General features: G+C 38.0%; 4 protein-coding genes across 6 annotated transcripts; 3 read left to right on the top strand and 1 right to left on the bottom strand.

The window, feature by feature from the left end:
• Positions 1-22,719: 22,719 nt before the first annotated feature.
• Positions 22,720-61,632, top strand: LOC149814732 (E3 ubiquitin-protein ligase SINAT5-like). The gene is made up of 3 exons (XM_089988494.1): positions 22,720-23,029; positions 60,284-60,670; positions 61,010-61,632. Exons 1-3 carry the CDS (start codon positions 22,865-22,867, stop codon positions 61,370-61,372), a joined length of 915 nt encoding a protein of 304 aa, XP_089844620.1. The 5' UTR covers positions 22,720-22,864; the 3' UTR covers positions 61,373-61,632.
• Positions 61,633-82,408: 20,776 nt separating this feature from the next.
• On the top strand, positions 82,409-90,275 carry LOC149814731 (uncharacterized). The gene is made up of 5 exons (XM_089988490.1): positions 82,409-85,188; positions 85,647-86,302; positions 86,459-86,668; positions 88,606-88,820; positions 89,290-90,275. The coding sequence occupies exons 1-5, from the start codon at positions 82,728-82,730 to the stop codon at positions 89,327-89,329; spliced, it is 3,582 nt and encodes a 1,193-aa protein (XP_089844616.1). The 5' UTR covers positions 82,409-82,727; the 3' UTR covers positions 89,330-90,275.
• Positions 90,276-90,989: 714 nt separating this feature from the next.
• On the bottom strand, positions 90,990-139,331 carry LOC149814729 (vesicle transport protein GOT1-like). Of its 3 annotated transcripts, none has more exons than XM_089988492.1 (7): positions 138,972-139,331; positions 105,120-105,192; positions 91,997-92,088; positions 91,806-91,886; positions 91,627-91,724; positions 91,470-91,551; positions 90,990-91,389 (listed from the first exon to the last, which is right to left on the bottom strand). In XM_089988492.1, the coding sequence occupies exons 2-7, from the start codon at positions 105,148-105,150 to the stop codon at positions 91,351-91,353; spliced, it is 423 nt and encodes a 140-aa protein (XP_089844618.1). In that variant the 5' UTR covers positions 105,151-105,192; positions 138,972-139,331; the 3' UTR covers positions 90,990-91,350. The 3 variants fall into 3 exon arrangements, with proteins under 3 accessions (XP_089844618.1, XP_089844617.1, XP_089844619.1); XM_089988491.1 differs by having other exon boundaries at positions 138,943-139,081; XM_089988493.1 differs by lacking the exons at positions 105,120-105,192; positions 138,972-139,331 and adding an exon at positions 138,943-138,960.
• On the top strand, positions 115,061-124,594 carry LOC149814730 (uncharacterized). Its single transcript, XM_089990420.1, has 4 exons — positions 115,061-116,058; positions 116,218-116,322; positions 116,731-116,935; positions 124,325-124,594. The coding sequence occupies exons 1-4, from the start codon at positions 115,061-115,063 to the stop codon at positions 124,592-124,594; spliced, it is 1,578 nt and encodes a 525-aa protein (XP_089846546.1).
• Positions 139,332-142,420: the final 3,089 nt, after the last annotated feature.

Genomic DNA, 142,420 nt, shown 5'->3' with positions numbered 1-142,420 from the left:
TTCATGGTGAAGCAAATTGGCCGAGCTCAATGAATGACCATGGGAGACAAACTCACCTCATGTTTCCTACCTTCGATGGCATGGACCCCTCCAATTGGATATTCAAGGTTGAACAATACTTTAAGGTGGTTCAAACCCTAGAAAATGAGAAAGTGAGATTTGCTTAAAATTACTTAGAAGGAGATGTCATGCGATTGTATAGATGTTTAGAGTCCAATTTGAGGAAGCTTCACTAAGGCACTTGAGATCAGATTTAGACCGTTTGTTTCTGCTAGCTACAATGTGCCTCTATCCAAAAACAAGACAAGTAGAAAGTATGGTTGAAGACCAAACTGAGCTTGATAACAAGAAGAACAAACAGTGCTTGCAACACAACGAGCTTGAGTTTTATAAAATACCTTTCATAAAAAGAGACAATTCAGTTGTAGAGCCATTGTCCGAGCACAATTAAAGAATCAAGTCTCTATTGTAGTTGAAGAAAAAAAAGAACACACAAATAAAAATAAGGATCATGCATGCTGAAATCAAGGATGGGGCACAAGAAACACCTTCTGCTGATCTCAACTAAATAGTGGATTTAATATTACTAACTATCAACTTTGTTGCATTTTTCACCAACCCATTGTGAGGAATTGGATTAATTTATAGAAAATGCAAGCATGTCGGCTTTGTTTGCATATTTGGGTAAGGAACTAACAGATATGGAGGGAGAAATTTCATAATTAACACAAGATGGTGAAATGACAAATGAAGTTTCTGTTGTTCAACGTTCGGTTCAGCAGAAGAGAAATATGGTCACGAGCAGATTGATGAGTACAATTACAATCTCTAAGCAAACCAACGTCGCAGCACAAATCCACTCTAAGAAGGCGATGCTCCCTCACTATTATTATGATTTTCAGAATTTATCTTCAAAACAAGATTTTTTGTTGCTATGGTATTGTGTTAGTAAAGGCTTAATTGTATCAACTGTAATGCATGATATATATCAATTTTATATTTTTGATTCGGGAGGAGAGTTAGACAGATGCTTGACTCTAGTAGGTGAGGGACTGTACATTGATTTAGCAATGTTCTCTCACCACTTAAAAACACATGCATGTAGAATGCGGGTGTTCACCTGCACAGTGGCATGATTGAAGGCTAATAGAAGCATGGGAATAGAGATTACTTGGCGATATGAGTGTGAAACAAAACCATCTGATCCAGAGGGCTTCCCAATTGTTTCGGGTGTAGAAAATTATGAGGCGTGCCAACTGTTCAAGAAAACAATGTGCATCTCAATTGATATATGTTCACAACTGATGGATAGAAATAAAATTGTTGAATACACTTTCCTATTGCAAAATTGTTGCAGTTTGGAGTTTGTAGAATTCTCAGGTCTAGAACAAAACAGATTGAACTTAGAAAAATGGGAGTTCTATTACTGCAGTCTTGATTTTTTAGATAGTCAACTAGGTGTGGATCTCTATTATGATCCTGAATTTTGGAGGAATCAGAATGTGCATATTTTAAAGCAGCAAGACTCACTTTAGCTTCATGATTCAGTGAGGGTAGTAGAATAAGGGACGATCCTCACTCGCTTGGATGGAAGGTTGTTGCAAAACAGTGTTCGATTTAGTTTCCAACTTTGCAAATTGGGCCAATGCAAAAAAGAACATGCATGACAAGTGGTGGAATTGTGCACTAGTTGAACTACAAATGCATGCTCAAGCCTATAATCTTGCATTGACTCCACTGGGTCTGCTTACTACTAGTAATCTGCTGAATATGACAATTGAGATGGGCAATGATGATCCAATTTTATGTATCCGTGAAAATGAGAATCAACAATTGTATTAGCCATGAAAAACAATCTAAGCATGAGGCAAACCTCTATAGCACATCGTTGCTGAAGAGGGTCCAAAGGCAACATCACGACCTTGGAGGGATGACTAATAGTTTGATATTGTTGCCTTGTCTATATGCAACTGAGTTGTTGCTATCAATCACCACACAACTGCCAACCTTGTTGTTGCTGTTAGCTAAGATTATTTGGGATTTTTTAATGCTTCTTTGGTTGCAAACACATTATCCACATAAGAATGTTGCAAGCCTCCTCATCAAACCTTGCCATTGAAGAAACTTAATTGTCATATGAATGCGAGCACCTGCCCCTTAAGAGCTCGTCCACTTGAACCCTCTCTAAGAACTGGTTTTGAAGGTTCGAAACTGTGACTTGAAGGGAACCCCACACTGGCAAGAGACAAGTACTCTAGTCGACAGAAGCAGAAGGATTGTGCCTACAGTTCCAACCCCTTTGAGCCTGTGGCTGAGAGGGGTTTTACCCTGGTTGACATGGTGTGGTATTTGAGACCTCTAATGGTGACAGTTTAGGAGGTATGGGAAGCTCCAAGGTCATAATAGCAAAATCGGGTAGGTTAAAACTAGGCCCGATAGGTGGTTCTGGAAAGGACTGTAGTCCAAATCTGTGAGGGGGTGAACATGCGAGTCCTAAGGTCACCTAGGGACGTAGAATAGGGTTTGGTATATGTGTTGGGGTTCAGGAAAATCAATTGGGTCATTGAATGGCCAGTGATGTCTAACAGGCTAAACCGTGTGTTATGCTGGGCTGACAGTGTGTGATATTAAAAAAATTTCAAGAATATTTTTACTATGAAATTTACCTGTTCAAACTTGTAGCTATTTATTATCTTTTATGATTATTTAGCAAATTAAATTGGTTATTTTCTAGGGAATTCAAATTAATTAGGTGATTAATTATTAATCATTATTATTTAATAAACTATAATTTGAATTTTTATGAAGTTTAAAAACACTACACGGGTTTGGATCTAGGTAAGGGATCCAAATGGATCAACACACTCCCTTGGGGTTGCATCCACTTAGTGGACCCAATCCAAATTAAAAACCCAATTGAGTTTGGATTCATATTTGGATTTAGGAGATAGGATGGGCAATGGATTTGGGTTTGGATCTAAGGACCCAAAACCCAAAATCTATCACTTCCCTCGCCCATCACATCCCACTCTAATTCCCGAAAACCCCTCACCCATTACATCACACTCCCTCCCACACACTCCTCTATGAATGGAAGCAGATCAGGTCATGCTAAACATGAGCGTTTTTGCTCTGACATCGTGGTCGTTTGTTTGCATTTTGGATGAATGCCACATGGTTTTGTTGGCTTTTGAGCTTTATAAAATGCAAATAGGATGGCCACTATGTCAGCATGAGCAAAAACTCTCATGTTCAGCATGACCTGATCTGCTTCCTCTATGAATACCCTCCTTTTCCCCTCTCATTCACGCATAACCCAATTAACACTCCCTCTCTCACTCTCGCTACTCACTTTCTCTCTCCCCCCTTACACTCTCACTTTCTCTCTCTCTCTTCCATTAGTCTCTCTCACTCACGGTTTTCTCCGCACTATCGTAGGTGGTGGTGCTATTGTCGCACGAAGCAGCCGACAACCCCACCATCCTCTCTCCTTTTTCTACCTTCCAGCAGATCGCCCACCTCCTTTTTTTTTCTCTTCACTGTTTTCCTTCTGCAGATGCTGCAGCAGACACCACCCATCACTTAATGCTCGGCATGCATCCTCCCTGAATAGAGATGGCACTGGATCGGGGTCGGATGTTGGCGATAAGGTGTCCAACCTCGCCCCCGTCTCAAAATTATACCCTCTTCCCCGCACAGGTTTTGATTTTAATCTTCATCCTTATTTCATGTCCTCCATCCTCGGTCCCAACAGAGTGAGGTGGGGTGGGTCCCCCATTTTCTCATGGTCCACTGCCATCCCTAAAGGAGGATGAACCGTCGAAGGGTATTTTAATTATTTTACTAACGGGGATGGAAAGCCCGCAAGTCCATCCTTGCACGGGTTTTGATTTTAACCTCCATCCCTGCCTCTATCCCCCATTTTAAGTCCTCCATTCCCAGTCCAAACGGGGTGAGGAGGGGCGGGGCCCTGTTTCCCCTTTCCACTGCCATCTCTATCCCTGAATAGATGCCACCCTTAGTATCTTCCTGCAACTGCCTACACCTCAACCTCCTTACGTTCTTCTCAGTTCTTTGTCAGGCCGCCTGAGTACAGGAGCCAACGCCACCACCTCCTCATTCCTTTCTAGTTTTTTCTGCTGATGCAACACCGACGCCAATAGGCTGAGCCACTCATCTGCCCTCTTCTTCTTCTTCTAATTTCTGTAGACATCGACACCCATCACCGCCTGAGCACAACTGTCATTGTTGCTCACCCGCCCCCTCTGTTGCCTGGGTTAGAGCTCACAGTTGCTTCGCCACCATACTGCAGCTCGGCCTAGCTGAGCGCTGTCCTCCTCTGTACTTCTTCCACCACCGCTGCTTCACACTAGAAGCCACCTCGTTTGTTGTCATACCGCAGGTGGTGCACACTAGAGGGTGGTGTATGTTCGCCCCGATGATTCACACCACTTATACAAGCACGTGGGGCTCGTATTCCTGTGTATGTTGACATCACTTAGCATTGGAGTATGGTGTAATTGCAGACTTAAGTATCCTTTCTTGCTATTCTTCTCGTAAAGCGATGGTTTGAGAAAATGACAAAACTGTCTTTCATTCAAAAAAGAAAAAACAAACAGTTTAAAAAAAGGACAAACATGTCCTTCATCCAGAAAGTCAAGGATGATGTTGACTCTTCAAAGTCTACCCAGCGAAACAAACCTTAATCGTTTCGCCGATGGTGATTCGGCGAAACGATGGTGAGTCGACGATCCGATGATGAGTCGGCGATCCGATGGTCATCCGACGAAACAAACCTGAGCCATAAAAAATATCTGTTTAAACTTTTCATCGTCATCTTCTTCTTCTTCCTTCTCCGTAAAACACTGTAAAAACCCCCCTCTCTCTCTAGAGAAAAAATCAAGGGAGGCAAAGAGTTCCCCCTGGACAAGGCCATGAACATCAACCATTTCACTCTCTCTCCCTTCTCTCTCTACTTCTGTGCACATCCAACAAACGATCCTACATTGCTCCATCAAACACCGACTGTAGCATCGTTCAACTTGATGAGTTATGTAGCTTGATTCATAGTTTTTGCCCTTACAGGAGGGGGTTTGGGGGCTCCTCCCAGCGTGGGTAACATCATTCAACTTGATGTATTGTGGAGCCTGATTTAGAGTTTTTGCCCTTACAGGAGGGGAGTCCGGGGGCTCCCCCCCGGCGCGGATCCCGCCCTCCGGACCAAATTTTTTTTGGGCCTTCCAACAGCGATTTGTAGTATTATCGGGCTTTCCTACAGCGATTTATAGTATTTTCGGGTTTTCAACGAGCTCCACAACGATTTATAGTGTTTTCCGGCTTTTCAACAGCGATTTGTAGTGTCTTCCGCAAATCGCTATAGCGATTTGTAGTGTTATTCAGTAAGCAAATCGCTACTGGCTTTTCAACAGCGATTTGCAGTGTCTTCCGCAAATCACTAGAGCGATTTGTAGTGTTATTCAATAAGCAAATCGCTGTAAATCGTTACCCGAATTAGGACCAACTTGTGAGGGCCATATCTCCCTAACCGAAGGTCATATTTCAAATTCATAAAAAGTGGTGTCTTCGTTATTGAGTCTAGTTTATTTCTGTAAATTTTCAGCGATTTCTATTTTCATTTCATTCCCCATTTTAACTAAAAATCAGACACCTATCATTCTGTGTTATTTGAGTTGCACAACACCATTCTCGCTTGACATCCATATCTTGATTCTGGCATGCTCCTTGTTGGATTTTCCATTGATTTCTTCTAACCTTGCTTGGAACAAACATATGTCTTTCTCACCACAACACCCGGGACCCGTGCTGAGGGGGAGCCCCCGGATCCATCTTCTGTAAGGGTAAAAACTCTGAATCAGGCTCCACAACGAATCAAGTTGAACGATGCTACCCACGCTGGGAGGAGCTTCCAAACCCCTCTCCTGTAAGGGCAAAAACTCTAAATCAGGTTCCACAACGAATCAAGTTGAACGATGCTATCCACGTTGGGAGGAGTCCCCAAACTCTCCTCCTATAAGGGCAGAAACTCTAAATCAAGTTCCACAACTCATCAAGTTGAATGATGCTACCCATGCTGGGAGGAGCCCTCAGACCCCCCTTCTGTAAGGGTAAAAACTTTGAATCAGACTCCACAACTCTTCAAGTTGAATGATGCTACCCACGCTGGGAGGAGCCCCCAAATCCTCCTCCTGTAAGGGTAAAAACTCTGAATCAGACTCCACAACAGTCAATGTGCAGGTCAGTCGGTGCTTGATGGAGCAATGTAGGATCTTCTGTTGGATGTGCACAAAAGCAGAAAGAGAAGGGAGAGAGTGAGTGAAAGGGTTGATGTTCATGGCCTCCTCGAGGGGAGATTTCTTTCTCGGATAATCCTGTAGTGCAGAGACTGGGTCTTAAATAATCATCTTCGGGGCACTTAAGTCTTTACAACCACTCCTTTTCAAGAATCGTCATTTTTTTTGGCACCAATGGAGGAGAGGGTACTTAAGTCTTTGCAATCGCATCAAACTCCAACGCTAATTAATGTTGACAAACATGGGGATACGAGACGCACATGCTTACATACGTGGTGCTCTTTGGGATTCCTGAACATGAGATGTAGCTAACTCCCCTGTTCGGGGGGGAGGGGAACATATAACCTGCTTCGGGTGCAGACCACTGTCGCTTGCTCTACCGCCTCTACCAATGGAACCTCGAAACACGTGAATATCAAAGCCACTACTGATCATGCCCATTTTCATTCATACTCATAGCACGAGGTTTGAGGTACAAATTGCCCTCGTCACATTCAGACTTTTGCATGTGAACACAACTTATTTTCGTCAAAGAGTCACCTTATTTTTTAGGAAAATCCCTCCCAATATTTTTATGAATTTTTTTTTTTTTTATCTTCATAAATTTTGAGGTAGGGATTTTTACGTTATTTTACTTAAAATTTATATAATATTAAAATATTTATTTATACAAAAAATATACACAAGATTTTATAAATATATATTATGTTGGAAATGCATTTAAATATGTATTGAAAGTACATATGTAGACTTGTTAAAATACTAATATTATGTATACATATAAAATTTTACATACAATCTTCGCATGCATGTTAATTTAATAAAAAAATTATGTATAAATTCACATGCATGATAATTAAGTATAATTTTACATATAATCTTCGCATGCATGTTAATTTAATAAAAAATTTATGCACAAATTTGTATGCATGATAATTAAGTATAATTTTACGTACAATCTTCGTATGTATGTTAATTTAATAAGAATTTTGTGTAGAAATTTGCATGCATGATAATTAAGTATAATTTTACATACAATCTTTACATGCATGTTAATCTAATAAAAAATTTATGCATAAATTCACATGCATGTTAATTAAATAGTATTTTACATGCAAATTGGCATGCATGTTAATTAAATGTTATTTTATGAACTTTTCATGCATATTATTTAATAAAGTTTTACATACAAAATTTCACATGCATATTAATTTGATAAAATATTATATACAAAATGCCCATGCATGATATTTTATTAAAAATTTTACGTATGAAATGCACATGTATAACCTGAATGACATAGATTTGCATATAAAATATTCGTGCATAACTTGGAAGGTATATTTATGGGTGAATTCACATGTATAACTTAAATTTGATAATTGTGTATGTGAATTATGAATGTTATAAATGTATGCTTCATGTTACTTCAAGTTGTTCAATAATGAGTTTTGATGCATAAACATTTATAGAATACACAATTATAAGGCATTGACTATGCAATTGTGGGACTTCAATTATGTGGAATAAGGTCGCACACAGATCGAGTCAGTTTGATATATTTCTGGAAAATCAAGATCATCCCGACTTGAGGTTTGGGTGTTATTTAAGACAAATATCAATTTCCAATTACACTAATTTCCCAGTATACCCCTACTAAATTTCAAATGTGAATGCATGAACTTTTAAAAAAACTGAATACTTGTGTTGCATGCATGTTATGAGGTATGATGCTACATGTTGTAAAGTTAGATTTTTATGCATTTATGGCTCATGTTGGAGCCTATGATTCAAGGAACAAAATTATGAATTGACAATTATGGTGTGTGATATATTGTATTGTAAGGCGTGCAATGACATGCATGTACGTATAATCACTTTTAAAGAGCAAGGGGTTATTAAAACTCAGTTGGGTGTGTGAGGTTCACCCATCTAAGAAGCAAAACATACACACATAATTAATGATGTTTCTCGCCTTCACAGGCAAGATGCTTGTTTGGTTTACACACCCGATCATAATAAATAAGTTATAAATAACTAAACAATTAAAGACATGGAAAGGTAGATGTACCCTATAGAGGTACTTGAGATGCTGAGCCTTGGGATGCCTAAATATAATAGGCATCAGTGTTGTTAGGAACAAGCTTTAATTCAATGAACTTAATAACTCATTCAGTGAATTGCTTACCTTGAAAAGGGTAAGGGGTACAAGCTCGACTGATAGATGGACTCCAGTCACTCGTAGGTTAGTTGACCGGGGCTATTAATGCGTCCTAGGTGAGAAGTGTCCAACTACTGTAGCTAGTATTGGATGCATCCTATACTGAACGTTACACTATAGTGGGGTTTACCTTTCGGTCACAAACAACCCGTTGTTGGCCCACTTTAGTTAGTGACATAGGTAAAGTACAATTCATGAGAATAAAATACCTTTGTGATGATGTGACTGTTTGTGATAGTCATTCCCCATGTGCTCGAGTGGATGGAAACAAGTGAAATGAAGATATTTTTATTCAACAAGTTGTAATGAAAATGTGCCCTGTTAATTCAAACAATTAAGCATGATTTTGATCATGGATTGAATATTATTGCCTAACTTTCATAAGTTTCATATAATCTATATATGAGTTGCATAGCATGTTGTATTGCTTTTAAATGTTTTGAACATTTTATAGCTGACATGCTTCATCAATATATGTATTAATGTAAGGTTTTATCATGAATTTGAATGAATATTTAATGTCATATAATCTCCTATAATTTAGTATATACCTACCAGACTGGATGTAGTTTGACTCCTTATACTTCTTTCATGTGATGAATGAAGTACCAAGTTGCGAATGAAAAATGCAAGGAAAAAATTTGGGGACCATAACTTTCAGGATCCTCGGGACATACTTAAGATGTTTTTATACTTATTTTATTCCTAAGTAATAAGTTGTTCATTTTGATACATTGAAACCTTTTTTAATGAAATAGTACTTGCCTTGGTTTACATGTTCTAATTTGTGAATGAATTGAATAATATTTTTTAAAATAGAACCCTTAATGTTGAACCTAGATCCAAGTCCTAAGTAAAAGTTTGATCTAGTCTTACGTAGTTGCTATCACACATGTAATCTGCTCAAAGTTTGTAACCCACAACATTTTAAATTATGTTTTCGTTGTATATTTTAAAAAAAATAGTGTATTTTTAGGTTAAGATTTTGAGACAATAAAGGGTGTGGCTTTGGGTTTTAGGATTTCAAGAAAGAATAGGAACTTGGTTAAGGTTGCAACTAGGGTCATGAATAAAGTAAATGTATAGGAAATGATAACATACCTAGGATAAGTCTAGTGAGGTTGATCAACAGAACCATGGCTGACAGGGCTCTCATATGATTTTCTGAGTAGGGTTGCTTCAAAACGATAATGAGGTTTTGCGAAGGGCTTGGGTCCTCTCATAATACTAGACCACCAGCTAGGGACGAACATGTACTCAAGAGAGAGAGAGACATCAGGGGGTAGGAACGTCTGTAGTAGAGAGAGAAGGGGAATATGTCAAGGGGGTAGGGACATCTGGGAGAAAGGAGAGAAGGAAGGAAAAGAGAGAGAGAAGAAGGTCCAAGAAGAAATCAATATTATTCCCTAACTAGAGGTCTGGCATAATCCATAACCAACTATAACTACTTAATAAACCAACAAGAAACAAGAAACTAAATAAGAGAGTGAGAGAGATCTACACTAAACATAACTCCCTAACAACAAAAAAACAAGGTTAAAGAAGCCTTAAAAAAATAACAACTAACTAATCTAATTATATAGGAATCTCGAGAAGAGGGGGATGTCCCCCGAGACTTTTCAATTCATACCCCTTATGAGGCCCATCAGCCTGCTCCTCATGGTGACATGTGTCAGGATTTTGGTTACCCTGAGAAAAAGCCACCTTGAGTGTCATGTCAGTTGTTTGGGCCCCTCCTAGAACTGGATAACCCTCTTTTCTTGTTAGGTTGTGCATGTGGATCCTAGAGCATGGATCTGGATCCTCTACTAAAAGTAGGCTTGTAACAACTTCACCACGCTTCGGATCATCTTACCCCCAAGGTTCCTAATCTAAGAACCTCTTTTTCATGACAAACTCCCACAACCATGTTGCAATCTCCTTGCTACCATGTTCCCACTTTACAAGATGTTTTTGCATTATGCGATCATACTTGAGGAGCCTCTTGGTCTTCAAAATGCCAGTGGGTTGGGTCTCTCGATCCTCATCATGAAGCACATCAACAACTGTTGGAGGCTTACCATGGAATGCCTTGAAGAGAGATACGTAGACCACTAGATGAATCTTCACCTCATTAGGGAGGGCTAAGTGGTAGGCTAGCTTCTCTACCTGTTCCTCAATGTGGTGCAAACCATAATACCTAGGCAAGAGCTTATGGTAATCTTGACTTAAGAGGGTCTTTTGGCCCCTGGGCCTTCTTTTTAACCGCACCCAGTCTCTTGCTTCAAACGACATGTATGATTGGCCCCTGTCATTTATCTATTTCATGTGTTGCTAAGCCTTCACAATATCCTGCCTCAAAATAACAAGAATATCATCCCACATCTTTAGGTCTCTATCCATTTCAAGAGATGCAACACTCTCATGCTCATAAGTAACCACTGATTGGGGTGGGGACTCATACATTAATGCCTCAAAATGATTCATGTCTATAGAAAAGCGATGACTCATGTTGTAGGCATATTTCGCCTAAGGTAAGAACTCTAGCCACTTGCTCGGGCGGTCTCCCACAAAATAATGGAGATAAGTCTCAACTTCCTTATTAACGATATGTGTTTGGCCATGTGTCTGTGGGCGATGATGGGTGGTGCTATAGTCCAATTTGGTACCACTGGGTTTGAAATATGTGGTATAGAACTGACTCAGAAGATGGAGTCTCGATCACTTACGATACTCTTGGCAAATCGTGGAGCTTGACAATGTGGCTCACAAACTGCTTAGCTACCAGCTCTCTAGAGTATTCTTGGGGCAACACAATAAAGTGAGGGTACTTCAAAAATCGGTCCACTATTGTCAAAATGACCTCTTTTTTCTTAAAGGGGGAAGGGCTTCAATGGAGTCCATGGATATGTCTTGTCAGGCACACTCAGGAATTGTCAGTGGTTGTAACAACCAAGGCGGTGTTGTGGCCTCGTATTTGTTGGCCTGACAAACCAATCACTTCCTCTTATACCTGACCAGTAGAATAGGGCCTTAAGCCTCCTCCATGTCCACTAGTAGGGGTGACATGTATCTCATGCTTGAGACTCTAAATTACATCGCTCTTTGGTGGTACATAGATCTATCCTTTATAGAACATGATCTCACCTCTAACTGTGTGTCTAAGGCGACTATCAGGATCTATAGTCAACTCACACACCAACTTCTGGATACCCCTATGGCTTTTTTGGGCGACTCACACTTGGCTCCAAAAACAATCAACAATAGTAAGAGTGTGCAAATATAGTGGTCTCAAAATTTTCACCACTAGGCAAGTTGAACCAGACAGATCTGGGAAGATGGTTCGGGTAGAGTAGTAGACGAGTACTCTAGATGGATGCATGCAGTTTTCAATGGATAAAACCTGTTAGACGAAGGGTTTGGTACGTGTGAGTGAGAGGTTTTAGGACCTTCACCTCATTAGATACAGTTTTGTAGAAGCCTTAGGGTCCTCGTTTTTGCAGTTTTGGGTTTGGGGTTTGGCAAGAGGGAATAAGCTAAACAGGCTAATCGTGTAATTGGGCAGTGATGCAATTTTGTATTTTGATGTAAAACCAAGTCAAACGACTATGAGACTTTATAAAAAGGTTAAGATGGAGTCTATGGATATGGAGGGTAGTGTGGTATGGGTCTCTTGTCATTGATTAGGATGAAGGATGTTTAAAGAGGTCATTGGGAAGTGTAGTTTCAGTTTTTGAGGTTCTAGAATGGTTCTAGGGCTTGGGTAAGTGTAAAGGCTCACTTATAACTCAGATGCAGGCTTGCAAAGTCCTTCTCACATTCTAGAACTCAGACACATGTTCTTCAACACACCGATGTTGGATATCCTGGTGGGAAGCTAGATTGCCTGGCTTAGAAGCATTGAAAGCTTAGGCTCTCCAGAGAGGGTGAATTGCCAGTACTTGGGGACCTAGTTTTCATGTGGATTATAGAAGATCAAAGGGAGAGAAAGGGACCAACATAACCATAACTAGTTGTCCAAAAGAGGAGAGAGAGAGGGGCACTGGAGGAGAGAGAGAGACACAGATAGAGGGAGAGAATTCTTGTTCCTTCTTAGATAAACCTCAAAATTGGTCCCCAAATAACTTTATATAGTGAGTGGGCTTTGGTTGGGTCCATATCCAATCCAAAATAGAAAATTTGACCCATATCCCCCATACACCCTCTAATTGCCAAAACTGGATTCTAACTGGCAATCAAAACTAAACCAGAGAGGGGTTGGTTAGCCCAACTGGAGACCCTCCTTGTTTAATCCTATTTAGCTTAACTAAGTTTCTAAAAGTATAATTAAATAAAGAAAAATAAATATTGTTGGACCCAAAATCTTAAAATGAAATTCCACCCTTTCCTTTCTTCTTCTTGTCTTCCTTCTTATTTAGTGAACCCCCATGTTGTCTCCACTAGGTTATTTGGTGGCTCAACCTTTCTTATCCTTTCTCATTCCTCTACTTTATGCCATTTGTCATCTTGAATTTCGAAAGTAGCTCTCCTTGTAGAAACCTCCCTAAGCTTGTCATATGTCCACTCTGTGAGACCTCTATCATATTTTTTAGCTTAAATTAAGAGAGGACAAGTGTTGTTTGGCTTTTTATTACAATCACAAGTCACCTCTGTAAGATCGCGTGTTTTCGGATCTTAGTCAATTCATGAAAATTTTGAAATTTGGCTAAGTCTGGTAAGAAAATCGTTTGAGGCTCGAGTTTTAGACCGAGATCTTAGACTTTGGGTTTGACCCAAGTCTCATCAACAAGGTCTAGACAAACCAATCGAAGTGTGGCAAAGAGTTTTAATTTCAACTTTTAAATTCAAGCGAAATTCAAGCAAAAATTCAGGTTATTTTCAGGCAAAATTCGGAATTTGATATTCATGTAATATATCATTGGATGTGCCTCGAAATTCTGAGTGCAATGGTATTTTACTTTTTCAAATTCGAGTTTTGGCTGGCCCGAAAATCGTGTTTTTTTAAAATTTTAGCAGTTTGTTGAAACGGATCCGAAATTGGATCGGATTTCATCCAAGGCCTAGGATCCAAATTTTTATGGATTTGGGTCCTAGTTAGGTCCTATAAATCTGGACTTGATCCAAGTCTTAATCCAAATTTTTGTATGAGTATGGGTTTGGATCTTGGATCCGAATCCAGATCCAAATCCAAGCTCAACATTTTTATGACTTTAAATTCAGCTAGGAGCTTTAAATTGGGGTTATTAGCATATAAAAAGTCTCCATGGTCAACATGACCAATTTTGGGAACCTTTGAATATTTAAGAATAAGTAAATTCAAAAAAATAAATTTATTAATTTAATTATTTTATTAATTTCAGGATTTGGGTTAAGAGGGTTTAGGGTTAACCCTCTTCCCTAATTAAAAAGGGTTTAGAGGTTTCCATATCTTTTAGGAAAGGAGGGTCAAAAAGTCAAACAAAATAATAATAAGTAAAGGAGTCCAAAAAAAATCTGGAAACTCCCTAAAGAGAGAGACCTAATTCTGAAAACTCTCTAAAGAGTTTCCAGCTATATTAAAAGAGAAAGGAGGGGGGGGGGGCAGCCCTTCTCCCTCATTTTCACCCTAGAGAAAAAAAAGGGGGAGAGAAGAAAAAGAGAGAGGAGAGAGAGAGAGAGTGGGAGAAAGAAAGGGAGAGTGAAGGAGGTAGAAGAAGAAGATTGGAGGCATCATAGCTCATCCCAAACGCCTTCCACAACCTCTATTCATATTTTTCCTCTAAAGGTACGGGTACTCCTTCTTGAAACGAATGAGAAATCGGGTAAAGATTGGATTTCCATGCATCTTTTGATGGAAATCCATAGAGGAACAATGGACCCACGATTTCCACTGTTACCCATTCGTATATTCTGTATTTTTATTGTTTCTTAACAAAAAAAAAGGGGTATATAATATAACTAATAAACAGTTTTTGCGTAAACTTTTATGTTGTCATTTTTTTACAGCATACACAGGCCCAAACTAGACCTGTGTATATGCTGTTGAGCCCAGCCGACAAGGTCGGCTGGACTGGGCATGGCTTTAACAAAAGAAAAAAAAATCTGTTTTCTTTGTTTTTTGGGGTTCGGCTGTTGGCTGGCTGGCAGTCAGCCGAGTGGCACTCGGCTGACTGCCAGCTGCTGGTGGAGCCGGCAGGCCCAGCCAAGTGATTGGCTTGGTACAGTGCTGGTTTTGGCAGGACCGGGGCAGGCCCAGTCGACCCAGTCGGTTGGGTGCTGGCCTGTGGTCTTGGGCATTGGAAAAAAAATTTATTTTTTTCTGTCTGTATATGCTGTGGTTTCCTGACAGCATACACAGCCCCAAACTGGGCCTGTGGATATGCTGTCGGACCCAGCCGACAGGGTCGGCTGGGCTGGGTGACTTAGATAAGAATAAATAAATAAATAAATAAAAGGATATATATATATAAGGTGAGATATGTATAGGGTTTAAACATTTCTGTTAAACTTCTATGCTGCTGTTATGTTGTCCATCTTCGATAGGCTACACAGGCCGGACTAGGGACTGTGTACATGTTGTATGTTGTCTAGCTTTGACTCCTATGCTGCTGGGACTGTGTACACGCTGTCATAACCATCCGGGTGTTGGCTGGACATGGAATGGATGTTGAAGTACTGACAAACATAAATTTTTCCTTAAGGCATGCATGTCACAGTTAATGATAGACACTTACAGACATGCATTGATTGAATCAAATCATGTGACAGCAAGCATGCACTTATTAAAAAAATTTGCATTTGACTGTCACGTAGAACGGTAGTAGTTGTGTTAATGTGCCTATGACTATTGTAAACAAACTTATTTTCTTGTTGGCTGCATACACGTGAAAATACATAGATGTTGATGTTTCTTTTAACGTAACAATGCATTTACCAGTGGGCATGCACATGATATGAACATATAGTGACATGCATATATGACTCTTGTTAAGGTTTGCAACCAACATGAGTAGATACGCAGTTGAAAAATAGGTATGCACATAAGGAAGCTAACTTAAAAGAAAACATGCATCCACTTGAGTTTGCATATAGGGAAATTCTGAAAAATTCTGTGGTTATGCTTATGGGTTGTGAGCTTGTAACTAACTTGAAAAATGTGCAAATTGAAAGTACATGATTTACTTCACATACAATATGTTATGGTTTATGCATAATGTACATCGGTGAACAAAGTGAATTACCGAGGGCTTGGTAAGCCCGAGTTGAGGGTTGCTCTTCCTTATTCCTGTCAATGCATTGCAAAAATCATGTTTTTATAATATTTCATTTGTATTGCACTGTTCTACATGTTTCCACGGGCCGGAGTCCTGTGATGGCTCTCGCGAGATAGACGCGAGCTTTTATCTTTCTTGTTGCATATGGTGTTGCAAAACTTATGGAATTGATTTTTAATAAAAGATAATAATAAAGCACAGTGTAATATACTTTCTGAGATCACCCATCTGGAGAATGGGGATCTTAGAGATCCGGTCTTGGGGAGACTGTGAGAATACAAAACTCCGTGTGCTTAATTTGGTCCCCTGAGAACCCGATATTGAGGTTCTTTCTTCTAACCACGGTTTTAGGGAGAGTCCGCCACTTTACCCGGGGGTGGTGTGTTTTGACACAACTGTTGTTTTTTGTACCAAGGAAGTAACACTTGTGGGCGTGGGGTGTCCCTTGTGTCTCCGACATTAGATGTGGAGGTCTAATGTTCCGAAGGTGATTCGGTCGAGGGCTAAGTTTGGAACCCAGTAATAAAATACAAATTGTGTGCTAAGCTACCCTGAGAACCTAACTTGACCTCGAAGTTTATACCTGTTTGGTGTATCAGCGGGCAACGGTAATTAAAAAGAGAAACTTAAAGTTGTATGCATTTAATAGGGCATGCATAGGAAAACAAAAGACTTAAATGAAAGATAATAAAATGATTCATACATTGCACAAAAGTCATGCATTTTCCTGTTATGCATTAGATCATATTAATACATGATGGTAAGTGTTGAATGTTTATTTTTTGTTGCATGCTGAAGTTTTGTTACATGCTACTGCTTTACTGTCTTTGCATGCTTAGCATTTATGATTGTTTCATGAATAAATTCCCAAATGCTATAAACTGTCTTGTATGTATTTCCCTCAATTGTTGCATGATATCTTATCTTAACCCTTTATCTCACTTGTTTCATTAAGAAGTAGTTGTGCTCAGAATTTCGATTCTGACACCCTACTTCATTGGTTTTTCGCAGGAACAGGTGATCAGTGAAGTCGACAACTACTGTGAGGTCGAGGGAGTCACAATGCGTTTTCGACAGTTTCATTTGTGGACATAGTGGCTCTTTATTTTGGTCCTTCAGTCTAGTGTTCTTTTTATTTACTTATTTTTCATCAGTGGTTACGTTACTTTCTGTTGAGTGAAACACTATTTTTTAGATTAGTTCTTAACTCATGAATAAAGGTATTGGTTTAGTTTTATGGATGATAATTGCAAGTTCGTTTATGGTATCTGGCTATCCAGTTGGAATTGGAACTGTGAGGACCCCGGGTCTCTGGGAAGTTTTCCGCACTGTTTTAAAAGAGATCAAGATTAAAAATGAGATCAAGATTAAAAATGAGAACATGAATAACAAGATTCAAGTTCATGCAAGATTCATCAAAAAAGGCAAACTCAAGGTAAAAGTATATCTAAATCATGATTTTTTGATAGTTTAAATATATTTTCGTCATCATCAAATAAAGATTTGCTCATGCACAGGCTTAGCTTGCTAAAACATTAACAAACATCGTTCGGAGAATCATAAAACTATCAAGAAATAACTCGAATAAGATTTTTGTTAAGCAAAAATCATAACAAACCATAAGCAATCATAGAACATGAATTATTTATACAACAATGTAATATTTAATCATGTTCAATATAAAATACTCTATCCTAGATGTTCAAATTATATTTCTTTATCAAGAATAAGCATAAACCCGATATCAAGAGTCGTTCTTGAATAAACTCCTAAATTCTGAGAAAACCCTAACTCTGTTCGATTGTTACAGAGGCTGTAAAAAAAAATTTGTATAATGAACAGACCTGAAATTTCTCCATAACGTATAAAACTTTGTCAGCTTTCTGATGTTCCAAATCGTTCATTAAAACTTTTTTGTATGAGAGAAATACGAACGATTTACCGATCGAGTGTCAGGTCGGAAAATGAAAAATAAAATATTTTCTAAAGAACCCAAATTGAAAACTCATATTTTCTCAAAAAAATGACCATAGAAATTCATACATTTTTTATATAATATTAATATTATTGTAATCTACCAACCCAAAACAAAATATTCAGGAAAATAATCAGCTACCATGGATCTTTTACTGTTTTTACAATTTTAGTTTATAAAGAAATTGGTTTGATGAAACATGATTTTTCTTGTGTTTTTTTTTTTTCGAAAACCCCTTCCAAATACATGATCCGACAGTCCTATATCAAACTCACACATTGAAGGCATGATCTAGGGTCCGTACTCATGAAAAATTAAAGGTATTCATACCCATAAATCCCGATTTATGTGTAGAGTATAGAACTCCCTACCTTAACGATGAAAATCGATTATGAGAGAATATATGCCTCTCCTCGTGCAAACTGATCATTCTACGCCAACAAAGGACTCACTTAAGACCTTCCTAAGCTTTCTCAACGTGCGTGGAAGCCTGTTATGCTGGATTACATTGAGAAGACCCAACGTTGAAGTGTATGAAAGAAGAATAAGGGAGATAGGTTTTTGAGGGAGAGAGAAAAAGAGCTAACCTTGTTAATCCTTTTCATGAGGGACTCTATTTATAGATGAGCTTAGATAAAAGTCTCATCTCTAATATATGAAGTTAATATTTATTAATTTCTTTTATTAATAAAATAAAATAAATAAATTATGATCTCTAATTAATTAAATTTCAAATTTATTTAAGTTATAAAAGAAAAGTATGAACTTTTTTACCTTGGCTTGAACTGTAATGACATGATAACCTTCTAGGAGGCCTACAGACCCATCAAAATTGGATATTTAAATAGTCGATTTAATAGCTATCAAAACGTAGATCGTTGTGGTGGTCTTAGATTTAATCATACACATACAAATTGGTAAGAAAATTTAGTCGATATCGAAAAGCGTTACTTTTCGACCTATAATTAAGCATGAACTTCTATCGATAATGAAATGCTCAAATCAACACCAATTTGGTTATGTAGATAATCGATTTCGAAGCCCTCAAAATGAGGAACGTCAAGGTCAACTCCGATTTAATAGATGAGCCACTGATTGGCCAAAATTTTTGTCAAAACAATAATGACATTTGATACTATTGGTCCAATCCAATAAGATTAGATCCAAATCCAAAATCTATAGTCTAAAATTATTTACTTTCTTGTTTAATCCACATATTTTAGTTTTTTTTCAATTATTTTTGAAATAATATTCATAACTTAAGACAAAAGTTCATAATGAATTGAAATCAAGAATATCAAAAAATTTAAAAATTTTAAGAAAATAAAAAATATAAAAAAAATCAAGAATTCGCAATTATAGTCATGAATACACTGATAATTCATCATTTATTTATTTTAATTATAAAAAAAAAAATCTCAAATTTTGCATCTAAGGTGCTAGCTTGAGCTCGACTTAGCTAAAGTCAGAGTCATCAACTCAGTCCACTGATAAATGAGCCAAGCCCAAACATGCCATGCTGAGTTTGTTAGGCTCGTTTGCCAGCCCGACTTGTATCTACATCAACAAGGATATAAAAGAATGACTGAATGAATGATGGGACACTGATTCAAGAGCTGAAATGGAAACGTCTTCCCAGCTGCTAGTTGCCTAATGTGAAAAATGTTGTTTCCATTTGTTTTGCAGAGTCTCCTTTGCCTGCTCTGTCAACTTAAAGGTGAATTACTTTGGACAAATGGTAACATCGCCCGATTGGAGAGGAGTTTTGGGCGGCAATCTGTCACTGAACCATTATCCTAAATGTTTATGAGGAGTTGTGATCAAAGGAGCAGCTAAGTGCCATGACAGCATTGTATTGGGCCCACAGCTACAGACTGCAGGTCCCACATAAAATGCTGTAGTCATTGCACTTGGCCGCTCTTTGAATCCCTGCTCGTTTATGATGCTGTCCCTTTTTCTTTAACTTCTTCCACTCACCCTCTTATGCAGATTTGGCTGTATAGCTGAACGTGGACTCTCTAGAATCGTCTCAGTCACCTATTCACTCCCCCCTAATGTATGTGCCAAAATAGATTTCCACAAATTAACAAAAAAGCCTCTCTTTTCCAGCTTCTCATTTTGCTCTCTTCATATATAAAGGGATAGTATTTAGTAATATCGACTCAACTATTCAAATAAGCTAGAAATCATGCCGACGGGGGCTGGGCGTGGTTGGTAGGAGCTATCAGTGCACGTCTCCCTGTGGTGGGACGTTGCAGGTTCAAAACCCAGTGGTACGCTTGAATAATAACTCGTGGGGGAGTCTGCCTAACCCCAGCTTGCCTTTCAAAGAAGAAGAAGCTAGTCATAAGTGCAGACCATGTTGACTCAATCAGGCCTTATAAATGAATTCATCAAGACTCAAATGCTAGGAACGGGCTTTTGGATAGTGCTTTTCAATGGAAAAGCACAAATTCACCAGCCAAAAAAATCCTGCATATTATAAGCCATTGATTTTTCAAGGCTCATAAAATAACACATATATATGTTATAACCAAACCATCCAAGAGCTGATTCCTACTAACCAAACCATATAGATCACATTTATATATAAGGTTATTTTCATAAAAAAATAAAAGAAACAAACAAAAAGATAAAACTCGTCGCCATAAGACCAAAAACTGACCTTTCCATTATATTTGGAATAGTCTATTCACTATTTTTATGTATTCAAGTTGACTCAAACATGATGTCTTATACCAATTCTAAATCATCTTGATCATCATGAATTATTAGCAGTCAATTTTTCACTATCTCATATATCAAACACTATGGTATATTAGATATAATGAAACCTTATGAAATTGTAAATAAAGCATGTTAAACACGTGTATATTGTTGCATTGAACATTTGGTAGCTAGATTTATACAAATAAAAGTGTGTCCCAGCTGCTCCCCTTCCCAAACACATACCCACACACACATTATATATATATATATATATATATATATATATATATATATATAGAGAGAGAGAGAGAGAGAGAGAGAGAGAGAGAGAGAGAGAGGGCTGCTAATCACTTTTTTAAGCTAATGGCCATGCTAACTGGGCTTTCGATGGGTTTTCACATGCACTACTTAAACGTAAGTGTACATATGTGTTCAGTTCAGCACAACCGTTTTACTAAAAAACAATACTTGGATTATATTTTTTTTGATGAAAAACATGTTTCTTTAAGTCTTAAATATTTAAAAAAATCTTAAGTCATTAATTGTTTTAAACCTTATAAAAAACTACCTGCATGTCAAAATCGGATAATCTAAGAGTTGATTCTTATAAAATCAAACATGTAAAATGCATATGTAAGATTTAAGAAAAATATGAAAAACTCATTTGAAAGCCTATTTAGCATGAGACTTAGCTAGAAAAGTAATTAACAACTACCACATTCCCTCTATCAATAAATAAATATATATATATATATATAGTAGGGAGGCACATAAAGTGTGATGATTTTTGGACTAATGATTGACAATGCATTTTTTTTACACTTTTAGCAGTAGTCTTGGACGTAATACACGTTGCCCTAGGCGTGGCCGACTGCATCCAATGCCTAGTGCCCCCAACGTTACATGGGATCCTATATATATACGAGAATGTATTTGGTATTGTCATGGGCAAAGAATCCTCTAGTTGAAACTCACAATGGGAGGTTGTGTTGGCCAAATCTAACTTATGGATGTGTTCAACATGGTCAAAATAGTAAGAATTGACTTTTGGATTGTATTTTGTCCAATACAATTTTAAGAAGATTGAAATTTTGATACATTATAGGTTATTAATTTTTTAACTTGCAAAATTTTATGTACAGGTTTGAATAACATGATTTAAGCACCCATTTCTAATAATCCAAACATGTACTTTACCCACAAAAGTAGCAAGCATTATATATACCGGGAAACATAAATATATTTATCAGTCAAATATGTTTGCTGGTATGAATCGAAATTTTTATAGTTTTTTTTTGCAAATCTAACCCTGTAGATGCATTCGGCATGGTTCATTTGCTAAGAATATATTGTTAGACCATAGAAATGCAATTTTTTATGCTTAAATATTTATAAAAATTCTAAGTAGTTGATTTTCAACCCTTAAAACCAAGAGTTTAGATTACATCCGTACGATAATTTTTTTGAAAAAAACAAAATACCTATTCATACTAGGAAACATATTTGGTTGGTAAACATATTTTAGTTACCCTATATATTGGAAAACTGAAATATGTTTACCAACTAAATATATTTTGTTGGTATGAATAGAGATTTTCATAGTTTTTTTTTTGCAATCTACTGTTGGATCATCGATAAAAAAAAATGCGACTTTTATGCTTAAATATTTATAAAAATTCTAAGCTATTGATTTTCAACCCTTAAAAGTTTTTTTTTATACATCTTAATTGGATTATTCAAAGGTATATTTCTATAAAACTAAGCGTTTAGATCACATCCATACCAACAAATTTTCTAAAAGGGAACTCAAATATGTTTACCAACCAAATATGTTTAGTCGTATGAATCAAGATTTTCATAGTATTTTTTTTTTGCAAATCTAACTCTACAAATGCATTCAACGTGGTCTATTTGCTATTTGCTAGGAATCTGATCATTGCAAATCTAACCCTGCAAATGCATTTGACAGTGGTCAATTGCTAAGAATCTAATCATTTTGATCAAGAAATATAATTTTTCATGCTTAAATATTTATAAAAATCCTGTAATTGATTTTTAACCTTTAAAAGATTCATTTTATACATAGTAATCAGATGATTCAAGAGTCTATTTTTATACATCCATTTTATGCTTAAATATATATAGCAAATTCTTTTTCTCTGTGCAAAAACGCCCCCATTCCACCATTCTGTCAATGATGATATAATTTGCTATTATTCGCTTGCTTTTTCTCCATTCGGAGGGACTAAACCCAAAATAAAGATCCCATCTTCTTTTGCTTTGTTGGAAGCTCGTCATATTCTCTCTCTCTCATCCACCGTCTCGTTTACCCGGAAAAGTGGAAGAGGAAAGGAAGAAGGGAGAGGAGGATTGTTTCTTGGGGTGCGTAGAAACACCCCGATCACTTTATGTATGAATGGAATTGGATAACATAGAGTGCATCTCATCATCCGATGGGATCGATGAGGAAGAGCGATCCTCGAAGCCGCATGTCTCCTTCACAATCTCACCCGCCACCAGCGTCCATGAGCTCCTTGAGTGCCCCGTCTGCACCAATTCCATGTACCCGCCCATTCATCAGGTGCCCAATCTCTCCTTTTGCTCGTTTTTCTGCCAATTTATTAGCTTTTGTTATCTGTTTGATGGGATGTGGCATTCTGTTCTGCCAATTTTGCCAATCATTTTGCTTTTGGGCGTCGGTGAATGTGTGGTTCTTTGGTATTGATTTGATGAAATGTTGCTCAAATCCTCTTCTGTCATAATTTGTTTTGTGGGTGTTGGTCATTGTGAGTGTTCATTTGATTGGACGATTGGGGCAGTTCTCTCCCTGTCTGGATATAGATCGTTCTTTTGAGTTATTATTTGTCTGATTTGGTTGAGCAGTGATTTTCTCCACATTCTTCTCAAAATTTCTGATTTGGGACGTTCCCTGTCATTTTTACTTGATTCGATTGGTTACTAATTAGCACCTTTCTACATACTTCTTATTTTTCTTTTAGTGTTGCGAGATTAAAAGTGGTTTTAGCCATTTTCTTTTAGTTGAAACTTTCTTTTCTTTTTTCTTTCTGGTTGATTAGTCTTTCTCCAAATTTTGGTGGATGCTCTTGATTTTCAATTTTTTGTGTTGCTATGATCTGGTTTTATTTTATATCTTATTTGGTTTTGTTTTTCTTGGCAATTTTTTTTAGGATGCTCCTCGACATTACTTCCATCCCTCTTCTCTCATCGTATTTTCTCCAAAAGTTTGTGGCATCTTTGGTCATTCATATTTTTCCTATTGGTTTACTGAAGATGCATTTGCGCCACGTTTCCTGTTTTTTCTTATAGGAATTTCACCAGATCATACGTCTTTGTCAAATTACGAGTCTAACTGGGTAGTTTTGACGCTTCCTTTTGGGTGTTATGATTGTGTTTTCTTTTTTCCTTTCAATGAATGTTGACATGCTGCTTGAGTTTGTTCTAACCTTTCTTGGACATGGAGATGTAAAATCTTCAGCTTAGGTTTGGCTGAATTATAGTTTCATTCCATGTTTCTGAAAGTTTCATTTTACAAAAAAACGGGACTGGTGGATATCTTACAATTTGATATATCTAGGGTCATGTTTCTATCATAGTCACATTGTACGGGTGTGTCTGAGGCAAAATTTCAGAATGTATTACTATTAGATTCTTTTCTTAACAAATCTCAGGAAATCTCGTGCAAATCTTGATGTTTCAACGATTGAAAACATATAAACACTTTCACAACAGTTAGAAAAGAACAGGTTTTAAAAATTTTAGTAATTATTTTTTTGTTTCAAAATGTAAAAAAAAGATATAAAAAGTTTTTAAAATAAAAGAAGACAACGAAAGAGGGAAAGTCATTCTTAAAATATCCAAAACCAATAAGAAAGTCAAAAAAGAAAACATTGATATCATGATATGCTTAAAGTTCTGATATTTTTAGAAATATCGTGATATTTTACCTGTTCAAACTTTCCAACATATTGTGATAATATCATGATATTTTTCTATTGGTGATGTCTGTCCAGCGGTTTCTAGCTATGAAACATACTATTTGGAAGAACTGTAATAGTCTTTGTTAATGTAATTATTAATATAATAATGATCCTACAATATATTGTGATATTCGACATTCCTGTATTTGTCTATCAGAAATTGTTGTGAGTTTTCATGTCCAACCTTTTTTTCAACTCTTCTTTATATTTATGCTGTTGTTTTTTTATGTGCCATTTGGAAGGGATACGGATCATGATATACTAACAGATTCTCGCTACTTTGTCAGTCAAATAAGGCAGCACCCTTTTGTTTCTAGAAAATGTGTCAAACTCAAAATCTTTAAAGAAAAGAACTGTGAAATTATGCAAGTAGTGATGTACAATTCATATAGTAGCGTTACACTTTATGCCATTGGTTATCACTTGGTTGTGTTACACATTCATCTTACACTTGCTGCTGCTGTATCGCGTAAACATGTGACCTTTCTTTTCTCATACTACAATAATTCAGATTAAAATGATCGCAGGGTAAACCTATTAAATATTGAATCAATTACAGATGCTTTAGGGTCAAAGGAAAAAGAAAGTGGATGGCCAAAGTAAGTTCCATATAGTTCATTTTATATAGTTCTACATAAGAATAATAGTTCAGATTCTCCAAACCTAAAACTTTTTTGCGGCTTGGCTATGGTGTCAACATCTAGGATGCATGGGCAATGCTGCATTTCTTATGCTGCTCTTGGAAATTCTTTTACTTGTCATAGTGGATGATGGATGTTCTTTAATAGAAAAGCGTAGGACAGAAGGTTGCAATGCAGCCATTCTAGTATGTGCTATTTTTGAAGAATTTGTGGATGACCTTTTGCTAGTGTTCACCTGGGACCATGGCAAGGAGCCTTTTTAGATTGCTACAGTGTACTTGAATTTCTATCTTCAATGTCTGATGGTTTATGGATGCTGTAACATTTTTAGCATGTAAGTAATATACTTTTAGGATATCACCAATTTATGTGCTTATTAAGGTTCTGTTTGGCTACTCATGATAAAAGACCAAATTCTGGTAAATTTGCAATCCATACTATATGAAACATGCATTCTTACCCTGGGGTCCATCAATGTCTTGGGGTATCAACGTTCTAACACTACTGGCCATAATGGTGATTCATGTGCTTATAGAGCTTTCTGTCTATGATATATCTTTGAACTATATGGTTTTATTTGAAGACTTGGTGTGATTTAAATAAAAAAGAATGCACCATGTCATTTGCAGCTTGCATATCAATATATCATCTGGGATTCTGCTGGCCCATACTTATTTGTTTGGTTGTTCTTCTCAGATTTTAGACCATCTCTGACTCTACGTGCTGCTAACCATGGTTGTACGTATCGTACCACATCGTACGATACATATTGTACCACATCGTATGATACGTATTATTACTTTTGGGTTTTGCGATACGATACATACTCGTATCGCGATATGAGTGTGTATGTACCCGTATCGGGTGTATCGTGCTGTATCATACGATACAGCGTGTATCGTACGATACAATATCGACACACTTAAAAAAGGCTAAAAGTTGTATTTTTTCATTTTGGGTTTAAAAGGCCTCTTGAGGGCCGAGTTCTCGGTATGTTTAGAGTCCGTTAGAAGGGAACCCATGCACCCTAGGTTCTCTGAAATCTATTTGGGGGCCGATTCATGTGCAAGTGAGAGGGATTTTGCGATTTTATCAGGAGTGCATTTTCACCATTTTTTTGCTCAAGTGGGTTAAGGTACAAAATACTTATTCTTTGCATCTTATTGAGTGTTTTTGGGGAAATGTGTGTCTGGTGCTTCTTATTGAGTTTTTTAATTGGTTATGTTTTATTTTAGAACCTTCGATGTCATCTTCAGACTTTTCACGTTCATGTCATAGAGATGATCCTGCATGACAATACTGCAGAAGCATTGATGATGTACCACGACTAGGGTCACCATTGAATTTGAGATGTTTGTTTTGTGATGCTATTATTAGAGGTGGACTACGTAGATTTAAACACCATATTGCAGGTCAAGATCAAAATGTACGTCCATGTGATTCTCCTTCTATTCCTGTCACTTTTCGTGTTGATGTTATTGTTGAACTAAAATAAATTCGAAGAAGAAGAATTTTGAAAAAATGGAAAGATGAAGGAGTAGTAACCAATGTCCGCACTTGTGGAGGGGTGACAACCAATTTTCCTATAATGGTTGGGTTACATCAAGGATCTGCATTAAGCCCTTTCCTATTTGCTATAGTGATGGATGAGCTTACGAGATCAATTCAAGAAAATCTGCCGTGGTGTATGTTGTTTGCTGATGATATTGTTTTGATTGATGAGTCTAGAACTGGGGTTAATGCTAAGAATTATGGAGACAAACATTGAAAGCAGGAGGTTTTAAGTTGAGTAAGAGTAAGACAAAATATATGGAATGTCGGTTTAGTAAGCAACGAAGTAGTGATGGGAGTGTAGTGAAGCTTGGTGAGCAAGAAATACCGGTGGATGACTGTTTCAAATATTTGGGATCTATCATTCAAAAGTATGGAGAAATTGATGGAGATGTAAATCATAGGATAAAGGTTGGGTGGATGAAATGGAAAAGTGCAACTGGAGTGTTCTGCGATCGTAGAATGCCATTGCGGTTGAAGGAAAAGTTTTATAGGACGACAATTAGGCCCGCTTTACTATATGGTACGGAATGTTGGGCTGCCAAGAGACATCATATTCAAAAAATGAGTGTAGCTGAGATGTGTATGCTTAGATGGATGTGTGAAAATACAATAAAAGATAAGATTCGAAACGAGGAGATACGTAAGAAGGTAGGCGTTGCATCCATTGAAAATAAGATGAGAGAGAATCGTTTACGGTGGTTTGGACATATTCGGCGAAGGCCTAATGATGCTCCAGTTAGAAGGATGGAAAAATGAGAAAATGTATTAGTTAAAAGAGGTCGGGGTAGGCCTAAAAAGACTTGGATGGAGATGATAGGAAAGGATATGAATGCTTTGGACCTCACCGAAGACATGGCATTGGATAGAAATGATTGGAGGAAAAGGATTCATGTGGAAGACCCAAAATAATTTTCTTTTTTGGTTCATATCGTCGACCCCAATTGTTTTGGGATGAAGGCGTAGTTGTTGTTGCAAAGATGAAGGACTCTCAAGTTTCAACCATTGTTTCAGATTCTGAAGATGATGATAATGACCCAATTGCCAGAAAATGGCTGAATATAAAGAGATCATCGCACGACAGTTGAATGCAACACTGAGGAAATATTGTTCTAATGTTTGGCAAATATGCTCTAGAAGATAGTTTAGTTTTAGGATCTTTATAGTTTAGAACTTTAGATATGAAGAGTATCATGTAAGATTGTTGGTTAAATATAATATTTTTAGTTATCATAAACTCTTAGTAGTTTAATTATGACTTATGACATTTTAGTATCACTTGGATGTGAATTTAATATTGTTAGTTAAGGCCTTAATTGTGTTTAAAATTTAAATTATGTAGTTGCCTTTTATTTACATTGTCAGTTATTAGTTGCATGGTTTGTTATTAATTTAAGTTTTAAATTATGTAGTTGCCTTCATATGTGATTTTATGATTGTATTTTATGCAATTCATCATTGTTTTATGTGATGATTTTTTAGCATTTTTGCTATTTTTTTCTGATTTTTTTGGAGATTTTTGAATTTTTTTTATTAAAGATTTATGATGTGTTTACGATACGATATGATATAGCGTTACTTTAGGCTCGACCGATATGAGTAACGTTACGATACTTGCAACCTTGCTGCTAACAGTTGTGTTCTTACACCAAAATACAACTTTTATGTTTTTTTAATGGAGTCTTTCTCTGTCACATGGATATGAATATTGACATGGGACAAGACCACACACACATACACAAATATGTCTGAGAGAGCATTGAAGCATGAATATCATCTCAAGTATAAACTCTTGAACAACAATTGGAAACATTAGATAATAAAACTAAGTTAAAATTAAAATGTAATATAATTGATAACAAATTTTAAAAAGAAATATAAGGCTTTGTTTGGGAGCCGTAGTTGAGAGCGGTGATGAGGGATTCATGAAATACCCATCATCTCCATCGTTTGGGAACACTGTTTTGGGAGGGGAGATGTGTAAGAAAATGGTGGTCTTTAAATATCACCAACAATGTCCACCAACTAGATACAAAAAGTGGACAATCACCAAGAAGGAACTCACTATGGAATTCATTGTTACGGTCCAGAATCGGGCCCAGTGTGTCAAGATGTTTTTCTGATTTCAGGGAGACTTGAGTTTCATTTTTTAGTTCCATTGAGTCTTTGGGAGAGGATTCCCTTCATTTTTGAAGAATTGGGCCAGGACTATACGGGTCAAGATCTAGGACTCGTCAATACTTGTTATAAAACTTTTAATGTGAAAAATGCCTCAAGATCTGTGCTCCAGATCCAAGAGGCCACCTCACACCCCATGGGGGTCCATCCCAACTTGTGTGGGGTCCAATATGCTGATGTGGCTGAGTGTAGGAAGTAAAAGACTAATGACACATGTTTGCTTCCTATTCAAACAAGGGAGAAGGATATGGGTCCCAGACACATGACACACAAGGAGAGCTCCTTACAAGGGGAGAAACTTTCTTTAGGGGTCTGGACACTTGGCACCAAGGAGGAGGAAAATGAAGGAAGGTGGTTACATGGGGGGAGCCACAAAATCAACAAGGTGGGGGGCCACCCGTTGGAAAGAAGAAAGAGAGAAGGGAAAAGGAAAAGAAAGAAGGGGGCATTCCTCTCTTTAAAAAAAAAACATCACCCCCTTAAGGGGGGAGATGACTTTTTGCAAACCTTTCAATTTTTGAAAATTGGAAGGTTGGTCCAGCTAGGGTATTATTACTATTGTTATTATTGCTACTTTTAGGTAGGTTTTAGTTTTAGTTAGGATCTGGTTACGGTGGGACCTAGTCAAGCTAACTGACCCCTCTCTAGTCTAGTTCTGACTGCCAATTAGGATCTTGTTTTGGCAGTTAGAGGGTGTATGAGTTAAATTTTCTATTTTGGATTGAAATTGGACCCAACCTAGGGCCATTCATTATATAAGGAGGTCTGGGAAGCCTTCAGCCTTTTGGTTTTTTTATGCAAGTTTAATGAATTAGAATTGATTTCTCTCTCTTCTCTCACTCTCTCCCCTCTCTATTCTCTCTGAATCACGTTGGAACCAGACCCCAAGGTTGGTTGTGCATCTCCCCGAAAAAGCCCAAGCTCCTTCGATGCCCCGGACCGTGTTTTTACTTCCCTGGATTGTGTGTCCGAGTTCCAGAAAGTGGGAGACACCATCCCAGTCTGCTACAAACCTCCAAGTTACCTTTAGGCCCTGTTTGGAAACTGTTGAAAATAGGTGGTTCTTTGCTTAAGTTATTTTATATTAGAGGGTTTCTGAAATTTTGTCCTCATAAGGACTTACATGTAATTTCTCCTTTTTGCCTCTCTCTATTTAATATAGAGAGAAGCCCTAATTAATGTAAGTTATCGAGTTCTATTCTCACAGCCGTCTCTCTCTCTCTTCTCTCTCCCTCTCTCTCTCTCTTCTTCTCCCCCTCTCTACCTAGGGTTTGGGTCATCCCTTCTCTTCTTCAACATGGTATCAGAGCTAGCGATCTCAGGAGCGTGATCGAGGAGCGTGATCTACATCCTCGAACCAGGTGTCGATTAAATTTTTTTTTGAGATCTGATGACAGATCTGGCCTAGATCTGTTATCAGACCTAAAGAACAACATAGAGAGCATCGTGGGAGTACTCAGGTCAGGCAGTCGTAATTTTTTTTGTGTCTCACATGCCGTGACGCCTAGGTGTGGCAGCTGATAGCAGATCCTATTGTCGTATGGCTATGTCTGCTGCCATTATGTGTTTGTGGCTGTCGTGACTTACAACATCTGCAAATATGATTTCAGTAATTGCTGTCGTGATTTTAAGCCTCTGTTGTGATTTCAGCATCCACCGTGACCCTTCATGCTGTCGTTATTATTTTGTTTGTCGTGATTGCATCTGTTGTCGTGACTTCAGCATCAAACCCACATCAGTCGTGATTCTTCATGATGTCGTGATTGTTTTTCACATGCTGTCGTGATTAGTTTCAGCATCGGAAGCTCTGTAGTGGAAACAACCATTTTTTGCTGTGTTGAAAATCATCATGTTTATGTGAAAGTTTTTTTTCTGGTCGTTGGTTCTAGCTGATGCGTGACTGTTATGTGTGTGGACTGCTGTTCAAGATTCATGTGTGTGGGCTGCTGTCCACTATTGTCGTGGAAATTGCAGGCTTGATTCCTGTGGTGCTGGGGAATATTCTCCTCGTGTGACCTGCTGTTCCTTACTGTCGTGGTGTCTTTTTGTGAACAGCTGCTAGGTTGCTTGAAATCTGTCCAGATTTTTTTTTGCTGAAACAGAAATATTTTGTTAGTATGGCTGAAACTTCAAAGTGTGATTCCAAATTGGAACACATTGGTGAATATAAAGCATTTGCCAACCCCTTCTCGTATGGCTCTTCCGTAAGGTTGAATGAAACCAACTATGCCAGATGGTCCAGAACTTTTATGATGTCGGTATCTGGACATCGTTGAAAACATATTTTGTTGGAAGGCGAACCCAATGAGAAATTGGGAAAATATGTTACTTGGGATGAAGATAATGACATAGTTATGTCATGGATCATGAATAGTGTCGAACCCCATATTGCAGATGGATTGATCTACTATAATACAACCAAACTGATGTGGGACAATCTTCGTGATACATATTCACAAGAAACGAATGTGAGTCGTATCCTGCAAGTCGAACAGGAAATATATAATTTGCAACAGGGAGATCAGACCTTGGCCCAGTACTATGCCTCGGTCAAAGCTGCGTTTGAAAGACTTAATGCTCACAGGCCCCTATGTTGCTCAAAGCAAAAAGATCATCAAGAACAATCCATGGTTGCTCGTTTTCTTACAGGTCTTTCTTCAGATTTTTCCGTTGCAAAAGTTCAAATGTTGACTGGATCAGATGTTCCCACTCTTGCCGATGCTTACAATCGCCTGAGTAGACTTGCGATCTCTCTGCCACAATCTCAGCCTGTGACTCAGTCATCTGCTCTTGTTGTCCCATCTAGTTATGGGCGTGGAAATGTTCAGAATATTAGAGGACGAGGACGTGGACGTGGTATGGGTGGCAGAGGAAAGCTTCAATGTACGGAAAATCTGGACATTTAGAAGATCGTTGCTGGGATAAGCATGGTCGGCCAACCTCTTCTTCATTAAAGTCATATACTCCTAAAGCAAATGTGACTACTATCGAGGCTACAAATGTACAAAAGAATATTGCTGAAAATGAGAGTAGTATCACTCTTAGTCGTGCCGAATATGATGAGCTCATAGCTCTTTGACCTTTGAGTTCCACTCCTCCTGTAGCTGGTGTTGCATATTCAACCGGAAATCATCTTCATCCGACTGATAGTAAGTGGGTTATTGACTCTGGTGCATCCAGACATTTGTGTGGCAATTCTCGTGTTTTTTCAGATCTAAAGGATATTAAGGCTCAGATTGGAGTCTCCTTAGCCGATGGGAGCTCCTCCCCGGTTGTTGGTCAGGGAAATATTTCTATATCCTCCTCATTACAGTTGAAAAATGCTCTTCATGCTCCAAATTTTCCTCAAAGTTTACTTTCTGTTAGTTGTCTTATAAAAGAACAAAACTGTAGAGTAATATTTGATCCAATGGGTTGTCATGCTGACGGGGAAGAAGATTGGTGGAGGCTATGAAGAAAATGGAATTTACTACCTACATCATCCAATGGGTACTGTCCATGCTGCAGTGGAACATTCATTCAATCCTGTTCAGTGGCATCGTCGTCTTGGTCATCCTTCTTTGTCAAAGCTTCGGTCGGTCTTTCCTCAGATTCCTTCCACCACATCATTTCAGTGTGAGGCATGTCAGTTGGGCAAGCATCATCGAAGTTCGTTTCCTTCGAGTCAGAGTCAGTCTAGTAATAAAGTTTTTGAACTTCTTCATGCAGATGTATGGGGTCCTAGTAAGATTCCTACTAGGACTCAGTGTCGTTATTATCTTGTTATTGTTGATGATTTCTCTAAGTTGTCATGGGTATTTTTAATAAAAGGAAGATCTGAAGTTCCAAGTATTATCAAATCCCTAATTCTTGAAATAAAAACTCAGTTTGAATCTATTGTCAAGATTGTTCGCACTGATAATGCTCTCGAGTTTAAATCAAAAGGTCTGTTACAATTTTACCAAGATCATGGCATCCAACCTCAAACTTCCTGTGCCTATTCATCTCAACAAAATGGGGTGGCTGAGCGAAAACATCGACACATCCTTGATGTTGCCAGGACCATTATGATTCAATCCAATGTTCCTGCGTCATACTGGGGTGATGCGATTACCACTGCTTGCTATCTGATCAACCGCATGCCTTCGTCTTCTGTAGGTGATCAAATTCCATTACATATCCTAAAACCTAATGCTCCACTTTTCCCTTTATCACCAAAAATATTTGGATGTGTTTGTTTTGTACACAAACTTGGCCCTGACCGTGATAAATTAGCCTCTCAAGCTACAAAATGCATATTTATCGGTTATCCAAAAAATCAAAAGGGCTATCGATGTTATGATCCTATTTCTCGCCGAGAGTATGTCAGTGCGGATGTATCTTTCCTGGAATCCTCTCCGTATTACTCTATTTCTACTTCCTCGCTGCAGGTTGGTCCAACTGAGTCTTTTCCATTACCTATACCTCCTTTTCCTTTGGAATCTGTGCCCCCATTACCGAATCAAACTTCATCCACTTCTAGATTTAATAATCCTCCATTGGTATATGTGCGTAGAGCTCCACTTCCGCAAGCGCCTTCATCTTCTTCTTCTCCTGAGGTAAGTTCTACTGACAATAGTGATCTCCAGGATGATGATAACAAGTCTATTGCTCTACGAAAGGGGACAAGACAATGTACCTTATATCCCATATCTCATTTTGTCTCTCATGCCAGAATTGGACATCAGTTGAAGTCATTTGTTTCAGCTCTGTCTGCTGAAACTATTCCTCTGAACTATCAACAGGCAGCACTTGATAATCGCTGGAAGCTGGCTATGCAAGAAGAAATGACATCTTTAGTATCTCAACATACCTGGGATCTCGTTGATTCCCCAGCAGATGCTGACATTGTTGGATGTAAATGGGTATATACAATAAAGTACAAATCTGATGGTTCTATTGAAAGGTACAAGGCCAGATTAGTCGCGAAAGGGTATACTTAGACATATGAAATTGACTTCTTTGAAACTTTTTCTCCTGTTGCACGGATGGGTACCATCCGTCTTGTTCTCTCAGTAGCTGTTCAGCATGGTTGGAGCTTATGCCAATTAGATGTGAAAAATGCATTTCTCTATGGGGATCTATCTGAGACCGTTTACATGCAACAACCTCCAGGCTTTGAGGTTGAGGGAGAGTGTCAGAAGGTGTGTAGATTGCGAAAGGCGATTTATGGCTTGAAACAAAGTCCTCGTGCATGGTTTCAAAAGTTATTTGAAGTAATGTCAAGCTTTGGCTTTAATAGATCAACAGCAGATCATACTCTTTTTATAAAGAAAACTAGCTCTGGCATAGTTGTTATGGTGGTATATGTGGATGACATTATTCATACAGGAGATGATGTGAAAGCTATTGAAGCCACAAAGGCTCATCTTCAAAAACACTTTGTTACAAAAGATCTTGGTTCACTCAGGTATTTTCTGGGTATAGAAGTTGCTAGGAGCCGAGAAGGGATGGTGTTGTCTCAACGGAAGTATGTTCTTGACTTATTAAAGGAAAACAGGCATGTTGGGAGCTAAACCAGCAAATATTCCCATGGACCATAAAGTTCAGTTGTTTGAAGAAGGGTCAAAACCTGTTGATAGCAAAAGCTATCGCTCCCTAGTAGGGAAGTTATTATATGTAACTGTGACCAGGCCGGATATTGCTTTAGCAGTAAGCAAAGTTAGCCAATTTATGGACAAACCAACTGAAGTACACTGGAATGCAGCCATAATGATTCTCAGATATCTAAAATCATCCCCTGGAAAAGGGTTATGGTTCAGGAAAGGTGGAACTCTGGAGATAGTAGCCTATTCAGATGCTGACTATGCTGGATCTGTAGTAGATAGAAAATCTACTACAGGATTCTGTGTGTTTCTGGGAGAAAACTTGATTTCATGGAGAAGTAAGAAACAAACTGTGGTTTCCAGGTCAAGTACTGAATCGGAATATCGGGCTATGGCCCAAACAACTGCTGAATTGATGTGGGTTTGCACTGTTCTTCATGACCTCCAGGTGAAGGTTCTCTCTCCAATGACCATGATGTGCGATAACAAAGCGGCAACATATATAGCAAACAATCCTGTCTTTCATGAGAGAACAAAGCACATTGAGGTTGATTGCCACTATGTACGAGATATGATTCAAGCTGGTCATATTACTACCAAATACCTAAAGTCGGAAGACCAAGTTGCAGATATGTTTACAAAGCCCCTTGCTAGGCCAAAATTTTCAAAGTGTTGTGACAAGCTGAGCATGATTGATATCTATGCTCCAGCTTGAGGGGGAGTGTTGAAAATAGGTGGCTCTTTGCTTAAGTTATTTTATATTAGAGGGTTTCTGAAATTTTGTCCTCATAAGGACTTACATGTAATTTCTCCTTTTTGCCTCTCTCTATTTAATATAGAGAGAAGCCCTAATTAATGTAAGTTATCGAGTTCTATTCTCACAACCGTCTCTCTCCTTCTCTCTCTCTTCTCTCTCCCTCTCTCTCTCTCTTCTTCTCCTCCTCTCTACCTAGGGTTCGGGTCATCCCTTCTCTTCTTCAACAGAAACTAGTAGCTGGGATGGTAAGAGGCATTTCAGGAAGTGGCAACCTCCAAATCCCGGAGGTGGTAGCTATCAATTCCAAGCTTTAGTGTAAATGTAATTTCACTTCCATCCCAAATGCATGAACTCCCATCACAACTACCAATTTCCGAACAGCCACCAGGTTGTAGTTTAACAAACTTTTTTGCCAAATGCATTAACTCCCATCCCAGCCGAATAGGCCCTTAGAATCCCTCCATAGCCTTAGATCATCCTTTACCCCTTTTCTGGAACCCAAAACCCCAAACCTCATCTTGTCGGCTACTCAATTTATTCGATTTCTCTTAATCGATAACCCTGACCGTCATCACCCTTTCCCTCTGTCCAGAACCTATATCAGACCCTCTCACACATGGCCCACAGTGGTTCACATTAGACCACTGATGCATCTTATACAAAACCTACGGTGAACATGTAACCACACAAAAGTTCCACATGCCCACCAACGCACATTTATTTACACACAATACGAATTTACATGTAAAACAAATTAGATATGCATATGAACACATGCCTACAACATACGTTTTGTCTCATGATTCATCTCATGCATAATATGCAAACATGCACATGATCGCGTTAATGCAACAACAATATAACTTTATAATTCACGTGTTTATAATGTGCATATTTATGCCAACATAATATTGGATTTCACGACCTTAAATAAACAACAAATATTTTTTTCAATTCGAACATGCTCAGGATACACAACATAGCTACCAAGCCCGAAGCTATGCTGCCCCGCACACGGGACAACACTAAAACTCTATTTTCACTCGGTTGGGCTTAGATAACAAATCACAGCCCCGGCCGATGACCATATGCCATCTTAGTTAGTTTTCTTCACGTATGTGATGATTCTTTACAACACTAAAACACATATTTTTCTACACCAACCGAACATATATGTGCAGACACATTATGCAGCCTAAGCAGTTATATTTAAGCATGTATTTTAGGTGATATGAGTAGTTAAATGAACAACCAAAAGAATATGTACTCTAGTCATATATGAACATGGGTGGACAGTCACATGAACATGTAATTTGGTGATGATTTAAAAGTATATACAGTTATGTATAACTGTGCATTTCGGTAATATTTCACAAGTATAAACAGTCCCACCTAACATGCTTTTCAGTAACACCTTATAGCCTTATAGGCATGAACAACCACGTATGGCATGTATCTGGGTAACACTTTATAGGCATGAACCATCACGCACAACATGCATTTTCAGTTTCACTATATAAGCATAAACAATCACATAATAACATGAAACTTAGTTATACTTTATAAAGCATATGTCATATATAAACATTCCTATAAACAGTCAAATGAACCGTCCAAAAAACTATCATATGTTAGTCCAATAAACAGTTGTATGACAGTCCGAAAAGCTGTCATATATTACCTCAAATAATAGTCATATGACAGTTCGGAAAGGTGTCATATATTAGTCCAGATATCAGTCATATGGCAGTCCCGGAAAACTATCATATAACAGTCCAGAAAACTGTCATATATCAGTCCAATTATCAGTCATATGACAGTCTCGAAAAATGTCATATAACAGTCCAGAAAACTGTCATATATCAGTCCGAAAATCTATCATATGTCTTGCAGACCAGACTTCATATATACATGTATCTCCCCTATTTTTTATACAGAAGTACCTGACAAATCGATATTTTCCTATTTTTACATCATATACCAAACTGACTACTTTCGGCTGATAATCAGTACATAATCTGATTCGATCTATTCCCAACCAATAGTCTGAACATAATCACCTTCAAAGCGAACCCCAGTTGCAGTCAGCCTATCGGTTTTCAAGAGCTTGATCAATCAAAGCATACTCTGTTAATAGAAGGAAACTAAACATATACTCTGTGACGTGAACCCCACATGGATACTACATAAAAAAAAACAGGTTTGTCTATTCCAAACTCAATCTGAAACTTAAAGCCACACAGTTTTTTTTTTGAACAATTATCGATTGACAATTGGGGCTTTACCGCAAGTCTGGTTTTGGATAAGATCTGGTCCAAAACCAGACCTTAATGGGTCAGCTGACTGAGCAAACATTCCCGCGCCTGCATAAATAGAAATATGCATACACTAGGTCTGCTGCAAGCCTGGTTTGGGTCAAATATGAACCCAAACCATGGCTGCAACATACAGGGGCTGATTCCCATATATATATATGTATAATCAAGCTAATGTTATGAAATTAAAAATCAAAGGTATGAGCATGTGGAAAGAAATCTGAGTACACTATAGTCTATATGATAAACAGAAACAACGTACATAATGAGAACCACACCTTAGGAAAAGATAAATATGTACATACATGATAGAAATCATGGGTTCCTTCGTTCATCCACAAGCACCAGCACAGAATGGGGAGAGAGAACGTGACTGCTGTGAAAATTCCTGATTAGGGTATTCGGTTGCTTGCCTTTCTCATTAAATATACACAGGTACAATAGTAGGGTACGAAAATACCTATTACATGATATTTAAAATTACAACATGCCATTAATGAGCATGTGTTTAAATAAAAGAAGAGCATTCGTTTAAATAAAACGAATTGGGTCTGGATCCTGAGATCCAGACCCAATCGTGAATGACAACGTCTTTTCACCCTCCCTCAAGTTATACATGGTTTTGAACCATGAACAACTTGCCTTTTAACATCCAAAATCTGTCCTTGATAAGTCTTTTTGTAAACAAGTCAACAACTTGATCAACAGTTCGTACGTATTCTGGTTCCATTTCCTTTTCTTCGACCTTCTGTCTTACAAAGTGTTGATCAATTTCAATATGTTTGGCACGACTGTGGTAGATAGGATTGAATGATATGTTGATAGCATTTTGATTGTCACACAAAAGAATGCTTTTGGAAATCAATTCTCCTACTTCTGTCAACAGGTGTCTGATCCATGTTACTTCGGCTGTAGCAACTGCTATTGATCTATATTCAGCTTCTGTGCTCGACCTGGCTATAGCCTTTTGTTTTCTACTGCTCCAGGAGAAAAGATTTAGGCCAATGAAAACACAGTATCCTGAGACTGACCTACGCTCATTTGGATCTCCTGCCCAATCTGCATCTGTGTAAGTTAGAAGTTTATGCATGGAATGACCATGCATGCTCTTTCTGTACAGAAGACCATCTCCAATAGTTCCCTTCAAGTATCGAAGAATGCGTTTAACAACTTCCATATGCCCAATATGCGGTTCATGCATGAACTGAGATACCTGATTGACAGAATAGACAATGTCAAGCCGAGTGAAGGTAAGCTACTGAAGCATTCCTACTATCCTGCGATATCCTGTAGGATCCTCATACAAATCTCCATCTTGGGTATTGAGTTTCTGATGAAGTACATTGGGTGTACTTAGAGGCTTGCAATCTCTCATACCTGCCTTGCTAAGAACATCAACGGTATACTTATGTTGAGTAAGTGTCATGCCTTCAGGAGTCCTGTCAACTTCTACTCCAAGAAAGTATCACAGTTTATCAAGATCCTTCATCTTGAATCTATGGTTCAAAAGTTCTTTAACCTATTCAATATGTTCATTAGAGTTCCTGTAATGATAATGTCAGCAACATATATCAATAACAGGGTAACTATATCTTTGCATTTGAATATGAAAAGAGAATGGTCAAGAAGAGATCGACTAAAGCCATATTTTTCTACTGCAAGAGAAAAACTGTCAAACCAAGATCGAGATGCCTGCTTCAGACCATATATAACTCTCTTTAACCTGCACACGTATTTTTTAGAGTTCCCTTCTGCATACCCAGTGGGTTGCTCCATGTATACTTCTTCCTTCAGAGTTCCATATAGAAACACATTTTTTACATCTAGTTGGCTGAGAGTCCACTGGTGCTCAACAACCAATGATAGTACAATGCATATAGTACCCATTTTCACTTATGGACTGAAGGTCTCATCATAGTCTTGTCCTTGCTTCTGTGTGAATCCTTTGACAAGCAGCCTAGCCTTGTATCGCTCGATAGTACCGTCTGGCTTATACTTTATCTTATACACCCACTTTGACCCAACCACATTTCGATTGTGTGGTCTGGGAACAATATCCCAAGTGCCACATTCATGAAGAGCCTCCATTTCTTCGTTCATAGCTTTTATCCATCTCTTAGAATTTTTTGCTTGATAAAATGTTGTGGGCTGATCTTCCTTGCCTAAAGAGGTTAAGAAGAGTTGAAAATTCATCGTGAAGTTCTTATAACTAACCCACCTATCAATAGGAGAATTTTGCTCCTGATTAGAGCTGGGAGGTATCTCCTTCTCACGTCGAGGTATCAATATTAGAATTTTTCTCCTGATTAGAATCTATTTTTGTCATGGATGCGTTAAGTCGGACTTCAAATGCTTTCTTTTACCAAGGATTTCAAAAACATTTTGCCAATTTGTCATCAAATACGTGCTGTTTTCAAAATCTTTATTGCACAAATCTTTACCTCAGATTACCTTCAGCATTCTTTTCAAAAGGGCAAAGCTTTTGCGAAGAGGGATTTAAAATTCAAAATCTTTCCCTTGGCCAACCAAAAGGATGAAGAATAAATCCTCGATATGGCCAACAAAGAAAATTCAATGTTGTCGCAAAGCCATAATGATTGATATTGATATTGATCGTAGCTATGACACATTTTAAAGACCATTCTTGTAAAAATAAGGCAGTGGAATAATCCTATGTGATAAAGAAAAATCCACTCGATTTCAATATCTCTATAATTATCAAAACCGCAATTATATATCTGCAAAAGGGATCTCTCAAATATGGTCAAGTTGAAGACAAAAACATCTCTGAGTTGAAGGAGTTTGAGACGAGTCCTTCCAGGGAAAGTTCAAATCATCATCAAGTTGAAAGCTGATGCGATGAACCTCCCGCCAATCCCTAAAAGATATCTGATCAATGCCGCCATCAAAAGAGATTTCAATCGAAAGAGACTATTTTATCAATATAATCCTTGATACCAATGAAGACTCGGATCATCTCCAAGTTGAAGGTTTTGTGACGTGTTCTTCTAGAGAAAATCAGAGCATCTCTAAGTTGAAGGCCGATGCAATGAAATTCTTGCCAACCCCAAGAGAGCTCAAATTCTGTCTCAAAAAGAGTGCAAAAAGATCATTATGGGAAAATTTTGCTCCTGATTAGAGCTGAGAGGTATCTCCTCACGTCAAGAGTAAACAATGCTTTTATACCTTTTGGGGGCCAATAGTGGTCCAAAAATCACACTTTTCTGAGTCCTTTGCGCAACATTAGGTATGTTTCTCTCATCTTTTTTATTACATTCATAAGAATAAACACCATCAATACTAGAAAAGAGATCTGAGTTCAACCAAGGGTGATAAACTTCAATTTCAGGAGTGTTAACATTGACTAAAATTTGATTCGTCAAACACAATATTTCTAGATATTTTGATGCGCTCACGAGATCATAGCATATGTAGCCTTTGTAATCATCAACATACCCCACAAATCTGCACTTTAAGGCCTTATCCTGAAACTTGTGCCGCATTGAGCTGTCAACATGAACATAACATACACACCTGAATACATGCAAATCATGATAATTTGGATGCACACCATGCAAAGAGAAATAGGGTGTCAACATGAACATAACATACACACCCAAATACACGCAAATCATGATAATTTGGATGCACACCATGCAAAGAGAAATAGGGTGATTTGTTTTCCAGGATGTTCATGGGCAAGCGATTTATGACATAGACTGCTATATGAAAAGCCTCTACCCAGAAAGTAACTGAAAGATTACTATCATGCATCATGCTCATTGCACTCTCGACAATATGACGATGCTTCCGTTCAGCAATCCCATTCTATTGAGGTGTATGAGGGCAAGACATCTGTCTGCTTATTCCATTTGTTTGGAGGAAATTAATAAAGTCATTTGAAGAAAATTCACCCCCTCCATCACATTGAAAACAAATAATATTCTCAAAGAATTGATTTTGAACAAAGGAATGAAAATTTCGAAATAACTTGAAGGTTTCAGATTTACTTTTCATAAAGAAGATCCATGTATATCGAGAATAACTATCAACAATGATGAGATAATATCTAGTGTCAGACATTGAAGGAAACGGAGACGAGCCCCCAACATCAGAACATGTAATTTTAAATAGTCTTGAAGCTCTTTTATTAATGGAATGAAAAGGAAGAACATGACTCTTACACTGAAGACAACTAGAACATTTTTTATTATCGTCACTTAAATTTAGACTTGACTTGGGAATAAGACTACTTGAAACAAGCTTATCAATAAAGCGACTACTGCAATGACCCAGACGACCATGTCAAAGATTCAACTCAATACATTCAAAAAGATTAAAAACACTCTCAGGAGGAACTGAAGATGATGATGTGAGTTTCAAGATGGAATCAACAGGTTGAACACGAGAGGAAGGATTCTTTTGGAACACATACATATTCCCTTGACGTTTTCCTTTAGCGAACGTTTTCATCGTCTGAAGGTCTTTAAAACAAACAAAATGAGTAAACTCAATTGAAACATTAATGTCATCTACAAGCTTAGAGACATAAACAATATTTTTCTTGATATTAGGAGCAGTGTTTTAAAACTCGCCGAGTCAACTCGTTGACTCGGCTCGGCTCTCCAGCTAGTCAACCCGGCAAGGCAAACTCGGTTAGCCAAAACTCGGGCTTGACTCGGCTTGACTCGGGCGAGTTTTGGGATGTTTGAAATTTGTTTTTTGAGTTTCAAATTATAGTTTCGAAATATATAAGTACATATATTTTAACAAGGGTTACCCCCAGATTTTGTATAAAAAAGAAAATAAAAATCATTTAAAGATAAAAAAGCATTTAAATCCATAGAATAAAATCGCCATGTTGTTCGAACTACTGTTCACCCTGTGTTATCAACTTATTCTAGCAAAATATTTTAAAGAAATGATTCTCACTGTATATGGAGGGTCAACTGTGCCTATGGGAAGTCACATTTAGGTTTCATCATCCATTTGTTATGTGAACAAGCATTGTACATATTCAAATATTAGTAGTCTTTTTATAATTGTGCCATTAATATATTTTCTGCATAGTTTTATACATGAGAAAATTACTTATTTATCTTGATATTGGGCATTCTTTAAACTTTCAATATGCACATATATCCCTATTTTACATTTATGGATTTGTTAGAGGGAATTAAAACTTTTAAAACAAGCTAGCATATATGATTGGCCATTTTAGGAACCTTAGGTAGTAGCAGATTGAACTCATGGTGACCAAATCCTCTAATTCAAGTCATGAATTAGTCAAAGTGCTTGTATAGATATCAAATTCAATTATTCAAGCAAACCTCTATAGCTCTTTGCAGTTGTTTTTATATTCTTACAGACATTTGGAGACTATGTTTACTCAAAAACATGGTTTCAGACAAATTATATAGTGTTTTTCTTTTAAAATCAAAAGTTAACAAAACTCGGTCCGAGTCACCGAGTTGACCTGCCGAGTCACGAGTCAATAAAGAACGAGTCGAGTTCCGAGTCGCGGGTTTTAAAACCTTGATTAGGAGCATGAATGACATTTGAAAGAGCAAGAGAAGAGTTGGACATATGAATTACAGAATTTCCAATATGCAAAATATGGTGGTGAGACCCATCTCCAGTGACTATACTATTTCTACCAACATAAGAAACAAGATTTAGGAGCTTACCAACATCACCAGTGACATGAGTGGCTGCACCAGAATTAACATACCAAGTGCCTTGATTATTCTGTTTGATATTCAATTCGGCCAAGGCAGATAATAATAACTCTTTGACTTCTCTACTATTCTTCAATGTATCTGCTGCCTTTCTTGTTTTCAATTGCTTTCCTCTATTTTGTGGGTTAAACCAGTAATTTGCCTTTATGTGCCCCTTTTTGTTGCAGAGAAATCTGGTAGGTATTGTCCTTTGCCTTTGACCATTGGGAGGAATATTGGGTGTGGGTAATATTCTATGACTTGTCTATTTCTTTCTTGACCCCCTCTTTCTCGAAAATCATACCTACCACGTCCTCGCCCATAGGCTACTCCTGTGGCAAGAATATCGTGTGCTCCAACATGAGCATGAGTGTCTTCATATAATCCCTTCAAGGTCATCTCATACTGTAAAAGCTTGGTACAAAGATCTTCAAATGTAGGTAAATCTGACAAACACAATAAGGAAATAACCACCATATGATAATCCGATCCCAGGCCACTCAAAGTTTGTTGCACCATATCTTTGTCACTAACTGCGCATCCCACAATGGCCAATTGATCTGTAATAATCTTCATTTTGTTCAAGTACTCCATAATAGTCATGGAGTCCTTCCTTAGCATTTGAAACTCTTTCTTTTAAAATAATACTCTGGCCTAAGAAACTTGAGAATATGTCTGAACCAGTCGATGCCATAATTGCATTGCTGAGCAGTCATCTAGAATTGCCATAAGCACTTCCTGTGATAATGTAGAAGTAATATAGGCAACCAACGCCTGATCTCACTTCATCCAGGTTACATACTCAAGATTTCTAGCATAGGTAATAGAAAGATCTCCCTCACCATTCTTTTCTTCTTGTGGTATGAATTCTGGAGGAACAAAAACAGAACCATCCAGATGTCCAGAAAGGTCCTGACTTCTTATGAATGGTATGATTTGTCGCTTCCAAGTTAGGAAATTGAAATTGTTCAGTTTCTCAGACATGAGTTGACTAAGAAAGTTTGAGGAAAGGCCGAATTGAGAATGAGGAAATGAGTTCATATTCTATTAAAACCGAAAACAAGAAAGAATAAAAAATAAGAAACAAGAAAATGACTTTACGACAAAGACCCAACTACTATTGAATTCTAATATAATTCAGAACAGAAATTTAAAATAAATGAATTCTGCCTTCTTTTTTTTTTTAAACTGGTAAACCCGAGGCAAAAAATCGGAACTGTGCAGTCAAAAATCTGTTATGAATAAAATTCAATCAGTAAGAGGTACATTATTTTGAAAATAACTTGTTTTCCTTTTACAATTATGATGAAATAGACAAACAGTACAAAACAGAGATGAAAATGAGTACAAAGATGATAGTAGTTAATCAAGATAGATCTGGGAGATGAAAATTAGTTCAAAGATGATAGTAGTTAATCAAGATAGATCTAAGATCTCATACTGATCTGACGTCAATATGCAAAAGAGTTTGACGTGATCCTTTTCAACTCTTGAAATCACGCATAGATCAAAATCTGATCTTGCATGATTATTTTAGCAATGGATTGGTAAGATCACGTGCAACAAAGTGAAAGAAAGAGTGTTAGACAGACAGAAGACTTATAGGCAATGAGAAGAGAAGAGAATATGACAACGTGAAGTTTTAGATTTTAGAAAATAAGAGAAACACGTTGGCTTGAATAAAGAGGGAAATCAGAAATCAGTATGAGCAATAAGAAAGGGGACAAAAGGAAGAAGAAATCTCAGATGAATGATAGATTTGAAGACAAAAGGAATAAGAGAAGGAATCGATAAAGGCAATCAAGGAAACAAATACCTTAGAAGAAGACGACAAAGCAGTCATAAGAGGAACCGATCTTCAAGATTGAACCTGCAGCTCTGATACCATGATAGAAATCATGGGTTCCTTCGTTCATCCACAAGCACCAGCACAAAATGGGGAGAGAGAACGTGGCTGCGGTGAAAATCCCTGATTAGGGCATTCGGTTGCTTTCCTTTCTCATTAAATATACACAGGTACAATAGTAGGATACGAAAATACCCATTACATGATATTTAAAATTACAACATGCCATTAATGAGCATGTGTTTAAATAAAAGGAGAGCATTCGTTTAAATAAAACGAATTGGGTCTAGATCCTGAGATCCAGACCCAGTCGTGAATGACAACATCTTTTCAATACATATATACTCAATATCATGTATTTCAAGATATATGTATATTTGAATGAAAAAATCAGATTTCTCCCCTTTTTTTTACTTTTATATTTTTTTTCACCAAAAACATTACATAAACCTAATCTATGCTATTTCTCCCCATTCGAACTAAGAGAGAAGCCCGTACCTTTGTTGAAGGTTGAAAAAGACCGAAAGAAAAATCGGACGATCGGAGAGGAAGAGGGTCTTCTCCTTCTCTTTTTTTTCCCTTTCTTCCTCCTCTCCAACGATTTCCCTTCTCTCTCTCTCTTTTTTTTTTTAGTTTTTATAATAGGGGGGATCTTTTAGAGGTTGACGCCCCTCTAGGGTTTCCCATATGGGTTTGAAAATAGCGCTTTCCCATTTGAAACTCTATCTCCAACCCTTCTTTCCTAATTTCTTTTATGTTGACTTTTTTTCTACTTACTACCTCTTTTAATACTTACCTTATTTTTTTGTTTACTCAACCAAATTTGGCTTTTCTAGAGACCTTAATTATTTGGTAACTAAATAAAATTTGAAATTATTTAATTATTTAATTAATTATTAATTAATAAATGTCCAGAAGGTTTTAGAGGGTGCCTTACCCCTCGGGGAGTCTTTTTAACTTTAGTTTTCCTTAAATTAAGCTTTTATACTGAATTTAAAGCTTTAATTTCGTTGGACCTGGATTTTTGATCTGGATCCGGATCTAAGATTCAAATCCATATGGATCTTGAACTGGATCAGATCCTAATTAACTTGGATCATATGGATTGGATCCGATCTGACCCAATCCAGACCCCGTCTCGTCGAGGCAAGCCTTTTTTGAAAAAAAAGCAATTTTGGGCCAACCATTGCTCGAATTCAGAAAAATACAATATCATTGAACTCAGAATTTCGAGGCGCATCTAATGATATATAACTTGAATTTCGCCTCCGCATTTCGTTCGAATTTAACCTGAATTACGCTCGAATTTCGCTTGATTTTAAAGGTCAAAAATAAAAGTTTTTATCACATTTCAATTGGCTCGTTTAGGTCTTGTCGATGAGACTTGGGCCAAGCCCAGATTCAATTGATGCCACCTAATATCGAGTATTTTACCGATGTTTCTACAACACTTAGCCAAAATTTCAAAAAGCCAGAATTTAATTTAGTGTAAAAATACATGATATTACAGTGGCGACTTTTTTAACGAGTCAGTGTGACATGGTCTATAACTAATCGGATGCCTCTCCAACTTTCATCAATTGGATCTTATATATTTATTTTTTATGATTTATTTCATAAGAAATAGGCATTATATAAAGATCTTATAACATCTAGACATGTTTTTCAAAACATGAAAAATCAAAGGCTCACAATGCATTTAAAATTTTACAATACGAAGTATTGTGGGCCATTAATTTTTAGCACTTTTGGAAACACATCTAAATATCAATCAATTATAATCTAAAACATCTTGCTTACTACCTATGTCACACTGACTCAGCTAGGGAGGCGCCACACCCGAGTCGACACGCCCCGACACGGGTGCGGCTTCGGACATGGCCCAGACTCGGTCAACGTCGAGTCGGACTCGGTCAATGAGTCGAGGCCGAGTCCATCCTTATTTTGGACTCGGTCAACGTTGACTGAGTCCAAAAATATCCATTTTTAGGGCTAAAAACAAAAAAAATGATCTTTTTATATATATTAAAAAAATATATATATATAGCATAAGTCTCAAACATAAGCCCCAAAAAAAAAAATTTCTGGGACCCGCGTCGGGGGGAGCCCCTGGACCCCCCTTTCTGCAAGGAAAAAAGTACAATTTGCAAAGTTTGTAAAAACACTCATGCTGGTATATGCACACACTGGATATATATATTAAAAAATATCTATATATATAGCCGAGTCCCCGTGTCCAAAATTTTTAAAATTGCGCCACACCGGTGTCGCACCCGCATCCCACTCCCGCACCCATGTGACATAGCTTACTACATAAATGGTAGAAATCTAATATGTAGGGTTCAACCAATGAAAAGATAGATCATTAGAGAAGGAATTCCATCCCATCATCATTTGTTGTAGATTTTGAACCTTCTTTTAGTTGCACGGTCCTCCTATATATATGTATACATCTTTCCCAAGAAATATACTTGGAGTTGGGACTTATCCCCTAAGGCGCACCTCTTTGCTTGGATAATTTCTTCCGTGCGGATCCATACTCTAGAGTCTAGATCAACTGAAAAAGTTTGGGTTTTAAGTTGCAAATATATGTGATATCTGCAGCAAAGCTGAGGAATCCAAACCTAACCTAGACTGGTTCTTCTCCTTTTTGCAACAATTGTTGAGCAAAGCTGAGGAATCCAAACCTAACCTAGACTGGTTCTTCTCCTTTTTGCAACAATTGTTGAGCCTTAGCCTGGCCTGGTTTTGAAGTGTTGATCAGGACTGAATCTTGGGCTTGAGATCTTATTTGTGGCGTAGCAAGGGTATGCAAATCTCAAAAATGGACAACCTTGTGGAGATGATGGCTATACTTTCTGTGTGGCATTTTGTGGCCTAGTGTTTCTTCTGTCCACCTTAGGATTGGATTGGATTGGATATTTATTGCTGCCCTAGTCAGTTTTTGGGGACTTTATTTTTTGGATTGGAAAATCCCTGATTCTCTATCTTAATGTGGTATTTTAGTGATTACTTTTTGCCGTACTTATTTTACTAAAACTTTTACTCTCTCTCTAATAATACATATATATTTATATATATACATACATATTTATATATCTAATGTGTATGTATGTGTGTGTATAGTTACATATATTGGTCTAGGTGAATACATTAATTGGTAAAATATCATGATGTTATAGGTTTTTTAATGAATCTAAAAAAAAATTCAGTATTTAAAAAATGAAAAATATAACAATAGTGCAAAACTAACAATAAAATATCCTTTAGCACTTGAAGGAATTATAGAAGAATTTTAAAAATGAAAGAAAAAGTGAAAAATTGTATTTAAGATATAAAAATAAAAATAAAAATAAAAATAAAAATAAAAATAAAAAGCTTCAAGAATATAGTGCTAATATTATGATTTCATATATATATATATATATATATAGAGAGAGAGAGAGAGAGAGAGAGAGAGAGAGAGTATTGGCAACACTCTAGAATACCATACTCGCTTGCTCAAACTTAGATAGAAGTTTCTTTTTCCCCTTAAAATTCATTTTGTGAAAATTAGAAGGCTTGTTTGTTTCTTTATTCAAAAAAAAAATCAATTTGACCCTATAGATGCATTCAACATGGTCCATTTACTAGTGAATGTACTTTTAATTGAGCAGTTTCGAGTTTTGTGATTTTCTCCATTGTGAAAGTTTTACACATTGTTGACCGTTGAATTTTGAAGCCATTAAAAAATCTGCTTATGCAATGCGATTAGATGATCTAAAACATGTTTTTTGACTAAATAATATCCATAAGGCTTGCTTCATAAAAAAAATCAAGAAATGTGACTGTGTCTATAGTCTACTGTACACTCGAGGGTAGCCAATACATATCTATATATATAGGGAAAATATTTGCTACTAATAAAGGTAAGGAACTAATGAGCTAGAAATCATAGGTGTAAATTGTATCAACTCAATCTAACCACATAGATGTGCTCAACATGGTTTGTTTGCTAAGGATCAAGCCTTGGATTGTGCTTTTCTGATGTAAAAATGTGATTTTTGACATATGAAAATTTGGCACATTATGGGCCATTGATTTTTGGACCCCTTTAAAAACCTAATTACTTGTCATAATCACATGATTCAAAACAAGTTGCCTACTAAATAAACCATATAGATCACATCCGTAATATTTGATCTACAAAAAATTGGATTTTTTTGAAGAAAAAAGTGATTTCTACTCATTAGTTCCTTACCTTCATTAGTAGCCAATATTTACCCATATATATATGGGTTGCAAACAGGTCAGAACGGAATGTGATTCAAGCAGATACTAATGATTGAGGTAGGTTGGATACGAAAAAATCAGTGCCAGAATCAGCCGGATCCGAATCAAAACTGAACAAATTAATAGGGTAAGATCCAGATCAGAACCAAGTGCAGTTCAACCATTTATAGAACTTTGTAAACAAGACTACAGAGGGAATAGCCTGTAATAATGACTATCCATAGGATGATGGTCACCATAGTTGGCAAACCCGGCGAGTCAATTTGGGAATCACCCGAGTCAATCCGGATTGGACCCCAAATGGGTCACCGATTCAGGATCACCTATCCACATGCCTCTTATGTGTTTTTTGTCATGCATTTTGTGGTTTTAATGCATAATGCCCATAAAAGAATACTTGTTATAAAGAATCATATGTTTTTAAATCATAAATATTAACAATTATATATTAGTTGAATACTTATATAACTTAGTCATTGATGCCATGTGCTAAATTTAGTGATTTTACAGTATGGATTTTGATTTTTTCCATATCTTAACACTAGAGAATGCATAGTCCTATCTCGTCCGAGTTACCGAGTCAACCCGCTGACTCACGAGTCAAGGGTTGGGTGATCTGAATCCGAGTCACGGGTTTGCCAACTATGGTGGTCATTGTTAGACATGACATGGCTGCTGAAAGGATATAGGCAGATAGGACTGTTGTTTAGCTAGGACTACTGATATGCTACCAAGTTGAGGACGTGTTAGGTGCCTAAACAATACATCGAAAAGCCTTAGGGTGATTAAGGTGCATAAAGTAAGCCCTTAAACGACCAGGTTCCTAAGAGGTCACCATGTTCCACAGATGATGCCCTCAGTGGTCCACTCTAGGACAATTCTCACTCTAGCCTTAACTCCAGGTATCTCTTTTCTTAGACCCCCCTTTCTAGTCATCAAACTGGAGACATGGAGGTTGGTCTCATACCAGATGTTAAGAGGCCTAACCAATATTAAAAGTCTTTAAGGTGTAAAATCAAGTCCTTAAATCACCAGGGGAGGTTGAGGCTAGGAAACCTATGCAGCTTAACCATTCAGTGCAGATATGGTGCCCATTTGGAGCCAGATCACATCCAAATCGAAACCCTACAATGTGTTCCAAGTTAGATCCAAATCAGAATCCAGATTCGTAAAAGTCAGAATAGTGACAGTTCATCCTAGATCCAGACTGGATTTGACCTGTTTGCAACCCATATATACTACAATAGATTGTACCTACAATCGAGTTGGAATCTCATGATGTGAGTTGTTTTGACTCAATCTAACCTCACAGATGTGTTCAGCATGCTCAGTTTAGTAGGAATTGGCCCTTGGATCATGTTTTTTCGACGAAAAAACATTCATAGCTGTTGATTTTTCTATCACCAGAAAAACCTGTATACAGGTTGGGTTTCAGCGATACAAACTCTGGTTCCCACTAATAAAAATATGTAGATCACATATATGATGTTAGATTGAAAATTCTGTGGCATCATTTTCAACTATCTTCAGATAAAGTTTCTTTCATGTCATAAAAATATAAGAAAGGAAGGTGTCATTCCCCATATTGCAGCACATGCTTAGTTTCTCTTATGTCATCCCAGGGAGGCTTAGCCTGTTAGGTTTTTTGGTTTGACAGAATTCGACAAGACTTTGGCCTTGGTCAAATGAGATATTGGGCTGGTTGCCTGCCCTGGTTTATTGAGGCCTGAATTTGACTCATTACCTGCCTATTGGCCTGGGCAGGATGAGTCAACCGGACCAGACAGTTTTGTGGCCACCTCCTTTGTGAGAAAAGTGATTGAAGATCATCCTCAACTTGAGGGAGGCTGTTAAATATGTATATGTAAATGAATATATTTCTGTACTGTATTGTACCACTTGTACAGCATACTGTACTGTATTGTACTACTGTACTGTATTGTACTGTATTGTACATCATACTGTACTATATTGTACTACTGTACTGTATTGTACTGTATTGTACAGCATACTGTACTGTATTGTACTATTGTACTGTATTGTACTGTATTGTACAGCATACTGTACTGTATTGTACTATTGTATTGTATTGTACCACTCGTACAACATATAAATATCAATGAAAAGGGGAGAAGACATTACGCCCAACATTTTTTTCTCTCTTCCCTCTTACCTCTCTCTCTATCTCTTGCTACGATAGTAAGGTGACTCCCACATCTGATTTCTCACATGGTATCAGAGCCAAGGGCGTGGTAATCACGATCATCTGGAAGGCCCCTAAGGACCTTGACGTGCGTTTTTGGGCGTTCTCAAGGAAAGTGTTTTTTTTTTCATCTTTTCTCTGTTGTTTCTCCGTTGAATCACTATATTTCGACGTCGTTTCTTCGTTTCCTCATATCGTGCATCTTTTCCTTCTTACATATTCTGTTATCCCCAATTTTATCAACCCTAATTTCTGTTTTCCCCAAATTTGGGAACCCTCATTTCTCAAAAGTGCCTCTTTTCTCAAACTTCTTGTGATTTCTTATCTATTTCTTGCAATATAGTTGATAAATCGTACATTCTGCACGATTAACTAAAAAATCGTGATTTCCAAAACTCAAAAATTTCTATCCGTACGGTTCTGTCCGTACAACCTACGAATTTCTGTCGTGCTGTTTGATTCATCTTTGATCTTCTTCCTTATGGATTCTAAAATCAGCCCCGGATTTCTTTCTCAACTTGTTTCTCACAAATTAACTCATGATAACTACTTACTTTGGAAACGCCAAATTCTGCCGTTTATCCGAAGTCATGGTCTTTCCGGGCATCTGGATGGGGGATCACCCGCCCCACCTATGACTATTACGCAAGAGGTAACTGGTAATGATGGGAAGGTGAGTTGCATTGCTATTCCAAATCCTGCGTATGATGTTTGGTTTCAGAAGGACCAATCTGTGGTTGCCTATTTGACTGCCACGTTATCTGATCGTATATTACAAACTATCTCTGACCATTTTACTGCTGCAGAACTATGGAGACATCTTGCTCACTCTTATTCACAGGTTTCTGAATCACGTGCACTTCAACTGAAATGGCAGTTCCAATCTATGCGAAAGGGAACTAAGACCATTACTGAATTTCTAGGGGATATCAAAATTATCATTGATCAGTTGGCCGCTATTGGATATCCTGTTTCTGACAGAGATGTTGTTCAGCAGGTATTGGGAAGCCTTGGGCCTCAATATCGTATGTTTTGCACTGCATTACAGGTTGCCTCTACACTTCCATGCTTTGAGGATTTACAGGCCAAACTCCTACAGTATGAAGTTAGTTTGACTCAAGATCATCTTATTGATGATCCTCATCCTGTCATGTTTACATCTGGGTCTACCTCATTTCGTCCACCTGCTGCTCATATGGGCCGTGGAGGACTCCTTCCTACTCCTACTGCTCCACCTGCCACTAGAGGTACCCGTGTCCCTACTTGCTTCCATTGCAACAAGCGTGGCCATGTGAAAGCAGATTGTTGGCACAACCCACAGAATCGCAACAAGGCAGGGAGGCCAGGACCAAGAGCTGGACAGATGAATGTTAGACAGTTTCAGGGGCAGCCGCAGGGAAATTTTCGAGCACATCAGGGTACTGATCAGGGACAGAGTGCAGGGTTGCCACATGATGTGCAACAAATTCTGATGACTGCATTTAACAACATGAATTTGCGTCAGAATGATGATGGAGTTTGGTATATTGATTCTGGAGCAGCCGCACATGTTACTTCTGATGCAGGTAAACTTTCCAACATGGTTCCTTATATTGGCACTAGCACTATTGTCACGGGAGATGGTTCCCACCACCCTATTTCTCATACTGGAAATGCATCTCTCTCTTTGTCACAATCTACACTACCATTGAAAAATGTCTTACTCACTCCTGCCATTGAGAAAAACATTTTATCTGTTTCTAAATTGGTTGATGAAACAAATTCATCCATGGAATTTACTCCGTCTTCTGTTTGTCTTAAGGACCTTCGAACCAAGAAGATGCTCGCTAAGGGTGAACGACGCGGAAACATGTACGTCTTCGAAGCAGCCCCCGGGACTTTGAAGACGTCATCTACCGTGTCTCCATCTTTTCCTGCTTATTTGAGTCAGTCTTCTTCTGTTATGCAATGTAATAAGCCAGTTTCTTGGCATCGTCGGTTAGGTCATTGTAGTCAAGGGTTCCTTGACAAATTGTCTTCTCAGGGTTTTATTCCCAAAGTCAAATTAGATCATAAGTGTCCTAGTTGTAATGTCTGCAAGAGTCATGTACTTCCCTTTCAAAGTATCAATAAAAGAGCTTCCAAGCCATTTGAAATTATTCACTCTGATGTTTGGGGCCCAGCTCCTGTTTCATCTCTATCTGGCTCTTGTTATTATGTGTTATTTCTTGACTCTTTCACTCGTTACACTTGGATTTACTTTATGAAATCTAAATCTGAAGTGTTCAAACTTTTCAAACAATTCCATGCTCTTGTTCAGAACCTTTTCAATTCAAATATCACTTATTTCCAGTGTGATGGTGGTGGAGAATACATATCTCATGATTTTAGTGAATATTTAAAGGACCATGGCATCACACGTAACTCCTCTTGTCCTTACACTCCACAACAGAATGGAGTAGCAGAACGTAAGCATCGGCATATTGTTGAAACCGCGTTAAGTATGATGCACAATATTGATATTTCTTTCTCTCTTTGGACTGAGGCCTTTCACACTGCAGTGCATATCATTAACAGGTTGCCTGTGGAATTATTAGGAGATCAGTCTCCTTATTTGCTTCACGGTTCTCACCCTTCTTATGATGATTTGCATGCTTTCGGATGCATTTGTTATGTCCATGTGGATCATTCTTTACGTAACAAGTTTCAGGACAGAGCAGTTCAATGCAGATTTCTGGGATATGCCGATGGGTATAAAGGATATAGATGTTATGATCCTATTTTGGGTAAGATTAAGGTGTCTAGAAATGTTGTTTTTGATGATGACCATTTCAGCACTTGTGATACTTCTCAGGTATATGAGCAAACTACTTATGATCCATGGCTTTGTGATACTTTGCTATATGACTCTATCAGAGATCCTGTTGTTGATGAACCAATTCAGTTTGAAGCAGACAACTCCATCATCCAGGATGCACCTTCACGGTTTTCAGGTTTGGTTTATGCCCGTCGAGGAGCCCCTTCAACTCCATCTCACGAGGCTCCCCCTCTTCGACGATCCACACGTGAAAGGCATCCTATCCATCGTTGGGTTAGTTACAACAATTTTTCTCTTGACTTTCAGTTGTTTCTAACCAATGTGGCCAAAGAGAAAGAGCCGTCTACTTTCCATCAGGCAGCCCATTCTCGAGCTTGGGTTGAAGCTATGAACGAAGAAATGGCAGCACTTCATGAATGCCATACATGGGATATTGTTCCTCGACCTGTTGATAGAAATGTTGTTGGTTCCAAATGGGTTTACAAGATCAAGCGTAAACCAGATGGTAGCATTGAAAGATATAAAGCTCGCCTTGTTGCACGCGGATTCACACAACAATATGGGCAAGATTATGAGGAAACTTTTAGCCCTGTTGTCAAAATTGGCACCATTCGTGTGATCCTCACTTTGGCACTTCAGCATGGTTGGTCTCTTAGCCAGTTGGATGTCAAGAATGCGTTCCTACATGGGGACTTGAAGGAAGAGGTGTATATGGAGCAACCTTCTGGATATAGTGAACATGATGCGGCTACATGGGTTTGTAAATTGAGAAGGTCTCTTTATGGTTTAAAACAGGCATCTCGGTCTTGGTTTGAGAGTTTCTCCATGGAAATTCAGCAGCATGGCTTTTCTAAGAGTATACTTGATCATTCTTTATTTATGTATAAGAATGATCATGTTACTACTTGGGTTCTTATATATGTTGATGACATCATTATCACTGGGAGTGATGATGCACATATTGCCTTGGTCAAGTCTTTACTCATGGCCAAATTCAAGATGAAGGACTTAGGCCCATTGCGATACTTCTTGGGAGTTGAAGTCGATAGACAAGATGATCGACTCACTCTAAGTCAACACAAGTATACTCTTGACATTCTTCACACCACTGGTATGATTAATTGTAAACCTCTCAGCACCCCATCTGTCTTAAATCATAAGTTTAGTGCAAAAGAAGGCCAATTATATCATGATTCCACTTTATATCGCCGCATTGTTGGTATGTTGCAATATCTTACATTTACAAGACCTGACATTGCTTATGCTGTAAATCAAGCATCTCAGTTTATGCATGCTCCCACTGATTGTCATATGGAATGTATTAAGCGTATTCTCAGATATCTGAAAGGGACTATTGGAGATGGATTGCTCTATCACAAAGATGAAAGCTTCACTACAGGACACCGTTTACTTACATATTGTGATGCAGATTGGGGTGGGGACCCTGATGAGCGTAGGTCGGTTTCAGGATATTGTGTTTTTATTGGCCCAAATATTGTCACTTGGAGTAGTAAGAAACAAAAGGCCATTGCTAAATCCAGCACTGAGGCAGAGTACAGGGCAATGGCAGCAGGGACAACTGATGTCACTTGGGTACGACATCTTCTTCAAGAGTTGAATGAACCTATCTCTTCCTCTCTGCTTTTATGTGATAATCAAAGTGCCATTAATATTTCTTTTAACCCTATTCATCATTGTCGCACGAAGCACATTGAGATTGATCAGCATTTTGTTAGACAAAAGATTGAAACAGAAGAAATTGAGGCTTCGTATGTCAGATCAGAAGACCAAGTAGCAGACATCTTCACCAAAGGATTGGTTAGTCATCAATTTTGGTTACTTAAGGGCAAGTTGAGCATGATTGAAGATCATCCTCAACTTGAGGGAGGCTGTTAAATATGTATATGTAAATGAATATATTTCTGTACTGTATTGTACCACTTGTACAACATACTGTACTGTATTGTACTACTGTACTGTATTGTACAGCATACTGTACTGTATTGTACTACTGTACTGTATTGTACAACATACTGTACTGTATTGTACTATTGTACTGTATTGTACCACTCGTACAACATATAAATATCAATGGAAAGGGGAGAAGACATTACGCCCAACATTTTTTTTCTCTCTTCCCTCTTACCTCTCTCTCTATCTCTTGCTACGATAGTAAGGTGACTCCCACATCTGATTTCTCACAAAAAGGGGAGGTTGTTGGAATTCTATGAAAGGTTGAGGTGGGGGGATGAGGGTGTTACCATTACTTTGCTTAAGTCATGTACTTTGTATGAATTATTCTTAATTTAAAAAATAAGAGTTACATTTTTATCAAAGAAAGGTTGCATTTTGAAGTTTGTTGATTTCTCTATATAAGCTACTCTTGCATTGGTTATTTCCTGTTCTTGGGTATTTTTTTTGTCTTAATTCTCATAAATATGAAGGAAATACTTCATTTTTATGATTATCTGATGCTTTTCCATGTTAATTCTCTATTTGTGTTGAAAATTGGAATAGCTATTAACCTTTACCACCACCATCTTGGTGGTTAACCAGATTAATGAGCTTGGTTCATTTTTGGGCACAAACGATAGTAAGCTTCTCATTTTTTCTGGTACAATAGGTGCATCTAACAATGTCACAAGGGATAGGAATCCTATGTTTGATGCTTATTTGTTTCTACTATATGACTAAGGAATATTCATCCATACAAGCAGTATGGAGTTGCTAGACCTTGTTCAATGATGATGAATATGGTGGGTTTTGAGTCTGCTCTGCTCTATTTTAAGCACCTGCATGGTGGGATAGTGGGTGTATCACATGCAAATGACATGACTTGCTGAAGAGGTTCTTTAAAAATTTCGGACCAATCTTCGTATATGTGGCAGAAGTGCTAGAAATACGTTCTAATCTTCTGATAAAGATTCTTTGATGGTTGATGGCTTGCATAAAATTACTTTTTCTTACCAACAATGCATTATTCCCCTTTTTGAAGAATCTGAGATGTCTGGGTCGATTAAGATGTCTGGACCAGTTAGAGGAAGGAATCCTGAGTTCAATTCCCATTGGGAGAAACTCCTGGCTTGAGTATTAAGAAAAAGAAGAAAAAAGAAGCTAAGATGTCTGTGTAGCTGTAACATGTTTTTTACAGGATCTATAGCTTCTCACAAACAGTAATCCTCTCAAGGGAGTGCTATTGAGCTGCGTCTATGCTATATATATATATATATATATATATATATATATATATATATATATATATATATATATATATTAGAAATGAAAACCTGCCCACTAAAAAACATGCCAAACCTCTCTCTCTCTCTGGCCGTGCCTCCCTCCCTCCGGCATCGGCGACCACAGATCCCCCTCCCTTTGGCACTGGCGATTGCAGAGATTTCGTTCTCTCCCTTCTCTCTCTCTCTCCCTCTCTCCCGCGACCGCAGATCCCTATCTCTCCGGCACCGATGATTGCAAGGCCCCTATCCTCTCCCTTTCCCTCTCCCGCAATCGCAAATCCCGCTCCCTCTAGCGTCGGATATGCGAACTTCTTCCCAAATATCTAAATATGTGAATTTTCTCCCAAATATGAGAAGATGTGAATTTCCTTCCAAATATGAGAAAATGTGAATTTCCTTTTAAAGGCTTTAGCAACACTTTTGAAGCGGCTCTTAAGGCTTTAGCGGTGCTTCAAAAGTGCCAATTTACAAATACCAGGAATGAGGCCCTTTGCTTGACATGTCCTGACATTCGCAAATACAATATGACATTCACAACCATGAGTTTCAAAGGTCCCAAAAATGTGCAAACTCTTTTTACTAAAATCACATAAGGGGCACAGGTAGGAGGACGTTCGCAAATGTGTGAGGACATTCACGTGCGAAGGTTAGGACATTTGCGTGCGAAGGTCAGGACATTCGCAAATGTGGGAGTATTTAGTTAAAAAATATGTGCACATTTTCGGGACCTTCGTAATTCATGGTTGTGAAATGTCCCCAAAATGTGCGAGTCTCCTTTTAATAAAATCGCATAAGGGGCACAGGCAGAAGGACATTCACAAATGTGTCGGAGGAAATTCACATATTTGAGAGAAAATTTGCATATTTGGATATTTGGGAGGAAGTTCTCATACCTGGAGGAAGTTCGCGTGGTGGGCAGGTTTGGCATGTTTTGTAGTGGGCAGATTTTCATTCCTTATATATATATATATATATATATAGTAATGATAGGGTGATATAGTTTCTATTCTAATTCAAGATAGCGTATGCACATTTTGACTTTAGTTGCACATGGTTAGTTTTTCAGAGAAGTTGACAGTTTTAAAACACGATATCTTGTTTTTCTAGTAAAAGTGCATGTTGGGGTTGGCAAACCCGTGACTCGGACTCTGATCGCCCGACCCCTGACTCACGGATCAGCGAGTTGACTTGGTAACTCGGACAGGTTAGGTCCTAATTTTTTAGTGTTTTTTTAATTATACTTTAATTTTTTAAATATTGAATATAATACTATGCTTTCTACAATGTGAATGCAAATAATCAAACTCCAGGCAGCAAATTCACTAAATCAAAGCATCAAAGAATAGAAACTACAAAATATTTGCATAAAAAATAAAATAAGCTTCATAGCTGCACATACATAAGAACAACAATAAAAAGTGAACAAGTAAAAAGTGAACAAGTAAACTAGTAATCACTATCTTTCCAAGTTCTAAATCATAAAATGCAATTAATGCATATTCTACAATCTACATGCTAATTTTTAGAAAAAATAAAAAAATGTGTAGCATATAATTTAGCAACGTAGTATTCACTCAAAGACAAAAAAAAATTGTGCAAACATCCCCAGTTGTGCCACACTGCACACTTCATACTTAACTATTACAAAGAAAAAAAGGTAAAAAATTCCTAAAAATTATAGGGAAACCCCACATTGCATATACTTTTTGTGGTTTTTCACCATTTTGTGTACCATACCATGTTTGTGTGTGTAGTGTGGGATTGTGTGGACTGTGGACAACAAAATAAACCCTCAATAGTGTGCATCGTACACACTGCGATATAAGGAAAGTGAGAAACCCCCATCAATCTGGACAAAAAAAGAAGAAATCTATGCCCCCCAAGGCCACAACAAAGACAAGGCAAAGAGAGAGAGAGAGAGAGAGAGAGAGAGAGAGAGAGAGAGAGAGAGAGAGAGAGAGAGAGAGAGACTGGCTGCCAGCGGCAGACAGTGGTTGTCGTTGGTCGTTGGTGGTCACTGGTAGTCGCCTAGGGTTCAAGAACCAACTGTCGACCGTTCTAAAAAAAAGATCCTTTTAAAAGAATAAAACATGTTATTATTGAAATAAACCGATACGAAACCTTTTTCGACTCAGCGAATCAGGACCGAATCGTCTCGTGACATCTCACTCCTGAATCAGACGATTCAGGACTGAATCGGCGACTCGTTGAGTCAGCCGATTCAAGCCTGATCCTGGTTAAAATAGGATTGGCCTGAATCGGCGACCCAGTTAGTGGGTGATCCGGTCCGACTCGGGCGATTCTTGAGTCGGATCGCCGGGTTTGCCAACCATGGTTGGGGTTGCTAAAATTCTGTATTGTAAGAACCTTTTCTACTTGAGCTCTTTTTATTCTGTATAATGTATTGAATGTGTTCCATCCTTCAGGCTTCTGACATTTCAAAATTCATTCTCGTGTTTCCCTTTTATACTCTCTTATTGCATTACCTGGATAGGGTGCTAACCTGCGTATAACATTTGTCTCTCTCCAATGAACTTGCCAAAATAATACTTGGGAACTTGTGTTAGCTTGACTACCATTTTATTGATTGACATCTTTATTCATTTGTTCAACTTTATATTGAATGCTTTCTTTGTGGTTCCGTCGGTCTATTAATCCTCTCATCTCACATGTAGATATTGCTACTGGCATGTGTATGCACATAGACGTGCAAAACTATATGCAGACTAGTCAACTGATGTTATTTTGTTGCTGCAGTGCCACAATGGGCATACCCTGTGCTCTACATGTAAATCGAGAGTTCACAATAGATGTCCAACTTGTAGACAGGAACTTGGGGATATCAGATGCTTAGCATTGGAGAAGGTAGCTGAGTCACTTGAACTTCCTTGCAAGTACTACACACATGGCTGCCCAGAGATATTTCCGTACTACAGCAAACTCAAACATGAAGCTCAGTGCAACTTCAGGCCATACAATTGCCCATATGCAGGGTCTGAGTGTTCTGTTGTTGGAGACATTCCTTTCCTTGTTGCTCATCTGAGGGATGACCATAAAGTCGACATGCACACTGGATGCACATTCAATCACCGATATGTCAAGTCTAATCCTCGTGAAGTTGAAAATGCCACTTGGATGCTGACGGTAAGTTTGGTTAAATTACTAAACCTTGCAATGTCGGGTTCATTCACATGTGCTGACTCTTGTATTTACTTGATGGAAAATATGAGCACTACTCTGTGTGTGAGAGTACATGTGTGGGGTCAAACTCATATATCTTATATATCTTTTCCTTTTCAAGTGTATGTGTGTGCTTGCAAGCATGTGAAATCAGGTTCTTCTGTGTATCTTGCCGGAATATTTTTTGCATTGTAATAATCTCTTGAAACATTCTGCAATGGGGTTGCGTGTGAAGGTATGTTTGCGGTCTTCAGTCATTTCTTTGTACATTTCTACTGACTGTCACCTCTCTCTCCTCTCTAGGTCTTCAATTGCTTTGGACACTATTTCTGCTTGCACTTTGAAGCTTTCCAACTGGGGATGGCTCCAGTGTACATGGCATTCCTTCGCTTCATGGGTGATGATAATGAGGCGAGGAATTTCAGTTACAGTCTTGAGGTTGGTGCCAATGGGAGAAAGCTAATTTGGGAAGGCATTCCTAGGACCATCAGGGACAGCCACCGTAAGGTTCGTGATAGCCATGATGGTCTCATCATTCAGAGGAATATGGCACTTTTCTTCTCAGGTGGGGATCGGAAAGAACTAAAGCTCCGCGTTACAGGCAGGATATGGAAAGAGCAACAGAACCAGGATACTGGTGTGTGTATACCAAACCTTTGTAGCTAAAGCTTGTTGATGCTTATACAATTAGTGTTATACAATTAGTGTATGATCATGCGTGTGCTTGAGTCTGTTGGATTTCTGATTTCTGAACCATGTTGTAAGGATATAAATGTTCCAGTCAATGGATTCTGAGCTTCATATGTATTTTATGTTTTTCACGTTTTCCCAATTGTTGGTTAATAAGTCATATTTTTGGTTTTCATGTTTTAACATTATGTAAGTTGAATATTCAGACCTGCATACTTCAGTTATACTTCATACCACACTCGTTCTTATGCTTTCCTTGCAGAGAGAGAGAGAGAGAGAGAGAGAGAGAGAGAGAGAGAGAGAGAGAGAGAGAGAGAGAGAGAGAGAGAGAGAGAGAGAGAGAGAGATGATATCACCTTATTATACTACTAGAGGGGACTCTTGAGGAGACGTAGTTGCTGTAGCCTGTAGCAAGACCAGAGGATATTTTCTAGCCATGGGCATGATCTTCTTGAATACAATCGTGGGGAAGTTTCTTTGTTTTGTTTAATCTCTAACAATAGAACTAGTGCATGCCTTGCTGATGGTTATTCAGAGGATCCTTGGTTCCAGAAGTGCCTGAGGGAACCAATGCTCCCCACCAAGCTTAATGATACTTTTCCAAACAAATCAGATACGATATGGAAATTATTTGCTTTCTTTCTGAAGGAGCTTGAATATATGCGGTTTAACTTTCATATTTACTTTATTCTCGCTGTTGGCTTTCAGTCGAGTAGAAAAGCTTGTATCATAAATGGGGTTACATCCCTTGGCAAATTGCATGGTTGCCGTTGGCTTTCATTTAAGTATAAAAGTTTGTATTTTGCAAATTGTATGCTTGGCTTATTGTGGGTCAATTGCAGTTTGGCAGCTTTTACTGTGCCCGTGAAATTCACTTATTCACTTATTCACGGCTACGTTCATTGCCATGTGATATATATATATATATATATATATATATATATATATATATATATATATATATATATATATATATATATATATATATATATATATATAAATATAAAGAGTGAGTGGTAGCTGGGCAACTACCAGCAGACTCATACTGGCTGTCCAACAGCTTTTTCGGTTTTTTTAGGCTTTAGCAGCGGTTTTGACCGCTGCTAAAGATTTTTGCACTGACTGTCCATCAAGGTTGTGATGGATGGCCAGCGTGAGTCCGCTGGTGGTTGCACACCTATCACTTTATAATATATATATGAGAACTTAACATATTATGCTCTCTTTTCTCGTTCTGCCCCTTTAGGCCTCATAGTTTGAAGTGTTTTATGATAGATTTGAACCATTAGATGTGTTTAGCATGCTCGATTTAGTGGGAATCGACTCTTGGATCATGTTTTTTCTATGAAAAAATGTATTTTATGAGTTAGGATGGATGGCCACGTTAGGTGCAAAATGGGGTTTCCTTGATTTTATTGGGATCAACTCTTGAAGCTTTTGACACATGGGTGGGTTTTTATAAGGTTCAAAAAATCAACGGTCCAAAATCTTTGTAAATTTTTTAGGCTCCAAATATCATTTTTCATTAAAAACACATGATCCAACTGTGGATTCCTCGTAAATCAACCATGCCCGATACATTTATGGGGTCAGAATTGTGAAAAAATACTAGAAGGGCAGAAAAACCCACTTAGCACATATCATTTCACACCTAACATGTGAGCAACAACCAATTTCTCTCTCTCTCTCTCTCTCTCTATATATATATATATATATATATATATATATGAGATCTGAACATATTAGGCCTTCTCTTCTCGTTCAGCCCGTTAGGCCTCATAGTTTGAAGTGTTTTATGACAGATTTGAACCGTTAGTGTGTTTAACTTACTCAATTTAGTGAGAATCGACTCTTGGATCATGTTTTTTTGACGAAAAAATATATTTTTATGATTACAAAAAAAAATTGATGCCTTCATAGCCATTGATTTTGGATCACTGAAAAAACCTACATGCAGGCCAATTTTCGGAGATCCAAAAGCCGGTTCCCACTAAACAAAGCCTATAGATCACATTTATTGTGTTAGATGTGAGAAAAAATACTAAAAACTATGATTTTGAATGGCCCTAATGGGGCAAAATGAGAAAACGGGTCAGAACAAGTGCATTACACACACACACAAACACACACACACACACACACATATATATATATATATATATATGACCATACTTGTATGACTAATTTGATAGGTTTTTCGAAATGCCATACAATTTTCGATATTCTCCCTATGTTCAAAATCACAAATAGCCATCTTTGGAATATCCTTTTTAAACATTGCATGCACAGAACTCACGAAGTTCATGCGAAATGTCTCTCCATTCGTTGGATGCTGCATACTTTCACTTAAAATGCGGTTTGCACATTTTTTTGTGGACTTCACGAAGTTCGTGTAATAATATTTGCAAACATCCTTTCAAACTTGAACCTTGAAACTTTGCTAATATCTGACTAAGTTTGCATATACCTCAAAAGTTTGCATAAAAATAAGTACGAACATCCTCTTAAACTGAACCTCATAACCTCACAAATACTTGACTAAGTTCGCATATATGTGAGAAGTTCACATAAAAATAGGTGCTAACATCTTTAAAAACCTCAAAACTTTGGCAATATCTGGCTAAATTCACACAAAAATAGGTGCGAACATCCTATTAATCTAAACCTCTTAACCTTGCAAATACCAGACTAAGTGCGCTTATACCTCACGAAGTTTTCATATACCTCATGAAGTTTACACTCTTTAATGATTAAATATAAAAACTGATTCTCCACAACTTAAGGCCTTTTTTTGCTCGCTTTTAGGGTTCTTTGTGGTCCCCAACCAACTTGACCACTTTTTTGTCAACTATTTCGGTGACACTTCATCCTCGAGTATTCATGTAACACTTTTGAATTTTCAATAGCTTTCTATAAATAGAAATAAAATTTTATTTATGACTTGTTGAATATAGCTGGAATAAATGTGCAACTTAATTAGAATAAATGGGCATTTGAGTATGGAATTTATTGGCTACAAATTTGAGTTAAATGTGAGATTTAAATTGGGTTTAAATTTGGATCTAGTGGGAGCCATGGGTGGGACATTCATTAGATTGGATCCTCTTGGAATTTGAATCCAAGAAGAGGTGATGTATGAAGATTAAAGAGAAGTGGGGCCCACGCCCAAGCCAGGGTGGGATGCCCCACCTTCCTTCTCTATAAGTCTCTACTTGTTTCACCTAATTAGCTAAGTTAATTAAGAAACCTTAATTAGCTAAAAATTATTTAAGCTAAGGCTGAGGTATATAAGAAAAACCTACCTAAAAAAAATTAAAGCTTAAGGCAAGTAAGAGATTTCCCTCTCCTTTCCCTTTAATGTTTTATAGAGAACCTAATTAAATAAGAATCTTAAGAAGGAAGGTTGAAAATGTTTTCCCTCTCAAATGATTTGGAGAGCCCACTTTGGAAGGGAGTAGAGGGAAAGAAGCAAGATAATATGGTAAGCTAGAAATCTTACCTCTTCCTCTTACTTTTACTTTTTGGAAAGATCATAAAGAGTTTGACAATTTGGCAAGGGAATTAAGAATTTTTCAGATTTCCTTGAAAAATTTTGTACTCCATATAGGCTTGGGGGGTGAGGGTCTATTAAGAGAACCCCTCACACGCACCCCTTGTTTCCCATTTGCTCTCTCTCACTCTCTCACGAGTCCATCTCTCTCACCAGCATCCCCTTCATTTTCTTTCCTCCTTGATCCATATCCTCTCACACGTTTGGGAGGGACTCCGTTGACGGATGTGGGCAGTGAGTATGCTGGAACTATTGGCAAATTTCAGCTGAACCAGGAGTTCATCGACTTATCTCTGGGTATCAATGAACCTGTGGTTGCCTCCAAGCCTAATTGAGGTAGGAACTTGTTCGTGATAGTGTGTCCAAGGTACCAAGATGTAACCCTATTTTAGGCATATGTATGTCAATACATATGCTAAGCTGTGGGTGGTAACCATGGCTAAGATCAATTACTTAAACTATTTACATATATATAGTTTCACTGTTGCGTATAGTTTGAATACACAGTGGGCAATTACATATGTTGATGTATTGATGATACATTTATATGTTGTTTTATGAGTATGTTGTCAATGTGAATCAGAAGTCTGAATTCATGAAATAACAAGTATGGGTTATATACTTATCCTTGAAAATATTGCAGAAATATATATAATTGTACTTGTTTTAAATATGCATTCATCCAAACTCCTAAGCATGTCTATTTTTCTGCATAAGCTGTTATATTTCTATCTTTTTAAAAAATATTAGCCAATATTCTATAATCTGTCAATTTTCTAACTCTGAAAATCATGAACACCTTGCAGAAAACTAAAGTCATGAGTATGGGTTTACAATTGTTTTCTTTTAGCATGATACATGCTTCTATGTTGTACCAAAATTGTGTTATTACTGTCCACATGCATCTCTACTTTACTAAACCTGTGTAAGTGTTACTGTTTACATGCATTGCTAAGTTGGTGACGTGCTAGACTCGTGCATCTAAATATTCCAAAAACTATACAAGCATACATTAAAGGATTTCATGCATCAATAGTCTCATAACAATGTTGTTTTCTGTACATTATATATATATATATGCTGATTTTGAGTCACATTTATGGTGTTGTTTTTAGGCACATTTATATGCAGTTTGGAGCCATATAGAGGTGATATTTTTATGCACATTTAGGTGCTGCTTTGAAACACACAAATATGTTGTTTTATGCACATTTAGGTACTGTTTTGAACCCCATATATGTGCCATTCTTACGCATATTAGGGTGCTATTTTGAAACACATATCTATAATATTTTGAATTTACATAACTATGCTGAGTTAAAATCACATATCTAGTTTGTTTTGAAACATATATCTATGTTGTTTTGAAATTACATAACTATGCTGAGTTAGAACCACATATCTAAGCTGTTTTGAAATACATAATCATGTTTTTGAGTCAGATATTTGTGCTGTTTTACTCACATATATGGACTGTTTTGAGCTACACAAATGTGTTGTTTCATAGCTGCACTCATGTGTAGTTTTGGCTATGTGAATGAGTGGTTTAAGTACATTATTCCAAGTATTTTAATAACCTTTATAATCTAACTAAAACTGAAATCCAAAGGAGCAACACAAATATCAAGAGAGAAAACCTAAGAGGTCAAACCCAAAACAGAATGCATCCTAAACTTCTGTAAAAGAACATGGATCTACCACATTGAACAAAGTCGGTAGTCTAGTCTCCTAACTCTGAGTATTGGGGACCAACCAAGTCATTGCCACTTAGAGCAAAACCAAAATATCCTCCGAGTTTTGTATCACTAACCTTCTCATAGGTAAGCCCATGGTTGAATGGGTTATATGTTGTTATTATGTTATATATATTTTTCTCCTCTTTCTAAGTTTAATTAACTTACCTCACATATATGCAATTTAATATTGCACTGATGGCTTAATAGCCTAGGTACCCACACCGGGTAGCCTACTGCATTGCCTTATTTGACATGGTTCTTCAACCAACTCACTCACAATAGTGGATAAGACATTGTTTACTTATTAAATAAACTCATTCAGTGTGCTTCGGTACCTCTAAATTAGTCAGGTCTTTCAAATGTGATTATGTGTGCATGAATCTTAGTTTCTTAATTTGGGTGCTTCTGCAACACCCGACAACTCTATTTTGACCCTGTGCTCAGACCTGAGCAACCCGGTGTAGGCATGTCATTATACTTTACACTACTAGTACATGTCATGACCAACACATATTTGATCCAAAACAAAGGAGAACACTTGGACATAGGTCTTATAAAAGTCACGAGTATATATATATATATACCCCGAGTAGTCTCTTATGTTAGGGTTATAGCTACTCTGCATGTACCTGCAGGAAAAATAACAAGAGAAATAATTACTAAATTTGAGTAGAGTGATTTTTATATTAGAGTATACTACTGTAGCACTGATTACCCTACTTAAAGATCTACAATCATCTAAAAAAATAATAGCTATAACTAATTCTTGGCTTTGATGTCTCATAAAACTGGATATGTGGAAGACTCAATGATTCTCCAATATAATTTTTCTTCGAACCTAGATAGCCAACATGTATGGATGGATATGTTGGTCGATGATGATGTGAAATCGATGTTATTTTATGGTGATGTTTACTTAGTTGCTCGCAAAGCTAAGAAGAAGTAAAGATTGTGCATCTATTCATGAAGTGGAGTCTAATATTTACTTGTTGCCTTAAACCACATCGATTTTCAAGGCACCCTACTGTATGACACTGGCAGAGCTCGAGGAGCTGAATAAGCAACTGAATGAATGAAACTTTATTTCACTGAGTGTTTTTCCCTAAGAAGCATGAGTGTTATCCATAAAGAAAAATGGCAGTTCGATGAGGTTATGCATAGACTACAAGATGCTTAACCAAGCAACCATCAAGAACAAGTATCTCTTATCCCATATCGATGACCTATTGATCAACAACAAAAGGCCAAGTGTTCTCGAAGATCGATCTTCGATCTGGGTACCATCAACTCAGGATCAAAGATGAGGATATTTTGAAGATGACGTTCAGGATGAGGTATGTGCATTATGAGTTCGTAGTGATGCCTTTCAGATTCATTAATGCACCAACAACATTCATATACTTAATGACTCATGTATTCTTACCTGACCTAGACTCTTTCGTGATAGTATTTATTGATGATATCTTGATATATTCTGAAAGCACAGAGCAACATTAAGATCACCTAAGAATGGTATTAATGACTCTTAGAGAACGTTAGCTTTATACTAAGTTCTCTAAGTATGAGTTTTGGCTTAAGAGGGTGATGTTCTTGGGTCACGTGATCGCGAAAGATAGAGTATATGTGGACCCTACTAAGGTGGATAATTTTTCTAATAAACCTTTTGAGTATTAATGATAAAAATTTTATTCTAATTGGATTTTAATGAGTGAATCTCATATATTCAAATAGGTAGAGGTTGTGTTTAATTGGGATCAACCAAAGAATGTTACTGATATCAGGAGTTTTCTCGAACTTGCAGACTACTATTGGAAATTTATTCAGGATTTGTCATGCATTTTTTTGTCGATGACTAAGCTTCTGAGGAAGAGAGTTAAGTTCTAGTGAGATAGTAAGTGCGAAAAAAGCTTCTAGATGCTAAAAGAGAAGCTTATGACTGCTCCTATGTTTACTTTGCCATTCAATCATGGCGGTTTTGTGGTATATATAGATGTCTCAGGTACATGCCTGGGATATGTCTTGATGCAACACAAGAAGGTTATAGTCTATGCATATCGACAGTTGGAGACTCATAAGAGAAGTTACCCTACCTAAGACTTAGAGTTGACTGCAGTAGCATTTGCATTGAAGATATAACAACATTACATGTACAAAGAACAATTCAAGGTATTTATAGACCATAAGAGTTTAAAGTACCTATTCTCATAGAAAGAGCTCAATATGTAGCGAAGACAATGGTTAGAGTTTATCAAGGACTATGATTTTACCATTTCCTACCATTCAAAACATGCAAACATTATAGCAGATGTTCTTAGCCGCAAGGCTGGTGGCACATTGGTCATCCTACTAGGCACATGATGGAGATTAGTGCAAGATTTTGTTGATTGAAAGCCTTTTTTAGATGACTATATTGTAATCCGATTATCCAGCTTGATTGTTCAACCGGAGATCCTTTTGAGGATAGTCAAAGAACAAAAGAATGACCCTTAGTATTAGAAGCTAAAGGCACTTGCTCAACATGAACATGCCTCTTTTCGACTTAAAGAGGATAAAAGTATTTAGATGAATGAGCGACTTTGGGTACCTGATGGCCCTAGACTAAGGAGGAGCTTCTGGACGAGGCTCATAAGTCTAAGTACGCCATGCACCCAGAAAGTAGGAAAATATTCAAAGACCTATAGAAATCCCACAATAGAAATAATAGAACGTTATAATGGACTTTATGGTGGGTTTACCCAAAACTCGACGACAATACGATGCGATTTGCGTGATTGTTAATAGACTCACCAAATCAGCATACTTCCTGCCCATTCAAATCAGCCAGTCCCTTGAGAGTGTAGCCAATTTGTACATTAGGGAGATTGTTTGACTACATGGAGTACCGATCTTGATTGTATTCAATCATGATCCTTGTTTTACTTTTAAGTTTTGGGGGCAATTATAGAAGGCTTTGGGTATTAAGTTGAAATTTAGTACCACCTTTCATCTCTAAACCAATGAACAATCTGAGAGGGTGATACAAACTCTTGAAGATATGTTGTGAGCTTGTGCTTTGAACTAGAGATGCGATTGGGATATGCATGTAGTACTTGCCGAGTTTGCATACAATAACAACTATCATGCTAGCATCAGAATAGCTCCTTACAGGGCTCTTTATGGAAGGCCCTATCAATCATTCGTATTAGGGCAAACTTGGTGAGCGAACTATAGATTCACCAATTATACTGCTGCACTACACCCAACAGGTGCAAATGATACGAGATAGGCTACGTACAACTTAGAATCGCCCAAAGAGCTATGCAAATCAACGATGTCGAGAACTCACTTTTAACATGAGAGATTTCATTTTTGTTAGGGTATCACCTACCAAAAGTATGTTCTAATTCGGAAAAAAAGAAAAGTTGAGCCCTAGATACGTCGAATCTTTTGAGATCCTAGAGCAGATTGGTGAAGCAACATGCCGTGTGACACTACCTCTTCAGTATGCACAAATTCATAATATATTCCATGTGTTGATGTTGAAAAAGTACATCCATGATTCATCTTATGTTATCCAGTATGAAGACGTGGATATTCGAAAAGACTTAACAGTAGAGGAGAGGCCAATAAAGATTTTGGACCAGAAGAAACAAGTGTTAAGGACAAAAATCATTCCTCTTGTGAAAGTATGTTAGTAACATCATAGTATAGAGGAATGCACATAAGAACCCAAGGCTAATATGCAGGAGAAATACCCCAGTTTATTTGATTAGTACTCATAACAAATTTTGAGGACAAAATTCTTTTTAAGGGAGAATGATGTAATATCGACAAATTTTTCGATAATTATTAAATCAATGAAGATAAATTTTGTGTCTCAATTATAGATTGAATTTTAAATTGAATTTAAACTTAATTAAACATGAATTCGAATTAGGATTTAATTGAATATGAGTTTAGATTTAGCATTTGAATTTGGATCTAAATTTGATTTAGATGTAAATTGGATTTGGATTGGAATGTGGACTTAATTGGATCTCATTTGGATTTGGATTCAATTTAAAATTAAATTAAAATTTAAAATAGAAAATTATTAGATTTGAATTAGTTAATTAATTAAATTAATCAAGAAGGATTCCCAAGAGGGTGGGATGCCCATCCCTATGTGGGCCCATCCTACTTGGCTGGAACTTTTTACTTTCTAAGTTTTTAATTACCTAGGATTTTATACTAAAACTTAAAGTCAGAAAGTTGAATAGTTTCTTAATTAAAAAGACTAACTAATTAGGAGTTTTAAAGTTTTTATTAGAAAATTAAACTCTAAGGTGGGATGCCCCTTAGGTGGGCCCTCCTACTTGGATGAGAGTCCATACGATATGGACTCCACATGTGAAATAAAATTCCAAGGAGGTGGGATGTCCCCACCTACCTTCTTTAAAATAAGAAATTAATTAAAACAAGAAATCAATATGGTTGAAAATATTAATTGGCTTGGACTTTCCTAAGTCAATTAGAAATTCATCTAGAAGCCATTGAAGACTTACCAAATAAGAGTGGGGATCCAATGAAACTTATAAAAGGCCCTTTCATGCCCCCTATTCCTATTTGTTTTTTTTTTTTCTCTCAAGTCGCTCTCTCTTCCTATTTTCTTCTCTCGTTCTTCTCCCTCATCCATGCTTCCTCATTAGAGGCCTGAAGCTGGTGTAGGTTGTCCCCTAGTGCTGGTATAGCTAAGAAAAGGAAGTGCTTATCAAGGAAAAAGTGCTTCTATAGTTTCAGAGTTCATTTCAGTTTTCTTTTTTGAGTTTTCGACTTTCGAGGTAGGCTATGGGTGTATGTATAATGCTATGAATCATGTGAGTGCTATGAGAGGATTTCTAGATGCATTTCAATATGTATATAAGTCATGGCTCATGCATGGACTGATATCATATTGAGGATGGAGGTTTTAGAACTTCAAAACCGATTTTATCAAAATCATTTTTGAGATTATTGTTTTAATCAATAGATGCTTTTGAAAAATTGGTTTATGGGATTCTTGATGCATGCTTTGTATTAGATTATTCATGAACAACATGTGTTAAATTAGTTTCCTGATAACCTGAGATTAGATGTGCATTGATTGATTTAAAAAAACAAGAATAAAATCAATTTTTGTGAAAATTGATTCTTGGTTTATAAAAGCCTTCTTTTGGAAAATCAGCTATATATGATCCTTGATTTTTATATTAGGTCTTGTATTGATTCCTATTATAAATGTGATCTATGAGATTGCTGTGTGCATGCCTATGTATGGTGTGTTATATTGAATTAAAATCAGTAGGATGCATGCTTATGTTGCTTCTTTATGAAAAATATGTAATTAAATGATGTGTTAGTTGAAATTGCATTCTATTATGTAACTTCTATTCTGACCAGTTTAAAAAAAATTACTGGTTGAAATTAAATGATGTGTTGATTCCTATTATGAATGTGATTTCTGAGATTAATATGTGCATGCCTGTGTATGGTGTGTTATATTGAATTAAAATCAATATGATGCATGCTTATATTGCTTCTTTATGAAAAACATGTAATTAAAATGATGTGTTAGTTGAAATTGAATTTTATTTTATAATTTCTATTCTAATCAGTTTGATTTCTATTGTGAATGTAATATCTGAGATTGATGTGTGCATGTTTGTGTATAATGTGTTATATTGAATTAAAATCAATAAGATGCATACTTATATTACTTTTTTATGAAAAATATATAATTAAATGTTGTGTTAATTAAAATTATATTATGTTATATGATTTTTATTCTGACTAGTTTGAAAGAATTTACTAGTTCTCAAATTTTAGAAAGATGTTACATACACATAGAGGAAGTTCCAGAAAAAAAATTGGGTTCGTTTGAGGTCCAGATTGAGAGATACGACCCCTGTAAGTTAGAACACAAATTTTGTCGTAACATAAATTCTGTAATGACTGCATAATTTTTTGATTTTATTTCTCTCAATCTACTTATGTTTATGGCCATTTTTTTTCTCAATGTTAGTTTATATATTGAAGAAGACGATAAAAATTTGGTGTACAAATTTATTACGGTCTATGAAAAGTTGGTTCTAGAAACCTAAAATTTTGGGAATACAGTCTGTATAAGAACAAGAGTAGGCTGTAGTATGTGAATTTTAATTCTAAGATGGGATGAGTTTTAGAACTAATTTCTTTTGAAGATTTTTTCATGCATACCCATCTATCTACAATAAAATTTACAAAAATTATCGTATTCTATAAATTTGTGGGTTGATGGTTCTTTGGTAAAGCTAAACCAAACAAGTTTGTTTTTTGAACAGAAAATCAGTTTCAGTAAACAATTTATTTCTCTTTGTTTTGAAATGAGATTGATCCTAGGTTTTTAGCTATAAATAGTTAACACATATATGCATCTACTGTAAAAAATTTAGATTTAAACTCATTGTATTCTGGCCGTGACATAATTTATGCCGACTGATCAATTCTGTCCATGCAATTTTAAATTTAAGATCTTATTTACATGTATGTCTTGGTTCAAAAACTGAATCAGTTGGACATGAAAGATGTTCATAACTGAACCAGATGAACACACTATTGGTTAGGGCATAGTGTGTGGTCTTACGAATGTTTTAGATTTATAAATTCAATTATATACATGTAATTGTGCATATACTAGAATTTTTTTTTACAAGGCTAAATGAATTGCATGTTGTGTTCACATGCTTGAGTGAATTATGATATAAAACATCTTAATATGACATGCAACATGAGTTTATGACATAAAATATGGTGTTATGATATACATAATGATGATTTATGTATTATTGTTATGTGATATTAGACATGATATGAATGCTTGCACAAATGGATGCTCATGTATGAGTTTATGGTTTAAAGAATCAATTTAGTGCTTGAGAGCACGAATATGACTTGCTGCATAATCTGATGTATAATGTGATGTAAGGTATAGCTGTAAGATATAGAGAGACATGTATGCATATATTGATGAATGAAATTGTAGTTCAAGCAATTACCACCATGGTGCCACGGGTGCACAAATAGATGTATGTGTGGCATGTAATATCATTATTCTATAAGGCATGAAAAACATATATGCACACCAGATCATTCTTGAGTGAGCAAGAGGTTGTTGAGAACCCAAGGTGGATGCTAAGAGTGCATCGAGTTATGATAATAATTACATACATGCACACATAATAATTTGGGATCACCTTCACAAGTAAGATGCTTGACTGGTTTAAGGGTACCAGAGCATATTGAATGGGTTATGAACTTAACTAAACAAATAAAATTGTGTAACTACCATGATAAGTAATATGATGCTTATGCCTGAAAGGCAATGTGGTAAGTTACCCTGGAGGGGTACTTGGGCTTCTGAAGCCTTGTGGTTCTATGTGGGCACATGTAATAAAAATATATGAAACATTGTTTTAATAACAATACCTAATAACTTTTTTTTTCTAAAATAAAAAGAGTTAATTAAATAATTAACTAACTAAGGAAGTACGACTCTACACAGAGGGCTTAAACAAATAAATAAATAAATGGTTTTATTATATACCCAATTAATAAAATAAACCCAAATCTAAGACTAAAAGAAAGGTCTTCAGTGCTCTGAGTCTTCTTGTCCCTTCTTGATTGATTTGCTTCCCTTTAACCTTCCCTCTGTGTACTCGTTAGGTACTTAGGTTGAATACTTTTGTATGGTTTGCTAAATGGCTCTCTGAGGGCTCCCTAATGACACTTTTAAAGGCTTAAGGAGGCCTCAGAGGGTACTTCGAGGGCACAAAAAGGGTTCTACTGCACGTTCCAATGCTTCCCTGCAAAACACAAAAATACAATGAAGCAGTAAAACTAACTCACCACTAGACAAAACTTGCTAGACAAAACTTGAGGTCAGTTCAATAAAAAAATCAAGCAAAAACACTAATCTAACTAGCTGGTAGCAAACTATTAAAAGACAAAATAGTAAAACTAACTCTCTAACAAATTGTGTAACAAACTCATAAACAAACTAGCTACTTGAATCAAACATAGAACTGACTATTTCTTAACAATCTAATAACATGAGAAGATAATGAAAATGTCACCAACACTATATATAAAATTTTTTATCAATTTAGGTATGAACTATACTAACACAAATTATTAATTCTCACAAAACATGTGAACTAAAGAAAACCATCTAAATTAAATCTAATTAATTCTGGAATAGCCTATATTAGTAAAAGAAACTTAACCAAACAGATTATTCTAATTTAGTTGACGTCAATAAGCTAATACTGATTTACTCAACTAACTCACCACTAAAAAATATGAAACGTTAAGATCAAAATTGACGAGAAAAAGATAATGAACCTAAACTATAAACCAAAGAAACATACCACATATGCAGCTGAACAACTAACTAACCTTATTAGTTAATATCTAAAAATAACCAGTAAATGAAAACAGGGATCGACAACTTGATCTAATAACATTGAAATCGATCCAATCTAATTAATGCAGATTAGGTTATCTACGCAAGACGTGAGGCACACGATCAACACCTGCACATCTGGGTGAATGGTAACTTGTGCCGACCCATCAGATGGCTGAATGCTAACCTAATCAGAGCCAGAATTGAACCAACCTCCGTGATATAAAAAAAATCCTTGCTATATGATGGTCACGCTGACAAAATAAACAAAATAAACGCTGAGTTGACAGGACAAACTAATTAATTTATATGATAGGACTCTAATTTAAATAAAGAATCTAGGCGATAATTGATTGATTATAATTTGACTCAATAAAGCATTTAACCGAACTATACTACCACATGAAACAATTCATAAAAACTCATGGATACGTGACATGCAAAACACCCACTAACGTCTAACCAAGAAAACAAATAAAATATTATACTGACCTAAAGCTACCAAACAAACAACTAATTGAATTAATATAACCTACTTGACAAGATATAAAACTTTGAAATGACTCATTCAAGAAAACATTGATCTATACTTTTTAATTATTCAGCCTACAAAATCTGTAACTATCAAACAAAGAACTAGCTATTGCCTATGCGTGTTTGACGTTAATCTCAATGTCATCTTGTGATGTTGATGTCCGTCCTTTGCATTCTGCTGCAAAAAAATTTCTGAGTTAATATTTCGATTATGCAGGTTCCAACGGCTTAATGCAAGACTATAGTTCAGAGTCAGCACACTTGCTGATTGGGCTGAGCTGGGTTCTGTCGATCGGTCTGGGCATGTGATCGGAAGATCACGCCAATATGAGTGCGTTAAACAACACGCACATCAACGCAGTTTATTGTTCTCACGCACCATAAACTCCAGCCAAGCGTAAAGATGGACACAATTTACACTAGGAAAGGAAAACTAATATGATGTTCGAGCTAAAATTTTCACTAATCTATATGCACTAAAACCACAGAAAATACCCTATGCTATATGCAATGACAATGTAGAAAATAAATATGCATGTGATGATATGATCCTAAAATCTACAAAGATGGGGAAGAAGAAGCAAACCGTGATTTACTTCCGATGGAAAGGTTGAGAAAAAGAATGGTTTTTACCTTCGATCGACGTGTGCCTTCGTCGAGTAAGGCAAGAAGAACCGGCGACAGAGAAACATTAGAAGCAAGACAAATCCGAGGAAAAAAAAAAGTACTGGAGAAAACCGGTTGGGATCGAGAAGGAGTTGAAAGAGAAGAGAGAGGAGAGAAGAGGCTGCATTTTTCTTAAGAGGCAAAAATAGCTTATTTGCTGGAAAAAGAAGTATTTATAAACAAAAAATAGGTTAAAGCATATTTTCTATGGAAGTTTGAAATATTTTCAAAAATTCAAAAAGAGGTCTCCTCTAGAAAATGTGTTTTTCAAAAGGGTTTTTTTCTAAACTAATTAAAAATTAGTAAAACACTCTTAATCTAATTAAACTATAATTAAGAAAATTCTAAAACTAATAAAAATACCAAAAAATGCAAGGTTGAACCAGAAAATGCAATTTTTTCTCAAAAATTCAATCTCAAAGCAAATTCTTGAAAACAATGATAAATATGAGTTTTTAATGCAATTTTATCATGGATCATGCATAAATAAAGATGAATAAAATATGAATATTATGCATGATCAATAACCCATTCAGACTTGAGCTTTTATTGGGGATGGTAAGTGGTACAAAACTCCGTTGGATCATCATGTGATTATTTGAGAGCAATGACATCTCACTTGGGTCCTTAGTCCTCGAAGTTAAGAGGCCAAGACTATCAATGTATCATAGGTGGTAGGTTCATGTCTTTTGCAGAAGAGTTTAGGGTGCATCATCAGAATCTTGGCTATTGGTGGGTTTTTTCTCGGTTACAGACCACTCTTAGTAGATTGGCCTTAGTAAGCCACTCAAAAAATTAAAATACATGGTATAACAAACACTCAAGTAGACTCTTCTAAGGCTATGATTGTACTGCGAGTACCCATAAGAGGATAATAAAGAAAAACATAAAGCCTTAAACTTAATCACATTTGTATGTTAAAACTTATGTAAAAATATGCCATAATAATTCATATGCATAATCATGATGCTATTCTTGTTTTATGACATGTTGCATAAAAATATTTGTTATACAGGTTTAGTTGAATGCCTTGTGATTTGCTTGTCAAATTGATATTTGATTTTATGTGCATTTAATTTCATATATGCAAGCTTAGTTATGGTATTTTCTACTGAGACTCATTGTAGTTTGACCCCTGCATTTTATACAAATACTGGTAATGAGTGAACAAGTTAGATCAGTAGCGGGATGCTACGGGAGTGCCACATGAACCAACAATTTGAATATTGGGGATTTTGTTTTGTAATAATTGATTGTTAAATTTAATACTGATTGTATAAACATTCATTTATTTGATAAGTGCTTTAAACTAATGAATGACGATGTGTTTGAATACTTGTAACTCGCATAAAAAATTTTCTAAAATAAAAATAATATTTTCAATGTTTATAAAAGATTTGTCTATATGTAATGTAGTCAAATTGGTTTGTTTTTGGTGGTTTGGAACTAGATCTGATACTAGAAGGCTAAGACACACTCGTGCTCAAGTGAGCCATCTAATACTTGGTACAGTTGGAGCGTAGCCATTAATAAGCCTATTATATCATTACATATTAACATTAATGTTTTAAGAAAAAAAATCCTCAGATTTTTTGTTTAAAATTTTGGGTTGTTGTTACACCCTTGGTATTGAGTAGAATACCATTAAAGCTGGTGTTGGTAGTGGTTGTATATTGGTGGTGCATACGTAGGAGGATACCAGGTGAACATGGTTTTCGAGAGTTGTTTCGAACGTGTGAAGCTATAGAACATGAGATTTTATGAAAAAAGGTATGGGAGATCTCTACCAAATAAGTTCAGATCTAGGATTAAATAATGTAAATCTAGATCTTAATTCAAGTTCCTAGTTTAGAAACATGGATTGAGTTTATGAGCGAGTTTTGCATTGATTTTCTATGAGACTATGCAAAACTACACCGTATATAGGTGAAATTTCATATTTATCCAACTTCGAATCTTGTATTCTTTTATGTGTGTAGTTGAATTTATGATACTTAGATGTATATTAGTATACATATCAGCCTAAATTCATCTAGGTTCTGATATGGGTTTGATCATTGAGGTTTTCATAAATCCAAAATCTTTTTTCAAAAATTGATTTTGAGAAAAAACATGTTCTCTTATGTAAAAATATTGGATCTTGTATTTGATTCATGGTACGAATTGAATCTCTATGTTTTTAGCATGCTTAAATGTGTATATGCATGAATATGATGTGTGTTTGATGGATCAAAATTATTAGATGCATGTTTTTGGTATTTTTGATGAAAAACATAAAGTTTTTTATGTGTTTTCTTGAAAACTATATGTTGTCCTATTTATTTATTCCGACCAGCTATTATAAAGAAAAATCTAGTTTTTCAAAATAGGAAACTTATAAATCTTAAAAAATTAGAGATAAGTTTGAAACATATGGAAGCAATCATAAAAAAAATTTGGGCTCAAATGAATTCCGGGTTGGGAGAAACAATCTCTGCAAGTTGACACAAAATTTTTGTCCCGATAGAAAATCTGTGTAGGCTGCACATTTTTGTAAAAATTATAGCTCCTAATATATTTTGGATTTATGGCTAATGTTTTTATGTATGTTTTGTATATTGAAGAACAAACAATAAAAATCTTGTATTCTGATTCTTTACGGTTTGAAAATTAAAAATAATGCAATATTGTTCTAGAACCTATAATTTCTGGAAAGCAATCTCTCAAAGAACAAAAATAACTTATATTGCGTGAATTTAATTCTCTGTTGAAAATGAGTTTTAACTAAAGGTTTTTTTGAGCTTGTGTTAGACATACCCAGCTAACCTCAGCAAAAATCTCAAAATTTATTTCATTTTGTGTAATGCATGGCTGACGATTCTTAAGAAAGACTGAACGAGATAGAACTTAAAAAATTTAGATCTAAATTCATTTTATTCAGGTTATGGCAAAATTTCAACTGACTGGGAAATTCTGTTTATACAGTTCTGAATTTAGAACTTGTGTTTTCTTGCATGTCATGGTTCCAAAAGTAAACCAGTTGGATATGATTTGGTTTAAGAGATGAACCAGATGGACACATGACTTTTTAGAGTACAATATGTGGGCTTAATAAGGCTATATGATTGTGCCTTCACTTATGAACACGTGTTGATTTTTATGTTGTAATTTTCTATTACAATGCTAAAATGATGGTATGAATTACAATAGTGTTATGATATGCTCATATTTAACATGATATGGAATATGTGAAGCATGATAGTATGCTTATATGCACTGAATGCATGGTTGAATTAATATTGTGATGCATACATGAGGCGAGTTATATGTTGATGTTATGTTTAAGTTAATGCTTGCTTGAGCCCGAAAGGTGGCTATATTTATGCTCGAAAGGTGGCAATATGTGTGCTCGAAAGATAGCTATTGTTGTGCCCGAATTGGTGGCTATTGATCTTATGTGTGGTTAATTATGTTTATGCATGCATGAAAAGAGAATTAATTAAATGAACTGAAATATGTATTAATTATCTTGAGGCTTACAAAAGGAGTATAAGTGGTACTCTAGGTTTTATGAGATTTGTTTATAGCATTGAAGGCTACTTTCTCCAACCATAGAGAGAGGAGTCTAGGCTATCATTGCAACTGCATGATGATATGTATGTACTTCAGCTGAATGAATACTGATATATTAGGTTGGAGGTTTAAAGACTCTCTCGACAAAGGTCGCCCCATATCCCAGGACCCGAGAAGATGTGCAAGACCAAGTTAATAAGTCACAAATTGGTTGAAAACACACCCTAGGTCATCTTTTTCTCAAGTGAGGACTGTGTAGTACCCACAGGTATTTGTAATAGAGAAAAAAATTTGTGTTATGCATGTAGCTAAAGCATTTCATGCATCATCCAAGTTAGAAAAAACAATGAGTTACTCATATATTACGTAATTGATATTCTTTAGATATACATGTGTTAATTGTCAAAATTGTATCTAGTTATAATTAATGTATGTCATAATTAAGTTATTAAATAACTAGAATTATTTGATGATATCTTATTCTGTGTACTATTTTCGTAAAAATTTTCATACTTATGGATGTTTTCACCTCATATAATTTTAACATTTTAGATGAGGAGACTTGATTGGATAGTTTCTTTTTGAACTCAACAACTAGACTGGTTGAGCCTTGTTTTGTGATGTTATAGGGGTTTGGCACTAGACTCTAAGATTGACTCAGTGGTTTCAAAACTGCATGGCATGAATAATTTGAATTAATTCAGTGTAAATGATGATTTTTAAATTTATGAAATTTATTGGATTACTTGCTGATTTGATATTGTGTCTGTAGCATTCTTGATTTCACATTTTTTGCTATATTTCTATTTTCTTGATAAAGGGTTCTTATCCTTGGATGTCTATTAAACGCTAACGCTTGCACACAAGTTGACTCCTTAGAACTTAGTTCAGTTGGAGCAATACTATAGATAATACCTTACATAAAAAAATTTACTCTAAAAATTGAGTTATAAACTGGGGTCATTACAATAAAATTGCTCTCTCTCTCTCTCTCTCTCTCTCTCTCTATATATATATATATATATATATATATATATATATATATATATATCAAAAACTCGTATCTTCAAAAGAGTTTTCATCAAACTCGATTTGGACTCGCAGTTGCAGGCCATGCGTAAAAAAAATTTGAATTTTGGACCTTTAGCAATTGTTATTAATGGGGCAGCACGAGCACATTACTCCTATATATAACTCGGAAAGGGGACTGTCCAACCAAAGGAAGGTCCAAAATCTACAACCAAGGATAATCAATGTTCTTTCTCTAACAATCAAGTTTTTCTTGGTTCGGCCTTTACATATTAGATTTTTATCATTCATTTAATGAGCGATATATTTTGAATTATGAATTTTTAATGCTTAGATGTGTTTTGAAAGCGCTAAAAATCAACGGTCCACAATATTTTGTATTGTAATGTTTTAAATGCATTATGAGCCATCTATTTTTCACATTTTAAAAAACATGTCTATATATTATAAAGTCTTCGTGTAAAGAATATTTCTTACTAAATAAATTATAAACAACAAGTATATAAGGACAGATCGATGAAATGTTCAATGATCGGAGAAGGGGAGCCATCCCATCGTTGTTGGTTGTATATTTTGAACCTTCCTTTGGTTAGACCATCCTCCTTCCTTATATATATAGATATATATATATTTTTTTTGAATAAACCCTTCAAGCACGTATCGCAAATGCTCAAATGCCTACTCTCTCTCTCTCTCTCTCTCTCTCTATATATATATATATATATATATATATATATATATATAGAAAGAAAGAAAAACAAACCAACCGTATCCACTAAGAATTTTTTTGGTGTTTATTCAAAATTCTGACCTTAGAGATGTGTTCAACATGATTGATTTACTAGAAATTGACACTTGGATGATGCATTTTGGATGAAAAAGATGATATTTGAAACCTCAAAAATTTATGAAAATTGTAAACCGATGATTTTGAACCTTATAAATATCTATCACTGCATTGGACTCAAATGTTCTAAGTATCAATTTCTAGTAAATCATTCATTCTGAACGCATATGTAATGTCAGAATTTTGAAAAAACACCTAAAATTGATGGTCCCAATCCATATATATATATATATATAGAGAGAGAGAGAGAGAGAGAGAGAGAGAGAGAGTGGGGTGAGTTGTGCTTTTTAAATGTGAACACATGGTTTCTACTTTTAAAGCATTTAGCATTACCAAACACAATTTGGATCCCCATTCAACTCCAGTTCATTGGATGCATGGGATTCAGATCAAAGTTGCACATGATCCGGTCCGTATCCGATTTTTTTTCACGCTTAAATTCATTTTTTATGGGTGTCCCGTGTCCATCCAAAAAAAGAAATTGTTAGCTAAAAAACAAGCTAGCTTAGCCTAAAAACTGGAAAAAGTTTGCCCCATTGATAAATTTTAACGCGGTGGAATTCCCTGTTGCCCACGTGTGAGCCACTGCTTTTTTTCTTAGAACTTTTCTATCTTTTCTGCATTAGCCTTTATATCCCCTGGCCAATGCTGTTTGGCTGTTGCTTTGATCTGCATCACTAACGAACCAAGGATTTTTTTTCCATAAGGATGGAAAACTACTCTCGGAATCAGAGACCTGGGAGTGCTGGTTAAGTCTGTCGTGCAGTGTAAACCCGTGAGGACTTGACGCATGAGTGCTTAATGTGTTACATTGCATTTTTCAGGAAAAGCTTTCTGGAATTTTCTTTTCTCTCGAGTCGGTAGGTTTTTATCTCTCTCTCTCTCTCTCATCCAAGGCGGTGAAACTAAAAAACGACCTCGCTTGCGTTTCTATGATTCTGCATCTTCGATCCCTTGTATGAATTTGATTTCGCTCTAAGATGGAAGCTCTCGTCTCTCCCTTCCTCAGAAACCCGAACTTCTGCAAATTCTCCAAGACCAGACTCGAAACCCCCAAGAAAACCCGTCCAGCGTTCACAACCTTCCTCCTCCGAAGAAGCCCAGCTCGGAATTCGCTCAAAACCGAGATTCAACAGACACCCAGTTCGCGTAAAGATTCAAAACGTCGGAATTCGTTGAGGAAGAAGATCATCGGGGAAGACAAGGTACAAAGTTCGGATTTTCTTAGACACGAGCTTCCTTTAACGAATGGTAAAAAAGAATTTTCACGTGAAAATCAGGGAGATGTTGATAATGATGGGAAAATTGCTGACCATGGTGCACAAAATGGGGAAACGAAAAATTTGGAACATGAGAATGAATCGAGTAGTTCTGAATTGTTGAGCAAATTGGAGAATTGGGCATCTCAATATAAGGAAGACATTGAGTATTGGGGAATTGGGCCGGGGCCCATTTTTACGGTTTATCACGATTCGGATGGAAATATACAAGAAATCAGAGTGAATGAGGCTGAGATTCTTGAGAGACACAAAGTTCAATCTTCATCGAAGTCTGGAAATCGAGGTTTTTCCGGTGCCCATCAGAAAATATTGCGAGCGAGGTCAATTGCCAGAGATATTGAGGCCGGTACTTACAGAATTTCAAAGGACAGTTCAATTGCAAAGTTTGTGCTTAAAGAAGGGAAGGAAATTTCTTCTGTTGTATATCCTGTTGCGAGTCCAGTTCATGGTAGTCTCTCTTTTTCGAAGATTTCGCGGTTTGGGTTTGCTTTTCTGTGTGGTTACATGATCTTTGGTATGGCTAAGAAGCTTTTCAGGCATGGTGATGAGAAAGCGGAGGAATTGAGTGGTGTTGAAAGGGAAATGTTAATGAGAAAAATCAAAGCGAGGAGTGAAAGCGAGAAAATGGAGAAGGGAAGCGTCGAGGTTGTCGAGGATGTAGAATACGAAGAACCTGTTGGATTTACTAGGAGGCCACAATTAGATAAAGAAGAACTTATGAAGACAATTTTGAGAACAAAGGCTTCTCAAAAGAATGTGTTGATGCCTGCTTCTACTGACATTTTGACACCAAATAAGGACTATTTTGATGATAAAATTATGGAGATAAGGCGCATGGCAAAGGAAGCACGTATGGTTGAGAAACAAGATGCCTCTTCCTTTAAAGAGGGCAATGAGGAAGATCATGTAGCTACCCTTTCTGGAGCTTTAGAGAACCAAAGATTTGAACCTACCTCCCATGTCGATAATAAACTAGATGGTAATGTTTATGCTGAAATTGTATCTGGTTTGGATGAAACCATGACCAAGGAAGTATCCTTGGATAATGGAACATATGTAATTGGTGAAATGGTCCTGGACACTGAAGATAACCTTTCTTCTGTTGGATCAGAGCATGGAGTCACGGAAACTTTGACTGATGGAGATACAGATAAAAATGATTCGATGAGATCTGTAACTTGCGAAGTCAGCCATCAAGATCAAGATACTCTAATGCATAATGGAGAAATAAAAGTTCTTGAGACTCCACTTAGCAATTTACCATCTTCAAGTAGGAAGTTTGATAGAGCGAGACCTAGAATTATTATGTCGGTAGAAGAAGCAAGTGAATACCTTTCAAGAAAGCGTGGTGAACAGACTGACAAACATGTTGGCATGGACTATAGCCATAAAACACAATCTGAAAGCGTGGTGACGAGATCAAACTTTGGAGGTGAAATAGATGGTGAAAAGTTACACTCTTCAACGTTCAATACCCATGAAAATTTAGTTGCATATACAAGCAGGCCCATAGATGAGAAGAGTGGGATTATTGAATCATCTAATGTACATACTGAAGTCTTCTCAAATTCATCTAAAATCTTGGATGTAAGAGAACAAGGGACTGATAATCCTGTCTCACAAGATATCCTAGTTCATGAAAAATCTTATGAAGATACAAAACCAGCTTCAAGTCATTCAGAGGATGTTGATGAAACATACAAGGATCACCCATCATTGTCTTCATCTGCTTCATTTTCTGTTGATGCTGATGAAAATGCAAGTGAGAAGTTTCAAAAACAATTGGAAAGTTGGATTGAAGCAAATTTTGAGAAATTTGAACCTATTGTTAAGAAAATAGGGGTTGGTTTCAGGGATAACTACATGATAGCGAAAGAAAAGGTGCAAGATGAGCTGAGTTTGACACCTGAGGTAAACAATGTCATGTTTGGGGAAGAAGATGATGAACTCGAGTGGATGAAGGATGATGCCCTCAGAGGAATTGTGTTTAAGGTGAGGGAGAATGAGATGGCTGGGAGAGATCCTTTTTACTTAATGGATGCTGAAGACCAGGATAAATTCTTCAAAGGACTTGAGAAAAAAGTTGAGAAAGCAAATTCAAAGTTGCTGGAGTTGCATGAGTGGATCCACTCAAGGGTTGAAAATCTTGACTATGGAACAGGTATGTGATTATAGAAAGTTCCTTCTCCAAATCAAGTTGCTTTCTATGTTTCTTTAGATGATTAGATGAGAGCAATGATTGATTGACCTAGTCGACTCTTTATGTTGTTATTGCAACCACAAGCCTGATTGCAAGTCTCTGAAATTGGTTTCAAGTTTCAACAAATATCAATATTTGTGTGTTTCTCTTGGCTTTTTATTTCATACTTGACGGAGTACATATATAGCAACTAATTGATGGACGATTTGTCTTTTTGCCTCTTATATTGTTGCTCATCTTACTCTAATTTGTATTTTTTCTCAGCTTTTACTAGTTAGTTTTGCATGGTACTTCCATAGATAAACAAACCAAGTTGTAGAGTATCTTCATTTTGCTAGAAACATCTGGCATTCTTCTTCGTTTTCTTTTCTTTTCTTTTTGCTGTTTTTCTTGTTCTGACGATGCATATATTATATTAGATGGTATAAGCATCTATGATCCACCGGAGAAGATCATACCTAGATGGAAGGGCCCTATGATAGATAAGGATCATGAATTTCTTAATGAGTTCAATAGAATTCGAAGAGAGACATTGGGAGATAAGTTGGGAAAGCTGTCAATTGAGAAGTTGGATAATTGGTTGGATGATTTGAAGAAGACAGAACTATCACCATCTCCTAACGGTGTTTCATCTTCCTCTGCTGTCAGCAGACTCAGCACCAGTCCTTCTGAAAGTTTGCCTCTAGTAGGTCACAAGACGATAATTGAAAGCAGTGATGGCTCCGTGAGACCTGGAACAAAGTCTGGAAAGGAATATTGGCAGCATACAAAGAAGTGGTCAGAAGAATTTCTCCAAGTCTACAATGCAGAGACAGATCCTCAAGTTAAAGCTGTTATGAGAGATATGGGAAAGGATTTGGACAGGTGGATCACTCCTAAAGAAATTCAAGAAGCCGCCGACTTAATGGACAAAAGCATTCCAAAAAGGAAAAAGAGATATATTGAGAAGAAATTGGAGCAGTTAAAAAGGGAGTGCGAAATTTTTGGTCCACAAGCAGTGGCAGATAAGTATAGGGAATATGCAGGAGAGAAACAAAACGACAATTTGTGGTGGTTAGATCTTCCATTTGTGCTGGTAAGTGTCAAATTTGTTGGCGCTTGTTTTCAACTCTGACATTTGTTGGTACATTTGTATGTCTTTCTTGATTTTCCTCTCTATCAGCTTGTTTCTGCATATCTATTGTATTTAGTTCCTAATTAAGTGCTAACTCTATGTTGCGATGTTTCCCAGTGCATTGAACTATACACAAGTGACGGGGGTTGCGAAAGGATAGGGTTCTATTCTCTGGAGATGGGTGCAGATTTTGAGTTGGATCCAAAGCAATATCATGTTATTGCATTTGAGGACCGTGTGGAAGCAAAACACATGTGCTATATCGTTCAGACTCATATGGAGATTATTGGAAATGGTCATGCATTTGTCATTGCTATACCCCCTAAGGTGAGGCATAGTTTCTCTGTGATTTTAACATTTTAAGGACATACAATTTAATCAGTAAAGATGTAATTTTAGTTCACAGCCTGGTCTTGATGGCTTCTTGAAGCTAGTATTTGGATAGGACACTGTTTCTCTGGTCTTATTGCTAGGTGGACTTGAGATTTGGACAGTCATCCATAAACTCCAATCGCATATGTCAACCTGATTGACATGCACTAAAAGCAGCTGGTGGATTTGTACTTTCCAAACAAGTGTCAGCTCTGGAGGCATTTATGACTTAATGAAGTGTATAAAAGGATTATTGCCTGATCGAACTAAATTTGAATATTGAGCCATTGACAACTCTAACTAAGATCTAAACTGCATCTGCTTGAAGTTTTGCAATCCTAATTTGGACAGTCAACTATCAGAACAAAGCTTGAAAGATAAGGATGATGGTCATAGAATAAAAAATTGACTAAGATGGGGCTCCATTGGCTAGGTTCCATTGGGTGGGTTTGCCTGGGTAAAACCTATCCTGCAACTCTATGTTGAGCCTACTTGTCCGAACTTGCTGCAACTTGGAGAGCACTCTAGTTGGCTGGAAGCTCGATTGCCTGGGATCTAGGGATTCAAGTGCCATGCCACACTTTGAGACTGTACAACTTAATCCTTTCATCAGTCCTGAGCCTGTGTTTTGCAAACTTTGTGTATTATTTTAGATTGTAAGTTTAATCCAGAGTTACTGGAAGCTTGTAGGAAGCCCGCTTCCCGAAAACTCGCTTTGGAAGCACGATACTCCTTGTTTCTGAAACTTGTTGGGAATTTCGATTATCCCACACTTCTCCTATGCTTTCCACACACTTCATATATTCTTCTTATATGTTTTCTCAATCTATTTTTTATGTTTTTATATGTTTTCTCTCACGCTTCACTCACTTCCATGTGCTTTCTCTAAACTGGCAATCATCATTTTTAGATTTTGATAAAAAAATAATTCTTACACTAAAATATCATAAAATTTAAGAAGTCACTTTTATTTTAGTTTATATTTTCGTTCCATTTCGATTCTCATTCAATTCTTGTATTGTTCTTTTATTCTTCGTTTCCTGCTTCCTATACATTTTAGAATGCATCGCTTCTTGCTTTCACTTCCGTATCGTTTCCTGCTTCCACTTCCTAGTCTGGCAACCTTGGTTTAATCTTTTGTATATTTGACTGTGGCCAGTAGACATTATGTCTTATCAAATATCAACTAACTATTCTTCTTGTAAGTAAAATTATACTTCTTGCTTTCCCTTTTCCCTTGGTTTTTGTTCTTTGTCAATCCTGTGTACCCAATTCAGCATCAACTGAAGCTAACATGCTTGCTGTTGCTTCTATTATTGGTGGAGGAAGTCAGACATGAGTTGTCTGAACCTCCTCTGTTAAATCACTGTTTGATCTTTCTATTATTAAGTATAAAACATGATTTACATTGGATGCTTCATAGTTGTCTGAATCTCCTTAGTTAAAACACTGTTCTTGTCTAATATTTCTATTATTAGGTATAAAACATGATTTACATGGATTCTCTATTTTTGTCCTTTATTTAGTGCATGGTCGCAAACCTCATTATCAGGATTTTCTTGGCATGGGAAAATCTTGGGTTAAATTGAAAAGGAAAAGATATCAAGAGATTCTTGGCACATTAACAATAAAAGTATAAGAAAAATAAATATAAATATAAATATAAATAACAACAAATACATTGAAAATCATTATAATATTATGATATATTAGTAATAGATGATATTTAACGGCCTGTGAATTTCTTGTGATAAAATCATGAGAAATTCAAATTCACGGTTGGTTGTGACTATGATCTAGTTATCTGCTTTATAATGTGATTGAATTTCTCATAGGTCTTGTTGTGGTTTTATTTGTGCTTTTTAACAGTTCCTTTCCATATTCACTTGTAGGATGCGTTTCGAGAAGCCAAAGCAAATGGCTTCAATGTAACAATAATCAGGAAAGGAGAAATCCAACTCAATATCGATAAAACACTGGAAGAAGTGGAGTGTGAGATGGTTGAAATTGGAAGCAAAATGTACTATGATAAGTATATACGTGAGAACGAGGTCAGTATTGAAGGCATTTGGAAAGGATTAATCAAAGGTGGAAAGGCTACCAAAAGGTACTCCTTTCAAACGGCTACTTCTATGGTACTTTGTGGTTTTTTTCTTCTTTGGAAGTTACACCAAACAGCCACTGTTATGCACTGGTAAATTAGTTTTTAAAAAGATAAGTGACTTGGTAGTTCAATTTTGTAAGAACCAAGTTAGATTTTTGAAATTGTTCACAAGTTAGGTCAAGTTGCTAGTGCAGTCCCACTTACCATCTTGACACCGGTGGTGACCAGATGAACTGAAGAACTTTTTATAGTGTCATGTTGGTATGGGCCGCTGAGGTTCGGTGGTTGACTGCGGTATCTATGACCTCTCTTGCTCTATATTTGGTCACACTGCACAAACCTGCTATTTATTTTTGGACCTGGTATGGTTCTTTGTGTGGTTTGCACAAACCTGCTATTATTCTTCGATCTGGCATGGAGATGACTTTCTTTGTGTGGTTTTCTCTTCTGACTTCATCTTCTGTCTGTTCAGGAGACCATCACGAACCTCGACAAATTCTATCAGAGGCTGAAAGTAGGTAGAAAGTCACTGTTGAATGCATCCGATCGATCTTCAATCTGGCAGCAGCATACCTTTCTCACATAAGGATCAGTCAGAAGTTGTGGATATTATGTCATTGCAGAATCCACGTAGATATTGAGGTTGTGAAACGTGCTGTTTTGAGCACATAGATGTTCTTCAGGCAAATGATCCGGAGAAAATTGAAGCTGATAAAGACGTAGAGGGTTCGATGAAATGGAGCAGTTGGTGTCCGTTTGGTGTTTGTGAGCTTCTACTTTCAAGTATTTTAGAAAATTCTTTGGCAACTAAAAAAGGGTCTTCCCTACGAAGAGTTGAACTGGACAGAACATACCTGACCTGCAAGCATGATCCAAATAGAGTTGATTTTAGTTCTTTGTAACTTGTCTGAGGCTACCACCGAGGTGGTATCCCATGTGGTAAGCGGGGTCCTGTGCCAAGCTGAAGGCCCAGGTTCGAATCCCTCTGCCACATGGGGCTTAAGAGTTATCTGGTAGCGGTCTGCCTAACCCCAGCTTGCCTTTCAAAAAAAAATGTCTGAGGCTGAAGGATTCTAGGTAGGTAGGCTGGCCACGTCAATTCAAGTAGGAGATTGGCACTTTTTGGGGACAAAGGTGGTACTGTATTTGTGAATGTCTTCATGTGCCATTTTTTTTAAAGGTGGTTTTCACATTTTGGGGACATTCGCAACTATGACTTGCGAAGGTCGTACTGTATTTGCAGATGTCTTGCCTGAGTCATTTTTTTTAAGAGATAAAATGCAGCGAGATTTTACCATACTTAACTTGGCTACAGCATTTTGAAAGAGATAAAGAGGACGCAACAGATGCTGAAGAGACGAACGTTCCTGAAACCCCCTTACCATCTTCAAGTAGGAAGTCATATGGAATGAAGCCTAGAATTATAACTTGGTGTTCTTAATGGATTATGCAAGTTGCATGTGGTGCATTCAAGATAACCTATGATGGTGTTCTCTCTAGTGCATGTTAGACTCCAAGATCAAAAGGAGTAAGAGGGCAAGACATTTTGTTACGTATTGAGTAAATCATACTTCCTATATATTCCATAAAGAAAAATGGTTGAATATCATTCTGGATAAAAAGGTCCCATGACAATCAAATGTAGACAGGTTTCTTAGTTAGACATGGACTTGGAGCTTGGTTGAACCAATAGGGGTACTCATATTAAATGAGTAGCAAGGGGAATTAACCAAGACTTGACCAGCCAGTTGGAATGGATCATGGAGTTGGCTTTTCCTGTGGTACATGCTGATGAGCTTTCCGTCCCTCGTTCCTAAAGCAAGAAAACGTTTGGTCGGTCTACGGTGGTCCACTGGCCTCCATAGGCTCAGAGATGGATCTGAACAGGGCCGAGCCAGAGGTTCAACATCCCTAGTGGTGAAATTTTGGCATACAAAAGAATTGCACTCCTTGGAGTTTATTTCTAGATTTTTTCACAAAAAACATTCTTGAAATTGTACCACTTTGTATAATTTACACTTTTAAGAATAAAAATCTCATTCCCCGTTCACCATTCTTTAAGAGACCATCTTCACGTACCATTGCCAATTCTCTCTCTCCAGCTCTTCCAAAACGATTAGGTTCAGAATTGCAATTGACCAGGATGAGTGCTAATTAGTGTGCCAATTACAATTCCAGAGAAAAACATGAATTCAAGAAAGTCTTACAGTTTGGAAAACATGGAGCTAATTCAATAAAATCCACAGTAACTGGATACAAGCGTAACAAGCTCTTAGCATTCAATTCATTTTCAGTATCAAGAAGGCCTTTGAGCTGCACGATCAAGATTATCTAAAACGGTATAACCCTCATATATTCATCAACAAATGAATTTTTAACATTATTCCTGCACACTACACGAAAACTGCTGAAACATGAAGGTTGTTTGCTGGTCTAGAAAGTGTTAATGGGTGTTACAATCGATCCATAGCAACAGCTGAAACCTCTGGCTGCAGTCTTGGAACCCATTGTTACAACATGATTATCTGAAAGGTTACACTGGCACCCTCTTGGGTCGGTATCGATCCAAAAACTGCAATGCATCATCAAAGTATCAAAACACCCTGATCTGGGACACACACACCAAATGTCAAAAGCTCAAACTGTCATTACCGATGAGATAAATGGTTGCTGGAATATCCAACCAATAACAGGTATTCGCTGCAAAAAGACAGCAAGTGTCGGCCAAAAACCACTGTGGGAACAGAGGCAGTCAGCATTCAAAGTCAAATTGAAGATCTATAATAACAGATAAAAGCACTGTAAGAACCTGAAGAGTACGATGAATCCATATGATTCGAGGATCATGCCTATGATAGGCCATCCAATAAGAACTAAGAAGAAGCCCAAGCCAAAAGCAATTGTACCCTGTCATCACATACACGATCAGGTACTCATCAAGAGAGGTGCAACAATGAGGAATTTAAACGATTGATCAAAGCACTAAACCTTGTAATTCTGTCGTTTCATGAAAAACTGCATGGTGGATTTCAGTCCAATGGTTAACATCACACCTGACAAGAAGAGTATCTGAAAGGAATCAAACAGATTATCAGTAGTTAAGCCAACAAGGCACCAGAAAAAAGGGAAAAAATCAACGTAAGATAAAACTAAATGGTCACACCTCATGTGTTACTTACGTTTCCCATGGCTAGAAGCCCTTTGTCAAAAAAGAACAAGATCCCCAAAAAGGAGAAAAAAATGCCAAATCCCGTCAATCCAAGCCCAATTTCTGTTGAATAATAAATTATCAAATTATGTCATCACATCATGTAGCAAAAGTATTCATCTGAACAAGGACACTCTACCAAGTTTCATCAAAATATCAAAGCTTGATGCAAGTAACTATATGAATATTCCCCCATCTGCACTTCCAGTAGTAGAAAACGCTAAAAAAGCAGTCAATTATTCCCTCAATTATCTTAATAATAAAAATGGAAAAAGCAAAATTGCCTGTATACACGCATCGATAGTAACAATTTTTAAATTAAAGTGAAAATTTCTCAAAAATGTGATTGAAGCATCTCTAGAAGAAAAAAATGGCATATGTGATTTTACATCCCTTTAACCAATATCTTCAAAACCTCAACAGTAAAGAATCAAATGGTTATGGCTTTTGCATTCAGCTTAAAAATCAAGGGGAAAAATTAAAGGTAAGACCATGGAAGGTCAGGTTTTAAGTGTCTTCTACATTCTAATATCCAATTTGCATGCACTACCTGTATGCCAACAAGAAATAAAAGAATTCAGAGGAATGCATTTAAGCAGCATCAAGAATCAAAATTTCACAACGTGCATACTATTTGGTATACAAACAAGCCTCCAAACCAAGATACTGATTGAAAATAATGACTAAAAGCTTCAACACGTGAATTCATGATCAGATACCCATGCTGCAAACCTACAACAGACAAGTAGGTCACGAGCTAATGAGATTGGGTAACTTGATTCAGGGTATGGTAATGTTGTGCATGACATGGATGAGCAATGAAAAAAATACATATTTTATCCCAAATTTCCAGTAACATGTTAAATGATTATGAATTGAGGAGTAATGTTTGCTACCCTCATGGGTAAAAAATAAAAAAATGTGTTGTGATCTACATATTAAGTTTAGCAGAGATTGACCTTTGGATCATGTTTTTTTGACGTATATGTCAGATTTTACGAGGGTTGAAAAATCAACAATCTACAATATACCAAATTTTCAAACCTCAAAAAACATATTTGTACGTCGAAAAACTATGATCCAAGGGCCGAGTCCTACTATCTTGACCATGCTGAACAAATTCATGGGGTCAGATTTGGTCAAAACAATATTTCCATATGAATTCCAACTAGGGGGTCCCTTACCCATGATAGTAGCAAATGCTATCCCATGAATTGTATAGCACAAAAATGGCAATTATTTAAATAGTCAATCATATTCAGACCATGAAAAAATAATAAAAAAAATGAGTGAAATAAACAATCCTATGGTACCCGGACACTCATTTGCTCTCCATACCCGTGTCGACACACGTCGACAACCGGACATGCCATTTTACCCTCCATACATACAAATTTGTATTTAATTTATAATTATATTTTAGATCATAGCATATATATATATATATAGCCGTGTCCCCATACCCACACTTTTTTGAATTGTCATGTCGTACCCTTAAGAAATCTTTGAAATATGCCTTCTGAAATCCTGCAGCAAAGTGTGTGAGAAGAGGAAGAAGAAGCCAACGTTGGAATAGAGGAGTAGTCCACGATTTTTTTCCACATGGCTGCCTCCTGTTTCATTAGTATTTAATATGAATGATTAGGGTTTGGTATTTTACCAGAATACCCTTAATCTATGTCACATAGGTGCGGATGCGGGTACGGGTGAGGATGCAACACTTTAAAAAAACTTGGGTGCTGGGGGTGCGGGGAGGATATATATATATATATATATATATATATATATATATATATATATATATATATATATATATATATATATATATTAACAGTTTTAAGTTAACACTACATGTATTTGTGTGCATTTATGTATTTATATATAGAATATAGAAGGGTTAACTGAATCTACTTTTGGATAGAAATGGACCTCAGTGTGGTTGACTTCACCTAACACAAAGGAAGTTGTGTCCAAGTGTCGCACCCGCAATGTGGGTGGGGGTGCAGTGCCCTGTTAGAAGAGTTCGTGTGACATAGCCCTTAATACAAACACTTTTTACATAATATTTTTACATATTGGATCGGATCTGTATGAAACCCGATCCAAAATATCTACATATCATTTTTCTTACAGCCTCCCTCAAGCTGTACACGTAGATTGGATCATGGACAGATTGCTCTTTAAGAACCAGAACCTTGCACTTGTAAGCACCTTGGTAAGAATATCAGCCACTTGATTATTGAAATCAACATACTTCGCTTTAATCTCTCTATCCTCAATTTTCTCTCAAATAAAATGTTGATCTAGTTGAATGTGCCTTGTTATGCCATGATGAATAGGATTCAACGAAATTTTAATAGCACTCAAATTGTCGCAATATATAATGGAGCATCCAACTTTCTGATTTAAAGTAGTCAAACTGTGACAAATCCAAGTGACTTCAGCAGCAAAGGATGCCATAGAACGATACTCCACTTCTGCACTTGATCTAGCCACAGTGCGTTGCTTCTTGCTACTCCAAGATATCATATTACTTCCCAACTTCCCAAGAAAACACAATATCCTGACATAGATCTCCTCATATCAAGATCTCTTGCTTAATCTGCATCCGTGAAGCCAAAAATAATTAAAGGATCTCATTTATTTGGCAGATATCGTAATCCATTGCTAAGTGTGCCCTTAATATACCTTAGAATATGCTTTACAACTTTTATATGCCCTTCTCTAGGATCATGCATAAATTGTGATAATTGACTGACTCCATAAGCAATACCTGGACGAGTGAAACTCAGGTATTGTAGTGCTCCCACTATGCTCTTATAGGTCGTCACATCTTGAATGGGCTAACCTTCATCAATTCCCAATTTCTCATTAACAGGCACGGCCGTGGAGATCAGTTTACATTCTTTCATTCTAGTCTAGTTGAGTAGATCTATGGCATATTTAGTTGGGAGAGGAACATCCGATTTGCAATTCGATTGACCTCTACTCCTAGAAATATTTGAGGTTCCCCAAATCCTTCATCTGAAAACTCCCTTTCAAATATTCCTTCAATTCTGCCATATGATGACCAGAACTTCCAGTATCACAATATCATCCACATATATTAACAGGATAGTAATTTCATGCTTTCCAATGCAAGTAAAGAGAGAATAATCTACTTGACTTCTTTGAAAACCACGTCTTTAGATTTCATCAAAAAATCTTTGAAACTAGGCTCTTGAAGCCTGATTCAGTCCATACAATGATCTCTGTAAAAGGCACACTTTACTCGTCGGATCCCCTTCAGCAAAGCCCAGAGGTTGTTCCATATAGACCTCTTCTTTAAGCTCTCCGTGAAGAAAAGCGTTCTTTACATCCATATGATGCATTCTCTAATCATACATCATGGCAAGGCAAAACACCAATTGTATGGTTCTCATTTTGATCACAGGGCTGAAAGTTTCATCATAGTCTAGTTTGTGTCTTGTGTACCTTTTTGCTACAAGACGAGCTTTATACCTCTATACTTCTGTCTGCCTTCAGCTTTACCTTATACACCCATTTGCTGTCAACCACATTTTTGCCAATAGGTTTGTCCACTATCTTCCATGTTGGATACACATGCAATGCACACATTTTTTCATTCATGGACTCAATCCAACGATAGTCTTTTGCTACCTCTAAGTAATGTTTGGGTTCTTTGATCTCCATCGTTATGTGAAAATATATCTGATAATCAAGACTAAAAGCATTATAACTCATCCACCTGTCAATAGGATGTCGTTCTCGGGTTGATCTGCACATTTCAGCCTGTGATTCTTATTCACCAGCATCAGGGTTTACTTCAACATTTGCATGAGCATACTGACTTGTCTCCTGCTGAACAAAGTTGTCCACCACTTCCCTTGCTCATCTGTGATAGACCTGTCTTATCATTTGGGATAGGGGTATTTGCTGAAAATAGATCTGCTGCTACAATATTATGTTCATCACTAAAAGAAACATGTTGAGACACAATTGCATTTCATATCTATGCATGGACTGTTGTTTCCCAAATCAAGAATGGTTTCCATGACAATACATGTTAGTGTCCTAACGAACAGACATATTTATCCAATCTTGCAGATCATAATTATATAGAGGAAGCAAAAAGGATTTATCTGCATTGGGGCCTTTTTCTGTAAAAACAAAATTGTTTTCATCAAAGATGACATGCCTGGATATGGTTATGCAACGTTTCACAGGGTTCCAGCAGCGGTACCCTCTAATGTCATCATCATACCCGAAAAATCTGCATATTGATGCTTTAAGAAGGAATTTGTTACGCTGAGAATCATCAACATGAACATAACAAACACAGCCCCAAACTTTCAGTTCAGCCAAACAGGGATCTCTCTTAAAAAGGACTGAATAAGGCGCTTTATTGTCCAAAATTTTCACCGGCAATCTATTTATGATGTGAAGTGTATGAAAAGCATCGGTCCACAAAGCCAAACAAGCATGGCTCACATGAATCATCGTCATCACTCTCAAGTCTCAACTATATGTCGATGCTTCCTTTTAGTTATGCCATTATGTTCAGGTATATGAAGGCACAATTTCTGATGTATTATGCCATGATTTTGTAAATACTCATTAAAGACATTGGAAAACTAATTTTTCACAAAGGTATGGAAAGGACAAAATAAGCCAAACACTTCTGATTTTTGCTTCATGAAAAAGATTCATGTATAGCGACTATACCCATTTATGAACGTAACATAATACTTCATGAATAAGAAATAACAAGAACTGAGCCCCAAACATCAGAGATTCAGAGTAAATGATTTCGAAAAGAAAAGAAGCTCTTTTATTGATAACTTGAAAAGGGAGTTGATGACTTTTACATATTTGATAACTAGGACATATATTCTTTGTCATCAACTCTTTATTACAAAGGAAACCAGACACTAAACCAGAATTGACTAGAGATTGCAAAAAAGGGTGACCGCAATGAGCCAAGTGAGGATACCAAAGATCAAATAATGGTTTGGAAGTAGATTGAGACTCAATAAGGAGCAGTGAAAACTTTGAGGCTTCTTTTATCACATATAAGTTCTCGTCTTTCTCCCCCTCAGCGTATGTTTCCTTCGAATCCAGTCTCTTCACACAAACAGGAGGAGTAAAAATAACATAAGAGTTATTTTGTTGACAAAGTTGAGAAACTGACACAAGATTACGTTTGAGGCTCGGAACAAGAAAGGTGTTAGACAAAGTTAGAGGTTTAGGCCTGCTAGAAACATGAACTTTTCCTACGTGAGTGATGGGGTGAACAGTTCCATCACCTATAATAATTTTACCATGGCCAATATAGACTTTAAGTTCAGAGATCTTACCCTCATCACCTGTAACATGATTGCTGGCTCCTGAATCCAAAATCCATGCTTTATCCTGAGATCCTTTTGCTGCTGAATCCACCTTTATTTGCTGAAACACTGCAGCTAAAGCTTCATGGTTCCATTGTTGTTCATTACCCTGCTGAATTTGAGCATAGTTGGTATTATATTCCACCTTTTTTGCTCCAGCCGCTACTCCATTACTAGGCAAATCCCAGCAGTCGGCTGCACTATGCCCTCTTTTCTTGCACAAAAAACAGGTAAGGCTTCTACGATTTTGATTTTGATGCTGCTGAAAATTTTGTTGTTGCTGCTATGGTAAGAGCAGTAATCCTCTTCCCCTTGATATGAAATTATTTTGCCACCATCGACCTCTATTTGATCCCACATTAATATTAAGAACTTCAACAGGTTTACTTTGATGATCGTCACTCCCTTTATTAACATGTGAAGCTTCATGTTGCAGCAAGATGGGTCACAATTTTTCATATAAAGGGAAGTATTCCTGGCACTCCAGAGATATGACAAGCATGAAATATTCTGGTCCAAGTCAAACAAGAATCTGTTGTACCTTATCTTTGTCAGAAATGGGTTGCCTGTAATACCACGTATTTTCTTAGTAATTTTCTGGTTTTCTGAAAATTTGGCTAAGTTTGGGAAAAAAATCGTTTGAACCTCGATTTTTAACTGATGCTTTTGAGTCTGGGCTTGGCCCATGTCTCATCAGCTAAATTCGAGACCAGCCAATCAAAACGTCAGAAAAAGTTTAATTTTTGACTTTTAAATTTAAGCGAAATTCGGGTTATTTTTGGAAAAAAATCAGAATTTGATATTTATGTAATATGTCGTTGGATGCGTCTCGAAATGCCGAGCGCAACAATATGTTACTTTTCCGAATTTGAGTTCTGGTTGGCCCAGAAATCACATTTTTTCAAAAAATAAGCAGTTTGTCGGTTTGAATCCGGATTTGGATTGGACTGGATCCAATTGATTTGATCAAAATTAATATGGATCTAGACTCTATCCAAGACCCATATTAATCTGGATTTGGTCCAGTCCAAAATTTATTTGGATTTTTGGAAATAGATTTGGATCTTGGATCCGAATCCATATCCAAATCCATGCCCAACGTTTTTCTAGCTTTAAATTCGATAACAAGCTTTAATTTGGGGTTAAATAAGGTTGATAAGCTGCTCTAGTTAATTTGGCTGCTTTTGAAAACTTTTAAATAATGATTGGAGGAAAAGGATTCATGTGGAAGACCCAAAATGAATTTCTTTTTTGGTTCATATCGCTGACCCCAATTGTTTTGGGATGAAGGCGTAGTTGTTGTTGTTGTTGTTGTATTAATTATTTAAAACTAAATAATTAATTAAATAATTAATAAATTATATTTAATTCCGAATTTTTGTTTTTATGGTTGTTTGGGACTTCTAAATAGAGTCCTTAAACATACCTAAGAAAACTAAGGAAAGTAAGAGAAGAGACTTTTAAAATTTGAAAACTTTGAAAAAGTCATTTTTTAAAAGAGTTTTGAAAAAATTTGGAAAATGAGAGAGAGTTCCATTTAGAAATTAGCTCTAGCCCTCTCTAGAAGGGCTGGATGGATAAGAGGGGGTGTCACCCCCCTTTTCTTTATAAATAGCCTAAAAAAAAAAAAGAGGAAAGAAAGAAAAGAGAAGAAAGAGAGAGGAAAGAAAGGAAGAGGAAAGAGGAGAGGAAAAGAGAGGGAGGAAGAAGGAGACTTCTTCTCCAACCATCTGGTTTTCCACCATTATCATTGCCTTGTTTTTTTCGATTTAAGCAAAGGTACGGGTCTCCGCTCTTGAAACGAGTGAGAAATTGATTACCGATTTTATTTCCATGCAATACCTCGGTGAAAATCCATAGTAAAAGAGTAGATCTATGTGATTACTCTAAAATACACGGATGAAGATCCATGGATCCCCTTCCATGTATGTGCTTTTGGTTCTTTTCCCTTCTCGAAGGAATAAATTTCTGAATATGTCAAAACAGAATTTTTAATTAGTGTATAAGTGTTCATTTAAAGCTTGTTTTTGATAAAAATCAGTTTCCATGGATGTCCATGTCTTGAATTGTTAGAGGTATGTAAACTTATGGTAGATTAATTCCTATGCATGCGTTTATCAAAAAAAAAAATGGTGAATCTGAATATTTCTTGATTGTTGTATGGTCATACATGCATATATGTGTTAGAAGAATTATGCCAAAAACTAATGAATGCTTATAATTTTAAATCTGTATATGCATGCATGTTTATCTTTAAGTTTCTGTACTATGGAGACAACCCAGCCGAGTCATGCTCGGCTGGCCTGTACAGGTGCAGCCTGTGCAGGGCAGCTGCTAGGGTGTTAGAAAAAAATGTATACTTATATTTATATATATATATAGCAAGGGGGGCTGCAGGACAGGCCTGGTCAACAGACCAACCGAGTAGCTCGGCTGGCCAGGTCTGACCAGACCTGGCCACGACCTGCCAAGGCAGCCAGCCCAGCTGAATCAGATCAGCTGGCCCGGTCTGCCAGGCTCTTCTGAAGCCCAGCGAGTGGGCTCGGCTGGGTAGGATCTTATATATATATATATATATATATATATATATATATATATATATATATATATATATATATATATATATATATATATATATATATATTGTTTCTGGTGGGCTGGCTGTCAGGCTAACCAAACCTGGCCTGACATGCCAAACCCTACTAGGCTTGGCTGGAGTCTGGTTGGGCCAGACCAAACTCGGCTTGGTGCTGGCTGGGCAGCCGGCAGCCCAGCCGAGTGGCTCGGCTGGGCTGGCTGGACCCTGTCAGGCCCAGTCCAGCAGCCACTCGGCTGGACTGGTGCAGGCCTGACAGCCCCTGCCAGGTCTGACCCACAAGAGTCTGACGTATCACTCATCTTTAGAGTTTATTTGTATTCCACTTGGAAACCAATCTTATTCAGGCTGAGTTTGGTGTTCCTGCTATTAGTAGGAAATTTAAAAATCCATAAATTCTGACTTTTTAGTAACAAACACACCCTAATGGTTCTTAAAGTTTTAATTGGATTGTTCATGGTTTATAAAATGGCCAAACTAAGGCTGTTATGGATTCATAGTTTGACCTATGGGGAGCGGCAAATTAGGTAATCAACTGTTAGGCAGGAGTGTAATTCATATTAACTAGCCTTAATATAGCATTACGTAGGCTACATTAAGTCACAAATACAATGGAACTATACAACAAACAACAACAACTACGCCTTCATCCCAAAACAATTGGGGTCGGCGATATGAACCAAAAAAGAAAATCATTCTGGGTCTTCCACATGAATCCTTCTCCTCCAATCATTTCTATCCAATGCCATGTCCTCGGTGAGGTTCAAAGCATTCATATCCTTTCCTATCATCTCCATCCATGTCTTCCTAGGCCTACCCGACCTCTTTTAACTAATATATTTTCCCATTTCTCCATCCTTCTAATTGGATCATCATTAGGCCTACGCCGAATATGTCCAAACCACTGTAAACGATTCTCTCTCATCTTATTTTCAATGGGTGCAACGCCTACCTTCTTACGTATCTCCTCGTTCCGAATCTAATCTTTTATTGTATTTCCACACATCCATCTCAGCATACACATCTCAGCTACACTCATTTTTTGAATATGATGTCTCTTGGCATCCCAACATTCCGTACCATATAGTAAAGTGGGCCTAATAGTCGTCCTATAAAACTTTCTCTTCAACCGCAATGGCATTCTACGATCGCACAACACTCCAGTTGCACTTTTCCATTTCATCCACCCAACCTTTATCCTATGATTTACATCTCCATCAATTTCTCCATACTTTTGAATGATAGATCCCAAATATTTGAAACAATCATCCACCGGTATTTCTTGCTCACCAAGTTTCACTACACTCCCATCACTACTTCGTTGCTTACTAAATCAACATTCCATATATTCTATCTTACTCTTACTCAACTAAAAACCTTTTGCTTCCAATGTTTGTCTCCATAATTCTAACTTAGCATTAACCCCAGCTCTAGACTTACTAATCAAAACAATATCATCAGCAAACAACATACACCATGGCACATTTTCTTGAATTGATCTCGTAAGCCCATCCATCACTATAGCAAATAAGAAAGGGCTTAATACAGATCCTTGATGTAACCCGACCGTTATAGGAAAATTGATTGTCACCCCTCCACAAGTGCGGACATTGGTTACAACTCCTTCGTACATATCTTTAATTATACTAATGTACTTGAGAGAAACACCTTTCTTTATCATTGTCCACCAGAGAACATCCCTCGGTACTCTATATCTTTAATTATACAGTGGAACTATCTCACTAAAAAAAAAAATACAGTAACTCAACTAGGGCTGGGAAACAAAATGAGTAACTTGTGATTGAGCTTGTAAAGAGCCACACAAGGAGAACAAGTGCTCAGATCATATAAGCTTGTTAGCTAATAATAAATATACTTTACGTATATTTTAAATAATAGAATGCAAATGGTTGAAGTATTTGGCTTACAAGCCATAAGTTTAGAGTTCAAATCCTGTTGCTCACAACTTTGAAATAATGTATTTATTTGTTAATGAGCCACCTCAAGCTTGGGTCACTTATCTTAAAAAAGTATTATATTATTTGTTTCACGGTGGTAAATAATGTTTCAGATTTGCTTATGATGATGGATGCAGTTTTATGCATGTAAACGAATGAATATTCACGTGATTGCACTTGGAAGATCACACTTGGTTAAAGTGTTATTTGCACAGTTGCTTCATGTGCATGTGCATACATGAAATGGATATGTTAGCATGTACATAATTGCACGAATGTTCACATGTTTTAATTGCAAGGATTCATGAATGAAAGCATACATTTGACATGAATATGTGAATTGAATGAAAGCATGCACTTAACATGAATGTGTGAACTCATGCGCATGCACATAAATATTGTTGTTTCATGCACATCTCTATATTGGCATATATGATTGTGCATCGAAAGGCACGTGATATGAAAAAAATGCATTGACATGTTCCTTATGACTTTTGCATATGAATGCATAGATGATCAAAATGGATCATCATGGGTTGTGGAATGCCTTAAGCCGGTGTATTCCTTACTTTACTTGTTTATGCATCACAAAAATCATATTTTGACATTATTTCTTTATATTGCACTATTCTGCATTTTACACGGGCTGCAATCCCGTGATGAGCCTCGTAATTGGAGATGCGAATTTATAATATAAATTTGGCATGCTGAATAGCAAAATTAATGAAACTATTAATAATAACTTAAAGAAAAAGAACAATGTAATGTACTTTCTAAGATGTCTCGTCAGGAGTATGAGACTCTTGAAGTTGCGGTTTTGGAGAAACCGAAAGGATTCATTGTTGTTGCCCCTGAACCCAATATTAAGGTTCTTCTTCTTGCCACAGTTTTAAGAAGTTTTCATCACTTTGTCTAAGGGTGGTGCGTAGACACAACTGTTGTTTTGGTATACCAAAAATTCGCACTTGTGGATGCTGTTTTCCCTGATGTCCCGACATTAGATGTTTTTTAATATTCCGATGGATGTTGTTGTTTCCTGATATGGGTCGAGGGCTAAGTTTGGAACCTAGTAATAAAATACAACTTGTGTGCTAAGTTACCCTCAGAACCCTACTTGACCTCGAGAAATTTTACACGTTTGGTGTATCCGTGGGCAATGATACTTGTTTCATTAGAGGAATTCGTACACAAAATTCCTCAAATTTTTGGCACCCCTACTTTTGTAGCCTCAGGAGATCAGTGAAGTGACTCACTTCTGGGAGAGCTATGAGTGCTATATGTTTGCTAGACAGTTTCACAGATAGACAACGTGACTCTGTTTTTTTTACATTTAATTGTCTATCCATTCTGATTTTCTTATGCAATTGTCTCGAGACCATTATTACTTAATTAATAAAATTTGTCTTGATATGGTGTAGATGATAAATGTAAGATCCTTTGTGGTTGGTTGAATTATCCAATTGTGAGTGAAGTTGTAAAGGCCCTGAGTCTCTGAAAATATTTCTATAATTGATTAAAAAAAATTCTGCACTTTTTCAAGGGTATGAGTTGGGGTCGTTACATTACCAATCAAGGCCAGCTCATCGGTGACGTAGAGGACGAATTTCGCTTCATGTTCAAAAATTGAGATTTCAGCTACATTGCTCTAGATTCAGAGACCTAAGAATAAACTTCACGAAGTTTATCCCAGAGCTCCTTTACGCTCATTCCATCATCTATGCTCATAAAACATCCTGTGAGAGGGTAGACAAAAGATATGCTACCAACATTTTATCTTGCCGAATCCACTGACGATATGCTAGATTTCGCGTGAGACCGCTTCCAGTATTTCCTTCTCTATCCTTTTTCTCTGTTAGGAATTCAGTAGGCTTTGGATCAAAGTCATCCAACTGTCCCATCAGATCCAGACTCTATGAAAGGAGTGATTTGACGTTTCCAAATGAGAAAGTTTGAAGAAGTTAGTTTTTCTGAAATAAGCTGAGAAAGGAGAGAAGGATTCATGAGAAAAGGAGTAGCAGGAATTTGAGCCATTTGAAGGAACTGGGTGTAAAAATAAAAAATAGAAATAGAAACTTTTTTTTTACTGAACCAGGTGGGTCTTAGGCTGACAATCAAAATATGAACAACAGCTGAGCTATGCCAAAGATCTGAGATAGGGCGTGATTATCAAGATCACGTCTACATGATTTTTTTTATCACGTCTACCTCTTTCTTGATATTCTGTTTGGGTTTGAAAGATCAAGGACAATGGTGAGAAAGATCTAAGAAGGGGGATCTTTTCAGGAAGGATCCCAAGAGAAACATGAAAGAAGAAAGAAATCAAGAGGAATAAGAGAGATATCAATGAGGAAGATCCAAAAAGGAGGATCTTTTTCAAAAAGATTAAAAAAAAGGAGCATGAAAGAAAAAGATATCGAGAGAGGAGGAAACATGCGCTTTTGATGAGAAAGGTCTAAAAAGATGGTTCTTTTTCAGAAAGATCTAAAGAGAGAGATCGAGAAGAGGGGGATTAGAAGAGATATCGGATCTGATCAAGGTTTACCTGGATGAAGAACCAGCAGCTCTGATACCATGTAAGAAATCTTTGAAATATGCTTTTTGAAATCCTGCAGCAAAGTGTGAGAAGAGGAAGAAGAAGCCACCGTTGGAATAGAGTAGTCCACAAATTTTTTATATATATGTCTGCCTCCTGTTTCATTAGTATTTAATATAAAACATTAGGGTTCAATATTTTACCAGAATACAAACACATTTTACATAAATTTTTACAGACAGGATTGGATCTCTCCGGACCCGATCCAAAACATCCACATCGTTTTTCTTATAGTACCCTCTGTAGCCGTACCCGTACCCACACCTGTACCCAGGTGACATATAAACAATCTCAACACCCTGATTCACTACAAAAAGGTGATCCACATGTGATAATATAGCCTTTCATTTTATATTTCTTTTTCAATATTCAAGCTGCAGGATGCCTGTGATCACAATGCCCCAGTAGTATTCGAATCTGAGACCTGTTGATTATAATAGTGTGACTTTACCATCTAGCGATCTCATTTGACCACTTGTTACCATTACCAAATTCACTCACCTATAAATTATTGAATAAACATCTCAGCAATACAAAGGAAATAAGGTATGTAGGCATACTTTTTCGGTCATTCATCTCGAAGGAAACCATCTTGCAGATAATATCAGTACCAGACCCTTAAAAGTATATTAGCTGCAAAATAGCACAAGATATTAGAAATTAGTATACACACATATCGTAGTCATGTGCTATCCATCTCGCAATAATGTCAGCAAGTTATTTCCCATTAGCTTTTTTTCTCCATAAAAAATGCAAGAGGTTCTTAAAAAATAAACTTTTACATGAAAAGTTGCGATAATATCACAATATTGCGGTGACAGGTGATATTCATTTTGAAGTTTGTTTTCCAAGTTATCATAATATTATGGAGTTTCTTGTATTTTTTAAGCCCTTTAAAAACATGATGAAGCACACACACACACACACACACACACGTACATGGATATATGAAATATCAGGTAATAATGATAGTGCCATAGCATCCAATGACCCCCAGCTTCAAGGGTGGCCCTACAGATGTGATCTTTAAAGTCTATCTAATAAAAAATGTGCCATAGATTATGATGTTTTGATATTTAGATAGGTTTTCAGTAACAATTGAAAATCAACAGCCCACAATACATCAAAATCTCACAATACAATAATTCAGGTTTTTATGCCAAAACAACTTGATCCAAGACATTTTCCTAGTGAAAAAATATATTAACATGCATGCACACACACACATTGTATACATACATGTATTAATATTATTAGTGTTTATGCACCTCAAGTAGGTTTAGATGATTCCATTAAACGTCAATTTTGGGAAGATTTAGATAGAGTAGTACAAGGGATATCTTATGGTGAAAAGCTTTTCATCAGCGGTGACCTTAATGGACATGTAGGCATTAGTAGGGATGGATTTGAGAGTATCCATGAAGGCTATGGTATAGGAGAAAGAAACGAAAGTGGAGAAAGGATTTTAGATTTTGGTTTGTCCTATGATATGATCTTAGCAAACACTTGGTTTAGGAAGAGGGAGTCTCACCTAGTAACATTTAAAAGTGGGGTTAATACGAGTCAGATAGATTTTTTCCTACTTAGAAAGAGAGATAGGGATTGTTGCATCAATTGTAAGGTTATACCGGGAGAAAGTGTAGCTACACAACATAGAGTCTTAATTTTAGATTTTAGAATTAGACAGTGCCGCAAAAAGGATAGACATAGGATAGATCCTAGAATTAAGTGGTGGCCACTGAAAGGAGTTAAACAAAGAATGTTTGTAGAGCAGGTAGTTAAGGAAGTTGATTGGTGTCTCGAGGAGGATTCAGAATCAATGTGGAATAAGATAGCGGGTGGTATGAGAAAGGTGGCTAAGGAGGTATTGGGTGAGTCTAAAGGCGGTGCACCGCTAGGTAATGATACATCATGGTGGAACGAGGATATCAAATTAGCTATTGAGGTTAAAAGAGAGTTTTATAGAAATCTAAGTAAAAGTCGTGATAATGAGAATTTGGAGAAGTATATGATAGCAAAGAAGAAAGCTAAAAAAGTAGTTCGAAACGCGAGGAATAAGGTATATAATGAAGTTTATGACAAGTTGGATACCAAAGAGGGCGAGAAGGATATTTATAGGCTTGCAAAGATGAGGGATAGGAAATCGAGGGATCTGGGTATAGTTAGATGTATCAAAGATGAAACGCAAATGGTTTTAGTCAAAGATGAGGAGATTATGGAGAGATGAAAAGATTATTTTGATAAGCTATTTAATGGAAGTCATGCTCAGGATCTTGGAGACTTCTCCATTCTTTTTTACGAGATGATTTATGACTTCATGCGCAAGATTCAAAAGAAAGAAATTGCAGACGCTTTGAAGAAAATGAAATCAAGAAGGGCAGTTGGCCCAGATGGTATACCTATCGAGGCTTGGAAATGCTTGAGAGAGAAAGGTTTAGAATGGTTGACAAATCTTTTTAACAAGATTTGGCAGACAAATAAGATGCCTAATGAGTGGAGGAAGAGTACTTTGGTGCCTCTATATAAGAATAAGGGTGATATACAAGATTGCACAAACTATCGTGGTATAAAACTCATGAGTCATACTATGAAACTTTGGGAGAGGGTGATTGAGTCTAGGTTGAGGAAGGTTGTCATGATATCGGAGAATCAATTTGGTTTTATGCCTGGAAGATCAACTATGGAAGCTATACATCTTCTTAAACAACTTATTGAGAGATATAGAGAGAGGAACAAAGATTTGATATGGTTTTTATTGATTTAGAGAAGGCATACTATAAAGTACCTAGGGACGTTCTCTGGTGGACAATGATAAAGAAAGGTGTTTCTCTCAAGTACATTAGTATAATTAAAAATATGTATGAAGGAGTAGTAACCAATGTCCGCACTTGTGGAGGGGTGACAAGCAATATTTCTATAACGGTTGGGTTACATCAAGGATCTGCTTTAAGCCCTTTCCTATTTGCTATAGTGATGGATGAGCTTACGAGATCAATTCAAGAAAATGTGCCGTGGTGTATGTTGTTTGCTGATGATATTGTTTTGATTAGTAAGTCTAGAGCTGGGGTTAATGCTAAGTTAGAATTATGGAGACAAACATTGGAAGAAAGAGGTTTTGAGTTGAGTAAGAGTAAGACAGAATATATGGAATGTCGGTTTAGTAAGCAACGAAGTAGTGATGGGAGTGTAGTGAAGCTTGGTAAGCAAGAAATACCGGTGGATGATTGTTTCAAATATTTGGGATCTATCTTTCAAAAGTATGGAGATATTGATGGAGATGTAAATCATAGGATAAAGGTTGGGTGGATGAAATGGAAAAGTGCAACTGGAGTGTTGTGCGATCGTAGAATGCCATTGCGGTTGAAGGGAAAGTTTTATAGGACGACTATTAGGCCCGCTTTACTATATGGTACGGAATGTTGGGCTGCCAAGAGACATCATATTCAAAAAATGAGTATAACTGACATGCGTATGCTTAGATGGATGTGTGGAAATACAATAAAAGATAAGATTCAGAACGAGGAGATACGTAAGAAGGTAGGCGTTGCACCCATTGAGAATAAGATGAGAGAGAATCGTTTACGGTGGTTTGGACATATTCGGTGAAGGCCTAATGATGCTCCAGTTGGAAGGATGGAGAAATGGGAAAATATATTAGTTAAAAGAGGTCGAGGTAGGCCTAAGAAGACATGGATGGAGATGATAGGAAAGGATATGAATGCTTTGAACCTCACCGAGGACATGGCATTGGATAGAAATGATTGGAGGAGAATGATTCATGTGGAAGACCCAAAATGATTTTCTTTTTTGGTTCATATCGCCGACCCCAATTGTTTTGGGATGAAGGCGTAGTTGTTGTTGTTTGTTGTGTATAGAGAGAGAGAAAAGTCTCGTTCAGATGTGTGAAAGGTGTCAATGAGTCAAAACTCAAGCACAAGTTGTTTTGACTTGAACCAACATTGCAGACCTTAGTTGTCATAGGCGCTAGGCAAAGCCTAGGCGGTGAGTCCCTAAAAAGGCCTAGGCAGTACCAAAAAAAAAACATAAAAACATAATAAGAAACATGTATACAACTTAAAATCAATCAATAATAAACAATAGACAAATAATATGTCGTTGAACACTGTAAAACAATTATATTACATAACCTTAACATGCTCAAACAAATTAAGAATAAATTAACAATTGAATAAACAAACCATACAACTAACAATGTGAATAAACAATACACAAAAACTAAAATCATGTATACAAAAAAATTAACAACAATAGACATAATACAAACAATAGACAAATAATGCCTTCTTCTCAACAATAGACATAATACAAGCAATAGATAAATAATGTCTTCTTCTTCTTATTCTTCTCAACAATAGACATAATACAAGTAATAGACAAATAGCATGTCTTCTCTTTCTTCTTCTCCTTCTCGAAGAAGAAAACAAATGATGTCTTCAAAAAAAAAAAAAACTAGGTGGTGACAGACCAGGTCGCCAAGGCAGTGGGGCTGCGCCTAGGCGCCGCTTTTGACAACTAAGATGCAGACGTGATCTACATATTTTGTTTAGTGGACGGGGGCTTGGATCAAGATGTGTGAACAGGTTCTTTTAGCAACTCAAAAAATCAATGACCATAAATGTTTCATTTTTTTGTTGAAAAAATACAATCCGAGGGTCGAGCCTAGGGATGGCAGTGGACCGGGGGAAAATAGAGCCTCGCCTCGCCCCGTTTGGACCGAGGATGGAGGACATGAAACGGGGATGGACTTACGCTTTCCCCCACCCTGCCCCACCCCATCCCTGATCCTCGTAAGTAAAATGCTAAAATACTCTTTAGGGATGACAGTGGACCAAGGGAAAACAGGCCCCCGCCCCGCCTCACCCCATTTGGATCGGGGATGGAGGTTAAAATCAAAACCCCCGCGGGGATGGAGGCAGGGATGGAGAGCGAAATTTTGAGACGGGGCGAGGGTGGAGACCTTGTTCCACGCGCCCGCCCCAGTCCACTGCCATCCCTAGTCGAGCCTTAGCAATTTGAACATATGTTTAACAAACTATGGTGTCAAATGGAGTCAAAACAACAGATACACACACAAACTTATATATATAGGGAAAATATTTGCTACTAAAGAAGGTAAGGAACTAATGAGTTAGAAATCATAGGTGCAAGTTTTATCGACTCAATCTAACCAAATAGATGTATTCAACATGGTTTGTTTGCTAAGGATCAAGCCTTGGATTGTGCTTTTATGATATAAAAGTGTGATCTTTTGAGTATGAAATTTTGGCATATTGTGGGCCGTTGATTTTTGGACCCCTTTAAAAACCTAATTACTTGCCATGATCACATGATTCAAAACAAGTTCCCTACTAAACAAACCATGTAGATCACATCCATAATGTTTGATCTACAAAAAAATGGATTTTTTTTGAAGAAAAGAGTAGTTTCTACTCATTAGTAGCCAATATTTACCTATATATATAGGGAAGGAGGACCGTCCAACCAAAGGAAGGTACAAAATCTACAACCAACGACAAACGGATGGCTCCCCTTCTCCAATGGTTGAGCATCTCATCGACCGGACCTCATATATTTGTTCTTTATAATTTATTTAGAAAGAAATATGCTTTACAATAAGACTTTAAGACATATAGACGTTTTTTGAAACGTGAAAAATCGACGAATCACAATGCATTTAAAACTTTACAATACAAAGTATTGTGGGCCGCTGATTTTTAGTACTTTAAAAAACACATCCAATAAAAAATTCATAATCTAAAAGATGGTGCTCACTAAATGATAAAAAACAATATGTAAAGTCTGATCGATGAAAAACTCGATCGTTAGAGACAGAACGGCGTCGATTATCATCGGTATATATATATATATATATATGGGTTAATATTTGGTGTTATTGAAGGCATGGAACTATTGAGTTGGAAATCATGGGTTCAAGCTTTATCAACTCCATCTAGCCACATAGTTGTGTTCATCATGGATTGTTTGCTAAGGATCAAACCTTGGATTGTGTTATTTCAATCTAAAAATATGATCTTTGGAATTCATGAAATTTTAGTGCATTGTGGGCCGTTGATTTTTGAAGCCCCTAAAAAACCTGCTTACATGTCACATGATTCAGATCTCATTTTCTACTAAATAATCCTTGTAGATCACATCCATAAGGTCTGATCTACAAAAAAGATCTAAAAAATATGAAAAGAAGGAGATTTATACTCAATAGTTATGTGCCTTCAAAAGCACCAGATATTAACCCTACCTATATATATAGTCACTGATATCGCTGGTATTTTGAAAATATTGCGATATTATTGACATCTCCAGCTAAGCCAATAATATCGGCAAAATATCACTAACATGAAAATATTGTGATATTATCATGATATTTTTGTGATATTTTAGAAAAAATCTTATTTTTATATATTTCAAGTTCAGTTTTTCTATTTTTTGGTTTCTTTTGTATTTTAAAAACTTTAAAAACTTGTTTCTTTATATTTTTTGCAAGAAAAATAATAGCAAATGTATTATTTTACTATGTTTCTTATTATTATTTATATGTTTTCAATTTTTAAGGTTTCTGAGATTTTTCCAAGAAAAAACACTTTTTGAAAATATCTCCCAGAAAAACCCTCGCCGAGAAATTACCCTGAACAATATAGATGAATATATATATATATATATATATATATATATATATATATATATATATATATATATATAACATAACAACTAAACACCAAGGGTTTCACAAGAGAACGAAATTCAGTTACACAAAAATAATTGGAAAAGCATAAATGATATTAAAAAAAAAGAATGAGGTTAACAACAAAAACTAAGAGAAATTGAAGAATTTTGAGAGACCTTAATCACTTTCTTCCTCCAATAAAGAATGTAGGAAATGATAAAATGGTATGATGATTTAATATCAGCAATATATAGATACATATAGTAGTGTGCACATGAAACACTTGTTACGGTAGTAGATCCATAAGAATTTCAAGAGTAACATGAAAACCTTCCTGGTATAGTATCATTTTTTTTAATTAAAAGTGTTCACATACTCCTTTGCAATGATTAGCACATAAGAAAAAGATCAACCATCTATTCTCATTCTAATTTAATGTGAAAGAAGCATGCTTCTTCCTTATGCTGTTTTGACCCACTCTCTCACACTTTCTTATATGTTTTCCTCTCTTTTGTGTCCTGTTCTTCTAACTCGAGTTAAAAATTATTTTTTCACATTAAAAAAAATCTACTAGTTTGAGTCATCTAAATACACAATTTCTCCTAAGTAATCCTTTTTCAATTACCCTTAGGATTGTGACGCAGAGCAGGCGGTACCAGTACCATGTGACCCTGGCAGGGCCAGGGAACCCGACCCACCATTTGGAATGGACGATCGAATCTAGTAGCAGGATCCGACCCCAGGTGAGTTGACTCGATGCAGGAAGATAACGTGCACCTACTCCAGAAAAGGGAAGACCCGGCTCAGCACCGATCCAGTCCCGAATTGAAGCCTTCTCGGGTCCGGGTCCGGGTTCGGACCCGAGACCCGGATCTAGTGGCCATCTTTAAAAGCACTGCTTAGGGCTGCGTGAGGGCAGTTTTTTGGAAGAATAACTACAGTTTTGTTTGTTTTTTTTCAGCAGCCTTGTTTTTTTTCCGGTCATTCTTTTCTCCTTTTTCCATTACTGTTCGTTGTTTGTCTTTTCCTTCAATTTTTATCAGCAACCTGTTCATTGACACTTGGCATTTAATACAAATAAGTTCCAGCATCACCGTCTGGGTGAGCTTTATTGTTTTAGCCTGTTCAGCACACGACTGTACATAGTCGTGCCTTCCCAACCTCCATCAAGGTCACGCGAGGGTTGGAGATCGCATCAAGAGGTCGTGTCCTCACTGCCATTATCGCAGCCTCTGAAGGCTTCATCAACTTGGTATCAGAGCCCAGACATCCTCCATTGACAGCCGCATGGCTCAAGAGGCGAGGAACGATCCGGCACACGGCAAGGAACGGGAAGAGGTCGGTACCGAAGACCCTATGATGCGCATGATGGAAATGATGACAAAAATGCAAGAGAATATGTTGCGCATGAACAAAGAAATGGTCGGGATCACCAAGAGGATGGATGGGATTGATTGTCGACTCGTTGCCATAGAATCGACGGTAGGGTCGAACTCGGCGACAACCCACCCAACCCATGGGTACCACCGTGGGTGATGGCGCAGTGAGCATCGACACAGCTGCAATGATCGCACCCAACCGAGAAGTGCTCCAGCCTACGATACTGCTGGGGAGCATTGGGGAAGGTTTGCGTGGGACTACCGACCGAGAAGTGCTCCAGCAAGGTACGCCAACGTTGAACCCTGGCATGACTGTAGCGCATCCGACCCTGGAGCCCATTGGAGAGCCTCCCATCAGCATCGTGCATACGCAGGTTTGGCACCGGCCCCCACCACAGGGGCTGCAGGCCAGACCCGGCCTGCGTGGCCCAAGTTTGCCGCCGGATCCGACTGCGGGCACGCCAACGTCAGTTCGGACCGGGATGGGTCTGTCGACCCTCCCAGCGCCTGCGCACGGGAACACGATTGCAACCCATTCACGGGTTAAGGGGATTGATCCCCTGTGGATGAATTCGGACCCCTCAGGGTCCAGTCAAGAACCAATGTTAAGTGGGTCCGGACCCGATTACCGAGGACCACCCTTTGGGTTCTCAGGAGCGGGTCCGGGTCTTGCAGCCCCATACTCAGCCTACCCAGTTGGGTTTGGTTCGCAGTTCGCTCTGAATCCAACCCAACCCGTGAGTTTTGAACCTCAAAATGGATCCCATACCGACCCAAACTTGTATCAGACCCGGACGGAGCTCCAACTTGATCTTGAGCCGGGTCTAAACCAGACCCATCATCATATGGATCGTCGATTGAGTTCAAACCAAGCCTTTTACCCCCACAACTCGATCCACGATCCAACCTATCCAAATTTGGGTCCGACGAATAGTCTAGGATTAGGCCCGACCCATATCCAGTCGGGCGAATCATCTCAGTCCTATCCCAACCCAACCCGATACCCGAACTCCAACCAACCCATTAACCCCTTACCGATCCAAAACCCGATACCTCACTCGATCCGACAACACTGTCATAACCCAAACCCGTATTACCCTACCCCTACCCATTTAGAACCCGAGAGACACCAGACCCACCCACCTTACCCTGGACCTCCTGTCATCCCGGTGCCCCAACGTCAGTCGCAGATGGCTCCCGTCCACGGGCAAGCCAGACCGAGGCAGAATCAACAGGGAGCGGCGCGACCTGAGCATCAACCACCCATCAGTGGAGTTCGTCAGCACCAGCATCCAGGCGAGCAGTACCGCACAGAGGGCGATGAAGCAGTATGGGACAACGACGCTTTCTGGAATGACTATCCTGCAGGACTAGTGGAGTCTCGACAGCAGAGAGCACCAAAGCACCCCTCCACTTACGAAGTAAAGTTGGATCTTCCGGAGTTTGCGGGATGATTCGACGCGGAGCAATTTTTCGACTGGTCTTATGCCGTGCAGTTTTTCTTTGACTACCACACCGTCGTGTCTCTCTAGCGTCTACTCGGTTGAGAGGATTAACACAGACATGGTGGGTGGAGCTGCAGTGATCAAGAGAGCGGTAGGGACTAGAGCGTATACAGTCGTGGGAGGAGATGCAGAGATTGATGCAGTCAAAATTCGTGCATTCAGATCACGCTGAGAGAGCCTACAAGGAATACCTAACCCTGCGTCAAGGCACTCAGACTGTGGCGGAGTACAATGCCGAGTTCCATCGTCTTTCTCTACGGGTGCAGATCGAGGAAACTGCCCGCTAGCAGGTCACGAGGTACATTTCTGGTCTCCGTCTTGTTATTTCTGACGACTTTAGTTGTATCACGGTTGAGACATTAGATCAGGCCAGCAGTTATGCCATGAACGTCGAGGAAAAGTTGAAACGGAGGTAGGAATATAGGACCTCCCGTAGTGAACAGTCCAGTCGTCCCAAGTCGAGTTTTCTAACCAGAGGAGCGAGCTCCTCTAGGAAGGAAGACTCAAAGTCTACCCATAGAGCAAAACTTAGCAAACCTGATCCGTCCGGACCCGCATTCAATACCCGGTCTAAAGCCAAACCTAGTGATTCTACCATCCGTTGTTTTAGGTGTCAGGAGCTAGGGCATGTCGCGTCCAGGTGCCCCACTGTGAGCAAAAACACCCATATCGTCGAAGGTACTGTGGAGTCAGCATCCGAGAGTGAGAGTGAGTCTTTGGTCGAGGATGAGGATGAGAGGGAAGTCGTAGAGTTCGACGACAACGTCGACAATTTATTATCCATCCGTCATGTCTTGACCGCACCCCGTGAGTCGACCCCTGCAAAATGGCTACGGAACAACATCTTTAGAACCCGATGCAACTGTGAGGGTCACGCATGTGATGTTATTATCGACACCGGTGCTTGTGAGAACATGGTGTCTGAGAGCGTTGTGTCTACCTTGAATCTGAGAACCGAGAAACTGTCTCACCCCTACAAGATGGTGTGGTTCAAGAAAGGAAACGAGGTTTCCATCACCCAACATTGTTTAGTTCGGTTCTCCATGGGGGAGCACTACCACGATGAGGTGTGGTGTGATGTAGCCCCTATGAGTGCGTGTCACATCCTGTTGGGTCGTCCTTGGCAGTTTGATCGCAAGACCATTCATGATGGCCGTAGGAACACGTACTCGTTCATATTTAAGGGTCATAAGATAATCCTTCTCCCCATCAAGGAGACGGGGTTTCCCACGGTAGATAAGCCTGAGCGAGTTCCCCGGCTAGCAGGACTATCCTACCGGTCTTTCTTGAACCAATGTCAGGAGGATGGTTATTGTTATGTTGTGGTGGCTAAGCCGTCGATGAGTACATCGTTACCCGTTCCTACGGACATCAGCCCCCTTATTGAAGAGTTTAGTGACATTATGCCAAATGGTCTTCCTTCCATGCGTGTCGTGCAACATGCTATTGATTTTGTGCCAGGATTGAGTCTCCCCAATCTCCCCGCGTATCGTATGAACCCCTCCGAGCATGCCGAGTTGTTGAGGCAGGTCCAGGAGTTACTACAAAAGGGCTTTATTCGTGAAAGTGTGAGCCCTTACGCGGTACCCGCCCTGCTCACCCCTAAGAAAGATGGGTCCATGCGCATGTGTGTAGATAGTCAAGCCATAAACCGCATCACTGTCAAATACCGTTTTCCCATCCCTCGTTTGGATGATATGTTTGATATGTTGGCTGGTGCTTCCATTTTCTCCAAAATCGATTTAAAAAGTGAGTATCACCAGATTCGTATCCGAGAGGGGGATGAGTGGAAGACGACATTCAAGACACGTGAGGGGTTGTATGAGTGGTTAGTCATGCCATTTGGGTTATCTAATGCCCCAAGTACTTTCATGAATATGATGACCCAAGTGCTACGCCCTTGTATAGGGAAGTTTGTCGTGGTATATTTTGATGATATTTTGATTTATAGTTCATCTTTATCTGACCATTTGAGTCACTTGCGTCAGGTCTTAGAAATTTTAAGGAGAGAAAAATTGTATGTCAATGCGAAAAAGTGTGAGTTCATGACGTCCAGTGTCGTATTCCTAAGCTTTATTGTGTCATCTGATGGAGTTAAGGCAGACCCCGCGAAAGTTCGTGCGATTGTCGATTGGCCTATCCCAAAGACTATTGGAGAGATCCGTAGTTTTCACGGGTTAGCCACTTTTTACCGACGTTTCGTGAGAAACTTCAGCACCCTCATGGCCCCTATCACGGAGTGCCTCAAGGGTACTAGTTTTCAGTGGATGCCTGCTGTGGGAAAAGCCTTTACGATCATCAAAGAGAAAATGACCAGTGCTCCTGTCTTAGCCCTTCCTGATTTTAGTGCAGTCTTTGAGGTCGAGTGTGATGCCTCCAAGGTGGGAATTGGCGCAGTCTTGATTCAGAATCGTAGACCTGTTGCATTCTTTAGTGAGAAGTTGACTCAGGCCAGGTGCCAGTACTCCACTTACGATGTTGAGTTTTATGTCGTGGAACAAGCCCTTCGTTATTGGAGACATTATCTTATTTATAAGGAATTTATCTTGTACACAGACCATGAGGCATTAAAGTATCCGAATAGTCAAAAGAAGTTGAGTGCTCGTCATGCCAAGTGGGTCAGCTTCTTGCAAGAGTACACCTTCTCGATTCACCATCAATCTGGTACCCTGAACAAATTGGCAGGCGCTCTTAGTAGGAAGAACAGCCTCCTGATGACTATGTTAGTGCAGGTCATTGGGTTCGAACAGTGCAAGGAATTATACCCCACGGACCCTGATTTCCAACAAGTTTGGGAGGGGTGCATCTCTTCAGATCGCACCATCAACCCCCGTTTTAGTATTCATAATGGTTACCTCTTCCGTGGGAACAAATTATGTGTGCCTGATTGTTAAAATATATGTAATTCATATATATATATATATATATATATATTTATATATATATATAATACCCGATAGGGGTATTTCTGTCATTTCACAAGTACCCAATAGGGGTACTTGTTTTTCTTAGTTTATTTTTCTCTTTATTTTTTGTAAAATGTATTTTTTATTTTTTGTTTTTTGCTCACTCAAAAGGGGCCCCACCATGTAGTCGATGGGGCCTCCAACGGTCACATTAGTGACCGTTGGGGGCTCCCAACGACTACATGGGGAGCCCCCTAGGTGGCTCTCCTTTTAAGGCCTCTTGGCCCTCTCCCTCTCCTTCTCTTGTGTATAAATAGGGGTGCTCCCCTCTTGTATTTTTTTACTCTTGAGAGCTCTCTCTCTTTCAATAAGAGGCATTTATATTTTTATGTTGTGTTGTCTCTTGTGGGTTTGGGTATTAGCCCCTCCTTGTTTGTTCATTAGTAGATGTTGTAAGTGCTTAGTGCACTCTTTGCTTTTCCGCATATTTCATTACATAGTATCAGAGCCTTGTGTATGCTCTTCTTTTTAATATAGCTAGTGGTGTAGCTATATTTGTTTTTTGTTTCTCTCTCCTTGATATTCTCTTGTAAGTGGTTGTTATGGAAGGAGAACAAAAGATTGATCTCTCCTTCAAGCTCAATGGTTCCAACTACATGATGTGGGCCGCCGCCATGGAAAACAACCTCAAAGGGAAAAAGCTTTGGGGATACGTTATGGGCACCATTCCAGAACCACAACTCCAACTAACTAAGATGGAAGGCGATCAAGAAAAAGCTCTTGAAGGAGATGCCCGCATAAAGGCCATTGAAGATCACCAATCTAAAATAGAAGATTGGGAGAGTAAGCATGCCAAGATTCTTGCTTGGTTCATGAACAATGTGGAGCTCAAGATTTGCGCCAACATTGCCAAATTTAGGATGGCAAATGAAGCATGGTTCTTCATGAAAGGTATGTTTACCCAAAAAGACCTTGCTCGTCAATTCTTTCTTCAAGAAAAAATCCGGACTATCAAGCAAGGAGAAATGAGTGTTAGGGATTACTTTAGCACTCTTGGCCCTCTATGGGATGAGCTATCCTTACTAGAACCAAAATGGGTTTCTAGTATAGATGTGGAATTAAGGAGAGAACAAATGGAAAAAGAACACTTTTTCCAATTTTTACATGGGCTTAGGCCCGAATATGAACAAGTTAGATCCTCCCTCCTACATAGATCAAAGCCTCTTCCCTTGGAAGATGCCATTGCCGAAATATGCCAAGAAGAAACCCGTCTTGGCATGATTAAAAGAGGAAATGATGTCTTGGCCGTATCCAAACCCGGCAACCATATGAAAACCTACAAACCTCCACATTTTGGAAGACAAAATAACTATAATGGCAACTATAGAAAAGCCATTTGCCATCATTGTCAAGAACCGGGTCATATAAGACCTAATTGCCCTAAGTTGAATGAAGCACCAAAAAATAAAGTTGCTTCCGTTGAAGAAGCTACTCAAAAGAAAGAGGAAGCAATCAAAGGAACAAACTCTTTTTCTCTTGCTCAACTATCGGAGGCACTACAAACTCTACTCAAGATTCCATCAACTTCGGGTGCCGCCGTAGCTTACTCCTCTCCTCCAGGTATGTCGTCTTGGATCCTTGACTCTGGAACTTCCTTCCATATGACCCCCCTTGAAAATGAGCTTTCCGATTTATGTAATAATTTTAAAAACTCCTATGTTTCAACTGCCGATGGTACATCTTTACAAGTTAAAAGTCTTGGAACCTTAAACTTTTCAAAAGACTTCTTTGTGCCAAACGTGAGAGTTGTACCTCAACTTAATTTAAATCTCCTCTCTGTTGCTCAAATATGCGATCATGGATGTAAAATCTCCTTCTCAACTAAGGATTGCTCTATACAGGATCTCCGGTCCGGGAAGCTGATTGGGCAAGGCCATAGAAGGGGAGATCTCTATTACATGAGCAACTTGAAACTCTCCATTAACTCTTTTTGTAACCATGTCCAAGATAAAAATATTGATATTTGGCATCAAAGACTTGGACATCCAAGTTTCTCAAAAATGTACTCCTTTCCATTTGGAAAGAAATTTTGTAATGAGAAACATTTTGTTTGCAAGAATTGTATTTTTGGCAAAATGAAATCTACTCCTTTTCCAAACCGGACTTTTGTATCCAAAAGACCTTTTGAGTTAGTCCATTCGGACGTTTGGGGTCCTTCCCCCGTCATGTCTAAAGGAGGGTACTCCTATTATGTCACTTTCATCGATGACTATACTAGGTATGTATGGATCTACTTTCTCAATTTAAAATCCGAAGTCTTTGAGTTTTTTAAAAAATTTCATATGATAGTTAAAAATCAATTTTCAAGTAATATCTCTACTCTTAGATCCGATTCGGGTGGAGAATATTTATCAAATGAATTTCAAAACTATTTAGAAGTAAATGGGATTTGTCATCAAAGATCGTGTCCTAGGACTCCTCAACAAAACGGCTTGGCCGAAAGAAAGCATAGACATATCATGGAAACCACTAGGACACTCCTTATTTCCAAAGAAATTCCAAAGAATTTTTGGGCCGAAGCGGCCTTAACCTCAACTTATTTAATAAATAGAATGATATCTTCATCCTTACAAAATACATCTCCATACGAAAAACTATTTAAAAGAACACCTGACTTCAATAGATTAAGAGTTTTTGGATGTAAATGTTTTGTCCTTACTCATAAACGGGACAAATTATCTCCTAAAGCTATTGAATGCGTTTTCTTGGGTTATGGAGAAAATCAAAAGGGTTTTAGATGTTTTGACTTGAAAAATAACAAACTCTATGTATCCAAAGATGTAACATTTTTGGAAAATGAAAATGGTTTTGTGAAAACTAAAGATATTGACGAAAGTGAATATACTTTTTTATTTGATCTTCTATCTCAAGAAGATGAGACTCCTCAAGAAGAGGAAATCTCTAATGAGTCTTTGAATGAACTAGAGGAAATCCCTCTTGATAATGCTGTAGATGAGAATAATAGACCAATCCAAACATATGTTAGGCGTGGTCAACAAACTCAGATAAGTGCCTTAGAAAAATACTCTCAAGGATCCGACATTGAAGAAACATCTTTAAGGAGATCCAGTCGGATCTCCAATCCTCCAAATAGGTTTGTTTCCTATGAGTCCCTAACTCCTAGATATAGAGCATGTCTAATTGCATTACATTCATTTCATGAACTTTCACACTATAATGAGGCCAAAAATATTCCCCAATGGGTTGAAGCCATGAACTTAGAGCTTAGTGCCCTTGAAAAAGCAAAAACTTGGGAAATAACTTCGTTACCCACTGGAAAGAAATCAATAGGATGTAGATGGGTCTTCAAAATTAAAACCAAGAGTGATGGTTCATTAGAACGTTATAAAGCACGATTAGTAGCTAAAGGATATGCTCAGGAATATGGTATAGATTATGAAGAAACCTTCGCACCTGTTGCTAGAATGACTAGTGTTAGGACTCTTATTGCTATTGCGTCTGTAAAGAAATGGACTATCTATCAACTTGATGTTAAGAATGCATTTCTAAATGGCGAATTAAATGAAGAAGTTTACATGGATCCCCCACCAGGAGTATGTATTGGTAAAAATAAAATTCTTAAACTTAAAAAGGCATTATATGGTTTAAAACAAGCTCCAAAGGCTTGGCATGATAGATTTAGTAATGTAATGACAAGTTTAAATTTTCGTTCATGTTATACTGACACTGCTTTGTTTGTGAAAAGTGCAGGGTCTTCTGTAGTTATTTTACTACTTTATGTTGATGATATGATCATCACGGGAAGTGATGAGCAAGGCATTAATGATATTAAAAAGGTTTTGAAAGAAAATTTTGATATGTCTGACCTTGGTTTCTTAAGATATTTTTTAGAAATTGAAGTGGCGTACTCTCCTCGAGGGTACATTCTCTCTCAGATGAAACTTGCTGCTGACATCTGTTCCAAATCGGGTATCTCCGATGACAAGAAGACAGAAACCCCAGAAGTCATCAATGCAAAATTAAGGTTGGAAGATGGAACACCTCTCGAGGATCCTACTCCCTACCGGCAACTTGTTGGGTCTCTAACCTATCTATCCATCACACGGCCAGACATTGCTCATGCCGTCCACTCTGTCAGTCAGTTTCAACATGCACCTACAACCGTGCACATGAGTGCAGTCTTAAGGATTGTCAGATATATCAAAAATACCATAACTAAGGGAGTTTTTCTTTCTTCTGCCTCGTCACTTGATTTAATTGCTTATACTGATGCAGATTGGGTAGGAAATCCCAATGACCGTGTCTCAACTACCGGTTTTTGTGTTTTCTTAGGTGACTCTATGATTTCGTGGAGATGCAAGAAGCAACACAAAGTATCATTGTCCTCGACGGAAGCAGAATATCGTGCTATGGCCACTACAACCATGAAACTTGTGTGGCTAAGAAGCCTCCTCAGTGATATGGGCATTGTCATCTCTACTCCTTCGAAGATGTGTTGTGACAACAAAAGCGCAATCTATATTGCAAGCAATCACACCTTCCATAAGCGTACTAAACATATTGAGATGGACTGCCATTACGTTCGGGATGAATACCTAAGAGGAACTATAGCACTACCTTACGTCACATCAGAGTACCAGTTGGCGGACTTCTTCACTAAGGCTCTTGCGGCTCCTCGGTTTTTGTTTCTCCTTAACAAGCTTTCGGTTATATCCCCGTAAAGCTTGAGGGAGGGTGTTAAAATATATGTAATTCATATATATATATATATATATATATATACTTTTATATATATATATAATACCCGATAGGGGTATTTCTATCATTTCACAAGTACCCGATAGGGGTACTTGTTTTTCTTAGTTTATTTTTCTCTTTATTTTTTGTAAAATGTATTTTTTATTTTTTGTTTTTTGCTCACTCAAAAGGGGCCCCACCATGTAGTCGATGGGGCCTCCAACGGTCACATTAGTGACCGTTGGGGGCCCCCAACGACTACATGGGGAGCCCCCTAGGTGGCTCTCCTTTTAAGGCCTCTTGGCCCTCTCCCTCTCCTTCTCTTGTGTATAAATAGGGGTGCTCCCCTCTTGTATTTTTTTACTCTTGAGAGCTCTCTCTCTTTCAATAAGAGGCATTTATATTTTTATGTTGTGTTGTCTCTTGTGGGTTTGGGTATTAGCCCCTCCTTGTTTGTTCATTAGTAGATGTTGTAAGTGCTTAGTGCACTCTTTGCTTTTCCGCATATTTCATTACACTGATTTCTCCCTTAGGCTTCAGTTGATTTCTGAATTACATGAAGGAGGGTTGGCAGGGCATTTCGGACATGATAAAACGTTCACTCTGTTGGATGAACGATACTTTTGGCCCAAAATGCGCAAAGATGTTGTCAAGTTCATTCAAGGTTGTCATGTGTGTCAAGTGTCCAAGGGTCATCGTCAGAATAGTGGTCTGTATACTCCATTACCCATTCCTGAACGGTCGTGGGAGCACGTATCTATGGATTTTATCGTGGGCCTCCCCAGAACGCCACGTCGTTTTGATTCAATTTTAGTCGTTGTTGACCGGTTCTCCAAAATGACTATTTTTGTCCCGTGTAAGCGAACCACCGATGTCTCTTTAGTAGCGTCCTATTATTTCAAGGACATCGCTCGCTTCCATGGTCTACCCCACACAATCACTTCTGATCGTGACACGCATTTTATGAGCCACTTTTGGAAATCGTTATGGGCCTTATTGAAGACCAAGCTTCAGTTCAGTAGTGCGTACCACCCCCAGACCGATGGCCAAACCAAAGTTGTGAACCGCACCTTAAGAAACTTGTTACGGAGCCTATTAGGGGAAAATGTTAAAACCTAGGATCTAGTCTTGCCTCAAGCCGAGTTTGCATATAATAGTTTCATCAATAGGTCCACGAGCAAGTCTCCTTTTCAAGTGGTTTATGGTCGGTCGCCCACTCATGTCGTCGATCTAGCTCCAGTGTCCAGTCTCCCTGACCCCGCCCCAGACGCCTTTGATGCCGTTGAATACATGCATGATATACATAGGCAAGTCCGGGCCAAACTCATTGAGAGTTACGAAGCGTACAAAGCCTTCGTTGACCAAGGTCGTCGCGACTATCAGTTTCAAGTTGGTCAGTTTGTATGGGTTTACCTGCGTCCTGAGCGTTTTCCCGTGGGCACTTATAATAAACTGAGCCCTAAGAAATATGGTCCATTCCAGGTCCTACGACGATTAGGTTCGAATGCCTACCTCCTAGAACTGCCTAACGATTGGAACATTTCCCCAATTTTCAATGTGTCTGATCTATATGCTTACTGAACGAGATCGACTAAACCTTAAGCGACTGAAGGCTCAATCTGAAGAAGGCACTCATCTGAGAAGTGCCCGAGCACGCCGCAACGATCGCAGCTATACTCCGCCTCCCGAGGGTTAGGCTCCCCAGAATCCACCACAACAACCCGCTGATGAACCTGGACGAAGGAGGGCACCCTCCCGCCTACCCGTGAAAAAACCTCGGCCTAAGTTGTCGCCAATGGAACCTGGAAGGCCAAAGGTAGCGGGGTGCACCACTCATCCGTGAAAACAGGCAACGGAGAGCAATAGGACCCAAACTCAGTCGCAAAACCCTCGGGTCGACCCTGACTCAAAGAGGGGCCACCCTCCGAAGAAAAGCGAGTGCGAGCTGTATACGAGGACCCGCCAGGACTACTAGTAGGGTTACCGGATGCGTCCATCTTACAACTGACACAAAGAATAAAAACTTACCCCAATTAGGCCAAAACTACAATAATAAGGAAAAGGAGACAGCTACTCACAGTGCAACAGGATGCTCGGTAGTCGAGACTTTACTCTTCACAACCTCTGGCTCTGATACCAATTTTGTAACGCCCCAAAATTTCTTAACTTGACAATTAAAGTTTTTTGAGGAAAATCCCTGAAAGTTTGAACTCTGTTGTTCTGAAAACCCTTCAAAAAGTATCTTTCTACTTTGAAAATCAAGTTTTTTGCAAATCCCAAGCACGTTAGCTCGACAATCCAAACATGACCACGACGATGAATAGCAGACAGTTGAAAAGAGTACTAAATCCTTAATAAAAAGTCATTGTACAAGGAAAATCAACAGGAGGCCCAGCCCCCCAGATTTAAAACAAAAACCCAAAACTCAAAACCCTGCAACGACAGCCAGAAATCTGGAAGGAAATATAGTCTCGAGTAAGGAAAACCAGTATCTCATTTTGTAACTCACTGCAGAGTTCGAACGTTGATACTTGCGTTCTTACACAAGAGGGCAAGGGGATTGCCCCCCTGCCGGACAACACAAGGCAGAGGGCTCGCCCCCCTACTGGAAAACACAAGGCAGGGGGGGGAGGAAACCCCCTTGCCGAAAGCCACCACCCCCTCCTGACGAGGCCGCAGGCAGAGGGGTTCGCTCCCCCCTCTCATGCGGGGAAACAGGAAGATGAGGGAGACTCACCTGGAGGTCGCCGGCGGAGGCAGACAGTGCCGGACGGAGGTGGGTAGCGAGCGCCGGCGATGGCAGGGACGACGACGGCTGGAAGGAGGTGGGGGAAAAATCGGGGCATCGGGGAGAGGAGAGGCGACGGGGAGGGGAAAGCATTTGATGCCCCCCCCCCTCCTGCCTGCTTCATTTATAAGCAGGAAAAGGGGGAGTGGGCGCCGCTCGATAGGCCCTTACGACCTACTAATAGCCGTCCCCTCACGGGGCTCGGATCCGAGTCGAATCTGGATCCGACCCGGGTCCGGGATGATTAAATTTTTTTTCCCGGTTATTATATCCTAACCCCCTTAAACAAATTCTATCCACAAAATTTTCATTAATATTATTTTTCAATGTACAACTCTGGGTATTTTTCCCGGATATCCGCTTCAGGTTCCCAAGTACATTAGTCGATTCCATGATGTTGCCATCGGATCTTTACAAAAGGTATTGTCCTCGATCTCAACACCCGATCGCGACGGTCGATGATTTTTATCGGTCTTTCCTCGAAATTCATATCCTCATCAATGTGAATGTCGTCAAACTTGATGATGTAGGAAGGATCGTGAACATACTTTCTTAACATAGATACATGGAAGACGTTATGAATCTATGCATATTGAGGAGGCAATGCTACGCGATAAGCTGCTTCGCCGATGCGATCCAAAATCTCAAAAGGGCCAACGAATCGGGGACTTAGCTTCCCTTTCTTTCCAAAACGAAAAAACCCCTTGGTCGGAGAAACCTTGACGAACACCATGTCTCCTATTAGAAAAACGAGCTCTCGACGACGACGATCAGCGTAACTTTTCTGTCGGCTCTTAGCTGAACGGAGACGATCCCGGATCATTCGCACCTGTTCCGAATAATGTTGAAGCACAAGAGGATCCTCCTGTCTTCTTTCTCCTACTTCATCCCAATACACGGGCCATCGGCACAGCCTTTCGTATAAGGCTTCATAGGGAGCCATGTTGATACTAGCGTGGATACTATTATTATACGCAAACTCCGCTAAACTGAGATGGGAATCCCATTCACCCTTCCACTCCAACATGCAGGCCCGCAACATATCCTCCGGGGTCTGAATAGTCCGCTCAGACTGACCATGAGTCTGAGGGTGGAAAGTCGTGCTAAAGCTCAACTTGGTGCCTAGAACCTATTGGAGCTGCCCCCAGAATCTCGACGTGAATCTTGGATCACGGTCAGAAACAATAGAAACCGGAACACCGTGGAGTCTTACAATCTCGCGGATATAAAGATCGGCCAGGCTGTCAAGAGACTGGCCGAGGCGGATAGGTAGAAAATGCGCTGACTTGGTGAGTCTATCGACGATCACCCAAATCGCGTCGTGCTTGCGTCGAGTCCTAGGAAGGCCAACTACAAAGTCCATGGTGATTCCCTCCCACTTCCATTCTGGGATATCCAAGGGCTGCAACGCTCATCCTGGCCGCTGATGCTCGATCTTTACCTGCTGACAGATAAGGCATCTTGAGACGAACTCAGCCACATCCTTCTTCATGCCATTCCACCAAAAATTCCTCTGCAGGGCTTTCAGCATCTTTGTGCTCACCGGGTGGACGGTATATCTCGACTTATGGGCTTCAGTTAAAATTTCACTCCTCAGGGTGGGGTCATTTGGGACCCAAAGGCGCTGCCCAAGCCAAACACTGTCTCCTTCCCCCATGCGGAAAGAAGAACCATCACACAAAGCTTGCGATCTCAACTCTTCAAAGCGAGAGTCGCCCTTTTGGCTGGCAACGATCCTAAGGAACAGGTCAGGTCGAATTACCAAATTCGACAACCTCACCGAACCGGGTGCTACAGAAAACGGATTCCAGGATGCAAGGTCTTCGAGCAACTTCCAACTTGTTGATAACACACTGGCGAGAACCCCTGACGACTTGCGAGTGAGGGCGTCAGCAACCACGTTTGCCTTGCCCGGGTGGTAAGAAAGGAAAAAATCATAGTCTTTCAAAAATTCAAGCTAGCAATGTTGTCGCATATTCAATTCTTTTTGGGAGAAGAGGTACTTAAGGCTCTTGTGGTCGGTAAACGCTTCGAATTGTTCTCCATATAGGTAATGACGCCAAATCTTTAGAGCAAAAACGACAGCAGCTAATTCGAGATCATGCGTCAGGTAGTTCTTCTCGTGAAGCTTAAGCTGGCGAGAGGCATACGCAATTACCCTTCCATTCTGCATAAGAACGCCTCTCAGGCCCGATCCGCAAGCGTCGGTATAAATTACGAAGCCGCCCTGGGACTTTCTTCACTCCGCTGCTCTGCAGTTGCTGCTGCTGCTGGTACGTTGGTTGGGGTTGTTGCTGATGAGGAAGCTGAGGTACTCCACCCGACTGCCTGAATTCATCGACCGCCTTTTTGCGACAATCACGAGCATAGTGACCCAGCTTACCGCAATACAAACAACCCCCTGTATCCAAGGGGCATGGTTGTCCGACGTGAGATCCCTTGCACCTAGCGCATCCATTCCCTGCGGGTCGTCGAGGCGGTGGGCGATTCTGCTAGCGTTGCCTCTTTGCAGGTGGTCCTTGTTGCTTCCCTCCTTCGAACTTAACGAGAAAAGGTGATCGCCGCACCTGACCATGAGACTGTGCTTTCTTCTGGTCACCTCCAGATACAGGTGGCTTTTTAACATGTGCCGCTCTCGAACGTTCCCAATCATCATTTAAGAGAGTCGTTGCTTCAACTGCTACTGAGAAGGTCACGGGCGTGCTTGAAAGGACCCGGTACCTGAGTCCTTCCTTTAGGCCACAGACAAATTTGCCTGCTCACTCGCGTTCACTATACAAAAGGGTAGGGCAGTACTGTTCCAATTGCTGAAATGTGGCGATGTAATCGCCCAACGATAAGCTGCCCTGACACAGCTCCAAGAATTCCACCTTTTTCTTTTCCCTCGCATGAGGAGGAAAGTAATTTTCGTAAAACACACGCCTAAAAGCGTCTCATGGGATGACCTCTGCATTCGGGAAATGCCTTTTCCGAGTCGCGTCCCACCAAACTCTAGCATTGTCCTTCAATCGGAAGGACCCAAATAAAGTCTTCTTTTCATCGAAAACCGAAAGGACCAAAAACACCCTTTTGATTTCTTGGATCCACTACTCTGCGGCGTCGGGATCTACCTTGTCGGAGAAAGTTGGAGGGTCTAGCTTTAAGAATTTCTCGTAAGTGACCCCCGAATCAGTAGGAACACACTCTCTTTGTGTGGTGACCTGACTTTTGATCGCCTCGGCCAAAGTGCTGAGGGTATCCATCACGAATCCCCTTTGCTCAGACCATTCGTCGGCGGAATCTTATTTCGAACTTCTCCTCATCCTTGAAAATAATACAACGAACTAAGTTAAGCTAAAGACTAAAACAACAACATATTATATTTCATCATCCCTTTTTGTACAAAGTATCCAGAATATTCAGCAATGCCGATACAAAAACATCAAAATGAGAGCAGTCTAGTACAAAAAGTATATAGACCCAGACCAACTCTTAACATCCAAGACTCCCTTCAAACGAGACCAGAGAACTAACAGAGATATTCCCTCATATTCCCTGTGCGTCTAAATCTGCGCTTGGGGGTAAATGGGAGATCATCGTCATCCTCCGAGAGATATTCCCCGTAAAAAGGAGTAGCAGGCGTGTATTCTGGAGAATACGACACATCCGAGTCTGAAACATAAATGGTCGGAGACTCAGGCACAACAATCGGCATTAAAGAGGCTGGCGTATGAAACTCTGACGGAGTTGGGGTCTTGCCTAAAACTGTTGGCTCGACCCGAGGCGGTGGAGGAGGAGACGCCCCCTTGTTTGCTGGGGTGGGGAAGGCCACAGCGACAGGGGCTGGAGGAACGGGATCGACTAAACCTTGAGCGACTGAAGGCTCAATCTGACGAAGGCACTGATCTGAGAAGTGCCCAAGCACGCCGCAACGATCGCAGCTATACTCCGCCTCCCGAGGGTTAGGCTCCCCAGAATCCACCACAACAACCCGTTGATGAACCTGGACGAAGGAGGGCACCCTCCCGCCTACCCGTGAAAAAACCTCGGCCTAAGTTGTCGCCAATGGAACCTGGAAGGCCAAAGGTAGCGGGGTGCACCACTCATCCGTGAAAACAGGCAACGAAGAGCAATAGGACACAAACTCGGTCGCAAAACCCTCGGGTCGACCCTGACTCAAAGAGGGGCCACCCTCCGAAAAAAAGCGAGTGCGAGCTGTATACGAGGACCCGCCAGGACTACTAGTAGGGTTACCGGATGCGTCCATCTTACAACTGGCACAAAGAATAAAAACTTACCCCAATTAGGCCAAAACTACAATAATAAGGAAAAGGGGACAGCTACTCACAGTGCAACAGGATGCTCGGTAGTCGAGACTTTACTCTTCACAACCTCTTGCTCTGATACCAATTCTGTAACGCCCCGAAATTTCTTAACTTGACAATTAAAGTTTTTTGAGGAAAATCCCTGAAAGTTTGAACTCTGTTGTTCTGAAAACCCTTCAAAAAGTATCTTTCTACTTTGAAAATCAAGTTTTTTGCAAATCCCAAGCACGTTAGCTCGACAATCCAAACATGACCACGACGATGAATAGCAGACAGTTGAAAAAAGTACTAAATCCTTAATAAAAAGTCATTGTACAAGGAAAATCAACAGGAGGCCCAGCCCCCCAGATTTAAAACAAAACCCAAAACTCAAAACCCTGCAACGACAACCAGAAATCTGGAAGGAAAAGTATAGTCTCGAGTCAGGAAAACCAGTATCTCATTTTGTAACTCACTACAGAGTTCGAACGTTGATACTTGCATTCTTACGCAAGGCTAAGCTCTGCTGTCGAACCCTACCAATCCATGGCAGGGTTGAGACTACGGCAATAAAAAGAAGAGTGACATATATATGTATGAAATAGCAGAAGCAACAACAAATGAAATCAACAGGGACCAGGATCGCGAAACCGCGTCCTGAAAGTAAAAGACAAGAAAGGAAAGTGCAAAAAGAAAAGCCTTGGCACATATAGCGCGACGACAACGAAAAGTAAAGTAGAGAAAGGAAACGGGACCAGGATCGCGAAACCGCGTCCTGGAAGTAAAAGACAATAAAGAAAGGTACACAAAAAGGAAAGCCTTGGCACATATAGCGCGATGGCAATGATAAGTAAAGTACAGTAAAAGTAAAGTGCAAGAAAAGTAAAGTGCGGGAAAGGACGTACATATATACTATATGTAAATGTTTTAATTTATTGGTTAAGTCCTTTGTTTTTAGCAATTCGTTGTTCCTGCTCCTTTTTACGCAAACCCCTACCTAGAAGGGGTGCGAGGGTCTATACGCTTGCGAGCGTAAGTGATCACTGTCTCAGGCCGCGTAGCACGAGAAGGCTCTGTGGTGCAACCTGCAAAGCTACAAGAGGTCAATGCGCCATAATTCAACGAGGAACGGGTCCGGTAAGACCTGCAATGGTACCGGACCCCAGAAAATAGGGGACAGAGGCAGCAAGGCAGTGGAGGGAGCGGAGGCTCCCTGCCAAAACCACCTCAAAAGGAAACAGGGCAGGGGACAGAACCCCCCTCCTGACGGGAAGCAAAAGGGAGAGCAGGGGGAGCTTCGCCCCCTTTTGGAAAGCACAAGGTAGGGGCAAAGCCCCCTGCCGAGGAGCACAGGAAGGCAGGGCATAAGGCAGGGGGGGTGAAACCCCCTGCCGGAAAACATAAGAGGGCAGGGGCCTAGCCCCCTATCGGAAGGCACAAGGCAGGGGGCCTAGCCCCCTGCCGAAAGGCACAAGGCAGGGGGGGCTCGCCCCCTACCGAAAGCACAAGGCAAGGGGGGCGAGCCCCCCTGCCGGAAGGCACAAGGCAAGGGGGTGAAACCCCCTGCCAAATAACGCAAGGCAGGGGGCGAGCCCCTGTTGGAAAGCACAAGGCAGGGGGGCTCGTCCCCTGCCAGAAAGCACAAGGCGGGGGGGGGGGGGGAACCCCCCTGCTGGAAACCTCCAAAAGGCAGGGGGCTAGCCCCCCTGCTGGAAACCTCCAAAAGGCAGGGGGCTAGCCCCCTTGACGGAAGCCACAAAAAGGCATGGGGGCTTGCCCCCCTGCTGGAAACCTCCAAAAGGCAGGGGGCTAGCCCCCTTGACGGAAGCCACAAAAAGGCATGGGGGCTTGCCCCCCTGCCGGAAATCACAAGGCAGGGGGGGGCCGAAACCCCCCTGCCGGAAGCCACCACCACCCTCCTGACGAGGACGCAGGCGGAGGGGTTCGCTCCCCCCTCTCATGCGGGGAAACAGGAAGACGAGGGAGAGGGGGACTCACCTAGAGGTCGCCGACGGAGGCAGACAGTGTCGGACGGAGGTGGGTAGCGGGCGCTGGCAGGTGTCGGCGATGGCAGGTGGCAAAGACGGCGACGGCTGGAAGGAGGTGGGGGAAAAATCGCGGCGTCGGGGAGAGGAGAGGCGACGGGGAGGGGAAAGCATTTGATGCCCCCCCCCTCCCGCCTGCTTCATTTATAAGCAGGAAAAGGGGGAGCGGGTGCCGCTCGGTAGGCCCTTACGACCTACCGATAGCCGTCCCCTCACGGGGCTCGGATCCGGATCCGACCCGGGTCCGGGATGATTAAATTTTTTTTTCGGTTATTACAGTTTTAGCCTGTTTAGCACACGACTGTACACAGTCGTGCCTTCCCAGCCTCCATCAAGGTCACGCGAGGGTTGGAGATCGCATCAAGAGGCTGTGTCCTCACTGCCATTATCGCATCGCAGCCTCTGAAGGCTACATCAGATTGGCTAGGGATCATGATACTATACACTTGTACATATAGTGCAACCAATAGAAACTACCAGTTTCCACCCACCTGTTAAAATGTAAAACTGTACATATATGTATATATAATAATATTATATTATTATATATATATATATAAATACATTTTTCATTTCTTTCTTTTCTGTAATTTTTTTTCCTTTATTTTTATTTTTTGTCTTTATGTCATCTAGTTCAGTTTGAACTAGAATGACTGTTGCTAGTCAAGTCCTGTCCAGACTTGACTAGCAATAGAGTTGTTGGACTGACACATTCCAACAGCTCTAAATAGAGCTGTTGGACTGTGCCCAACAGCTCTATTGAGTCCTCTTTCAGCTGTGTATATAAAGGGGCGCAGCCCCTCTTGTATTTTACTCCAATGCTTCTTAAGCAATTGGTTTTTCATATCAATAAAGAATACATTTTTATTTTTATTTTGTTTTCAGTTATACCCTTTTTAAGGGTTATGCTTTAGTGTCATTCTTGACACTTGCTCTTGTTAATCTAAGCTCGTGTTTCGAAGATCCCCATTTCATTTCATGGTATCAGAGCCGCGGAAGTACTAAATCTTGAGGAAAAGCTGCCTCGGTTTCCGTGCCCGTTTGCAAAAGTGTTCGCCACTTGAAGAGAAGTGTTTTATCACTTCATTGGAGAAGATTTCACATCTTGTTGTATTGTTTTTTTTTTCTTTCTTTTTCATTTTCCTTCTTGTTTCTCTTCTATCCCTATTCTTTCTCTCCTTGTAATCGATGGATGACAATGATAAAGTCACCATCATGCCTATGAAACTAAGCGATACGAACTATGTAACATGGGCTTCAATCATGAAGCACCATATATGGGGAAAAGGCTTATGGGGGATTGTGGATGGTTCCGATTCGGAACCTAAGCTATCTCTTACTAAAAAGGAGGGAGATAAAGAGGTCCCTCTATCGGAAGAAGAGAAAATCAAGGCTATTGCCTCATACGAGAAGAAATGGAAAGAATGGAGAATATCTCATGCGAAGATAATGTCATGGCTTATCAATAGCATTGACATTAAAAAATGCTCAAGTCTTGCCAAATTTGATCATGCCGATAAGGCATGGGAATACCTTAAGAATATGTATTCCCTTAAAGATATTGCACACGTGTGCAACCTCCAAGAAAAAGTTCGAATGATGACACAAGGAGACAAAACTATTCGTGAATATTACAATGGGTTGTCCGAACTTTGAGAAGAACTTTCCCTTTTAGAACCAAAGTGGCATTGTGCCGAAGACATCGAGCTTCGTCAGAAACAACTCGATGCTGAACATTTTTAACAGTTTATCACTGGATTAAGGCCGGAATTTGAAACCACTAAATCGGCCCTACTTCACCGGGGAAAAATTCCTTCTATTGTTGAAACTATTGAAGAGTTAACAATGGAAGAAAATCGTCTCCGGAAAGGTTCTTTAAAAATTGAAGATGATTCCGTTTTAGCCGTGTCTAGACCAGGGAATCATGTTCGATCATATAGGCCTCCTCACTTTAACCGACAAAATGGTGACTATGATAAGAAGAAAGTTATTTGTCATCACTGTCATGAACCGGGACACTATAGGCCACAATGTCCCAAACTTAAGGAGCTGAGAGAAAAAAGAGCTTCAATTGCTGGATCGGAGCCTAAAGATCAGGATGCACCAATTTCTTTGGCCCAACTAATGGAGATTCTTCAGCCTCTCATCAAAGGTGCCTCTTCCTCATCTGAAGCTTCAACCAGCGCAGCAACCTCATCTTTTTCTGATCTAGGTAAAATTTTTTGGCTTCCTGACTCTGGTGCATCTTTTCATATGACCCCAAATAATCAAAGTCTATCCAAATGTGTTAAAAATAAAACAAGTGTGTCAAAGGTCTTTACTGCTGATGGGACTTCTCTTGAAATAGAAGGAATAGGAAATTTTGAAAAAATTTATAAAACAAAAAAAAATTTTATTCCAGAAATTAGACATGTTCCCAAATTAAATTTAAATCTTTTATCTGTATCTCAAATTTCTGATTATGGGTGTAATATTTCTTTTTCTTCTCATGGTTGTTGGGTACAGGATCGTCAGTCAGGCAAGCTGATTGGGGAAGGCCATAGAGAAGGAGGACTCTATTACATGGATTTTTTGGAAATGCCGAAGAAAGCTTTTTGTTATAATATTCAAAAAATAGAGTTGGAACTGTGGCATAAGAGACTTGGTCACCCACATATAGCCAAAATCCAACATTTTCCAAATCTAGGGAAATTTTGTAACTCTGAATCATTTGATTGTAAAGATTGTATTCTCGGCAAAATGAAAAGATTACCATTTCAGAACAGAACCTTTTTCTCTTCAAGACCACTTGAATTAATACACTCGGATGTTTGGGGTCCTGCACCAGTAATTTCTAAAGGAGAATTTGTTTACTATGTTATTTTTGTCGATGATTTCTCCCGACATACGTGGATGTACTTTCTCAAACATAAGTCTGAAGTATTTTCATACTTTCAAACTTTTCATAATATGGTTAAAAACAAGTTTCAAAATGATATTACTATTTTTCGCACAGATTCGGGGGGAGAGTTCTTATCCACAGATTTTCAAAATTATCTTAAATTGCATGGCATCACACATCAAAGATCTTGTCCTTATACACCTCAACAAAATGGACTGGCAGAACGAAAACATCGCCATATTATAGAAACCACTAGGACTTTATTAATAGCAAATCAAGTCCCGAAAGACTTTTGGGCAGAAGCTGCCTTAACTGTCACATATCTCATTAATAGGATGCCATCTTCTTCGTTACAAAATATCACTCTCATTGAAAAACTTATGAACATTTCTCCAGACTACTCTAGACTAAGAATATTTGGGTGCAAATGTTTCATATTTACTGACAAAAATGATAAACTTTCCCCTCGTGCGATTCCCTGTGCCTTTTTAGGATATGCTGAAAACCAGAAAGGTTATAGATGTTTTGACTTCAAAAATAATAAACTATGTGTCTAGAAATGTTTCCTTTCTTGAAAAGGAGAGCTTCTTTGATTTTAGAAAATTAAAAGACGTCACTGAGTACTCCTTTTTGCTAGATCTAACATCAACATCTAATGAATATGACCTTGACTGTAACTTTGATGATGATCAAAGAATTATTGATCTTAATGTTGAAAATGAAGAAGTTCATAGAGATACTAGTATTCAATATTCCAGGCGACAAGAGTCTAATCCTCCATGTGCACTTGAGAAATATTCTAACATTCCAACTAGACAATCAACCCGAATCTCGAGGCCTCCAGGAAAGTTTGTATCATACGAGTCTTTCTCAACCACATATAGGGCAGTTATTGCATTAATTCACTCATATGAAGAACCATCCACATATTTTCAAGCAAAAAATGATATCAAATGGATAGAAGCCATGAAAGCTGAATTAGATGTACTTGAAAAGGCTTCTACATGGAATATTCAAGATCTTCCTCCAGGGAAGAAAACTATAGGATGTCGATGGGTTTATAAAATTAAAACCAAGAGTGATGGTACTCTTGAAAGATATAAAGCCCGTTTAGTAGCCAAAGGTTCTGCCCAAGAATCTGGGATTGATTATGAGGAAACCTTTGCTCCGGTGGCTCGTATGACTACTGTCCGAACCTTAATTGCCTTAGCTTCTATCAAAAAATGGTCTATTTTTCAAATGGATGTCAAAAATGCTTTTTTAAATGGAAAGCTAGTTGAAAAAGTATATATGGAACCCCCTCCTGGTCTAAGTATTCCTAAGGGTAAAGTCCTTCGCTTAGAAAAAGCTCTTTATGGACTTAAACAAGCACCAAAAGCTTGGTATGATAGGTTTAGTCGTGTTATGATTGATATTGGTTTTCAATTCTGTTTAACTGACACTGCTTTGTTTATTAAGAATTCTGATGCAGGGATCATTGTGCTTCTTCTCTATGTGGATGATATGATCATCACCGGAAGCGATAAACAGGGAGTTGAAACAATCAAAACACTTCTTAAATCTCATTTTGAAATGACTGATTTGGGCTTGTTGAGATATTTTTTAGGCATTGAAGTTGCTTATTCTCCTAGACGATATTTATTATCTCAGACTAAATTTGCTTTTGATATTGTTTTCAGGTCTGGTATTACTGATGATAAGAAAGTCGACACTTCAGAAGTTGTTAATGTTAAAATGAAGATTGATGATGGAGAACTTCTTGCAGACCCTACTCCTTACAGACAGCTTGTCGGGGCACTTTCCTATCTATCCATTACCAGACCAGATATAGCACATGTTGTTCATACAGCAAGTCAATTTCAACATGCTCCTACTTCTGTTCATATGGGAGCAGTCATGCGTATTATCAGATACATCAAGTCCTCTCTTTCACGAGGACTTTTTTTATCTTCCTCCTCTTCTCTTGATTTAATTGCATATACTGATGTTGATTGGGGAGGTGATCCCAATAACAGACACTCAACCACTGGCTTTTGTGTCTTTTTAGGGGAATCATTAATCTCGTGGAGGTGTAAAAAGCAGCAGAAGGTATCTCTCTCATCCACCGAAGCTGAATACAGAGCCATGGCAACCACGACCATGGAAGTAGTTTGGCTCCGACGACTGCTTGCTGACATGGGAGTTGAAGCAACAAAGGCTTCACAAATGTGTTGTGACAACAAAAGTGCGATCTACATTGCCAGTAACAGAACATTCCACCAACGCACCAAACACATCGAAATGGATTGTCACTACGTCAGAGAGGAATATCTACACGGGATAATTGATCTGCCATATGTCACTTCAGAATATCAGTTAGCAGACTTCTTTACAAAGCCTCTCGCTGCTCCCCGATTTCACTTTCTCTTAGACAAACTTTCGCTCATTGTACCGTAAGTTTGAGGGGGAGTGTTAAAATGTAAAACTGTACATATATGTATATATAATAATATTATATTATTATATATATATATATATACATTTTTCATTTCTTTCTTTTCTGTAATTTTTTTTTCCTTTATTTTTATTTTTTGTCTTTATGTCATCTAATTCAGTTTGAACTAGAATGACTGTTGCTAGTCAAGTCCTGTCCAGACTTGACTAGCAATAGAGCTGTTGGACTGACACATTCCAACAGCTCTAAATAGAGTTGTTGGACTGTGCCCAACAGCTCTATTGAGTCCTCTTTCAGCTGTGTATATAAAAGGGTGCAGCCCCTCTTGTATTTTACTCCAATGCTTCTTAAGCAATTGGTTTTTCATATCAATAAAGAATACATTTTTATTTTTATTTTGTTTCCAGTTATACCCTTTTTAAGGGTTATGCTTTAGTGTAATTCTTGACACTTGCTCTTGTTAATCTAAGCTCGTGTTTCGAAGATCCCCATTTCATTTCACCACCTAGAGGCCAAAAACTAACAAGGTTGGTGGAACCTTTGAAGGAGTGCTACCCTCTAACAATTATGGGCTCTGCCCTACCTGAGAAGCATCAGGAAGCATTATTTCAATCATGGACAAGGTTTTGAAAGGCAGAAGGGAAGGCAATAATTTAGGAGCAATTTGAGGCAAGTTGTAAGCCTTGAAATGTTTGAAGATGCAAGATCTAAAAAAACAATGATAACTGACACAAAAAAATAAATTTACTTAAAGGGTGATTAAAACTTAAGAATAACAGAAAATGTCCTAAAAATGGTGAGATTGCAGCCCAGACGTTTAGTGATGGTGATGCCAATGAAGACAATCCAATTACCCTTAAATATAAGAACGATCGAATCCAAAGCCAAATGCTTAGTCTTCAAAACAACCTGAATTGTATGCCTTGAGGCATAATTTTAACTTCACAAAAAACTGTGGAATGACACCAACCATCATGTATTACTACCCCACGCCCACCCGTGCACTAAAAGGTAAAAAGAGACCAACTTTTGGCCATTAAATAATATTGGAAGACATATGTCTATCAACTCAAATGTGAGCATGCGTACATGAGTCATGCATGTGTTGCTCGACTAGTTGTTCAGAACCTAAACTGCTAACTAGGTGCTCAGGACTAGGTGCCAAGCTTGCGCCTAGCCCGCTTAAGTGCCTATTCAACTGACTAGGTGAGATCGAAATTCTCATAAAATAAAATAAAAATAGGAAGACTTAAAAGAAAAAAAGCAGCAGATAAGAAATATTAGTAGAAACAATAAAGTATAAAAAAACACATCATAAAGAAAGGAAGAAAAATGCAAACAAGAGCAGTTGATGGTTCATATTCATAGAAGAAAAGAAAAAAGGGAAATAGCATAAAAAAAAGGGTCACTCATCTACTTTAACCCACCTAGGTAGGAACAACCAGAAAGCTAAATGATTGGCCTCCGAAGGAAAATCTTAGCAGAAACAAAAGAGAAAAAAAGAGCAAGAGTTAATGGAATGGCTAAAAATTGTTGATATTAAAAATCCAAAACCAAGGATCTTTAGTTAGAACTTAAAACCCTACTTGGAGGACCGATCCAATAGCTTGACAATAAGAACAAGAAGTTGGAAAGAAGAACATAATTTCTCATAATTTGAGAATTTGATGTGTTAAATGGGAAACAGTGGAAAATTTCCTCTAAGAAGACCTTCGTGCATGTATGTGTAATGTGATAAAAAGATGAAATCAAAGTTGAAAATTTGTAAAAAAAAAAGGAAAAAGAACAATCATATAACCTAACCAGTCAAGCAAAAAGAAATTTAAAAATAAAGATGCAAAGAAGGCAGGAGAAAATTGAAAAAGAAAACTGAAACAGAATCATTTGTGACAAATCGCAAAAGCAACAAAGAGGGCAAAGATCACACTAGTGCTAGAGAGACCAAAAAACATAATAAAACATGAATCATGAAGCGATGTAGAAACTTGCATAAGAAAATTGAAAGGAAATAAAAAGAAGCAAACAAAAAAGAAACCAAACTTCACAAATGGTCATACCAAGCAGAAACGAAAGGTCACATCATTAAAGAAACTTAAAAGAAAAGGAAAACAATAAATCAGGAGATGAAGCCTAAATTTGTACCATACACCAAAACTAGAAAACCTAATTACCAATACCACCTACCAAAATCCATGCTATTGTGATATCAATATATTCATTTTCTGCCATTTGCTTTGTATTCATCTTCTTTGGGAAACACAACCAAAAAGAGAAGGGGGTTATAGGGAAATCCGTGTAACACTACCTCTCACAACAACAATCAAGGAAAACGAAAGCCCCGTGATCTTTGGCTGAAATTTAAAAGAAAAAAAACAGCGAGCCCCAAGAAATAAACAGCCCATCTGCGAAACCAAACTGCGCGATACCAAAGCTTACATACATTTCTTTCTTTTCTAAAAGTATCAGAAAATGCATGGGAATTCCACAAATGAGATAGAAAACACAAGCATCTCCTATCATCCATGAATCAAACAAACCTAATTCAACAATTGGATAAAAAAAGGAAAGAAAACTAAGAAATAGATATAAGCCCGTATCTCTATACTACAGATAGAAACTATCATCTGATGTGGGTCAAGGAAAAAGAAATTATCACAGTAAGACATCAACATTTCATAACGAGAGAGAGAGAGAGAGGTACCGGTCCTGTTAAGCCAAGAAGGTCTATACCTCTGCTCAACTCCCAAGAAGCAAAGAAGTAGAAAGATACACGCGGATAGTGATGTTCTCTCTCTTTGGGATTGAGAGAGAGAGAGAGAGATCCCGGTCTCCGATTGTCTGCCAGAGAGAGAAAGAGAGATCTGAGCGAGAGAGAGAGAGAGAGAGATCTGAGCGAGAGAGAGAGAGAGAGAAGAGAGAGAGAGGGCGAAGCGTTTCTCAGAAATGTCGCTCGTGTCCTTCAGAACTTCGACAGCAAGGAATTAAATTTCCCGTCATTGCTGAAAATCCGAAATAAGAGGAGGGAACTTAGCGCACAAGTATGGGAAACGATTGCCTGAACTGCTGGCCAAGCTGAAAAAAAGTCGCTCAATTTTCTTTCGAAACGCAGAGTAATTTTTTAAAATGGCTCGGACAGTCTTTTCCCCTTGTTCCCTGCCAACCCCTCACCGTGCACACGTGGGCATTTTCTTACGATTTCGGGAAAAGGCGATGGGGTGAACGAAAAAGGAAATTCAAATCTCAAGTTCCCGATGCTTGTTTAAAAAAAATTAGGGTTGTTTTTAAAGATTGAAGACAAGCCTTTTGGCAAAAGCATCGAAAAGATAGATATTTTTTACTTTTGACGGGTTAAAATAGAATAAAGCCTTTTTAAGAAATGTGCCTTTGAAAAAAGGATTGGGTTTAAAACGATTTATGTGTACGACTTATCGAGTTGCTCCATCAATATGACCTAACGTACATCTATTTACAAAATACATATGACATGATATAACATGATGCATGATGAAATACTCTTATTTGATCAAAGTAATCCTGAAGCAAATTCTTAAGACAATTTTTTCTTACTCATGAAAGATCAATGTTTTGAAAAAACAATTCCGGAGACACTTGGTATTAGTTTGCTTGAAGTCAATATTATCATCTTTAACAAAAAAAAATAACTATGTAACAAGAATACATTTTCAAACGTTCTTCACTCCTTGGCTTAATGATTAGCCATTCAAAATGGAAGGGCCTTGTTGACGACCAACCATCGGTCTCAAAACAAAGAAAGAACCTTATTTCACACGAGAGTTTTTTCAACGTAATGAGTAGCCATGCAAAGTGGGAGGTCTTGTCCATGATCAACCATTAGTCTCAAGACAGAACATGCAAGACAAAATATAGCTAAACAAAGACTTGTTTTTAAAAGATTGACTCAAAATGATACTTCTTGTAAAATCTATGACAATGATTCATGCATTGTGAGAAACCCAATTTAGATAGAATTGATTAAAATTGCAAAAAAAAAATGCCAAAACAATCTTACTATAGGACCAACTTGTAAACCTTTGTTGGGTCAAACGAGATGACATGAATGAATGATTGCTATATAAATGATATGGATGACACAATCAAATCATGATGTTAAAGAACTTTATGACAAATAAATGACAAGACAATGATGATATTTACAACTGACAATGTTAGATGACATAAGGCTAAGTGTCATGGTGGGATTTATGAAATGTAATACGCATGATGACCCAAGTCTAAGAATAATGCTTTAATTTTTTTTTCAAAATAAAAGAAAGAAACTGCCCTTTGCTATAAATTTTCAAAACAACTTTTGGAAATAAATTTTTTTATCTGACTGGATACTTCCCATGAAAAGTATTGCAAACATGAGAAGAGTGAGTGCATAAGTGTGTTTGTGCAACTTGTATTACTCAATAAGAACTTGATTATTTTGCCAATGTTGATCTGACTACCCAAGCTCACACCCGAGCCACACACATGCTAATATCACATATCATTATCACCATGTCATATGCCCACATAAAGGCTGCAACCACATGCAATCATGACCATGCTTAAAACATGCAAACAACATCTGTAACAATTTACTTTACACTGATTATGCCTTATGATATACAATGTTCATTAACATGCATGTCATATAAATGATTATAAATTAAGAATAACATGAAATACATTCAGTTTGCATGCATATCAGCTCAAATTTCAAGATAAACATCCATAGTTATGCATACATGTTATAATGTGCAAATTTGGATTCCTGTTAACCCAGTTTTGAAAAACCCACCAAAAATCATAGGAACCAAATTACATTATCCCACTTTTATTGGGGTTGCCCCCATATCTCAAGAACACAGTCTAGAAATAGAAAAAGAAATAAAAATTTTGTTGTAATAATATCAAGAAAATTCTTAGACTAAACCCTGTTTAGGAAAAATATAAGACAGATCCTATCATCTGTAGAAATTCATCCCCGCTTGGAGAATTTCTCCAAATCTACAAAAAAATCTTTTGGCAAAACCCTTTTTACAGGATCTTTTTATACATTTACCTCTCACCCAGATTTTTCATAATTTATTTTGAATAATTTTGGTTGGGTCTTTAGAACTATCAAAATGGTTGGTCGGAACAGTCCTGCAGACAAGGCAGAAAACATGTATGTTTTGACCTCAAAACTGATCCAAACGGAATGAAAGAAGATTCTAAATTTAATCCCTAGATGTGTAGAACACTTCAGTATTTTTATTTTTATTTATTGACTTCATTTTAATAAAAATATTAATTTTCTTCTAAAATAAGCCAGGATAAAAAATAATGACAGAAAAGCTAAGATTCAAACTCATGCAAGATCCATTAAGTAAGAATGAGATTCAAGGTAAAGATCCATACAATCATAGATTTTTATGCTCTAAACATATTTACATTATCACATAATACATATTTTATCAGATTCGTGCTAATATTGTTAAAACAATAACATATATCATCGAAGAATCATAAAACCTTTATAAAATATCTCAAATATGATTTCATCTATGCAAGAATCATAAGAAACCCAAAACAATTATAAAAAAATAGTTTCTTTATAAAATAACATGTTGTTTAATCATGTTAAATATGAAATAATTCTCCATATATGCTCAGATCAACTTTCTTTATCAAAAACATCAAAACCCTAAAAATGTTTTTGCCAAAACCTTGTTTAAAATAGTTTTTTGCATACAATAATATAGATTCAAGCACATCAAATTTTCAAAACTTATAGAACTTATGATTCATCAATATAACCTAATATTAACATCTTTAACATGTTGGAACAAATAAGATCTAGCAAATAACAAGAAACAAGCTTTTCCCAAATCGTTTTTCACATTAGAAGCCCAAAAATTATCCTGTTCTGAAAATTGTTTTTCTCTTTTTATTCCATCGTGACATATATCCATAAAAATGTGTTCTCTGTATTGAAAATCAATCTTAGAGAGTTTTTTCAAGGTTTGATCCTCTTTGATTCAGATCTGCAAATCATCTCACACATATTCCATGCCTTTCAAAAAATCTATGTCAACTGAAATAAGAAATAAAGACAAAATAGAAGGTAGTCTTGACATCTTTTAACTTTAAGAGTTTTTCCTCTAAGTGAATCATCATGGTCTTAAACT

The sequence above is a fragment of the Nuphar pumila genome, chromosome 15 (genome assembly GCF_984573655.1).
Source record: "Nuphar pumila chromosome 15, dmNupPumi1.hap1.1, whole genome shotgun sequence".
NCBI lineage: Eukaryota > Viridiplantae > Streptophyta > Magnoliopsida > Nymphaeales > Nymphaeaceae > Nuphar > Nuphar pumila.
Note: the sequence above shows the minus strand (reverse complement) of the source record. Positions and strands in the feature narration are given on the sequence as shown.

What these genes read in the sequence shown, in the direction of transcription:
- LOC149814732 (XM_089988494.1), top strand. Translation starts at nt 22,865, where the DNA reads ATGGAATTGGATAACATAGAGTGCATCTCATCATCCGATGGGATCGAT. An exon ending in TGTACCCGCCCATTCATCAG is followed by an intron (nt 23,030 to 60,283) that starts GTGCCCAATCTC and finishes TTGTTGCTGCAG; the next exon opens with TGCCACAATGGGCATACCCT. An exon ending in ATGCCACTTGGATGCTGACG is followed by an intron (nt 60,671 to 61,009) that starts GTAAGTTTGGTT and finishes TCTCCTCTCTAG; the next exon opens with GTCTTCAATTGCTTTGGACA.
- LOC149814731 (XM_089988490.1), top strand. Translation starts at nt 82,728, where the DNA reads ATGGAAGCTCTCGTCTCTCCCTTCCTCAGAAACCCGAACTTCTGCAAA. An exon ending in TCATTGCTATACCCCCTAAG is followed by an intron (nt 86,669 to 88,605) that starts GTGAGGCATAGT and finishes ATTCACTTGTAG; the next exon opens with GATGCGTTTCGAGAAGCCAA. An exon ending in GGTGGAAAGGCTACCAAAAG is followed by an intron (nt 88,821 to 89,289) that starts GTACTCCTTTCA and finishes CTGTCTGTTCAG; the next exon opens with GAGACCATCACGAACCTCGA.
- LOC149814729 (XM_089988492.1), bottom strand. Translation starts at nt 105,150, where the DNA reads ATGGTTTCCTTCGAGATGAATGACCGAAAAA. An exon ending in CGAGATGAATGACCGAAAAA is followed by an intron (nt 92,089 to 105,119) that starts GTATGCCTACAT and finishes ATTATTCAACAG; the next exon opens with AAATTGGGCTTGGATTGACG. An exon ending in GGATTCATCGTACTCTTCAG is followed by an intron (nt 91,552 to 91,626) that starts GTTCTTACAGTG and finishes CTGTTCCCACAG; the next exon opens with TGGTTTTTGGCCGACACTTG.
- LOC149814730 (XM_089990420.1), top strand. Translation starts at nt 115,061, where the DNA reads ATGGTGTCTGAGAGCGTTGTGTCTACCTTGAATCTGAGAACCGAGAAA. An exon ending in GAGATCCGTAGTTTTCACGG is followed by an intron (nt 116,323 to 116,730) that starts GTTAGCCACTTT and finishes GTATCCGAATAG; the next exon opens with TCAAAAGAAGTTGAGTGCTC. An exon ending in CGGACCCTGATTTCCAACAA is followed by an intron (nt 116,936 to 124,324) that starts GTTTGGGAGGGG and finishes AACTCACTGCAG; the next exon opens with AGTTCGAACGTTGATACTTG.